The sequence below is a fragment of the Mesocricetus auratus genome, unplaced genomic scaffold, assembly GCF_017639785.1.
Source record: "Mesocricetus auratus isolate SY011 unplaced genomic scaffold, BCM_Maur_2.0 Super-Scaffold_6730, whole genome shotgun sequence".
In the NCBI taxonomy this organism is placed as follows: domain Eukaryota; kingdom Metazoa; phylum Chordata; class Mammalia; order Rodentia; family Cricetidae; genus Mesocricetus; species Mesocricetus auratus.
Genome location: NW_024429184.1, coordinates 6,332,138 through 6,454,033, shown reverse-complemented (window position 1 = coordinate 6,454,033; position 121,896 = coordinate 6,332,138). Strand labels below are relative to the sequence as shown.

Below are 121,896 nucleotides of genomic sequence, written 5' to 3'. Positions count from 1 at the left end.
TAACTTCCTCCTACCCCTTGTCCTGGGGCCCCTTTCAGGTTTCCACCATGCTCAAGACCCTTCTGCACATTTCCTCCCGCCGGAGGAGAGCTGGCCTCCCCTATGGGGACAGCCCCTCCCAGGCTAAGCGGAGAGATGCTGCGGGTGGGGTGCGTGGAGCATCCTGGGCAGAGCGCTAGCCCCTGGACCCTCCGCACAGGCCTGGCTGCCGGGTTCCCAACGGCTCGTCGCCCAGACCGCAGCAGCGAGGGCATGGGAACAGGGACGCCAGGAAAGAGGCCGCGGCAGCAGGAAGGAACACAAGCGCATCGGCGGCGTTCTGGCCTCCGCGGGAGCGGGTGCGGATGCCCGGGCGCACGCTCGCACGCTCGCGCATGCGTGGCGGCGCGCTCGACCCATCCCCTCCCTCCCGCGAGCCGCCCTTTCACCCTGGCAACCGCGGCTCGGCGGCGGCAGCGGCGCGCGCGCGCGGGCTGGGCGCGGACGGGCGGGACCTCTGCGGGACGGGACCGGGCAGGCGGCGGCCGAGCTAGCGGGTCTCGAAGGCTCTTCAGGCTCCTCCTCTCTCGGTTCCGGCGACAGGTTGCACCCGGATCGCCATGGACTCGCAGAAAGTAAGTGGGGGGCTCGCCCGGGTGGGCGGGGCGCGCGGGGCTCGGCGGCGGAGGGCGCGGCCCGGGCCTGGAACCCACCCGACTCCACCCGGCCCCACCCGGCCGGACCCGACCGAGGGCCCGCGGGGTGCGGGGGGCCGCGCCCGGGACCCAGTCCGGTCTCTGCCCAGCCTTTGGCTCCGGACGGGGACTGCGGGGAGGAAACCGCAAGCGGCGTCGAGGTCCCCGCCGCCCTCTGCGGCCGCCGGGCCCTGCTCTGCCCCGTGCAGCCCGCAGCGCGCCCCGAGGCTGGGTCTCCCCGCGGCTGCCTGCCGCGAGGACCCTGGCTCCTCCGTCTCGCGTGGGCGCCGCCCCGCTGGCGCCCCGGTCGGTGTCCTTTTTCCTTCCACCGAGTCTGAATTCAGCCCGGCCCCTGCTCTGTAGGTCCGGGGACCGAATCTCCTTTTGTACCGCTGCCCACGGCCTCGCTCGTGGCTTGTTTATAAGCCGATCTCAGTGTTCGCCGAATTGAGGGGAAAAAGAAGGAAAAAAAAAAAAAAGAAAGAAAGACAGACAGTTGTCAGCCGCCCCACCCTCATCCTCCAGTTGGTGTAGCTGGTCACAGTGACCCACCCAGGGGTCTTGAGGAATGTTTTAACACTTGGAGAGCAACTTAAGGAAAGATCTGCAGAGTAGCCTTTTTTGATTAAGAAAAATACTCGAAGGATATAGCCAGTGTATTGAATACAATTGCAGTTGAAATTTTAACATTCAGTCGTAATCTCTGTATAGAAAAAAAAATAAACCACCCTACTCTCTTTGTTATGTTATAGTGTAATTGCAATATACTCCGGTATAGGAAAGAAAAAAAGTGTTATTAATAATGTAGCAGGAAAAACAAGGACTCATTTGATACATCGAAATGTGCCTCTTGGTGATTTGGGGGTTCAGAATTTGGACACAGCACATTTAAGAGGCCGTTCTTTTTTTATCATTGAATAGGAAGTGCAGAAAAGGCAGAAAAGGCTTATAGAGCAACTGTGCAATTTCGAGCTGGATTCACCTGCCAGGGATGTGGGGCATTAATTATACAATGCATCAAGCGTTCACTGTTGCGGTATTTAGCAGAAACGTGCACTATTCCATTGTGTGTGCCTGTCTTGAAACCCATTTGGAGGTATCATCTCCGGAACAAGTACTATGATACCTTCTAAAGATATTATTATAGCATATTAAAAGTTGCATGTATTCTGAGTATGTGTAAGTTTAAAACGTTCTCCGCCTAAGCGTGTGAGATATCGTACAGCTCGTTAGAGAGCAGGCGTGTGGTATCTGAGTGGACATTTACAAAGGTTAACTGGAAGAGCAAGCGGCTTGGGAATCCAGAAAGGTGAGCCGCAGGGTACAGTGTATTTCCTAGCTGTGTGTACAGAGCAAGTCACCCACCAGTGTCTTTGATCGTCCATCCTCTAGAAGGGAGAAAATTGTACAGTATTATAAAAACTGGGTAAAACATTGCATTATGAAAACAGTATTTTAAATTTTGTGAATATTCCATACTTAAATAGTCCATGCATGGTAAAATACTAAAAAAGGATTTCAGTGTAGATCATCTTATCAGGGGACACTGAGGAATCAAGAGTTCGTGCCAGTAAGCTAAGGTTGGAACCAGGCTGTTCCCATTTCAGACAATGCATTTGTGCACCCGTAGGGTACCATATGTAGTTTCCCCACAGGCAGTAAAGAATTAGCTGTTTTGGTTTTTTTTTTATAACTGCTGATGCATCTTATTGGAAATAACTCTAAAAGTCAACTATTCAATATTAAAAGTATGTTGCACTTCATTGGAGGTATCAGGTGGTCTTTCTAATGAAGAGAATTTGTTTTACAGCTTACAGTGGATATCCAGGGTTAATGCTTGTAGCTCCCGCTGCCAGCCTGAGCTTCCTTTCCTTATGAATTGCTGTAGAATAAGTTACTTGTCTCAAATAGTAATGAACTAAGCTGGATATTCCTGTCTGTTACACAAGAGAGTAGTGCATCCATACCACGAGATTAAGATACTGTTTCCTCTTATAGAATGTACATATTAAAATGGCAGCAGAGAATATACCCCAGTCAGTAGACGAAATGGTTACATGCTGTAATTGGCAAGGAAGTCCTTGGGACTTAGGTTGTGAGTTATTTAAGAAGAGCCAGTTCTCTGGTTATACTGCTTACGAGCTATAATAGCTTGGATAATTTGCCATTAGTCTCCATTTCTTCATCTATAAAACACAAACAACCGAGGACTCTCTTTAAGAGTTATGAACATGTGTTCATTTCTAGAAAACCACCTAACAGTATTACTGTTAGCTTTTGTTAATCTCATAAGCTCAACCTCAAAATAACCTTTTCCTTTTCAAATCCACCTAGCCTTCTTTAACCTTAAGGTGTGTTTTCTACTTGTGTATCTTTTCAGAAATTATTCCAGCAGGTGGTGCCCGGAAGCGATTGTAAATTACCAATAGCCAGAGGACAGAGAGTTGTGACTCAGGCAGTCTTACAATAAAGACTTCACTGGGTGTTTCACAGAAGCTGCAGGCTGGTCAGCACATGGGCAGCTTCACCAGCTGCCTTTTCTGTCTGTGGAAACGACTTGGATGTCAGTGTTTTGTTAGCAACAGACGTTCTATTTCAGTGGAGGAAGAAGACACAGTTGGTGCGGGTATATAAGGCAAACTGTAGGATACAGAGGCAGCATTATCTCCTAGAAATGAATGGAGGGGTTTTGTTTATCCTGAGTGTCTGGGACACTTTTGTGAGCAGGATGTGTTATGGATAGGTGGCTTTGTTTGATCCCCAGACCTTTTGAATATGTCCTTAAGTGGTTCTGAGATTAAATCTCGAGGGTTTCTTTACCTGACGGAATGTGCACATTCAGAGGAAACCCTGAAATAAACAAGACAGTTGTCCTCGTGGGTACCTTTTGAAATTGGTAGTGCAAGTTAAATTTTGGTACAGATCACTGATACTCATAGGGTTCCTGTTTCCAGGAAAGGTGCCCTTAGAGCAATAGGCAGGATAGGGACAGAGGGAGGATGTCAAGCATGCTCTGTTAGCTGCTTTTCCGATGGTTTCTGCATGTTCTTCTACCCAGGGAGGAACTCAGAGGTCTCCTGTGTACTGCAGGGTTAGCCTAGACTCGGGAGATCTGCACTTGGCGTCCTTACTTGTATCCTGATACCTGCTGTACAGTTGAAAGACCACCCCACATCTTTGTAATTATCCAGTTGACCCATGTTCCAGAGTAAGTTGTTCTCAATTTATAAAAGGAAAATAGTTTCCCAGAGAAAGTGAGGAAGAATGAAAATTGGGTATTGTTCTGCATCTGTTACTGTGTCAGACTCCCGTGAACTCTCACAGCAAATGCTTTTATAGTTTGCAGAGCCACAGGCAAAGGGCAGCGTGGATTCAAACCAGGTGCTTTTTTCATAGTCCACTCTTTTTCACTCCTCCCCTTCAGGACTGAATTCTTAGCTAAATACTAAATACAGGATTCTAAATGAAGCAGTAAGGTAGTTGAAATTTAAAATGTCAGCCCCTAACAGTTAGGGGCTAGAGAGATGGCTTGGCCATTAAGAGCTCTTCCTTTTTTTTTTTTTTTTTTTTTTTTACGAGACAGGGTTTCTCTGTATTGTTTTGGAGGCTGTCGGTCCAGCCTGGCCTCGAACTCACAGAGATCCGCCTGCCTCTGCCTCCCGAGTGCTGGGATTAAAGGCGTGTGCCACCACCGCCGGGCTCTTCCAGCTCTTGCAGAGGACCAGAGTTTGGTTCCCAGCACCCATATCAGGTAACTCACAATCGCCTGTGATTTCGACTCTGTGGGATCCGATTCCCTTTTCTAGACTCTGGTCACCTGCATGTGCACACCCCCCCACACATACAGATAATTAAAGAGAAAATAACTCTTTTAAGACAGAGTTTTACTAGTTTGGTTTGTTTTAGAGACTTGTCAAGTATAGCGAAGTCCTGATAGCTGGTGAGACCTTAAGTTGGAGGAAAGTCTGGCAACTGGTCTGTCTTGCTGTCCCTGATGGGACCTCTGCACTGCAGGAGCTTCTCTCCTCCCTTACTTCTTTTCCTTTGGGAGGGTGAGGTGGGAACCTTACCCCTGAAAAGTAGCGCTGCAGACAGTGAAGGGCAGTGTAAATGAACACCACATGAATGTTCGTGATCTCCTTACTCACATGTGGATATCTTTGTGTTTTAATTGAACTTGGAAATTTCTAAATTTGTGATAATAAAGCCAGGTGTTTTTTCCTTTTAAGGCTTCAACACAATGCTTCTCTGCAATGCTTGGCTGAATGTAAACAGGATTACTCATGCAGCAAGCACAGAGTGGATGCTCGCCATAGTGATGGGTATTCCACACTGACTGAAGCGGGCTGGCCATACTTTGACGCAGGTGGATTTGTCAGCAGCCCTTGGTATATTTTCACTCAGCCACTTTCCCCAGCCTCAGCATTCATATACGATACTTCTGTCTGTTGACTGATAGTGAACTAATTTTGATATGTAATTGTTTATTTTTAAATACAGTAATTATTATTTTTATTCTTTATTTAATTTAAATTAGAAACAAGTTTGCTTCACATGTCAAACCCAGCTCCCTCTCCCTGCCCTCCTCTCCTGCCCCCCTTCAACCCTCCCCCAATCCCTCCTCCAATCCCCACTCCATTCTCCAAGGAGGGTGAGGCCCTTTACTGGGGATCTCGAAAGTCTGTCGTATGATCTGGGGCAGGGCTTAGTCCCTCCCCCATGACAGCATCCCAAAGTCCATCTGGATGACTGGATGCTGATATATTGCCTGAGGAGTAATTCTTTTTTAAAGTGTTAGCATAACCAGTCTATTAACCTATGTTAGATTACAAATACAAATAATACAAGTTTATTACAGGAAATTTCAGCTATACATAAATGAAACTAAAATCATATAATCCTGTACCTGGAAGATAACCACATTCAACATTTGATTTGCTAATCATCTCTTTATGCAAATATAACCTTGAAGCATTAGGTATCATATTATGCATACTGCTTTATAAATTGCCTTTATATAATATATCCAGTTTCTTACTATTCTACAACATTTAATAATGAGTCAGCATAATGCTCTTGTATGAATATGATTCTTGATTAAACTTGATTGCTACCCTTTTGTTGGATGTTTATATTGGTCCCAGTGTTTTATGGTTATAAACAATACTGAAAGGAACTTTCTTGTAGCCAAATCTCTGTCTACATTCTTAATAAACTACGTGGCATAAATTTGAAGAAATGGGTTCACTGCTCATGTAAGGTTCGTGATGTATTTGCCCGTCAGAAGGGCTGTATCAGTTGCTACTATCGGCAGGACTTCAGTGCCTCTGTCTCCATTTTCCTTGTGTCTCCCTGACCTCTGGCTTGCTTGTTAGAGTAAGAGCATTATAAAAATGCCAGTAGGGGTCTTGTTGCTCTATTCAGATGGACACCTGGAGTAGGTAAGTACTGAGTCCATTGTCATAGGCCTAGGACCTTGAATGCCCAAGGCTTGTGGGCTGAGCCAAAGAACTCAGGGGCATATAGCTCCAAATCTTGAAAACTAGAGATTTATAGCCCCAGGCTTTAGAAGCCTGAGCTATGTAGCTGTCTGTGTTCAGGTCAGAGACTTACTGTCTTGGGGCTGTGATTACCAGTGGCCCGGCCAGTAAAAACCTCAGTTCTAAGCAGTAGCTAGTGAGATCAGCAGCAGTAAATAGCAAGCAGGTCTAGTGCCTTTGGATGCTAGAACCCTTAGTGCCTAGTGTTTTAGCTCGTGAGCTACCGTGCCAAGGCCCCAAGCCTTCCGGGCTCAGAAGGAGACTCGTAGGCAAGCCCAAGTGAACAGTGTTTGGGCTGTGGCCACTGCCTTGCCTTCTGCCTTCTCTGACTCTGTCCCCCTTTGTCACCTCCTGCCTTTACTTGTGCCACTTGTGTTCCTGCTGCTGTCTGCACTCGCCACCGTCTTCTTGGTGTTGCCACTGTGGTAACCACTCCTCCACTGACTACTTAAGCATCATCAGTAGATGGGTACACAGGAGATGAGGATGCTAAGCCGTGGGTGGAACAGCTTGGCTCTGTACCCGCGAGGAGAGCCGAGGTGGACAACGAAGGGTGGCTCCTATGCCAGTCACTGCACCAGCTGCCAGTTTCGCCAGTCACGAGACTTTGCTGAGTTCCTGAGGTGGTGCTCCTCTTCCATCTTGAGTGAAACGGGCTGTGGGGTCATCTGAATCTCAGTGAGGCTTGTTATCCTGACACAAAACTGTCCAGGGCCAGGACAGGTTGTCTGAAGTGGCTGTGGCTAGAGTAAGACCTCCTGGAGCAGGAGCCCTGACTTCTCTTGTACTGCTACTTGCGGCCTGAGCCTTCTCAGAGTAATTGTAAAGTATCCAAAACAGCCACGCTACCATGAGGGCAGCCTGGCTGTTTGCCAGAGAAGGGATTCTTGGCATAAGGGTAGGCTGAGTACTGCTGTTTAAAGACCCGAACAGCTGCTCTTGGTGGTTTAACTCATTGACAGAAAAAAACTTTATGGGGTATTTACAATAAAGACTTAAAGAAAGCTCAACATGAAACTACTGTTCTCGGCAGCATTTTTCAGTGCTTAGCTTACTTAGCCTCTCCCCCGGTACCCTAGGGGGCAGGCTTCATGTCATTCGTCTCCCCTCTGATGCCCCTGGGTGGAGCAGTTCTCGGCATGGTTGAATCCTCTCCAGTCTCTCACAGGCTCACATGCCCTGCCTCGTAGCTGGAGACTCCCTTCTGACTCCCAGGCTACTCAACTCAGGATAGAGAGGCGTGCTCCATTCCCCTGGTTCTGTTACTGGTGCTTGGTTCAGTGGAGACTGTATCTCATTCAGTACTCTTCACCTCTGCTCCTGAGTTATTCCACGATTGCCAGATTCCTGACCATGGTGTTGTCCTCTCTTGCCGTCTTGCATCATGCCTGGACCCAACACTCTTGCTAGTGTTTGCAGTAGCTATGCTCCATTGCTAGGACTCAGTGTCTTAGCGCGTCTGCCAGATGAGGCTTTCTGGTTTTCAGGGCTCTCCCTAACTCAAACGAGGAGCAAGGTGCGATGTGACGAAAGAGACTCCACTGTGGCAGCAGCCAGGCTCTCTGATGGCTTTGCTCTGCTACTAGATCCTTGCCAGTATTCCTTCCAGCCCCCAATGGTGGCAGCAGCCTGTCAAAAGTGATGTAAAAGCTGAAGCTCATGAGACAGTCAGTGCCTGGGTTTGAATTGTGGCTGTTGGTTTATACTGTGTGACCTAAGTCAGGTTAACTTCTGAAATCTTTGTGCAGCTGTAAACTGCTGAAAGCCCTTATACTAGTTTAATAGTTACTCCTGACATTGGAAGTGCTGACTGAGTAACAGCTTCTTTGAATGTAATAGTAGATTGGCCCCCTAGTTGTGGTATTCACAGTGAGGCTAGCTCTGTGTGTCTCAACTGTTGCTCATGTGGATGTGGGATTTGCCTCAGGATCTGTGGGTCTGAGGAGCTGCTGGTGGGAAAGCCAGGTGTCAGTATTTCTTAATCATGACCAGGGATAATGCTTCGTGATACAAGGCAAAATTGGGGCCTGATGGTTTGAGGACATTTGTTCTAAATCGGGGAAGTCCATGCATCACAATATCAAGGGTTTGGTGCGCTGGGCAGGTTTTGATGAAGTAGCCCAAGCTGGCAGAGTGTTGTTGTTGGTGTTGTTGCTATTGGATGCAGCTAAATTAAGACTCAGCATTGGAGTTATCAGATGTCTTGGATCCCATAAGTTAGAACAATGCCATTTCAAAGTGGTGAATAACAGCAGCTTAGCTTCCAACTTACAACGTGACATGTAGGGTCAGTGGTTGAATCCAGGCATCTGAAAGCCCTGTGTTAAAAGGCTGTTTCCCAGCCCGGGACTCTGAAGGAGAGACTAGGCGGGAGGGTCTCGGGTGAGTGGGACTTAGCCTGGCCTTGCCCACCCCTCTCCCGGGCCTCCTGGTCTCCTCTGTCCAGCACTTCTGCCAGGATGACAGAAGAGCCGTTTGGACTTGAAGTGAGGTTTCAAGTGGGAAGCGTCTTCAATGGTCTGGGTCAGGAAAGGCTTGTGCCTGAGGGCGCTGGTTCTCCTGCTCTCTCTCTGCAGTGCTGCTCACATTTGTGAGGCCACAGGCTTGGAGATCCTGCCTCACTTTGTCAGTTAGTCTGTGTTCCTGTTATGAAAAAACAAAACAAAACTATTTATGAAATTTGATGTTCTGGAGAGAGCAACTGGAGTAGTTGAGTACAGAACATATTTATTTCTGCCCTGACATGTTGCCTCTTACGTTTAGAAACTCCTTAAAAAAAAACAAAACAATGGAAACTGCAGGTTTGGCACCTGTTCGGTCTGCTCTCTCCTGGTGTGTGTTCCAGAGTAGTCACATACGATCCATGTGTACACCTCCTCCCTGGGCTCTGTCACCTAGAGAAAACTGTTGTCTGTCTGTCTGATACATTCACTAAGGTTAAGTTTGCAAAGCAGCTCACGTTAGTTTATTTTAGGGATTTTAAAGTACATTTGGAGATGTTGCAGTTCATCTTGGGTATTTTGATTTTCTGTGCTACTGCACTCCAGGCTCTTCTATGCTTCTGTTGCTTCCACCAAGGGTTTAGCAGGTCCCATTCTTGGAGCAGACTGGTGAAGCCCTGGTGCCTCTCATAATCTAGTTCTCAATGTTACCTGTGGAACGTGGGCTCATTTATTACACTGAGTATAAACTGTCGGTCAGAGTCCTTTGCAGTCACTCAGCGCCTCCATGGTGACAGACTAAAGGGCAGGTAGATTCAGGGACTCTGGGCCCTTTTTCTGAGCAGTGTGTCCTTGGGGAACTCTCAGGATACGAATACGGGAGCAGCCTTCCATCTGCATCAGCTGCCAATGTCACATTGGTTTCTGCTATTGATCTAGGTGTTCGCTGCAGTTTATAATGTGCTCAGCAACTGTATTAGATTCCTTTCCCGATGCTGTCCTAAAAAGATCTTGACAAAAGCAACTTAAGAAAGGGCTTACTGAAGCCACAGTCTGTCATTGTGGGCAGTCAAGGTGGCAGGAACTGGAAGCAGCTGTCACATGACTGACTAATCACCAGCAGAGAGCAGTGAATTGTGCATCATGTATTCTAAGGCTCAGCTCCCTTTCTTTACTGCTAACCCCGCCCCCCGGAATGGTACCTCCCACACTGGGTGGGTCCTCACCTCAATATCAGCAGTGTAACGCTCCACTCCGCAGACATGCCCACAGGCCAGCCCAGTCTAAGACCTTCATCCCATCCCTTTCCAGGTGACTCTATATTGTGTCAGTTTGACATTAAAATGAACCCTCACAGGAATGGTCTCTAGCACTGACATAGTGACTTACAACTGTAACAGCAGTTCTAAGGGATCCAACAACCTCTTCTGGCCTCCATAGGCAAGTGGCCTCTATGGTCAGGCAGAACACTCAAATATGCCTAAAAATAAGTCTTTAAAACATTGAACCCATCACGGTAGCTTTGAAAATAAATGCGCTCTTACATCCAAAAGCTCTAATGCCCTGCAGATCTGGCTTGTGTGGTCCATAGCCCAGGCTGCCGAGCTCTTGCCCCCTAGTCTGGCCCGAGGCTGTTATAGCATCACCAGTAAGCTAAAGCTGTTCCCTCCTTCCCGTTGAGCTGGTGTTCAGGTTAAATCGAGAGGTTCTGCCTCGAAAGGATAAGCCTATTTTCCAGAAATACTGTACCAGCCTTTAGGGACCATTCTCCCCAGCTGTTCCCTGGTAAAAGTGTAGTGTCCTAGACAGTTCCTGCCATCCAGCATCACAGTGGTAGACCTTTCCCGAAAGGCTGCTGCAGTCCTTCCCAGAACAACACAGTTTGAAAAGGGGCTTTGATTCTTATTCTGATAGTAGCAAGAATTTCAAGTGAATTGAATGGAAATGGTAAAAATAAGATATTGTCATCTAAAGACTCTGTTTTTGGAAGTATTGAACAGCAGCATACAAAACAGGCATTATCCTGGTGGGACTATGAGTTTGATAATTCACATGACAGCTGTCCCTGGGTATGGTCTTACTATTGTCAGTTTCTGTTTTACTCTGTGATATCCTAAAACTCCTCTCTAATGAAAATATTGGTGAGCAGTGTGCATTTTACTGGCAGACTCCATCAATTTTTCCCCTTGTTTGTGGTGACTTCTCAGGTTTTCCTGGGATCTAAGAGGAACACTGCATCCACACCATTTCTTTGGAGAGCTGATGGCTGTATATACTTTCCATCTTCTAGTGGTAATAATTACACAAATAAAACTCAGAAATTAGTGAGACTCTGGAGCTGTAGTAAAGGAACTTGGTTTGACCATGTCAACTTTTATCCACACAGGTGCTCAGAGTTTAAGAAGCTGGTATAGGATAAGCGTAAGGAGTATCTACTTATCTAAGAAAGATGTCAAGGAAACGTGTGGACTGTTTATTTTAAATTACAGATTAATTGTATCAATAGTTGAACTCTTTCTACTCTAAGGAGATTGTGGCCTGCCTGTATGGCATAGATTTGTAAAGTTGTATTACCTCAGTTCTAGGCACATGAGACTAATTGAATTGAGATATGCTAGAAGCTGAAAATGCACATTGGATTTTAAAGATGTCGATAGTCTCTTAAATTTTTAAAATTAGATTTACTCATTTTGTATGGTGTGAGTTTTTTGCCTGCAGATGTGTGTGTGCACCACGTGCTTGCTTAGTGCCTGCTGAGTCAGAAGAGGGCGCCAGACCCCTTAGAACTGGAGTTACAGATGGCTGTGGACCACCGTGTGGGTGCTCAGCGTTGAACCTTGAAGAGCAACAGCTTCACTTAACTGTTGAGCAACTCTCCAGCCCCCAGTTATGCTCTCTTAGAACAGGGCCCCCTGCAATTGTTAACCCTGTAGCAGGGATTACAGGTGTGTGCTACCATGCCCGGCTATATACTGATTGAGTATTTACTGTAAGTTGAGAGGATACACTTTTAGATATACTAGGTTAAGTAAAATATCAAAATGAGTTTCACCTGTGTCTCCTGCTTTTCTGCTGTGGCTGACTATTGGCTCACACTATCTGTTGGTCATTGCTGGTCTAAGGACGAGAACACTGCATCCAGTAAAGGCTGCGTTCTGACCTCTCACTCAGTGTTAGACTATTAATTTTCAGCACGTGGGTAACTCTTACTGATGTAGAGGACTTACTACGAAGGCACGATAAAAATTAGAGTATTTAGTTTGACTGTACTCAGTAAATAACAGGAGCTTTAAGAAAAAGCAAACCTTTGATTAAAAAAGTCCCTGGAGCTCATAGCTTATATAGCCAAGGCAATATGCATCTGCACCCAGACTTCTAGCTGTAAAAACTCTTCAAATTTGCTCCTAGGTCAAGGAAAACCGGGGAATTGTTTGAGTTTGAGTCCTCACTGAGAGATTTTCTCCTAGGTCAAGGGAAACCAGGGACGCATTTGAGCCTGAGTTGTTACTGAGACTTTGTGCACCACTGTGCGTATTTTCACTTCCGCTGTTGCGCGCACAGATCATGAATATCCGAACTTTGTTGTTGGGCTGCATTCCTTGGGACCTGGCGCGTCTTTTCCTGAAGACTCCTCTGCCTCTGTTCTGGTGCAGTCTCAGCATCTTTAAGTGACCCTGCGGTTTGCTGCATGTGCTTGACAGTGAACAGAGCTTAAGTTCAATGCGACTCTCCACTATGGAGTTCCAGATATTGTCTATGCCACTGAAAATGTAACAAACCAAATATTAAGGAATATTTAATTCATCGTACGGGTGTACCAAATTACACAAATGAGTCGTGTTTAGAGATAATTTTCCCAAGTGGTTGAGAGCATGGGCTTTGGAATGCAACTGAGTCCAACTGTCTCTCTCCAGAAGTAACTTGGGCAGCTGGTAAGTCTCCACATTCTTACTTATGATAGATGAACTCAGGTTCCCCTTGCTGGAGTGCTAATCTACAGTATCTTAGAAGAGGGTATCTGAGCGCATAGTTTTGTGGGTGTCAGTCCCTGGCTGTCTTTGGCCCTTATGCCTTTGGACCTGTGGAGAGGACAGCTCATCACGGCATGGTTCACGTGACAGAGAAAACTCACCTCATAGCTGAGGAGCAACGGAGAGAAAGGAAGAGATTTCCCCTCCCTTCAAGAGCACACTCCTGTGATCTTCTAGCCTCCACATAATGATTCCAGCACCTTCCAGAAATACCACTCTGGGGCACAGCTTTTAAGCCAAGGGTCTCTCAGGAACATTGGCACACTAAGCTGTAGCTCTTGCCCTCGTGAGACGAGGGGGGGAGGGGGCAACAGCAGTCCGTTAACTAGAAAAACCCAGGTCCTATTCCCTGTCACCGCCTGGAAACAGCCAGAGGATGGTGCATTACTTTTCTTGCTTTAAATGTCTGGAGAGCCTGACTCTGGCACATACATGGGAGTCTTCGGTCCCCTTTTTACATCTCTTTAGAAGCACCATGGCTCCCTAACTGTGCCTGCCTCTCCTCTGAGTTCTGGCTGCATCCTGCCTTTCTGATCTGTATAGATAGTTCTGGGAAGAGCACGGACAGGTTTGACAGCTAACTCTGGGTGTCCATAGACCTTTTTCTAGCACAACTTCACTGTATGGGTTTAAAATAGCACAAGGATGAGGATGGGAAAAATGGTGTCCGGAAATGAAGAAAGCAGAGAGCCCATCGGTTGAGCCCGAGGATGGTGATGCCTCCTCATCACCAGGGATTGTGAGAGAGAGAAGTGAGATCTGCTGTGACTGTTCTTGATTCTCTTTAATGTACGTGGATGTCCTCTTTCTTCACTTCCTACGTACTTTGTGTATAACCTTTTTATCATCGTCCAATTATATGCTGAAGAGAACCTTGATCCTATGAAGTGTCATTGGCTTTACTAGTAGTTATGCTTGTAGGTACTCACAGAAGAGCATCCCATGCTTCTGGGAATGTTTATAAGGAAGAGTACTTGTATTTGAGTTTTACTGAGTTTTTCCCTGTAACTACTAGTGGTCTTATTAAGCTGTACTGCCTACTATGACAATACAGGTCACACAAAGCTCGCTCCATACATTGAAATGAACTAAATGGGAATATATCATCAAAGCACATTACACACATGTCTGAAAATGACAGGTTGAAGTTCATTATTTTGTACAATTAATGTATTCCAATGAGAAAAAAAACTAAAAGACGGACAATAAATGTAGTTTATCAGTTGTGGTCCCACAGTTCTGGACAGTGATTATTAATTCTAGGTGAGAAATAACTGTTTTGAGAGAGCTTCATGTGGCCAGTGGCTATATACAGAACACATTTGCCTTAGAAAATTTTGTTAATAGAACTGAACTAGAGTATGAGGAGATTAGAGAACCACACATTTTATTTGACTTGGAATCATTATCAGAATCTAGGGTTTGCTGCCTGAATAGTTTAGTTATTCTGGTTCTGAGCTCATCAGGTAACTCATAGTATTCTAGTTGTAGATGTGCAGTTTAGCTCTTCATATTTCTAAAATTTGTCTCTTTTGTAAATAAATATGTTGAATATTTTTTCTTCATGTCTTGATACTCTATTAGAAGCTCCTGTTTTCTTTTTTTTTTACCAAAGATTTATTTATTTATTATGTACAGAGTATTTTGCCTGCATGTTCATCTGCAGGCCAGAAGAGGGCACCAGATCTCATTGTGGATGGTCTAGAGCCACCATGTGGTTGCTGGGATTGAACTCGACCTCTGGAAGAGCAGTCAGTGCTCTTAACCTCTGAGCCATCTCTCCAGCCCTGCTCCTGTTTTCTTAAGCATTATGGCTTTGCGTGGTCTAAAATAATAGTGTGGATATGAAATAGAGCCAGGCACATGCCTTTAACCCTAGCACTTAGGAACCAGAGGCAGAGGCAGGCATATTTCTTTGACTTCAAGGCCATCCTTCCTGGTCTACATAATGAGTTCCAGACCAGCCAGGACTACATGGCAAGACCTTCTCTCTCTCACACACAAAGATAAACAATAGAATTGATTATGTTCAGTCTGAAATGTATTGAGGTGATTACATGGCATACTAGGAATGAGTTAAAACAGGACATGTGCAGTGCCTACCATGTGTTAAGCATAGGCTTTGGGAAGATTTGAACCAAGAGTGGCTTTATGCTGCTCCCATTATTATGTGATGCACTCTTATACAGATGACCTTGCAATGGTTGTTGTGAGATTCAAGCTTGTCTTGTATGAGAAGTAATTTTTTGTTTTCAATCCTAGGAAGCTCTACAAAGAATCATTTCAACTCTGGCAAATAAGAACGATGAGATTCAGAACTTTATCGATACACTAAATCACACACTGAAAGGAGTTCAGGTATGAACATTTCTGTCAATAACTGTATGGCCGAATGATTGCTAGTAACATCTGAAGTTTAAATAACAGTGCCCTGACTTAGGAGTATAGCATAATGCAGCTGGGAATGGGGCTTCAAAGGACGGAAGAGTAAATCACTTCCTGTGTCATTCCTGCAAGTGCTGAGGGGCAAGGACAGCTGACATTACCTTGGCAAGTGAGTGTTACAGTCTTGTTCTTCACTAATTCCAAGTAAGAGCCAACGGTGCCTCTTCAGAGTAGTGGGAACAAACCGTTCTTTTACCGTATGTAACGTGAAGGAGGTGCAGACAGAAGTGGGCATGGATTCAGCGGCGCAGTGCTCAGGTAGGGAGAGGAATGTGGGAGGGAATGGCCTGGGCTGGGGCAAATCATCTTTTATTATGACCTGAGGTCACGTTACAGTTTATTATTCTTCTGTTAGACCAGTAGTTCTCTAACTGTGGCTTGTGACCCCATGGGAGTTTGATGACCCTTCACAGGGGTCACATCAGATTTCCTGCATATCAGATACTTGTATTACGATTCATAACATTAGCAAAGTTAAAGTTACGAAGTAGCAGCAAAAGCAATTTTATGCTTGGAGGTCACCACAGCATGAGGAGCCGCATTAAGGTCTCAGTATTGGGAAGGTTGAGGACCACTGATGTAGAGTAAGGTAGGTTGTCATAGGAATCCATTCTTCCCTTTGCTTATGCTTTTCAAATGTTGCATGGTTCTTGAGTAAAGTCTTGGTTTTGTTTTTTTAAAACAGGAAAATTCTTCCAACATACTTTCAGAATTAGATGAAGAATTTGATAGTTTGTACTCTATATTAGACGACGTAAAAGAGAGCATGGTCAGCAGCATCAAGCAGGAGCAGACCCGCAAATCCCAGGAGTTACAGGTGAGGTGTGCGCTGCCTGATCGATGCGGGGTCCTTAGAAGCAAGCACCGGAGTGTTGCCGTATCAGCGCTTTTAATGGCTTGGATCATAAATGTCTTTAGTATTTTCTAAAACTGTGGTTAAATGCAGAATGCACTATCAGCCATGTTAAGATATAGCTTTTTGATTCATACTGTTGTAGCAGAATTCAGGATCTTTTCCCTCTTATTACCAAGCTGAAATTCTTCGCTCCTGAAATAACAGGCCTCACTTCCCCTGCTCCTGGCAGTTGTGCTCTTTGCCCTGTTATTTTGATTACTTAGAGTTTCATGAAAGTGGAATTGTACAGCATCTGCCCTTTTGTGACTGCAACTTTAACATAGTGTTTGTTCCCGAGGTTGGCCCATGCTCTGGCCGTTGCCAAGGTTTCCTAATGGCTGAGTAAAGGTTTTTATATACTGCGTCATCTTCGCCTGTTCTTCTGTCTGTGGACCCTGAGCTGTTTATACCTTTGGCGTGTAAGCAGTGCTGCAGAGCGTGTGAACAGGCAGATACATCTGAAGACACTCTTCTTTCATTCTTTGGCTGTGTACCCAGAGGTCAGTGCGCTGATCGTGTGACAGCCACCTGGTAGTGTTCTTCTCACCAGCTGTGAGGGACTCCAGTCGCTTCACTCTTAGTAACATCCGTTTCCTGTTTTGTTTTCTTTTGGTGGCAGACATCGTAAAAAAGGGTATGAATCATCATCATCTTCTTCTTCTTCTTCTTCTTCTTCTTCTTCTTCTTCTTCTTCTTCTTCTTCTTCTTCTTCTCCTTCTCCTCCTCCTCCTCTTCCTCCTCCTCCTCCTTCTCCTTCTCCTCCTCCTCCTCCCCCTCCTCCTCCTCCTCCCCCTCCTCCTCCCCCTCCTCCTCCTTCCCCTCCTCCTCCTCCCCCTTCTTCTTGAGACAGGGTCTAAACATGTACATCTAGCTGTCCTGAAACTCACTTGTAGACCAGGCTGGCCTCAAACTCACAGAGATCATCTATCTTTGCATCCTGAGTACTGGTGTTAAAGGCATACACTGGTCTGCCTGGCTGTGAATCAGTGTTTTTGTTATGGTTTTGATTTCCATTTCTCTAGTGATTAGAGAGAGAGATGAGCAGTTTTTATATGCTTGTTAATGTCTATGTATTTTGCTTAAAGAAATTTTTGTTCATTTTTCCTGTTTACTTAGTAACTGTGTTAGGCACAGGTTCTGCTTACCTGCTTACCTAGCCCTTGGGCTCTGGATGGAAACCCTTGGCAGATATGATTTGGAAATATTTTCTCGTATTCTATATTTGCCTTTTACTGTAGGTTCTTTTCATTGTTCTGTAACTATATGTATAAATTACAGTTCAAAATAGTTTTTAATACTTGAGTCATACATAAGTTGGCTCAGACTTATATAGTTAAACATTATCAAGAAATTCAGTCTACATTACAAAGGTTGCTTTCCGTGGGTAGATTATCCTGATATTTTAGCTTATATTATACACAGTTTTTGACTACTCTAAGAAACTTTAAGTTAATTTCTTACCACTTATTTATAATTACTTTATTTCTCCTTTTGTTTTAAATTATGTACTCAATAGTTTTATCTGCATGTAACTAAACTTTTAAAATATTCGTGCCTAAGACTATGGGTGATGTGTGCATGTGGGTCCAATGACAACCTTTTCAAGTCAATTTTTACCTTTCACTGTGGGACAAGTTCATGTTATCAGACTTGGACCACAAATGCTTCTATCCACTAAGCCATCTTGGCAGCCCTAGTTAGGCTGTTTTGGATAAATGATAAGAAAAGAGGCAATTTTGTCATGTATATGACTGATGGTAATTATCCTTCTCCATTTGCTCTATGATGTATGTATATTTATTCAATTATTGCCATTAAGATCTCTTTAAATTTATTATAGCATCTATTTGAGCTTGGCAGTAGGAAAGATCATTTTAATGATTTGGGTATTGTGCCTCTCCCTAGAGTCAGCTCAGCCAATGTAACAATGCCCTGGAAAACTCGGAAGAACTCCTGGAATTTGCAACCAGGTCATTAGATATAAAGGAACCTGAAGAATTCTCAAAGGTAAACAAAACAAAAGGAAATAAACAGACAAATAAAAAACACCAAGCTAGTATACTGAAGGAGTATTTAAAGGAGAGCTTTGCCATTTCTGATATGGAAAAGGTCTTGGGGTTTTTGCTAAATAAAATACAAGGTGTTCACTTATTTCAAAGCATGCTTTTTAGAGTATGTATCTTTGGGATTAGAAATTGATTATTTTAGTTCTCTTTTTTTCAATTTAAATGTCTTCTTTTCTCAGTCATATCACTATTGGCAATTTGTTTTAAAGGTTCTTCAGGACTTGAGCCAAATCATAATTCTCTATAGGCCTACTTCAAATGCTTAGTTACTGAAAGATGGTGTGGGATAACTTTGAAGTACAATTAGTAGACCAGTGGTGAATTGTTATAAAGCTGGGAAACCAATTATCTCAATCACACTGTTTTTAAATATTTCATATTAAAGTCCTTAGGTTGGGCTAATATAATTGGAAACAACAACAAAACAGCCTTGGCTAAAACCCACAAGTGATTCTTCTCATCCTTCCTTATCTTCAAGTTCTGCTGTTTAAGTTGCCGTGTTCCTGTTCTTAGAATGAGATCTGGATCTGAAGGCCTCCGAAGTGACCAAGTCACAATGGCACAGATGGGATAGGATTTTAGAACATGCGTCACACTGTTTTTGAATACTAGAAGCTTGGTTGATAGTAAATATATGCAAGAAGTTGAGATGAGATCTGGATCCTTAGATAAATAGCCAGGACTCCACAGACTCTGCTTTTTCCTGTCACTAGTACTTGGCTTGCAAAACAGTGCTTGAATCCTTTGTCAGAAAATTAACATTCCTGTAATCACCTTGAATTCAAACCTTGAGCTCTTCCAATGAAAAGAACTGACCAGAACAATTTCCAAGTCAGTATGCCAATTATCTACCTCCTTCTAAGCACTGGTCAGATTAAGAGGGAAAGAATGGTTTCCTACCCATGGTACCGACTGAGAATGACCGCTGCAAGCTACCGTGAAAGGGGAACAATGTCGCCTGCATTTGATCACAGATGGAAAGAGAAAATGGGCTTATTTCCTTTTTCTCACTTAGAATAGCTCACCCCTGGGATACTGCTCAGGGCGTGTCGTCTCTTAAGCACTGAGAAGAGCAGACAGATGGAGCTCAATCGTAGTCTGCAGGGAAGGTTGAGAGGGTCCTTTAGACTGGTCAGCAATGCTGAGGACAGAGAAGGACCTTTAACTAAAGTGTACTTTAGCTTTGAAATACTTACTAAGCACATCGTAAAATAGGACTTTACCTTCTATTTGTGAGCGTTGGTGTCATAGAAATGTACAAATGTGCTGTTCTAGAAAAGGTGTGATAGTAGTGGACCTGAGTTAGTTTCAGGCTCTGTACTTTCAAGTGAGCATGTATGCTTTGTTCACTGGGTATGCATCTCGTGCTTTTCCAAAGGTCTTAAAAGGAAAAGACAAGTTTTCACCTGGGACTTGATCTGTAGACCAGGATGGCTTAAAACTAAAGCTCACAGAGATTCACTTGCCTCTCTCTGCCTCCTTACATGGCAAAGTTAGTATTTTGCCTAAAGGAATTTGAGATCTCTCTTTTTTCATTTTTCTAAAAGGCCGTTAGGAAGAAACACACTCTCCTGTCTTTGGCAGAGTCAGGAGGTCCCGAGAGTCAAACACTAGGGCCTTTTGCACATCCTGGAGTTTGCACCTCTGGCCTATGATGTCACCTGTCGCAAATGAATATTTTTAATTACCTTTCGGATTTATGTAAGAAAAGGAAACTGCGGATTCATGACTGTTTGAAGAAGAAAAAATAAAGATTGATGTGAAGGCTGAGCAACCATGCAGATGGGAAAGACTGCTGAGATTCATGGGCCGTGGGGCGGGGCAGCAGTGGATAGTGCTGGAAGCCTCTGCAGTGAGCAGTGCCGCCTCCCGCTGGACGGAGGGACAGGGAAGCAAGCATGCTTTTCCTCAGGGGAAAGATGAAGAGAGAAGGTGAGACATGGACATCATGTGTTCACCGCCCACGCTCAGGGAGAAGCAGGATTAAAACTTACTTGAACGGGCAAGAGAAAAGGAAGGTGTGGAAGATGCCGGCTGGCCTGCCGGTCACATCAGCACCCGAGTTGAGGGCCACCCTTTGTTTTCCAGTTTGCTGGGACAAGCACCACTTCTCCCCTCTGCAGAAACCCTGGTGTAGTCAGCAAAGGTCCTGCCATTAAAGTGGGCTTGATGTGGGCCTTGCGCTACAGAAGCAAGGCTTTTGGGGGGAAATAATATCCCAGGTTACTTACGAGTCCTGAAAGTGAACCATGTAATCTTCGTGGTTTGGCTGTGGCTTCGTACTGACAACCACAGACCAGTCAGGAAATCCACCATGACTGTGATGCTTGTGAATGCTGCCACACGGCCTGCCATTGATCCCAGACAGCAAAAGAACTGTTCTATAAATTCTTACGACGACAGCCTAGTCTTGCTGTTGTTTATTTGTTTGCTTGTTTTGAGACAGGGTTTATGTGTATCCCAAGCTGACCTTGAACTCCTGTCCTGTCTCCACCCGCTGAGTGCTGGGATTGAGCCCCACACCACCATGCTCAGTTTGTGTTGCTGGAGAACACACTTAGGGCAGTGTGCATGGTATACAAGCACTTATCAGCTGAGCAACATCCGCAGCCCCAGGTTTGCAAGGTGTAGAAACAAGAAAGAATTAAAAATGCCCGAAAAATTCACAGAACATATTAGTTTCTGTATCTTTTCATTGTAGATTAAGAACAAGGTTCAGCAAAGATCCGTTTTCGTTTGTTTAAACTTGGTAATTGTGAATGATTATTTGTACTAAGTCCTTCAGTCTTTTGCAGTCCTACTTCAGTAACTTTGGCCTATGGTGACAGGTTCCTAAAACTGATATAGTAAAGGATTGCAATTATTAATTGAAAGAGCAGAAACTAGGTGTGTTGGCTCAGGCTTGTGATCCCAGTACTTGAGAAGTTGAAGCAGGAGGATTGCTGTGAGTTTGAGGCCAGCCTGGGCTACAGTATGAAACTGTGTCTCAGGAAACAAAACAAAAAGTTAATTGTTGAAGACAAAATGAGATAGAGAGGACCGTATGACTCCAGAGGAAGCCAGGCTCTCCCCCAGGTGCTCCTCTGATTGGTGGGTGGAGTCATGCAGCTGCAAGTAGATTTGGGAGCAACAGCTGTTGGAAAACTGTAAGCTTGTAGTCCAGAGGTACAGAGTTATAAAATCATCACTCTTGAGAGTGAAACAGAGGTGCTGACGATTGATGGATGGGTCCTGCCTTTAATCCCAGCGCTTGGGAGACAGAGGCAGGCAGATCTCTGTGAGTTCAAGACCAGCCTGGTCTACAGAGAGAATTCCAGGACAAGCAGGGCCACACAAATAAACTCTATCTCAAAAAAATAAATAAATAAAACAGAGGAATGAAAGTATATAGGAAAAAACCTTTGGATGGCTTTCTTTGGGAGAAGAATTCCTAGAAAAAAATTGTTCTCTATTTAAAGATATTTCTTGAAGTTGGGCCATTTTAGATAAGCAGCTCTAGAATTTGAGACTTCCCTCTTACTGTAGAGGTAGCTTCTCATCTTCTATGTTTACAGATGCATTTAAAATGATGTGGACCTAAATTGGAGCCGCAGAATTTTCATGGTGTATCATATGTAAATAAACCGGAAAGCATTTTCTCCTAGGTTATCTGGGTTTTCATTTGTTCCCTTTGTGTTGCCTCCACCACACACACAGACAGCATGGTATGTGAAATGACGCCACAAATGCCGTGTGTGTGTGTGTGTGTGTGCTTGTGTGCGTACATGTGTGCGTGTGTGCCTGTGTGTGTGTGTGCGTGTGTGTGTGCTTGTGTGCGTGTGTGTGTGTGCATGTGTGCTTGTGTGTGCGCATGCGTGTGCGTGCGCGTGCGTGTGCGTGCGTGTGCATGTGCGTGCGTGTGCTTGTGTGTGAGTGTGTGCTTGTGTGTGCGTGCGTGTGTGTGCGTGCGTGCGTGTGTGAGTGTGTGCTTGTGTGTGTGTGCGTGCGTGTGTGTGGTGTGTGTGTGAGTGTGTGTGCGTGTTTGTGTGTGTGTGAGTGTGTGCTTGTGTGTGTGCGTGTGTGTGTGTGTGCGTGTGTACATGTGTGTGTGTGTGTACATATGCACAAAAGTGGTACCATACTAGATAAGAAACAGAATCATAATGGAATTCCTCTTAAAGGGGTCATGTGGGGAAACTGGGAAACAATATTCTTCCGACCAAGTTCAAAGTCCATCAGGAAATTGATAAAATGGGAAGAACGAGAAGAGCCGAGTACTCCTCTAACATTAGAGCATCATTATATCAGTAGGCTAACTGCCTAAGTCCAGAATTAACTTACCTACCAGCAGTGCTCAGCAGAGAAACCATCAGAAAGTGTAGGAATGTGTGTCTATGAAAGAAGTTGTTTCAGTTGAAGAATATCAAACCAAACACAAGTAAAGGTGTATTTTGATAATCTTATGTTTAAGAAAAAAACCCCACAATTATAGTTCCATGAAATTAGCTGAAATGTTAAATTTTCCTCCTTTTATGGTAGCTGGTATGGGGGGGGGCTCAATCTTATTGTGATCCTAACACCACTTTATCAAGCTTACATCAACTATATAGATTTCCTGTCATTTATTTTTTGATGAATTATGAACTAATCTGTTGCAGGGTTTATATGCTAACTTTTCTTGCATGTCACTGCCATTGAACTTGCATGAAAAGCACTAACTACCTTCTTTCTCTTCTCCCTTATTGGCTCCAAGGCTGCCAGACAGATCAAGGATAGGTATGGTATAAAACCTACATTTTTTATTTAAGTGTCAATATTGAAGTCAGAAATGAAATTCTGAAACCATTTTTGTTAGAATTCTGTTGATGGAAATAACTGTATGTAATAGTTAAGTACAAAGTAAAGAAAATGTGCTCTCTATGTTATCATAGAATAACCAGCAAACTTTTTAAGGTCACATTTTAAGTTGTGAAAATTACACATTTCTAAGAGAATTTCATTTCTGGTTTAATACCATAGTTAGCTGTAGTCTTAGAATAGTTCTTAATTAGTTTAGTATTGAAGATTGATCTGTTTTGAATAACTAAAGTACATCTTTCCGGGATGCAGTTTTCACTGCGGTTCTTAAACATAAGTGGATCTTGTTTTCAGAGAAGCCCAGTGCTGCCAAGTGTCTGCAGGAGCTGAGGGTTTTCACTGCTGTGCTGGTTAACACCTCTGTGTCCTCTCTGTCCTGTTCTGGTGCCACCTCTCCCTACTTCTAATGCCACCACTGTCTCGTTTATACACGGTAGGAAAAGACTCAGGAAATCTGTTAAGTGTCTTGGCTTAGAAGGTGTCTCTCATTGGTAGTGCTGGGATTACACAGGACATCTAACACTTGCTGAAACAATGTTACCTCAAGGAGCTGAGGTAACATTTGGAGTGTCAGTCACCTGCCTGCCTAGTCACTGAGCATCCTCTGTAGTTTGTAACTTAAGGATTTTATCTCATGATCTTGAGAGTCTCTGACAGGCACAGCTCTTCAGTCTCTATAAGTCTAGATCATTTTATTCTTTATCAGGTAATTCACAGAAATACTCAGTATAGATTATGTGAAAACCAGTGTCCATTGTTCATTTGGAGAAATTTTCTACTGTGTGTCTTTTGTGGTGTTTGATGATGTGGAAGAGGGGACAAGATTTGCATAATGTCAAAGCATTCTTAGCACAGGTACTAATGTCCATTTCTGTAGATTCTGTATTATGAAGTGATTAAGGGTGTGGCTCATTAGTCTAAGTGCTGGAGATAGGGAGATCACTAGGGTTTTGTTGTTGTTCTAAGAGATGGTTCTCAGTGTTTTCCAGGCTGGCCTTGAACTCTGGGTGCCAGCATGCTTCCTCAGGTCTCAAGTAGTCCGGACTGTAGGTCCACGCTGTGTGCTCAGTGAAGAGCCCTGTGTGAGGAACGAGTCAGAGCAAAGCCGTGATGATGTAGATTCTCCTGCTGAGATAGCCAGAAACAAGCCTCTCACCCCAGGCTAGACTATTACTCCTTACTGGGTATGCCCCCATTGCTTCTCACTGTGCTTCCTGGTTTTCTGGTTTAGAAATCAGTTCCTGACAAGGTTTTGAGCTGTCCAAAGCGTTGTAGAAACTTGGGAAATTTGGTCAAACCTCTCCTTCTGTTTGTGGGCCTCCTCAGCTCCCATCTTTACTCCTGATGAGCTCTGTTGAGGTTTGTCTGTCTGACTGTAATGTTAGCGCCAGCGTTTGTATCTTCTCCCCTCACTGAACCCTCTGTCCCATCTTTCCCGTCAGCCCCTGGATGTGATCACATCAGTATCCAGCGTCACAGGAGTGGAGTCCTTGTTTCTTCTGTTTTGTCTAAAGCTTACACTGTTTTCTTTGTTTGGCTATCCTCAGACCATTTGCCCCAGGTCTGGAGAGAATTTCTAGGCCTTGACCTAATTTTTCAAAAACTCGGTTAAATTTGCTCATCTGTTTTGTCATTATTTTCTCGTGACAGTAATAACTCTGGGAAGAAAGAGTCTTTTAATTCAGCTGCTCCTATGGAAATAATCTAAGAAAGTCAAAGTGAATTAAAACATACCAAACAGCATGGTTTGAGAATGTCTTACCAAATTTAGACTTTAGTTTGGATCTTAAGGTTAACTTGTCTAAATATATTCAGTTTAAAAATAATTTTTTATTGTTGTGCCTCTGAATTGATTCACATAAGTTTTTTTTGTTTGTTTGTTTTTGTTTTTGTAAGACAGAATTTCTCTGTGTAGCCTTGACGGTCCTAGAACTTGCTCTGTAGACCAGGCTGACCTTGAACTCACAGAGATCCACCTGCCTCTGCCTCCCAAGTGCTTGGGTTAAAGGTGTGTGCCACCACTGTCTGACAATTCATATAAGTTTTTAAGTTTTCATTTTGACTAGATTTTTTTCTTATTTTTTTCTATTGCAAGTGACATTTCTACTGCATTTGGGGGGCATTCTTTTTCTTTGTGTTCATTATTGATTATGTCAAGTTTTTGTAGATTTTATAGATTTCAGCATTTCTTTTTAAGCAATTAATTCATTGGGTTCACAAGAAGCCAGCGAAGTTTGAACCCATCCCCTGATTGAGCATCTGTTAACTGTCTGGCTGTACACAGCTCAGTGTCTGGCTGTACACAGCAGCTCTGGTATGGCTGAGCTCTTGTCCTGACTTACAGTGTAATCAAAATATTCTTTGAGAGTCAGCAGCTTAGTGCTGGGCATGTGCAGGATCAGTGTGTATTTGATGTCTCAAGCATTCAGACAGTGGGAGTTGCCTTCCTCATGAACTGAATTCCAATATTGCACTTTTTTATTGATGAGCTAAATAATTTGCTGCTTTTTCATATATTACAGTGACGACTTTGTTTTTTAAGGAAGTAAAATAACTGAATTCAGCGACAGCTTGCCATCATCAAACTTGCCGTCTTTCATCCTGTTGATCTCTTGGTCGCAGATCCAACTGACTAGGCCTGGTGTTCCGTTTTTCCTGTAGCTCTGTCTGCATCCTCTCTCAAACTGTGTACTAGGAAGAGAACACTGGTGAATGAACTTCTGTGTCTTTCTTTTTTTTCTCCAAAGACATCACAGGACTGGCTGTGCTTGCTATTTGTGAAGCTCACTGTAACAAGAAAATAATGGGATTTATGATTGAGTCACACGTTAATTGAATAGGGTTTCTTTTCTGTGTGGAAAAAAGAGTCCACTCATGTGGACAGCTGAGGAGAAGCACATACAAGCGGGCACAATTACATGGCTCTCCTTTTTCACATCAGCTTATGCGTTGCTTTAAATTTTCAGTTTTAGTTAAGAACTTCCCCCATACTTTTGACACTGTAAGATCTGATTCTTATTTTGTATTTTGCTTTGCATTTATCGGAGTGTTTTCTGAACACTTCTTATTCAGTGGCCTGTAGATCCCCAGGCAGCTTCTCATCGTGTCTTTCCATGCAGTTGATGTAAAGGCGAGAATGACGTCTCGGGAGTGTGGAGCTCACTCTTCAGGGTCTTGGTTCTCTCCTCTGTCCTTCATGGTCTGTCGTTGGCAGGGATTGCAGCATATAATGCCAGGTCCTTCCTTCTGCCTCACTGTTGTAAGAGCGCACGGTGTAGCAGCAGCTGGGAGAGTATTTGGAATAGGCTCGTTGTTTGGTAAAAATGAGTGAGGCCCGCCTTAGGAAGTCGGTGAGACTGTATATAGAGGTTCAGATGAATGGGATCTTGTAAGCAGTGTTTGTACTAGATATTGCTTATTGTGATATCCGTCTGTCTATGAAATTTTATAAAACTGGCTGGAATCTTAGCTTGATTCAGTTTTCAAGACAAAGCAAATTTCTTTTGAACTACCTTTGTTACAGTTTCTACAGTCACTAAGTGAGATAATTTTTCTTAGTTTTATAAATTATGTAAAATTCATTACTTTGCATTCATTTATTTTAAAAAGTTTGTCTGTGTTTACCATAGAGTCACAATGGCTTCAGCCTTTCGCCTCTCTTTGAAACCAAAAGTCAGTGACAACATGACGCATTTAATGGTGGATTTCTCTCAGGAAAGACAGATACTGCAAACTTTGAAGTTTTTGCCAGGTAAATACATTCTTACATGGGAATGTTCTAATAAAAAAATATTGCAAGATTTTTCTGTGATGAAATATTTTGTTAGTATTGTTTTAACTCTATTTTTGTATTTTTAGTGCTAAGTACTATTTCTATCACCAAGTAATACTGTTATTTGCTATGTAAAATTGTTAGCACAGTGATGATTTGGGGGATTATATTGGCTATGTTGTTGTTGTTGTTATTATTTTAACTTTCATTCTTGTCTCATACATTACATTCTGACCACATTTTCCCCTCCCTCCACTCCTCCCAGCCTCTCCCCTGTAGTGAGATATCCACCCCGCCTGCACCTGTAGCACTGACTACGCCCATTTGGACATCACTGGGTGGGTTTAGGTCTGGGGTCCCGGACAGGTGACTGGCTCTCTCTTGCTTCCGGTTGGGTCACAGAGGGAGCCTGGGTGAGTCCTTGGAGCTAGAACTTGCAGTGGTCACCTGCTTCTTGGTGTAAGTGCATTCTCCCCAAATAAACTTCACTCAGCCTGTACTGAGTCCAGTGAATCTTGATTCCCACACAGTATCTGGTGCCCTTGGAACACGGCCTAGCAAAATACAGTAAGACTGGGCACAAACCTTCCCACCATGACTGGCCATTGTGGATAGGGAACACGGTTAGAAAGGCTGGGTTAATGATTATAATGCTGTAAGAACCCACTGAGAGGAATATAGGTGAAAACGTAACTTGCAGAGGTTACAGGCTGTCGAGGAATGTGTAGAGGGACAGGTGACAGGCAGGAGGGTAGCTGTCTGGAAGAAGGAGCGCTGGTCAGTGGGTGGCTGCGTGTGTGCTGGCTTTTCGGGGTTACAGATGCTCGCTGACAGCACTGGCTTGTCTTGTAGTTTCCGTATTGTATTGGTGCAGAGTGATACACACTCAGCAGAGACCATATTTTGAATTCGTGCCTTTTCCTAGGTTGGCGATGTGCGGTAGGAAGTGCTTTTGTGATGGAGGGTAGCAGCAGGATGCCATGGCTTCCGGTGAGCCTTGTAAAGAGCCACTTGCGTGCAGTGTGGAGTTCTGTGTGGCTAAGCTGTGATCCACCATAGACGAGGCTTATGAAATGGGTTTTCACATAAGGCGTTTTCAAGTTATGGCTGCCTTAATGTGAAGTAACACCATTGCAAACTGAAGAACTTTACCCTCCTCATTCACAGGGCTCTGCTGCTGTGCAAATGGTAACAGTAGGCAAATAACATCTTAGAGTTTTAGAGTACCAGATCCTTTCAATGATTTGATCAGTTCAGTCTGACACTTAGAATTTCCTTGGGAAGAGACTGGGTTTAGCTTAGTTTTGAAAATTTGAGTTGTAGCATCAGAGTTCTGCTGATTACTAGTTAACTGAGATTGAAAGTTTTACTACTCAGAGGTTCAGCTGTGAGCTTGCCATGTTGCTTAGTGCTAGAACAGCTGCCTAGCATGTCTAGGACGACAACGTTGCCAAAGAAAGAAACAAATCCAAATGTTCACGGGTAGGGAGTGGAGGAGGGACTTACATTTCGGGCTGGGAAGTAGATCTCAGAATTTTTCAAGAACAGTATTTTCTAAAACCCTTTGAGAAATTGTTTTTTCTTTAATTGTGTCACATTCTTGATGTATCTCTGTTTACCACCAGAATGACTCTAGGATCTCGCCATTTTCATGTAACCATTTTTTGTAAGATGTAAAGCATTGATACAATAATTGCCATCCCAGAGAAAAGAAAAGGAGATGGTAGTACCCTGTCGAGAAGAGCTGTCTCATGCAGTTTCTCACTAGTCAGTTACTGGAGAGGAAAATGCATGCCCAGGAAAAGGCAGGGCAGCCTGGAGTGTGCCGATGGGCTGCCCGCCCTCACGGAGTGTGCCGATGGGTGCCCGCCCTCATGGCACACAGCTCTCTCTGGGGGCCACCATGCCTGCATGCATCACAAACAGGAAGGGCCCAGACAAATATCATAACCACGGTCATGTAACTGGCAGTATTTGGACATATTTGCCTTCCTAAAATGACTGTTTTTATTAAACCCAGTGTTATTCCACTCCTTGTAAGACATGGACACACACACACACACACACACACACACACACATATATATATATATATTTGTTATTGTTAAATACTTCTCCTTTGGCACTTAATGATATGTGGGAGCTTCTTGTTGATCACTTCAGTTCACTTCAGTTTCACTAATGGCCGTATAGTCTGAATTTTTACATTTTATTTATGGTAGAGCATTGTGTATAGGTCAGAGGACATCTTGGAGTAGTTGGCCTTGGTCTTGTATGTGGCATATGCCTTTGACACCTTAGCTTTTCTATCAAATCAGTTAATGGTCCTTTTCATTGCCTAACGAAAATTTTATTTTTTATACAATCAATTATATGGATCATTCACTTCCTATGTGTCTGCTATATTTTTAATAGATCTTACTTAGATTCACCCTTGCATGGTTAACTAAGCATATATACTTTCTTACAGTTTCCTGTCTGTCCTGGAACATGCCATGTAGTTCATTCTGGCCCTGAACTCATGGAGCTCAGCTGCCTCTGCACCCTGAGTGCTAGGATGACAGCCATGTGCTGCCATGCCCAGCTTACAGTTGGTTTATTACGTTTTGAACATAGGTGTTATTTCGGGGGGCTGGATTGCTTCTAAGTTTGGACAATAGTGCGTACAGCTGTAAACGCGGATCTGCGCATACAATAGTGCGTACAGCTGTAGACGCGGATCTGTGCATACAATAGTGCGTACAGCTGTAAACGCGGATCTGTGCATACAATAGTGTGTACAGCTGTAAACGCGGATCTGTGCATACAATAGTGTGTACAGCTGTAAACGTGGATCTGTGCATACAATAGTGCGTACAGCTGTAAACGCGGATCTGTGCATACAATAGTGCATACAGCTGTAAACGCGGATCTGAGCAGATGGAGGTTTTCAGCTCCTTAGGCAGCTTCTGGGTAGTGTGGTGAGATTGTATTTATTTTGGTAGCGAGCCTCCTGCGTGTCTTCAGAAGAGTGATTTACATTCCCCCACCAGCAGTGAACAGGTTTCCATTGGCCCACAGTTTTGCCACCATTGATATTGTGGTGTCATTTCATGGCAGGTGTAATTTGTATCATGTGTAAAGTGACGCAGCTGTTCATATACTTAGTCTATGTTTGGTGAGTTATCTCTTAAGGTCTTTGGCCTCTTTACTTTTTAATTGAGTATTTGTTGTTTTAGATACAGGGTCTCACTATGTTGTTCATGCTGTGAACTTAAGATCCTCCTGCCTTGGCCTTCTAAGTACTGGGATTATAAGGATGAACTACCACGATAGGCTCTAGAGTGTTTAGTTTAGCAGTTATAGCTTAGTACATTTTTTAAATCATCTTTTGTGTTGTATCTAAAAGCTGTCACCAAACTCAAGTCATCCATCTGTTCTCCTGTGATGTCTTCCAGGAGTTTTCTACTTTCACCATTTTCCATTAGGTCTGTGATCCATGTAGAGTTCTTTTTGTGTGTAAGAATGTGAAGTCTGTCTTCCCCGTCCTTCTCCCTTGTGGATGTCCAATGGCTGCAACATTAGCTGAAAACACTGTTGTTGGTCCATTCTATTGCCGTTGGGAAAGACGAGTCGACTTTTTTTCTGGGTCTGTTTCCTTAGTCTGTCGGTTTCTTCTCTCAGCGCCATTGCGCCCTAAGTTCTGTGGCTGCAAAGCTGTCAGTCAGGAGACAGTCAGGAGACTTAGTCCTCCGGCTTCGCCCTGCAGGCTTAGGTTGGCTCTTTGACACCACTCACTTCTCCGTGTGGAGTTTGTGAAATAAGCAAGACACCCTGACCAGATTTTCACTGGGGATAGTGAATGCTGAGACCAAGCAGGAGGACTCGACATCCTAAGAATAATGAATCCTCCTGCTTAATCAAGGAGTATCTCTCCATTAATGTAACTTGTTAAGTTCACTCCTTGGAGTTTTCTTGTTTACTTCATAAAGATTTTGAACACACTTTATTTGATATGTTCCTAATTGTTACACATTGGGTGATGCTAGTGCAAATGTTGTGTTATAATTTGGAATTTTATTTTCTCATTGCTGATACATAGGATAGCAACAGCCTTGTGTGATTCACTGTGTGTCTGCAGCCTTACTTTAGTCACTCGTTAGTTTTAGATTTATTTTATTGTTGCGAACTCCTTCATATTGTCTACGTAAACGATCATGTCATTTGTCAATAAAGTTTTCTCAGTTGAAATGCCTTTTACTTATCTTACCGTCTTAGCATGTGAGCTTGGGCGCATCACGCAGTCATGAGGGCACTGTGTTTCTGATTTCCGTGAAAAGGCTCAGATTCACAAGGAGGGCGGGTAGCTGTTTTTAATCAACATAATGTTACATATGATATCTGTATAGTACTTGCAAAGTTTCATACAGTTAAGACACATCTGTGCCACTTAACCAGTGTTGCAAAACTATGAAATTTCTTTTATGGAAAATAAATTGATTTATAGTTATACATGTTAATTGTAGCTCATTGAGTCCATTTATTTTAATATATCATAAAACTCTCTGGAGAAACAATTGAAAACTTACAAGTATTTTGAGGAATGAAGAATTCTGTTTTGTTTAGTATGTTAAATTATTTTTTTAATGTTTTTGAAATTTGATGGACATGTATCAATTACCTGTATTTATGGAGCTTAGTATGATATTTTGATATACAATCAAAGCAAAAAGCCATAGTCAAATTATTCATGATCATATCTTTACTCCAAATATTTGTGTTGGGAATGTTAAAAATGTAAGTGTTTAAAATTATGTGATAAATTATTGTCAACTATTCAACTGTAATCACCTTCCTCTGGTTTGGAATCTCAGAATCTATTCCCGTTATTTAACTTAGTGTGTTTGTTCACACCCGGTCACCAACTGTTGTCTGTCCGCCCTCAAGATCTTAAAAATGCACTGGAAACAGACTTTTCAATTAAATCAACCATTGTATTCAAAGCTTGTCAATATTGATTTACTTTGTATCAAATGACATTTAAACTAATAGATTTAAAATACGTTTAGAAGTAACAAGTCATTCTCAATTATTTTTAGCATGGACAGGTGTTTGGAGTTTACCTGTTGCCATTTAAGATTTTTATAAGCCTAGAGTGTATGGGAAGGCTTTGGAATGCAGACTTTTATAGCATGGCAATAAAAGAGGCTTTGAAAATAATTACTTTGAACTTGGAGGTTATCCTTTCTCTTAGTCTGAGTCAGTTTTGAATATTAAAAAATAAATAACAAACATTGAATGCCGAGCATAAATATTTGAGTAGATTTATAATGTGTGAGTACTCATTCCCTGCCCCCCTTCCTTCTCTGCAGTCCCAAAAGCTCCAGAGATAGACCCAGTAGAGTGTTTGGTGGCTGACAACTCTGTGACTGTAGCGTGGAGAATGCCGGAAGAAGATAATAAGATTGACCACTTCGTAATGGAGTACAGGAAAACGAACTTTGATGGGCTTCCACGAGTGAAGGATGAGCGGTGTTGGGAAACGATCGACAACATTAAGGGTAGTGAATATACGCTATCAGGTAACCCGACGGCATCTTGTAAGCCTGATCCTTAAACAATAAATGTAATTAGGAAAATATTTTATCTTAAATGATGAAGCCAAACTGATTTTTAAAACATTTATTATGTGAATGGATTTCTGTTAAAATACCAGTAAAACTTTTTATTACTTGATATCTGCAACCTGCTAAAATAGTGTATGCAAAGCAAATATAAAAGAATGTTCTGGAAACAGTATCTCAGAGTAATCTATTTTTCACTTTTTGCTGTTTTGTTTGTCTGTTTTTCAGACAGACTCACTGTGTAGCCCTGGCTGACCTGGACTTTACTATACACCAGGCCAATCTTCAACTGTGCCTCCTGATTTCTAGGATTCCAGCATGTGACACATGCCTAGCTGGTCTTTAATTTTAATTTTAAGTTTTTTGACCAAGTAAAGAAATTAGTTATTTTTGCTTAAACCTCCACATTTCAGGGACATTGTAAACACCATTGTTTGTACCGCCACGGGATTGATGACCTCCATGTTTACATAGAATTGGGACTCAGCTAAGATTTTTTTGTTGACCCTTTGAATTCTTGTTAAAAGGTATCTTAGTAGAGTGAGGCCTTCGATGCTTTAAATGACAAAGTGTTAGCTGAGCTTTTCAGTGCACCCGTCCAGAGCGGGCACATCAGGAGTGTCCTGTTGAGCACTAGCTCCTTCCCAGGGGCCGGCGCTCGGTCTGTGGAGGAGACATGTGTGCACACAGCACTCCACAGTCGATCAGCACACCCGAATGCTTGCCAGTGGCCTCTGTGATTTTTTACATTAGCAAACAGAGGCCAGTCGTGTTATGAAAGGTCTTACAGCTAGTAATACTTGGACTCAGATTCAGTCTGGGTGTAATTACACAGGTCATGTTGATCTCTGTGTTTTATTTCCTTTCATTTTTTATTAAAAACAAGTACTTCATATAAACATTAAAATTCCTTAGGGGTATTTACTTTCCAAAAAAATTGATGAATGTGCCGCTGTAAATTGTGACATCTCTCCTTGAATGAAATACTACAGGCTTTTTGTTGTTGTTGTTGCTGCTGTTTCTGTCTTTGTCATTGGTTTGTTGTGATTTTGTTTTTTATCCTTTGGAGATAGGCTTTTGCTTTGTAGCCCTTGTTAAACCGGAACGCATGATCCTCCTGTGTTGTGTCTATAAGTGCTGGTACGCAGGTGTGCCCCCATACCAGCACAGTGCCACTTCCTTTTATAAAATTCATTCATTGAAATGAAAAACAATCCTGTTTTACTTACCAATCCCAGTTCCCTCTCCCTCCTGCCCTCCCATCCCCCTACCAACACCTCATGCCACCCCCCATCCACTCTTCAGGGACGGTGAGGCCTCCCATTGGGGATCATCAAAGTCTGTCACATCATTTGCAGCAGGAACTAGGCCCTCCCCCACGTGTCTAGGCTGAGAGAGTTTCCCTCTATAGGAATGGGCTCCCAAAGTCCTTGCGCTAGGGATAAATATTGCTTTCACTGTCACAGGTCCCATAGACTGCCCAAGCTCCCCAACTGACACCCACCTTCGGGTCCTGGTTCAGTCCAATGCTGGTTCCCGAGCCATCAGTCTGGGGCCCATGAGCTCCCACTTGCTCAGATCAGCTGTTTCTGTGGGTTCCCCAACATGGTCTTGACCCCTTTGCTCATCACTCCTTCCTTTCTTCAACTGAATTGAGTCTAAAATTGAGTCTGTTTTAGTTATCACTACGTTGAAAACATTGTTAATTGTATAATTTAACTATTTTGAGGAAAATATTAGGTAAGTCATTATTTTTATTTTCAGACTTTATCATCTATTTAACAGAAATCTATGCTCTCACAAGAGATTTGTAAGGAGGAAAAAATGTCTGACAATGCATACTCATGCTTTTGGGAAGGAATTCTTTACTTTTTATGACTTAAAAACTTTCGTTTTTTTAGGCTTAAAGTTTGATTCAAAGTATATGAATTTCAGAGTGCGAGCTTGCAACAAGGCTGTGGCTGGAGAGTACTCTGACCCAGTGACCCTGGAGACCAGAGGTAAGGCTGCAGCCATTGTACAGAAGCAGACAGAATGTAGCATCAGGGTCATTTCGTGTGTGGTTGGATTCCTTCCTGCCACCTACCTCTGGCTTCTCCAGTGTAGAAATGACAAGGCAGGGCTATAGTAGCAGAGGTTCCTTTTCATTGTCTCTTTATAGCTGGTGAACAAGCTTGGACTTAACAGTGACAAACTATAAATTCTGTGACAATTAAGTTGGAAAATTAACAATTGGCTTACCATTTCCTGGGAGTCTGAGAGCTGCTCCTTTAGCAGTGTCTGGGTTTTACTAAGCAGACTCTTGATTAATTGCTCTTGAGTTCATAAGAGACCAAGCTGATTCAGGCCTCAGGAGTCTAATGCAAGTAGCTCCCTAAGGTTAGCCTCGATTGAAATACAACCCTGTGTTTGTGATTCCATAAAGCAGTTGACTTTGGAAGTGTCTCAGTGTATCTACCCATTAAAGAATTCTATCTTCTTTTTTACTGAAAAGCTGCATTATTCTTCCTGTTTACTTCTGCTTAGATGCAGCTTTTGAAAGTTATTGACTTCCTTGTGCAGTATGACATTTAGTAGAGCTGTGCAGTCAGTAGATTTTTATTCAGATGTTTCATAATTGAAACAATGAACAATGACTATGATGCATGTGGAACTGAACTGTTTTTGCCAGAATCAGGAGTGAGAGGATGCTTCACCCTCTGGGAAGTCACTGGGCTCTGTGTCCTTATCTTGTTTGTGATGCAGAGTCCATAGCCCAAAAAGCCTTAGCCAATTTCAACTACTATTTGTAAGTGAATGGTGTGTTATAAAAATTTTCTTTCATCTATAATTACCAGAAAAACTGAACTTTTGGCAGGAGACGTAGCAGAAGCAGGTTAATTTGTAGCTATGTAGGTGACACCTTCTAAGATAGTTTGGGAATTGCATCACAAAATAGAAAGAGCATCATTGTACAGCTGGTGAATCACTCATCTCAGAGACTTTTTTCTCAGTTTCTTGAAAGGGAAGCTAATGTCATGCTTCACCAGTTTCCTCAATAATCCCTTCCAAGGATTTTGAATACTACATATAGTTCCCTAAAACATCAAACAATCTGAAAGTATAGTTTGTTTGCCTCGTTTTCATTAAGTGGGTGCTTTTTTCCTCTCACTCTGTCAAACAAGACATCTGTCTCAGTTCCTTTGCTGATGTCACTGTGTCCCCAGTATATCCATCTTATCTCAGTTTAGAACTAATGAGAGTTGAAGTGTGAAATTGTTAATACATTAAAGCTTCAGAGGATACGTGTGCTGTTTTTACATTAACATTTTATATACTATATTGCCTTTTCTTCCTCCATACTTGTACCAATACTCCTTTTCATTTTGTCTAAACGGTCAACTGTTTAGCTGATGATTCTAACAATATGAAATTTCGATTACTGTGTGCTGAGGGAGAGTGCTGTAGAAGCAGAGATACCATCAGCGATGCAGGTGTACTGTACTTGCTTAGTGTATAGGATATGCAGGAAAATAATGGAAATGGGTGGGAGCTGTAAGCTACAATCTAAGCATTGACACTGTTTTGTATGCTGGTTGGGGTTGGAACTTTTTCTCTACACACAGAGTTTGTTCAGTCGAGTGAGAAGTAGTATGTCAGGTGTGTTCCAGACAGTGGAGACGTCTTACACTTGTCAAACGTTGTCTTGGGCAGCACTTAACTTCAGTTTGGATAACTCATCATCACATCTGAACTTGAAAGTTGAAGATTCCTGTGTAGAGTGGGATCCTACTGGAGGAAAAGGCCAAGAGAGTAAAGTTAAAGGAAAAGAAAATAAGGGCAGGTAAGTCAGTTCATTAAGTCTGTTGTATGGGTAAGTGCTCACACACTGATTCATCTCTGGCCATAGCTGACACTGAAACTCTTATCTTATCAACAGGTGTGTGTGTGTCGATTCTTATTTGACAAAACCTCATAATTTTCATGTTTATTCTGCATAGTAATGCATGTTTATGGTTATGTTAGTAACGCAAGGGTGAAGAATATACTATCAAAACTCAAATTTGCGATTAACATTTTTCATACCTTTTTCTTAATTTCTTTCATAAGTGCATCATACATTCTTATTTCAGCAATCTGTTTTTAATGTCATAGATACGCCAGTCTGAACTAGTTGAAAGAGAAGTTTCTTGATCTCTAGGTCAAGGCTTATAGGTCACCTGTCTGACCTGAAAGAGACCTGCACAAAATGACAACTTTGAGCATTTCTACCCCAAGCTTTGCTGATGAACTTGTTTTTATTACAGCTCTCCTAGACGAATTAGACTATGGAAACCCTAACTTTTTCAATATAATGGTTGCTCAGACTGTGCATTCGAACAGTGAGTCAAGCCCTCAGCTGTGCTGTAGGATGTTAAATTGAGGTTGTAAAGTAGTGTCTTAACGGCTGCCTATTTCTATCTGACAGTGCCCATGTCACTTCTCTGAAGAAACACACAAGGTGATGATCTGTGTTTGTCTAGTTCTAGGACTTAGTATCTAGCTTGGCTGAGTAATTTCTTTTAACCCATAAGCAGACGCCATTGCAGCAGCCTTCATAAGTTACAATGCTGCTTTGTAGACTGTTTGTATTGGTAGCTTGTGCTTTGAATTTACAGCATTGTAGTGTACTGCGTTCTTTGAGTTACGCTGTATATGGTAACATATGATCTGCTCTAATAGACTATTTCTCATTTGATTTTTACCCTGCTTTTACTTATACTTGGCATCTTTCTTGTTTCACTGGATTCAATAACATTATTGATTGCTTTTATATGTATCTGATATGAGACAGGCTTGGATTGTTCTATGCTAGTTATGTAATTTCAGAAGAATTCAATTAAAAATAATGAGCATCACTGATAAAATGATTAAGACAATTCCAAAAATAGGGACTATTGCAGGTTGTGCAAGTAAGAAGATCTTATGTGAAGATGTCACATACCTTCACCAGATACCCACATGTGCCCTCTTCTCGGTCTCCTCTTCTTTTGGTTTATGTGCTCTACCCCGGTGACAGTGATTGCATTTGTGCTATAAAATGCTGTTGAATTTGATAGACTACATAACATTTTATTTGGCAGCTAGGAAAATTGTGGACTGTATTCAGCATGTCAGACTATGTTATATCTTTTTCCTTTTTTCCTATTAAAGGGTATTGTATATGTTGGCTATTTATAGAATGTTATATGAGTATCCCTTATTTGAAATATTTGAGACTCAAGGTATTTTAGATTTTGAAATATTTGTACATATAAATGGCATTTTCTACTGATGGCATTGTGTCACTGCTCAGAGTTTTCAGGTTTTGGACTAGGGCTGCTCAACATGTATATATTCATCTTTTTCATAGACTTGTTTGTTGTAGAACATATGATAGGTATTATGGGGTTTATAGGGGTAAACACTGTCCTTGCTTTCAAAAAACTTAGTCTAAATTATATAGATAAAATAATGATACAAGGTAGTTAGTGCATATAGTGATGAACTAGAAGAAAACTGTTCAGAGCTGCCAGGTGTTTAGGTGGTTGGTTAGAACTGTGTACCAAACAGTTACAGCAGACAAGTCTTTACTGACTTACTGTGGCAGTGGAGAGAGGTCGGGAACAGATACAGCAGACAAGTCTTTACTGACTTACTGTGACAGTGGAGAGAGGTCGGGAACAGTTACAGCAGACAAGTCTTTACTGACTTACTGTGGCAGTGGAGAGAGGTCGGGAACAGTTACAGCAGACAAGTCTTTACTGACTTACTGTGGCAGTGGAGAGAGGTCGGGAACAGTTACAGCAGACAAGTCTTTACTGACTTACTGTGGCAGTGGAAGAGAGGTCACAAAGGAAACGATGCTCACTCACCCTGTGTTCTGGTTGCCCCAGTTGAGTGGCACCTGGGGAAGGTCAGGTAGTTAACATAGTCTAGAGGTGGGATCTTGTCACTGGCAGAAACTCCCAGGGAAAAAAAAGGTTTGTGTTGGTTATGGAGGAGAGTAGGAGATAAGTGACAAAAACTGGCTCCCCCCACACACACACTTTAAAATGCCTTTATCTTCTTCCATAAGAATAGGTCTCTCAGTGCAACTGAGTAGGCAAAGAATACTGATTGGATCTGAGCATTATTTTAGCCAAGGGATAAGAGTCTCCAGAGAAACTGCTGTGGAACTTGGTACCTTCCACATCTGGTATGAGCAGGGCTGCCTACTCTGCTGTCTAACACCAAGTCTCCTTACTCAAGCCTCCCGGAAGCCTGACTAGTATAGTCTTTGTAGTTGTCTATGATTCTGTGTGAAAGTCGCAATAGCCATTTGGTCAGGATCCAGAGACTATAAAATTAGCATAGGAGGGTCTGGAAGACCTTCATTCAAGAAGTGGTAATTAGACAGATTCTTCCAGAAGTGGAAGGATATTGGTGTTCCTCTTACAGTGAAGGGAACAAAATGTACAGTAGACAATGGTGACCTAAAAATTAGAGAGCACTTTGCCTGGTACACTTAGTTGTATAGGATTGTCAGAGTGACCAGGCTAAAAAGGCAATTTGGGACCAAAGCATGAGCCTACAAGACTAAATTGTTTATGGACAATATGAAAGCATGAATATTTTAAAGTAGGGGAACCCATTCTGTTTATCTTACAGTAGTGAACAAGCTGAATTGGGTGGCAAATCATTTGGAAAGCAGATAAAACAATTTGCTCTAGGGGCTCCTCAAGTATTTAATCCAGTTAAATAGTCAAGGTACCTTTAAGATGGACAGAGGACACTGTTTTGTACACCAGGTGATGGCTCTTGTCCTTGCAAGAATGCACTGCAGAGTTTGGGGGCTGGGCTATTACAATGGAACATTTTCTTCATTCAACCTAATTCTGAAGCTAACCTGTCACTCAGCAGTTACCTCTTGTTCTGTTTTTCATGCTTCCTGGTATCTCTTTACTACTGGTAAGTCACATTAATTTTAATTTTGTTTCTCTGTTTTTTTAAATGAGCCCTTAATATATTTTGAAGCCAGACTCAGTAAAATGTTTCTTCTTCTTTCTGCTGTCACTATCCTCTAAATGATTTATTATTGTACCTGGAAAATCGTTTCCAAAATGAGTTTCTTCTCAGTAGATGGTAGGACCCAACAGTGGAGGGCTAAATGAAGTTTGCGCCTTTGGAAAGATGTCCTGGTTGATTCTGATTCTCTTGTGCCTTCTCAATTGATACTCAACATTGTGTTATAAAAATATTCTAAAGACCCATATTTTCTCTAGGTTTAATATTGAAAGAGCATACTTGGCCCTTTACCAAATACCCTACTTTAGTAAAGATAGTGCATATCTCCTGTGTGCTGAAGACAGCAAGATGTGGTTTTCTAAGCTACTTCAGTTACCAGTATTGAAGCCACCAAATATTAGGTTGTATATGCATTGTCTTTTTGCTGTCATCTTTTAGTCCATGCCTGTTGTTAAGGGAAGAATTTCCTTCTTCATTGACTTCTTTCCCTGCCCTCCTGCGCCACTGTGATAGCCTGCATTTTAAGAGTTCTTCAAATGGACCTGGGGTCTGCAGCTCAGCTCAGAGTGCTCTGTGACAGGTGCATGTCCTGGATCCTTCCCTAGCACCAGAGCGGGAAGGAAACAAGCACTGACCAGTTGTTACAGTTGGGTCTACATCACAGCACCCGGCGTGCTGCTTTTCATTTTCGCATACCCTTAGTTACACATTTACGGTAACTTCTTTCTCATCGCCATTCACTGATCATTGCTTGGCTTCTCACAGCAAGATCTTTTGTGCTTTCTGCATTCTCAGCTGAGAAGCAATCACACTCATGGCTGTGGCGTGCAAGCCTCCCCGGAGGACTGGGCTCAGAGTGCAGCTGGACGCAGTGAAGGCTGCTCCAAAGCAGCACCCAAGCCTTCTCTGCTTTCCAGATGTGCTTTCTACAAGGACACTTGTTAGTTAAACTGTGTTTACTACGCGTGAATATCAGTGTATGAAACTAAAATAACTTGCAAAGAGGAAGGCCAATGTACAGTAATTTTGGCGGCTATATTAGGTAATCTTTTTTTCCTATTTTTATTTAAATTAGAAACAATCCTTTAATCCCAGCACTCGGGAGGCAGAGGCAGGCGGATCTCTGTGAGTTCGAGGCCGGGCTGGACCGAAAGCCTCTAAAACAATACAGAGAAACCCTGTCTCGTAAAAACCAAAATAAATAAATAAATAAATAAATTAGAAACAATCTTGTATTATGTGTCAATCCCAATTCCCTCTCCCTCCCCTTCTCCCCTGCTCCCCACTAGCCCACTATCCCATCCACAGGGACGGTGAGACCTTCCATGGGGGATCTTCAAAGTCTGTCATATCATTTGGAGCAGGGCCTAGACCCTTCCTCTTGTGTCTAGAGTAACAGAATATCCCTCTATGTGGAGTGGGCTCCCAAAGTCCATTCATGTACCAGGGATAAATACTGATCCACTGCCAGAGGCCCAATAGATTAACCAGACCTCCTAACTGACACCCATGTCCAGGGGGTCTGGGTCGGTCCTATGCTGGTTTCCCAGCCATCAGTCTGGGGTCCATGAGCTTCCCCTTCCTTGTTCAGGTCAGCTGTTTCTGTGGGTCTATCCAGCCTGGTCCTGACCCCTTTGCTCATCACTCCTCTTTGCAACTGGGTTCCAGGAGTTCAATTTGGTTCACAGCTGTGGGTGTCTGCCTCTGCCTCCATCAGCCACTGGATGAGAGTTCTAGGATGTCATATAAGGTAGTCACCATTATCATGGGAGGGCATTTAAGGTAGCCTTAATGCCAGTTGGTGTCATTCTTGTAGATCTGTGAAGACCTCACTAGTGCCAGATCTCTCCTCCCAACTTATAATGGCTCTCTCTTTTATGGCATCTCCCATCCTTCTCTCCTCTATTACCCTGGCTCAACCTTCCTGCTCTCCCATGTCCTCCTCTACCCTCCTCTTTTCCCTCTCTCTTTCTCCCATCTCCTTCTGCCCTACCCTTCTCCCCCCCCCCCAATTCAATTAGGAGATCTTGCCTCATTCCTTTTCTCTGGGTTACTATGCATATCTCTCTTAGGGTACTGCCTGCTTCCCAAACTCTCTGGCAGTGGGACTGTAGGCTGGCAATGCCTTGCTCCAGGCCCAAAAATCCATATATGAGTGAGTACATACCATGTTTGTCTTTTTGTGACTGGGTTACCTCACTCAGGATGGTTTCTTCTAGTGCCATCCGTTTGCCTGCAAATTTCAAGATTTCATTATTTTTTTCTTCTGAGTAGTACTCCATTGTGTAAATGTAACATGTTTTCTCTATCCACTCTTCAGTTGAGGGGCATTTAGGTTGCTTCCAGGTTCTGGCTATTACAAATCATGCTGCTATGAACATAGTTGAGCAGATGTCCTTATTGTATGAGTGTATATCTTTTGGGTTATGCCTATGAGTGGAATTGCTAGGTCTTGTGGTAGACTGATTCCCATTTTCCTGAGGAATCTCCATACTGATCTCCAAAGTGGCTGAACAAGTTGGCACTCCCACCAGCAATGGAGGAGTGTTCCCCTTTCTCCACATCCTCTCCAGCATAAACTGTCATTAGTGTTTTTGATTTTAGCCATTCTGACAGGAGTGAGATGGTATCTCAGAGTTGTTTTGATTTGCATTTCCCTGGTGGCTAAGGATGTTGAACACTTTCTTAAGTGTCTCTCAGCCATTTTAGTCTCCTCTATCGAGAATTATCTATCTAGTTCTGTACCCCACTTTTTAATCCTTTGGTGTTAAGAGAAGCTTTCCTTGAGAGGAGCCTTCCCGCCAGCCTGGTTCCAGAGCTGCTTCAATCCCAAATAAACACACAAGAGGCTATATTCATTATGAAGCTGTTGGCCTTGCTTGTCTCTTACTGGCTAGCTCTGCTTTAAGTACTTACCCCATAATTGTTAATCTAAGTATGTCTCTTACCGGAGAATAGTTCTGGGCTCCTACCCCCATGGCGGTTACATGTTGACTCTCCTGTGTTTCCCCTTCCCAGAATCCTCCTCGACTCCTAGTCCCTCCTATCTAGGTTTTCTATTGGCCAGACAGTACTTTATTGACAAATGCACAGGCAAATAACAGGACTTCCCCAACACTTTGGTGTTCTGGAGACTTGCTTCTTGAGTTCTTTGTAAATTTTGGAGATCAGCCCTCTGTCAGATGTGGGGTTGGTGAATATCTTTTCCCATTCTGTGGGCTGCCTTTTTGTCTTGCTGACTGTGTCCTTTGCCTTACAGAAGCTTCTCAGTTTCAGCAGGTCCCATTTATTAATTGTCAATCTTAGTGTCTGTGCTACTGGTGTTATGGCCAGGAAGCAGTCTCCTGTACCAATTTGTTCAAGGGTACTTCCCACTTTCTCCTCTGAGAGATTCAGCGTGGCTGGATTGATGTTGAGGTCTTTGGTCCATTTGGACTTAAGCTTGTGTGTGGTGATAGACATGGATCTATCTGCTGTCTTCTACATGCCAGCCTCCAGTTATGCCAGCACCATTTGTTGAAGATGCGTTTTTTTCCATTGTATAGTTTTAGCTTCTTTGTCAAAGTTCAGGTTTTCAAAGGAGTATGGGTTGATATCAGGGTCTTCCATCCGATTCCATTGGCCTACCTGTCTGTTTTTGTGCCAATACCAAGCTGTTTTCAGGATTATAGCTCTATAATAGAGCTTGAAGTCAGGGATGGTGATGCCTCCCAAAGTTCCTTTATTGTATAGGGTTGTTTTGGCTATCCTGGGTTTTTTGTTTTTCCATATAAAGTTGAGGATTGTCCTTTTGAGGTTGGTGAAAAATTGTGCTGGTATTTTCATAGGGATTGCATTGAATATGTAGATTGCCTTTGGTAAGGTTGCCATTTTTACTGTGTTGATCCTACCTATCCAAGAGCATGGGAGATCTTTCTGTTTTCTGGTATCTTCTTTAATTTCTTCTTTAAAGACTCAAAGTTCTTGTTATACAGGTCTTTCACCTGTTTGGTTAGAGTTACCCCAAGATATTTTATGGCATGAAGAGTATTAGTATTAGCTCTTCCTTGAATTTTTGGTAGAATTCTGCACTGAAGCCATTTGGCCCTGGACTTTTTTTGGTTGGAAGACTTTTTATGGCTGCTTCTACTTCTTTAGGGGTTATAGATCTGTTAAATTGTTTATCTGTTCTTGATTTAATTTTGGTAAGTGATATCTACCCAGAAAATCATCCATTTCCTTTAGGTTTTCCAATTTAGTGGAGTACAGGTTTTCAAAATATGACCTGATGATTCTTTGAATTTCCCCAGTGTCTGTTGTTATGTCCCCTTTTTCATTTCTGATTTTGTTAATTAGCATGTTCTCGTTCTGTCTTTTGGTTAGGTTTGATAAAGGTTTGTTTATCTTGTTGATTTTATCAAAGAACCATTTGTTTCATTATTCTTTGTATTGCTTTCTTTATTTCTACTTTATTGGTTTCAGCTCTCAATTTTATTATTTCCTGGTGTCTACTCCTCCTGGGTGAGTTTGCTTCCTTTTGTTTTAGAGCTTTTAGGTGTTCTGTTAATTCTCTAGTGTGGCAATTCTCCAGTTTCTTCATGTGGTCACTTAGTGCTATGAATTTTCCTCTTACAACTGCTTTCAGAGTGTCCCATAGGTTTGGGTATGTTGTACCTTCATTTTCATTTAATTCCAGGAAATCTTTTATTTCTTTCTTTATTTCTTCCATTACCCAGGGGTGATACAGTTGAGTATTGTTCAATTTCCATGCGTTTGTGAGGTTTCTGCAATTTGTGTTGACGTTGAATTATAATTTTAAGCTGTGGTGATCCAACAAGATACAGGGGGTTATTCCAATTTTTTTTGTATCTGTTGAGGTTTGCTTTATTGCCAAGTATGTGGTCGATTTTAGAGAAGGTTCCATGTGGTGCTGAGAAGAAGGTATATTCTTTTTTGTTTGGGTGGAATGTTCTGTAGATGTCTGTTAAACCCAATTGGGTGATAACTTCTGTTAGTTCCATTGTTTCTTTGTTAAGTATCTGTCAGGTGGACCTGTCCAGTGGTGAGAGTGGGGTGTTGAAGTCTCCCACTCTAAGTGTGTGGGGTTTAATGTGTGATTTGAGTTCTAGTAATGTTTCTTTTATGAACGTGGGTGCCTTTATATTTGGGGCATACATGTTCAGAATTGAGACTTCTTCCTGATTGATTTTTCCTATGATGAATATGAAATGACCTTCTTCATGTCTTTTGATTAATTTTAGTTTGAAGTCTATTTTGTTAGATATTAGGATAGCTACACCTGCTTGCTTCTTATGTCCATTTGACTGGAAAGTCTTTTCCGAACCCTTAACTTTGAGGTAGTGTCTGTCTTTGAAATTGAGTGTGTTTTTTGTATGCAGCAAAAGGATGGATTCTGTCTTCGTATCCATTCTATTAGCCTGTGTCTTTGTATAGGTGAGTTAAGACCATTGATATTCAGGGATATTAATGACCATTGATTGTTGATTCTTGTTTGCTTTAGATTAGTTTTTGGTGGTGGTTTTGTGTGTGAGTTTGCCCCATATTTCTGATTTATGGTAAAGTAAGATTATCTATTGCCCATGTTATTTTGAGTGTAGTTAACTTCCTAGGGTTGGAGTTTTCCTTCTAGACTTTTCTGTAGGGCTGGTTTTGTGGATATGTATTGCATGAATCTGGTTTTGTCATGGAATATCTTATTTTAACCCTGTTCCTTTTCAGGGTTCCGCAGTGTTGCATCTAAAACAGTGCTTTCCACACTTGTAAAGTAACAGAGTGGCTTCTTCATGTGGAGGAGGCCCAGAGCTGATGTAAAAAGGGAAGTGTTGCTGGTTTCAGCCCAGAGCCTCTGGCATTGTGGGTTCCCTTGAGTTCAGGGTGTGTCTTGAACACCTACCAGCCTCAAGCAGCTTTGTCCTCCCCACCACAGCATAATGAGGAGGGAGATGTCTGTCTTTCTATCCACTTTTTGTTTTCAGTTTCAGAAAAACAAGTCGTCTTTCCTCTTTAGTTCAAGATATAATACTTGAAAACACAGAGTGTTTATAATCAGGTTTTTAACTTTCCTCAGCAATTTATATAAAAAGAATCAGAAAGGAGAGTATGATGTAGATTTTTTTTCTGTTCGAGATGTTACTTATTTGGCAGTGCTTACAGACGTTGTAGTCTTACTATTAATGACTCTTGAGAGCATTGCATCATAAGAACCAAATTTTTATATAATAATTTGTATCCTAATTATATTTGGTTATTCATTATCTGCTGTATTTTTTAACTTCTTTAGAAAGGTTAAAAAATACATTTGTTCAAAATAATGTTTTTCTCCATTTTCCCCTTCCCTCCAACATTTCAGACGGACTCCACATGTAGCTCCTCCCGGCTTCCACCTGCTCTTAGACTATCCTCAAACTTGCAGTCCTCCTGCCTCAGCCCTTGAGTGCCAAGACTGCTGGCGTGTGCAGGCACACTCGGGGTTTGTGGAGTCCAGTCCTCTGTCTTGGAGAACTTCTTAGAAGCACCTGTCGGTTTTTCTCCCACTCAGTTCCTTCTTGTCCCCCCCCCCACTTCCTGCCCCAGGAGTTCACAGTTTTCATTCGTCAGTCCTCATTCACCCCGCTCATGCTGCTTAACAGTGCAGTGTGTCATTTACAAGAGGCCACTTCTAAGGGCAAGAATATTATTATTCTAAGATGTCACATCATTATTGTTAATAGTCTCTCGCATACACTTCCAGTTTTATTTACAGCAGTATTTATGCTCATGAATTTTTTTCAATTTTCATTTTTTATTTTATTTTTGGTTCTTCTAGACAGGGTTTCTCTGTGAAGCAGTCCTGGATGTCCTGGAACTCACTCTGTAGACCAGGCTGGTCTTGAACTCATAGAGATCTATATCTACCTGCCTCTGCCTCCCAAGTGCTGCCATCAAAGGTGTGTGCCAGCACCGCCTGGCAAATTTTCATTTTTAATGTATTTTTAAAATTGTATAAAAATAAAGAGCTTTTGATCTCCTTTAGGAAGGATTAAACTAAACCATGCAGATTTTATTGTAATTGTGCTACTTAATAGCATTCACTACAGAGTAGATACTTGAAGCAGTCTGGGTTAGTTTAATTACTGGAAACCATCTAATATGTCTGTTCTTGACAGCAAGATAACATTCAAACAACGAAAACTGAAATCATTGGATCAGATGAAATGACTTTAAATATCTTCATTCTTATTTTGTGTTTAGAAGGGATTTGTATGCTAATTTTATTTGGTATTTACTTTCTACTATTTTCTTTGGAAGTAAACTTTTTTGGTGAAAAAAATAGAAGAGCACAAACCCACTTTTTTTTTTTTGAGACAGGGTTTCTCTGTATTGTTTCGGAGGCTGCCCTGGAACTCGCTCTGTAGAAGACCAGGCTGGCCTCGAACTCATACAGATCCGCCTGCCTCTGCCTCCCTAGTGCTGGGATTAAAGGCGTGCGCCACCACTGCCCGGCCACAAATCCACTTTTATTTATTTATTTCCATTAGTTTAAGTCCTGGAAGGGCACAGCATCACATGGATTCTGTGTCCAGTGGCCTTCGCAGGAGGGCTGCTTCGGAACTGGGCATGAACCACGCCCCTGTTCCCATGGGCCAGGGTTACTGTCCCCCAGATCGCTCTGGTTTTGTCTGGTTTGCCGCCGGCTTTATACACATAAGCACATCTCTTGCCCAAGTAGACTTCAGTTTCATCTCGGGCATAAACACCTTCAATTTTAAGAAGAGCTGTGTGTTCTCTCTGGTTCTGGAAACCTCGCTTGTAGCCAGCAAAGATGGCCTTGCCCCACAGCCTTCAAGACAGATTTGCCTTTTAGAAGTCCTGTTCCCGGCAGGCCTCAGGAGCCTGCCTCAAAGTTCAGCCTGGAAGAAAACTTCCAGTGCAACTGTATTGGAAAATTTCTAAATAGTAATGCTAACAAAGCATTTCCATTTTCCCTCAATAGCTCAGAATAGTCTCTGGAAATCTGCCCTCCTCCAGTGTGTGAGTATGCGCATGCAGAGGTAGGCAGTATTCCTCTGGGCTGTCCACCTTGTACTTAGAGACTGGATCTCTTATTTCCTAGGACTCACCAAATAGGCTAGCTGGCCGGTGAGCCCTGTGGATCCACCTGTCTCCGCTTGCCCAGTTCTCGGGTTTCACTGGCGTTCTAGGGGTTGAAACCCAGCCCTTCTGCTGCACACGACGCACTTCACCATTTGAGCTTTCTCTACAGCCTAACTTAGGATGGTATTAACCAACAAAAGCACATGTTTTCAAGTACAAATCCAGTGTAGTTAAAGCATACTTCAAACATCCTGAGGGACAAGCGACAAGGGACTGAGACTGTAAAAGTGTACCATGGAGCTTGGGGGCGCTGCCGTGATGGGTGCAATGGAAACACCTGGGAGATTTCATCTCCTTGACATTTTGAGAGTTGGTGAAGAGTCTAATAGTGTCTAGATTGCTTGTCTTATTATTTGATATGAAAAGGGATCATGTTGGAGCTTGTCCATTGTAAAGTGCACATGCTTTGAGATTTGGTATTTCCAATACATAGATTCAGGTAACTTTACTCCTAAAAAAAACCAATTACTTAGTTTGGTTCTATAAAGAACCTAGATTTGCCTTTTCTTTTATTTAAATTCAGTTGCAAAATATTTATAAGCTATAACCCAAGATCTTTGTTAATTTTTTTCCCTTTAGCAAGTCTTGACTCACTTTGGCATTGTTTCTTATTTCAGCTGTGTGTTTTTTGTATCAGCCTTGCTCAGTCTGCATGACATTAGTGTTTTCAGCTGCTTTGTGTTGTTGGCTTCTTACATTTGAGTGTTTATAACTTTAATAAGTATTGATATTAAAGTATTGATAACTTTAATAATTCATATCAAATAAAATATTGCAACATAACTAGAAGTGTTTTCAGAGACTTTGCTGTGATTTGCAATCCTAATTTATGAACCATTTCCAGCATAAAATGTTTTTCCTTTTGTTCCTGATTTTTTTTAGAAGTGGTACACCTTCCCCCAAACGGACGTCTGTAGGCTCCAGGCCACCTGCAGTAAGAGGCAGCAGAGACCGTTTTACGGGGGAGTCATACACAGTGCTGGGTAGGCTAAAGCTTAATGCTCTCACTTGAGGCCACGTAGCACACTGTAGGCTTTCTGCTCACATCTAGAAAGTGAATGAGTCTCTATAGAAGTTCCTTCATTGAAGCCTAAATACTTTGAGAGTTAGACGTACTTATCTTCAGACTGACCTACTGATACTTTCAAATCTCCACTTCAGCTCATATGGTATGCCTCATGAATTTATAATGCTCGAAAGGGGTTCTAACAAGGAAAGGTTTTGAAGTATTTTTGTATTTATAGAGACATAAGTAATACATGTAAATTTATAGCACAGACTCTGCATTTAGCATCTTTGTTGACATGATTAAATTTAGTGGGTATAATGGCATATGTAATCCAGTACTTGGGAGGCTGAAGTAGAAGGATAATGAGCTTGTGGCTAGCCTGAGCTACATTTTAAGTTTTGCTCTAAAACAGAAATTATTGTAGAATATGTGATAAATAAAAATCTGTGATTCTTAAGGACAACTAAGCATCAAAACTTTTTTTCTGATCTTTCGTAGGAGACACTGCTATTGAAAGTGGACAACATTATTGGGAAGTAAAGGCCCAGAAGGATTGCAAATCCTATAGTGTGGGCGTAGCTTACAAAACTTTGGGGAAGTTTGACCAGTTGGGAAAGACGAACACCAGCTGGTGCATCCATGTCAACAGCTGGTTGCAGAGCACATTTGCTGCCAAGCATAACAACAAGGCCAAAGCTCTGGACGCCCCTGTCCCTGAGAAGATAGGGGTGTTTTGTGACTTTGATGGGGGTAAGTGTGCTTACTTTACTGAAAGTCATTTCCCCATAGCTGCTTGTGTTTGAATATACTTTATATATATGTATATATATATGTATATGAAATAGTACGTGCAAAGTGCTTTTACTTCTGTGAAAGTATATAGGAGTATTGCTTTTTTCTGTTTCTACTTGGTGGCAGTTGATATTTTTTAGGAACCGCTTACAGAGAAAATGAGAAACTGCACAAAACAACTATATTTAGAATAGATGAAAAAGAGACAAATGAAGCAACCTGGGTAGGATACAGACCAAGAGGAGAGCATCAAAGGACCTCCAGAGGAGAGCAAGTGCGAGATGGAACAGCTAGGAAGTCAGCAGACAGACTGACGGACTGTGAGTGCAGTGTGTGTGTGAGTTAGTCAGCAGATAGACTGACAGACTGTGAGTGTGTGTGAGTTAGCAGTCAGCAGACAGACTGACGGACTGTGAGTGCAGTGTGTGTGTGAGTTAGTCAGCAGACAGACTGACAGACTGTGAGTGTGTGTGAGTTAGCAGTCAGCAGACAGACTGACGGACTGAGTACAGTGTGTGTGTGAGTTAGCAGTCAGCAGACAGACTGACGGACTGAGTGCAGTGTGTGTGTGAGTTAGTCAGCAGACAGACTGACGGACTGTGAGTGCAGTGTGTGTGTGAGTTAGTCAGCAGACAGACTGACAGACTGTGAGTGTGTGTGAGTTAGCAGTCAGCAGACAGACTGACGGACTGAGTGCAGTGTGTGTGTGAGTTAGTCAGCAGACAGACTGACGGACTGTGGGTGCAGTGTGTGTGTGAGTTAGTCAGCAGACAGACTGACGGACTGTGAGTGCAGTGTGTGTGAGTTAGTCAGCAGACAGACTGACGGACTGTGAGTGGAGTGTGTGTGTGAGTTAGTCAGCAGACAGACTGACGGACTGTGAGTGCAGTGTGTGTGAGTTAGTCAGCAGACAGACTGACGGACTATGAGTGTGTGTGTGTGTGTGTGTGTGAGTTAGCAGACAGACTGACGGACTGTGAGTGGAGTGTGTGTGTGAGTTAGTCAGCAGACAGACTGACGGACTGTGAGTGCAGTGTGTGTGAGTTAGTCAGCAAACAGACTGACGGACTGTGAGTGTGTGTGTGTGTGTGTGTGAGTTAGCAGACAGACTGACGGACTGTGAGTTGGTTGTTGGATGGAAGGTCAGGCCTCTGGTCACCAGGGCCAGCTGTAGGCGTTGCAGTGTTGGACGCATCTCCTGGACTTGCTGAGCGTACTTCTCAGGTGGGATGGCTCTGACAGATTGACCAGGCCATGATGGTGACTTTTTGAGAGCGAGGGAGGGAAGAAGGGAGGGGAGAGAGAACCACGTGTGCACACACTGAGCCCTTAGGAAGTGAGAGTTGTTGGTTTGACCACGGAGCGAATCATCACGATTGTCCTGTCCCCTCTATGCTCCTTCCAGTCACGTTGAGAAACGGTTGTTTGCATGGGATTAGAGGCAGAGTTGAGAATGTTCTCACTTTAGATCAGTTTAGAGGCACGCAGTCTTCTCTCCTTCCAGTCGCTTCAAGCAGACCACCATCGAGGGGTCCCCGTCGAGTTGCTTGGCAGCTTTGGTGTAATTGTTGTAAGAAGGTCATTGCCATTTGTGAAGGCTGACCACTGTGGTCCGTGTCTTCACGGCCCTCTCTTCTACAAAGTCTCTGACCCCACCGCTGTAGTGCACCCTCACTAGCGGTTCCTGCCACTGCTGTAGTGCACGCTCACTAGCGGTATCTCTTCCAGACGCATCACTAATGATGTGGGCTGTTGGTGCTGTGCCGCTTTACAACCAGTTTTGAACTTACGTGAGAAAACTGAGTTTGTTTTCTGTCTAACATTTCCATCGTATAAAATAAATATAAAACAGCAAATAATGTCAGTAGCAAGAAACAAAAAGCAAGAAGTGTGCAGTGAAGTGATACATGATGTACCATAGTTATTTGAGAATCTCATGGCATTCTTAAGTATGTCAGCAATGGCAAATCTCAGCAGTGCAAAACCTCATTTGCATGTGCAGCAGCTTAATAGATTGTGGATACGACTAAGGTCTTGAGGACCAGGAGAAAACGAGATTTAGACATTTATTGTTTTGGTTTTTCTAGATAGGGTTTCTCTGTGTAACAACCCAAGCTTTGTAGACCAGGTTGGCCTAGAGCTCAGAGTTCCCCTGCCTCTGCAGTGCTGGGATCTAAGGCCTGTGCCAACACCATCTGGCTTACAGTTTGTCCTTATAATGTTTTTAGATTTACGAGAATTGTTAAGTATGGCTCATGCAATTTGTAATAAAAACTAATGTTAAAATAAAGCTTTTGACATGATCACATGTTGAACCTAGATGTTATAACTGTGGGTAATAAATTAGGTTTTTCTTAACTCCTTTTAGGTCAGCTTTCTTTCTATGATGCACACTCGAAGCAGTTGCTATATTCCTTCAAGACAAAATTTACCCAGCCAGTACTGCCTGGTTTCATGGTTAGTATGGTATTTCTATTTTATCTGGCTCTGCGGTTTTGAGGACAGCATGTGCTGCATTCTTTGTATTCGTCTCCTTTCCCCGCCACACCCTTTCCTAATTTCTTATGTTTTCATGTTTTCTTGAAGTCGGTACTAACATGCGAGGGCACACAATCGCAAATCTGAGTAGTTGCTGACTGCACTCTCCTTTGTAACGCGTGCAACTCCACTCCCCCAGAGGCTCTCCTGGAAGAGACAGTCTCCTGTCTGTCTCTCTCTCACGTTCCCAATCCAGTTAGCCTCCATTCAGCCTTATTGGTTGCGTGGTAGCTTTTTGGCTCAACCTTGTTTCTGTACTATTTGTCCATGTTCCCCATGGTTTTCATTTGTTCACTTGTTCTTAGAACTGCACCGTCTCCCAGTCTGTGACTGTCACAGTCTATCCATTCTAATATAGGTGGAATACTTTATTCGGGTGTTTTCATTTGCAGGATATGACACATATGTGATTTCAGGCCTGTTGAGTTACTACAGGCTGGTTTGTGGAGAACAATCGTATTTCTTCACACAAAATGAAACATATCTTTGGTTTTTTTTTAATGAAATGTTATAGCTGCTTCTAATACCGTGACTATCTGCTTTTTTCTGGTAAAATTGGGTTACTATAGGGAGGTCTGGGATCCATGAAAGGCTCCATTGGTTTGAATAAAACTCTTCCAATTTGGGTGCTGCCTCTCCGATTGGTATGATGCATTCCAAGTGGCACTTCATAGGTTGCCCCTAATGTGTGATCTTCCATCTTTACTGCAGGTGTTAACACTCATTTGAGAAGTGTTCAGGGTACATGCAGATTTAGAATGTATATTTATTTTTAAAACTCACAATAAAACTTTTTATTTCTGACATCTTAAAGTCTTAAGTTTAAAATAATCCTAATAACCAATGTCTCTGTTTCCCACTAAAACATAAAGGTGACTAACGAACAAAATTGTTGCTCATGGAAAATTCTTTTTCTTTGTTTGAGACAGGGTTTCTCTGTATTGTTTTGGACGCTGTCCTAGAACTCACTCTGTAGACCAGGCTGGCCTTGAACTCAGAGATCCACCTGCCTCGACCTCCCGAGTGCTGGGATTAAAGACGTGTGCTACCACTGCTCGGCTCATGTAAAATTCTTAAAAATATATTGGGAAAGTTGTTTGGTTTTCACTTTCTGAACTTTGCCACAAACCTCTAATGTAATATGTATTTTTGGTTGGCTTTGCATTGAATCAGTCAGAGACAAATTGTTTACTGTATATATCTCAGAGGCCACTTTACCTACTTCTTAGCTATACTGTTATAATTCATTTTCAATTTGAATGCATTTTACATAGATATTTACTGCTTTCATCCATTATTTCTATTCCAAATAATTATAATTATACAATAATATAGATAGATAACCTGAAGAAATGGTTTTAAACTTATTAACCCTTTTTATTTCCTCCTTGGAGGCCTCGTTTTATTAACTTAGCTATGGATGTTGTTTGTACACAAGGTTAATTTTTAAAGTTAGGCTTATTAAGGTATAATTTACATATAGTACTGTACACTTCTGAGTTTTGCCAGATGCCTATAGACACATAGCCACTACCATAAGTCAGGATTTGGAGCAGTTGGCATTGTAGGAAATTCTGGCATGCTCCGGTGTAGCAGACCTTTCCCATTACAACCCACCCAAACAATAAGTAAACCATTTCCAATTCCTGTAGTTTTGGCTTTTTGAGACTGTCATATAGATGGAGTTGTACGATATACAGCCTTTTGATGCTATCACAGAGCACATGTGACCATTAGCCTTGCTGCTGCTGAGCAGCGTTCCATGTCTGTAGGTGCTGGGGGTGCTGGGTGGCTTTGCAGTGCCTGGAATGAAACCAGGGCCTGCATGTGCTAAGGGAATACTCTGCCACCAGCCTGTGTCCCTTCCTCCAGTTATTTTGAGACAAGATCTATTTGGAGACGAGGCTGGCTTGAAATCCTCTTGCCTGTCTCTCAAATGCTTGGCTTACAGATAGGAGCCATTATGCTTGACCTCTACCACAATTTATCTGTTTACTTACCCGGTCAGGGACAACAAATAAATAAATAAATAAATAAATAAATAAATAAATAAATAAATAAACCACTGTACACATTCACATAGGCATTTTTTGTGTAAACATATGGTTTTCTTTCCTTTGGGTAACAGGGTTGTTTAATCACACTGAAATTTTATATGTGGTGCACACCTTTAATGTCTCAAAAAATTATGCTTAATTTTGTAAGAAGCTATGAAATGTACTCCACAGTGACTGTGACATATTTGCATTGCTACAAGCAACTGTGAAAGTTTGTCATACTTTTGCTGTTGTTTGTATTGTCATTTTATCATTGGTGTTGTTGATCACAGAGATTTTCTGTCTTGTTTCTTCTTCGGGTCTCGTATTTTTAAGTTTCCCATTTAAGTTTGCGATTGATCTATTTTGAGTTGACTTCTGTGTCAAGATTATTCTTCTTTTTCTTCATGGATGCCCACTTCCCCCAGTACTGCTTCTTTTTAAAAGAGCTGACCTTTCTCTGCTGTTTCCCTTTTGTAATTTTCTGCTAGATTTTGCTCTCGAAATTAAATTTAAAAAAGTATCTTATGTGCGTGAGGGTTTTGCCTACATGTCTATTTGGTTGTGTTGTTTTGTTTTCTCTTACTTTGACACAAGCCAGTGTTATCCAGGAAGAGGAAACCTCAGTTGAGAAAATGCCTCTCTCAGATTGGACTGTAGGCAAGCCTGTTGTATTTTCTGATTGCTGTGGGAGAGCCCCAACACACTATTGATGCTGCCATCCCCGGGCAGTGACCCTGGCTTGTATAAGAAAGCAAATCCAACACATTGTGAGAAGTAAGTCAGAAAGCAGCAACTCTCCATGGCTTCTGCTTTAGTTTCCTGGCTTGAGTTCCTTTGCTGATGGACTGTGACACAGAATATAGGAAAACCTCCTTCCTTCTCGAGTTGCTTTGTTCTTAGTGTTTTATCATAGCAATAGTAAGTAGGCAGTGGTTATATGTCCATCTCATTCGTTCCTGGTGCCAAAGAGGACAGGAGAGGGCACCAGATGCTCTGGAACTAGAGTTCCAGATGGTTGTGAGCCACCGTGTGGGTGCTGGGAACCTCACCCAGGTCTCTGGAAGCAGCCAGTTCTCTTGACTGCTGCGCTGTCTGGCCAGTCCTCTTCTGCTAGATTCTTAAGTAAATACCTTGCCTGAATCGTTTAAGTAGTAAAAATAGTTAATTTACTATGTCTGTTTCTGAAGATTGTTTTTACATTTGGGGAATTTGTTATTACCAAGCCTGCTAGTTTTAAAAATGTTAGACGTTAGCAATGTAGTTAATCATTTAAATCAATAGGATCGTTGGTGTGATATTCTAGTTAGTAGTGAGCACTTCAAGGTGCATTTGAAAGTAGAAATACTTAATTTCTAGAATTTTCCTTGCTTTAAGCCCATGTTGGCTACATACATGGTAGCTGGCAACTTAAACCATTCATATTTTTCTATTTTAAGTCTCTTGGCTGTTCCAGTTTGTCTTTTAGCTTTATTGATTAATAAGGCTGTGTTTCACAAAAAATAAATGGCTTTATCTTTCATAAGCTCATTCGTCGTTTTTCAAACTTTATATTAACGTGTGTGTAAGAGGGAGAAAAACAGAGAAAGACAGACAGAGAGATATGGGCCACAATGTGCATGTGGAAATTACCTTTCAGGAGTTGGTTCCTCTCCTTGTACTATGGGTTCCAGGGATGAAACTCAGGTCGTCTGGCTTGCATAGATGGTGCCTTTACCTGCTAAGCCATCTCGCTGTCCCGTATGTCCTGCATCTAAAGCCGTGCCTCAATAGTAAAGTAACAAGTGAGGTAAGGAAGTTTCTTTGGGGCACATGCCCCCGGCTGTAAAGGTTACGGGAGCACCCGCAGTCAGCATTGTCCATTGACATTAATCCAGTTTGGTGTCTGCAGTCTCTGCTGCCCCGTGTTCCGTTTCTTGGGTGCAGTTTCCGTGGCTTCTTCTACTGAAAAGACTTCCTTTGGCCGCTGTGAGCCTTCCTGTTTCTCCTCAGCTCAAACATGAAACTTACAGTCTGGAATTTGTTGATGTTCATACATGTGATGTTTGCTTTTCAAGTGGAAAGCTAAGGATGCCTGGAGTCTAACGGAGGTTTTGTCTTGTCCTAGGTCTGGTGTGGTGGACTTTCTCTGAGCACTGGGATGCAGGTTCCAAGTGCTGTGAGAACACTTCAGAGAAGTGAAAATGGGATGACTGGATCTGCAAGCAGCCTCAACAACGTCACTCAGTGATGGCGCCCGGGCTGTGCTCACCCTTCCTCTGATTGCGTGGCCTTTCCATGCAGCTCCTAACACAGACGTTTCCGAGTGCTGGAAATGGGGTTTGCTGTGCTCTGCTTTAAACCCTGGAATCCGCTAGACTAAGCACCAAATAGCAGGCAGCCACAGGAAAGTACTCAGTGCCACAGAAGCAGGCATTGAGTAGTAGGTAGGAAAAGGGTGGTACGGGATATTTATGTAGAAACCCATTTTTCTGTTCTTGAGCTCTTTTGGCTCGTCTAGTAAGTGTGACTCTATATGGTGACACAGGGCCTGGGCTGCAAAGTTTGCCTTCCTCCTTGCCTGGTTCTCGTTTCTTTCTCCTCACTGGCTGTCATTAATTCCTTACACTGAAGCTTTAAAAACAAAAGGTCTCCTAAGGCTTCCTAGAAATTCAAAGTATTGCCTAGGGATGGCAGAGAAACTCTCTTACGTGTCTTATTTCACCCTTTTATGAATAAGCTGCGTTTTTGATAGGTAACTTGTTTATTGACTAGATTCATAAAATTTCCTCCTAAGGCATTGTGATGCTGTTGTTATAACTCAGTATCAGGCACACAGGAAGGATTTAGACATCACAAAGGGAGCTCCCTTCATGTGCGCCTCTGTTGACGTCTGCTCTGCCCGGGGCTCCTGGATACCATGTGAAAAGCCGGCTTTCTGATTTTGTTCTCTTCTTTAATCCCACCTCTTAAAGCTGCCATTGATAAAATTTCCTCCTAAATTTGGCACTGATAATAACTATTGCTTATTTTTACCCTTACTAATAAGAATGAAAGTTTGTTAAGTAAGTCCTATAAAGGGTAAAAAGCTATACATTTTGTCTATGAAAGATTATAAAGAAATATTCCTATTCTTTTCTGGAATAATTTATATGTTATTTTTACAAAGATATGGAATAGTTTAGCTAGCTGTTTTGAAAAAAACACTACTACATCTGTCTGACTTAATTGGTACATATGTTTTCTAAACAATCCTTTGAAGTTTTTTTTTCTGTCTTTTTGTTCCATTCATTCACTGTTTGAGATTCTTCCACAAATGAACACAGTTGTCTTTCCCAAGCCACGCATTTCCCAGGGAAGGTATGAAACAGCGAGAAAAGCTGTGATTATTAACAGAAAACCTTCCACTACAAAGTTCGTCAAAACTTTTAACTCAAGTTTTTGAGCCAGAGTAGGAGTTGACATTATAAAACTGCTTTTAGACCTTCAAAGAAATGAAAATTTGACTTTTGATTAATTTTTGAGACTTTTAAGCTTCTTTTCAATTTAAGTATCTTGGGCTTTGACAACTTCCCTGGAGAAGTGTCCATTGTTGCTTTCTGTGTGTAGTTTGTATGATAATAAGTATTTGTTCTCACAATATCCTGCATACTGGCATGATTGTATTTGTTCTGTTGATGAAATGAATTTGACCTAGGATATTATTGTTTCCATATAACAACTACACTATCATCTGGTAACACATTGGTAGTTTCTAAGACTAAAGCGGTTTACAGAATGAAGTATGTCAATATTCTTTTGGTTCCCCAAAGCAGTGTTTTACTTTTCATTTCTCATAGTTTGAAGGACTTTTTCAGAGTTCTACTACCTGCAGGAATGTTATTTCCTGACCTAAGAAAAAAGATTTGCTCCTTTTTATAGACTCATATCTGAAAGTAGTAAGTTACTGGAACTGCTTTGTGTGGTTACTCAGTATAATTTGTCAAAAGTGACATGAAAAGACCAGCTGTTGTTATATAAAACTTTTCATTATGATTTTGTGTCTTACATGGTTGTGTCTTCTCAGTTACACAGTGCCTTTTCCTCTACGCACTCTCGTTGTCAACTGAATTTAAGCCAGGCAGCATCGTACTGTAGCGGTGAGGGCCAGAGGAGGACGCGTGGATCTTCCTTGTCCTGGTCCCATCATTGGAGACCTTCATATAAAATTTCCAGACAGTTCGTTGGAAAATGCGCGACTCTGACTGGGGAGGTGTTGCTTCTCAGCGGATTTGTAGTACAAAGTATAAAGTCAGTAAATAAGACTCCAAGATTTTATTACGTGATATTTGGTACTAATTATTCCTTCATTACTTTAAAATAGGCATCAGAGGTATTTCTTCTGTCTGGCTCGTATTAAGTGTTTCCTATTTTAAAAAAAAAAGAACAAATCCGTGGTATTTTAGTTTTAAAAACCCATGTTATTAAGTTAAATGGAAGTTTGCCACCCTTGTTTTTAAATTAAAAATAATTGAATATAGTGCCTACTTAAATCATTTCAAACTAAGGTCACTATGAACTTGATCATAATATTAACATCCTCATTAGCACAGAGTTAAACACTGGGCTTCTCTGCCAGCCTAGCGCGCCATGGGAGCTGGCAAGCCCTCTCCAGCAGTCTTCCTTGCCCTGTCTGCGTGCCCACCGCACATGCCCACCGCACATGCCCACTGCACATGCCCACCGCACACACCATGGCTGCCATGAAGGAGACAGGAGAGGTGGACTGTAATGGGTATACCGGGTGTAACAACTTCCTAAAACGTGTATTGAGTATTGGATTCCCCTTTTAGCAGTTGAATTTAGCTGGAAATAGACAGGAAGGAGCTGCCTTGTGCACTTTAGGAAAAGAATTCTGCTACAATTCGCTTGCCTCAGCTGATTGTGTACGTCTTTGAAATTTTGGTAAATATGTAATATACCTAGAGTTTAATTACTAATGCACATAGAAATTTAATATGTAGTGATCCTTTGGATGTTCCGGGTATAGGTTTAAAAAAAGTATTAAGAGTTTGTCTGTCTGTGGGTTTAATTGATGGCACCTCTGGGATGTGACAGGAAACAGCTAGAAGGCAGGCGTGACTTCTCACTCTGCTCTGAAAAACGCTCTGTTCTGAGTAGTCTAAAATGAGACACTGACTTACAGTCATTACCTCATTTGTGGAATCAAACAATCAACAATATTATGTATAATCTGAACTTCCATGATTGGTCCTTGGTATAAATAATAAAAGAAAATATTTATTATGAAATATTTTAATTAGGTCAAGATACTCTATTTCCTGACTTACCTAGAATGATTAGTTTTTCTCTATATATCTTTTCCATGAAAGTATAACTATTTATGTATTTGCAGGTGTTTCTTTCAAAAAACAATTTTAAAAAATTGGAAAGGTATATGTATGGGAAGTGATTACTCCAAAGAATATTAGTCCTAAAAGAAGACAGTGTAGATGTCTTACCATGAAATATATTACTCTAGGCTAAGGTACCTAGGCACAGTAGGTAGCATATCAGTCTCATATTACTCAAGGCTAAAATTTTAACTGTTTTAGTCATAGCTTTTTTAGCACCTTTGTTAGTTAGATCAGCATATAGTTCATATAGCAGTACGTGAGTTTCTGTGATATGACATCAATTTTATTACTTTCTATCCAAGCTTCCAAAACCAGCAGAGTTTAATTCACCATAGCACAGCATTCTGCTCTTTCTTATAGTCTTGATGTAAAAATAATGTTTTGTTGATACATCATTTCAATTCACGGACTGGCAAGATGGACCACAAGAAAAGAGCTTGCTGCCACGATGATGCCTCAGCTTGTTCGCTGGGACGCAGATGGAAGGGGAGAAGAGACGCCTGCAAGTCATCCTCAAACCCGCACATGCGCACACACACTATAGCTCTAAAAAATCTAAGGTAGATTTGTTGTAGCTTGTAAAAAACAAAACTATCAAATTAACCACACATAGTAACACTACACTGTTATACTGTAGCCAAAAGTCTGGGAAAGTTTCTTTCCTGGTTTTATTTCTATACTATATACAGTCTTTCAGAGGTAAGCATGGATTTCCTTAGTATCCAAGTCACATCAAGTTGTTATTTTCAACCAATATTCCTTTCATAACTCAGAACTACAGTAGGTAATAAAGCTTTTCTTTTGGAAAATCATTGCAGCAACATTACCTCATGTTTGATATTTCTAGTTTTATCTGTATCTTAACAGTGTTCACATTTGTGATTCTCATGTCAGTATTGTGTTACTTGTAAGGCATGATTAACCTGAATGCCATAGGAAGTTTTCAACAGTTGGAATTTAAGTGGATTGTTTGCTGCTGTAGTTTGAATTAAAAGGTTGTCCATGCCACATGAATGTTAGTAATATTGGCCAGGTAATCAGTGCCAGAAATTACCATAGAACTTTTATCTTGACTACCCAACCATATTAAGAGTACTTGTTCCTGGGTTAATACAATACACTGACTTTAATACATTCTCATTAAAGTTATATTTGTTTAAAGTTATATATTTTCTTAATAATGCTCAGTTAACTTCAGTTGGTGCTTAGGAAAAAGTCTGTAGAGGATTTGCAGTATGTAGAGCAGAGGTCAGTGAATGTATTCGCTTGGTTTGGAACTGTGAACCAATTCTAAAATAAATCACATTGGAAGAGATTAGTAAAAGGCATTTTAATAATGTTGGAGCTTTTAGACAGCACCAGACCATGAGAATTTGTCTTTGAACATTTCCAGTATCTCTGAGGTACCAAAGCACTGAGTCTAATTGATCTTTTGATGGAGTCTCTGTAAAATCAATTCATAACTGATTCTGTTAAGATATAATAGCTAAAGTTGGTGGGTAATGTCAGTAAAAGCTGCTAGTCATTAAGATTCTTGGCATTCTTGTAAGTGTTTAAAATGAGTTGTTATAGCTCTCCCATGCAGTAATCTATGACCTCTTTGTAAGTCACTCACCACCTTTGGGTCTCTATTGCCTTACTTACAATATTGTACATTGTTTAGCCTACCTCACAGGGCTGTTGTGAGGAGTGTGATGAAATGGAGTCCTCTGTAAAGGGGTGCTTTTCACTAATAATGGCTGTAAGTGTGTGGATACTTGTAAATGCTGTTTATTTTGAAAAAGCATGCTCTTAAGTGATTTTTAGATGATTTTTTAAAACAAGACTTCCTATTAAAATGCCCTTTGTTAATTTACTCTGTGCATGACTGAGTCTTTGTATATTTTCTCAACAGCTACATAACTTCTGGGTTGTAAAAGTTCCTCCATAGCATCCATGTGTATAGTGGAGGCCTAAATAAGCAAATTAGTTCAGCTCCTTCTCCATCAGGGATTGACACTTTCCATTAAGGACAGCCTGGTACCCTGTGCAGAGTGAAGCTGGCTCAAATAATTCTTTCCCAACAACCAGACTGCTCAGCCGTTGGTTGCATTTGACAGATACTCATCAGCTCTATTGAAAACATTTAAAAGCCTTGTTTATCAACCTATATCAGTTATTACCTGGACATACTTGTGTTGCTATAAATTGTATGTAGTAAATGGTTTACAAGTTATCCTACTCTACAGGATTTTGGTATGTCTGTTATCTGGACATGATTTTGCTATGCAGTTGTGATAATAAAAATTGCAGTTCCTCAGGTTTAACCTTTAAGTTGTGGATGAAGACCATTAATAAACTACATGTAATATAACCAGGGCTTAAAAGAGTGTTTGAAATGAGCTCACTGCCTCATTTTCCTTAGAAACAAGACAAAGCCTTTTAAATGCTGTTTTTAAAGTCCAGTATGTTGAAATGATTGTATGTTCTGTATAAAATGTTTCACCTGAGGTTTTTATAAAAGCCCCTGTATTATCCCTTCTGAAAATTAAACTTTTTTTCTTTGCTTTCTTTTGTGTCTCATAGTTGTTTATTGAGAAAAGCCATAGTGTCATTGCCTTAAAATGTTAGACAATGCCATTTAATAGAGTTTTGTGTAATGATGGAAAAATCTTGTATTTGTTCAGTAGCCATAAGTCACGGACAGCTACTGTGAATAATGTACTAGCCAACTGAATTTTTAAATTTTCATTAATTTAAACATGCATACATGCCACTAGTATCTGTTGTTTTATACATCAGAGATGCAGTAGTTATCACAACACTTCTTAGGGCACATTTTGGGAGGGACCCCTAAGAGGTAGACTCAGAACTCAGTCCTGTTTGCAGTATGTCCCCTAACATGAAACAAATGAAGGGGAAACTAACTAAACATGATATAATGACAATATTTAGACTGTAGTTCCTGTATTTAAAGTCTGTCACCAAGAGAAAGATAAAAGGAAAGCATTGCATTATGAGAAGTATGTGGAAAGATTTTGAGGGGGTAGAAATCTGGTGTAGAAGGTCTGTGGATGGGTATAACTTCACAGTTTAATGGAATCAAGATTTTAAATGCACTTACCCTTGAAAAGGTAGTTTCCAGTGGTTTCTCTTGCGTACATATGCACAGATAAAATTGCCCTCATTGTTTGTAGCATTGTGACACTAAAGCAGAAGTAAATGATTGCTAACTGAAGAAAGGCAAACATGGAGCATCCTTATCTTTTTGGTTGCTACTCAAAGACATGGCCTCCACAGTTCAAAGTTGCCTCAGTAAAATGCGCTATCAGAATTCTGAAGGCTCCCTTTTCTAATTTGGAACTGCAAGTAATTCTATATGATGGTCTATATACATTTGTAGCATGAAAAATAAAAGACACAGAGACTGCTGTTGGGGCTCAAGCTTCAAGCTGAAGATTAGAGAAGCAAAGCAGCCAAGCCAGTAGCTCTTACTCTGCCTCAGCTCAGAGCAAAGGGGTGATGCTCAGACTTCTCCCGACTTCACTGCTCCCCAGAGTCATCCAGAAGGCCATGCTCTCCTCAGTGTTGCTAGAGACGAGATCTCCACGAGACCCTTTGTTTTGTATACCTCCCCACTGCTGGGATTAAATGTGTGTGATCCAAAGGTGTGAGCTCTGCTACTCTTCACTCTTGTGTAGGCCATGATTGCCTTGATCTCACAGAGACCTGTCTACCTCTTAATCCTGAGTCCTGAGATTGAAGGTGTATACCACCACTGCCTGATCTCTATAGCTTGCGGCTGACTTGGCTTTCTGAAACCTCGGGCAGGCTTTAATAAATCATAAATAATATATCATCACATATATTCTTCATATCCCTCACTGCAGTTGATACTATAAATATGTAGACTGTTTTGCCACTATGACCAAATATCTGACAAGTAACAAGGGAAGAAATATGTATTTTGAAGGGATAGAAATCTGTCTTGTATGGGAAGGCATGGTGGCTGGTCCAGTGTTGGTAGTGACAGCCATAAGAGAGAAGCTACTTTCTCAGTTCCCGGCAGATGAGGGAAAGAGACTGATCCAGTCGCAGACAGATTGTAACCTTTAAGACTTGCCCACAAACAACACACTCTCAGCAACTGTAGGTTCCACAAACTCCAAAGCAGCACCACTGTTGAACATAAGAGCCTGGAGGGGTGTTTCACACTCCAGCCAGAACACAAACCCCATGGCAGTTGGTGTCCTCTAAATTTGGGGCTTTGCCTTAGTAAATCATGTGCAGTCTTCTGTTGAAGTTTTTCTGTATTAAACTTAGTTTTGCATTTACACTGCATGGTACTAGTTGCTTGTACCCACCTTGCTTAAGGTGAACGCCAAAGGAATTGACTGTATCACTGTGCTTCTGTGTAACTCTGCAACTGTGTTAAGGTACATGCGATGAAGGGTATTCATAGTCTAAATAGATCTATCCAGTAGTATATGCAGTATGATACTTCACGCAGGTAAGGTGGTGGTGGCGGCGGGGGGCGCACGCCTTTAATCCCAGCACTTGAGAGGTAGAGGCAAGTGGATCTCTGTGAGTTCAAGGTCAGTCTGGTCTACAAATTGAGGGGGCTGTTACACAGAGAAACCCTCTCTGGGGCGAAAATAAGAAAATGTCTGCATGCACAAGTTACTTGGGTTACAGGCCCTGACCTTGTCTCCCTCAGCCTCTCTCCATACAGTTGGAAGGATCCAGGGATTGCGTTGATTTTGCTTCCATAGTCTTGTACTTGAATCAAGACAGAAATGGAAAGTTAAGGGCATGGGTATGGAAAGGAGCTCCTCTCTCTGGGGTGTGTGTGTGTGTGTGTGTGTGTGTGTGTGTGTGTGTGTGTGTATAAAATGCCTCGTTAACCCAACCCTGCTCAATATTGACTCATCCTGAAACTCCATGGTAGAAATAAGCTCCCAGCTTCACCTAGTTCCACCTACTGGAACTCCCTAAGGGTGTCTGATGGCTTAATTGTTCACTTGACCCAAGTCAATATAGGATCACGTGAGAAGGGAGTCTCAGTGAGGGATTGTCTCAATTAGGTTAGTCTGTGGACATGCCTATGGGGGTGGGGCTTCCTTATTTGAATTCATCGAAGTGGGCAGACCTACTCGTAATTTCACCAGCGGGGCCCTGGACTAAGGAAGAGAGCTAACAACACTCACACATCAGTTCTTTGCTCTCTTCTGGTTCACGATGTGACGTGAGCATCTCCCTTAAGCTTTTGCCTCTTTGACTTTCTAATATGTTAGGCTGTAATCTGGGACTGGGAGCCAAAATAAACCTTTCTTTCTAAATTGTTATTGCCAGTATTTTGCCACAACAGGAAATGAAACTAGAGGTGGAATTCCTCAGGCTTCCAAGGACATAACCCAATTTTAGATTATTATGCAAAAGACAGCTAGTACCCCAAAACTCTTCTCCTAGCCACGCCTAAGATTTCCTTGAGAACCTGTGTAGACCTGTTCCCAAGGTCCATTCAGAAAATAAGATTGTACCATAGGTGTGTGTGTGTGTGTGTGTGTGTGTGTGTGTGTGTGTGTGTGTGTGACCATGGTGTCAGTTTGTAGAAACCAGATGTGCTTGGATGTGCCAAGTGGAGTGTCTATATGCATGAATACCAAGTCACTTACGCGGTCATTTTCCAATATTGTCTGAGGAATCTGAGACTTCTAAATTTGAATCTGGATTTATGTTCCTTAAGAAAAATTATCTGTCCAGATAGATACTTAAAGATTTTTTGGACTTACCTTTATTTAGGTATATATAAGTGCATGTGAGTGTATGTCACATGAGTGTGGGTACCCTCAAAGGCCAGAAGAGGACATTGGATACCCAGGGACTGAAGTTACATAATAGAACTTGGGTCCTCTGGGAGAGTACTGAGTGTTCTTCACTGCCGAGTCATCTATCCAGCCCCAGGAAAAGGCATTTTGATGGTTAAGCTCCTGGCTACTTAAATTTGCTAGAGCTGGTACTTTATTCCGTTGCCATAGAATGCCTCAAATGTTACTGGCCAGGATGTGTGTACACACACTCCTGGATGATTCTTGAAGATTGCTTCTAACAGAGGCTATTCTTACTCATCCTGTATCAACAGCTTTGAATTTGGTTAACCAGATTAAAACACTTGTGTGGTGGACTCATGTCACTCACAAGTGTCTCTAACATGCTTGAGAAGGCCCATTTTCTAGTTGGGCTGACAGTGTCTGAGAGCAGTAACTTAAGGGAATAAGTTTGGCTCATGGTTGGAGAGGTTAAAGCCCACCGTGGGGCATGGCAAGTTTATGGCAGGAGGGGGTAGGTGGCTGACTGAACTGCCTTCTAGATGGACTGGACCAGGAAGCAGAGAGAAGACTGAAAGTAGGGTTGGGCTGTAAACCCTAATGCCTGCCCCCTCTAAGGGCCCACTTCCTCCAGGGTTTTAGAACTCTACCTCTCCAAGGTGGTAAAACTGCCAGTACCTGGAGAGACCAAGTTTCCAACAGAAGCGTTTGGGGAGAGTTTCATATCCAAGCTATTAACAAGCACCATTGTGACCGGTTAAGTTGTGTTTACCGTGTTATTTTCCAACTTCCAATGGTAGACGGGGCCTTGTTTTTCATGTGCCTTTTCATGTTGAGAAGAATAAAATTACTTGCAAGAGGTAAATTGCCAAAAATGTTGCTGACAAGTTATGTCTAAGTGTATTCATACCACAAAGAGGGAGGCTCTCTCAGCCTGGACTCTTGGGGGAGGGCCTAGGCCCTGCCCTGAACCAAATGACAGACTATGGAGATCTCCTATGGAGAAGGGAGTGGGGAGAGGGTGGGAAGCTGAGGGGGCTGGTAGAGTATGGGAGGAGGGGAGAGAGGGAGCTGGGATTGACATGTGAAGCAAGCTTGTTCCTAATTAAAAATGTAATAATAATAAATTTTTAAAAAAGTGACAAGAAAGTGTCATGCATCCTTGACGCAATGTAAATAAAAGCTGACAGTCTACCTAATTATAGTACGATATCTAAATTAGACCATGTGTATCACAAAGTACAATTAACTATTTATAGACACTTCTATGAGTCCCCAGCATTCATATACACTGGTTTGTGTATGGGTGCAAGTCAAAGATCTTTTATAGAGTATGAGGTTATCAAGTTTTTACAGGTGCATGCTTAAATAAAGATCTCCTTTAAAAAGTTATGTCTAAGGTAGCCGAATGAAATTAACTGCTAATTTTATGGGAGGGGCTCCAAATTCTTTCTTTGGCATATATCTTTAAATTATGGTCCATTTTACAATAACGGACACTTGAATGTGTAGATGACAAATTATGACTGTGCTTATGTAGGAAAAACAATGAGATTGATACTTAAGCTTAAATCAGAAGACTGGCTAGTCCACTGCCTCTTCTCAAGGTTTATATAGGACAGGATTTGCTACTGTAAAGGGGTCAAGGAAAAACACCCTGACCCTGACTTGACCAGGGCTAGGAAAAAGAATCCCACCAATCCCTCAGCTTGCCCCAAGATGGGGCCACAGAATCCTACTAGTCCTTGAGCATGAAATCTCACCAATCCCTGAGCTTGCTAAAGAGCAGCCCACAGAATCCCAGACTATGCTGGAGAGATCCCTCCCCGCCTACCCATCCAAGAAACCCTATAGAAGAACATTGCATTCTGCAGCATCCTTCCGGTTTTTTTCCTTCCCAAGAAACCTATGTGAGGTTTGTTGTACTGTGTGATTCCGTGGTGTTCTAACTGCCAGGACACCTCTTGGAGCAGGGGCAGAGCTGCAACTCTTCTGCTCGGGAAACCTTCCCCCACGCTTCCGGAATAGAGCTGTAACGCCATGGGGCAGCCTTTCCCTTCACAGCGGCCACGCTTACAGCCATGCGCTTGAAAAGCATTCACTTATAAAAAACCCCAGAGTTCTTCCTACTTATAATTTCCATACGCTGCTGTTTAGCATAAGAAGCAGTGCCTGTTTCTGAATAACACCGCTCAACACTCCATCCAGCATGCGTCAGTCTTAACTTGTTTTCTTAGGAGACGAGAACTGACTCCTCATCCTCGGGCCCTGACGTCTGAATGCTTGAATCATAGGCATGCCTGGCTTAATACTGACTTTTTGAAACGGTCACATTCCATCGCAGTTTTAGAAAAATTCTGTTTTTAGGCCAACCGTGGCTGTGCAGACTTGTAATCCCAGCACTTCAGATGCGGAAGCACTAGAATCCATTGGCGGCCACGTGGGCTACAAGGGCAGTTTACGGCCAGCTTGAGTTACATAACACAGAACTGGACGCGGAGGGCACATTGTTTCATCTGTTTCTGTGGGCCCTTAGGCATTTTTGTAGAGAGAACTTAAAACAACAATAATTCCTCTGGGGCTTTTCAACTTCCAAAAATTCCTATCAAAATCCACACCCGATCCTTACCAATAACTCTTCAAACTACTTCATTAAAAGCAAAAGATGCCAGGCCCACAACTGTCTGTTTGTTTCGGGCCCTAAACTGGAAGCCAGCATCTTCTAGACCTGCGTGTCATTTAGGCAACTCAACCTCACCAGCTTAAACATTCTGAGAGAAGGAAGGAAGAGGGGAAGGAAGGAGGAAGGGAGGAAGGAAGGAGTTAGGAAGGGAGGAAGGAGGAAGGGAGGAAGGAGGAAGGAAAGAAGGAAAGGAGGAGGGAAGAGGAAGGAAGGAGGAGGGGAGAAGGAAGGAAGGAAAGAGATAGTAAGGAAGGAGGAAGAGAGGAAGGAGTTAGGAAAGGAGGAAGGAAGGAGGGAAGAGGAAGGAAGGAGGAAGGAAGGAAGAAGGGGAGAAGGAAGGAAGGAGATAGGAAGGAAGAGAGGAAGGAGTTAGGAAAGGAGGAAGGAGGAAAAGAGGAAGGAAGGAGGAAGGAAGGAGGAAGGGAGGGAGGAGGAAGGAGGGAAAGGAAGGAAGGAAAGAGGAAGGAAGAAAGGAAAGAAGGAAGGAAAGAAGAAAGGAAGGAACGAAGGAAGGAAGGCGTTATCCCTCCGAAGTCTGCAAGCACCCGGCCTTCTGCACGGTCTGGGGCCCGCACAGCGGGGAAGACAGTTCTGCTTGCTTCTGCTGTTTTTTCCTAAACTCTCAGTCTGCCTGCGGCTTTCTGAGAACCGGGGAGGGCTCAGCGGCAGGAGGCGTGCACAGTCCCCGCCGACACAGCCCGGGCCAGCGCGTGCGGCTGCGCGCTTGACGGCCGCTTTGCGACGGCGGCCGAGGCTGCCGGAAAGCGAGGCCGCCGCCGCCGTTGCTGCCGCGGAGTGAGGTAGGGCGCGGGCCCCGGGCCGGGTCGCTGGGCCTGGGCGGGCGTCCTCAGGGCGTCCTCGCGGTCGCCCGGCGCCGGGACTGGCGGGGTGGCTGCCCTAGGGCGGCGGGGGAGCCCTCGGCTCTGCGGGTCCGTGCGGCTGCGGCCGGCCCGGGAGCCCCGCCGTCCCCCGCCCGCGGTCGCCCTGGCCCGGCTGCGCGTTTGGATGCGGACGGAGGCGCTCGTAGAAGCCGGGCCGGGCGGTGTGGTTAGAGCCGGGCGGTGGGAGCCGGGGGGATGCGGGGAGAGCGACCCGGCGTGAGGACCCCCGGGTGGTGCTCCCTCCGCAGGGGAGGGCGGGGAGGCGCCGCCGCTGCTCGCCCGCGTCCCGAGTGGCGACTGCAGGCGGGGAGCTCACCTAAAGTCAGCCAGCGTACTCACTTAAAACAACGCGCAGTGTAAGTCAGATAGCCCGATCTGAGCTGGGAAGCTAATTCAGCCCCCAAAGTGCTCGTCCTGACGAGCGTGGCGGTCTGACCGCCGTTCCCAGAAGGCGCCTGGAGAAGCCGAGCATGGGAGCCTTGCGGGGATAATGTCGGAACTGGGGAGACGGACGCAGAATGATCGATTGATTCCTGGGGATCCCTGGCCAGCCGCCCTAGCCTGCTTAGTGAGTGCCAGGCTAGTGAGAGACCTTGTGTTTAGGGTGTAAGGGGCGGGCGGGGGGGTTTATGGAAAGACAGAGAGCAACCATGAGATGAGGACCCGAAATCAGATGCTAGCGCTCATGTAGAAAGCCAAGCATGGCTGTGTGCTTGCTTGCCATCATCCCAGCACGGGAGGAGCGGCGGCGGCGGCGCGGGGAGGGGGGTCAGCAAAAATAAGGATTGCTAGCCACCGGCCTGGCTTCAAAGTTAGAGAGAGGCTGTCTTGTGGGAATAAGGTACAGTCTGAAAGAACTAAATACCTAACACCTTCTGGCCTGCGTGGTCATGTCCTCACACAATGCCCCCAGCACATACAAGTCTACATACCTGCAGCGTACGAGTGCGCATAGCCCCTTACACACCCACACAGAGGCTGGTGGTACCCGAGGAATAACACTAGAGGTCGCCTTACCGCCATACGTTTGTAGACACTGCTTTGCGCGCATCCTCTCCATGCGTAGTAACTACAGACTTATTACTGTTCTAGCAATGGGAACACATTAGCAAAATGAAGTTGGTGGTGGTGATGTTTTGTTCCGTTTGAGGCAAGGTTCTCACTATGAAGCCCTGTCCAGCCTGGAACACATTATGTAGACCAGGGTGGCCCTGAAGTCAGAGATCCATCTGCCTCTGCCTCCCAAGCGCTGGAATTAAAGGCGTGCGCCACCATACCTGGTTGAGAGTAGAATTTTTTATTTTTTCATATTATAAAATTAAGTTCAAATAAAAAAAGCATTAAATGAAAAGAAAAGCATCTCCATTTTCTCCCGAGATCCAGCCTCACCTCTCTTGTGTTTTTATGCAACCTCTGTCACTCCGTTAAAGAAAACTGGTTTCCTCCGTCCCTGAAGTTACCGGCTACACATAGCTTTTGTTTAGAGGTGGGACTTTGTGCCCATTTCCCCTTCTCTGTGCTGGGATTTTTGTCTGGCTTGAACTAGTACAAGACTTGTGCATGCTGTCACAGTCTCTGAGGGTTCAAATGTGAATCATCCCTGTTGTGTCTGGAAAATGCTTTTTCCTTGGGGTTGCTGGTCACATCTGGCTCTTAACAGTTTCTGCGTTCTCTTCTGCATACATCCTGAGCCTCCAGGGGAGGACTTTAATGGGCTTTCTCTTTAGGACTGAGTGCTCCAAAGTCTCTCACCCTGAATGTTGTTAGGTTGTGGATGTCCATATTAATTACTATCTACTGCAAGAAATTCCTTTTCTGATGAGTGTTGAGCAATGCAGTGCTCTATGGGTGTAACAATATATGGTTAGGAGTCATTTTATTTCTATGTTCATTTGGCAGAATAATTATTGTAGGGTTTCCTTTGGAACCTTTGACCTATCTAGCTCGGGGTTCTCGTCCTCATTAGCATGTCAGGGTTAGGTTCCGTCTCACAGAGCTGGCTTAAATCCAAGTAAAAGGTGGCTGGTTATCCTGTAACATCTGTGCCACCATTGCACAGTCAGTGGGTCTGTCCTGCAGACAGGGTGCTCTTACAGCTCACAGCGTTCACAGCTGGTCGAGGGTGACCTAGCTCCTCCAGTAGTCCGTGTCATACCTTCCAGCACTGTGAACTCTAGGCACCTGGGGCGAAGCTTCTAGTTGAGCATCAGTTTGGTTTCTCTGTGTCCAGTGACATAAGAACACGGGGTCTTCAGCAATAAGGTCTGACGTCAGGTTGTAGAGGGTAAGTAATAGCATTGGTGATACCGCCTAGACTTCCTGATGTCTTACAGTTTAAAATCGCTCACTGTTTTGCTTTTTCAGTTTTTTCTTTTTTAACTTCTGAGTGGTCCTTGGTTTTGTTTCCTTTTTATGCTTCCCATTCTGCTACCTGAGCCCCTAACCATACATTTACTGAACTGCATTGTTCTGTTTCCTCTATAGTTTGCCTCCCTATTGGCTTTGCAGTTTGGGACATTTTATTTTATTTTTATTTCATGTGCATTGGTGTTTTTGCCTGTATGTATATCTGTATGAGGGTGTCAGATCCCTTGGAACAATTGTGAGCTGCCATGTGGGTGCTAGGGATTGGACCTAGGTCCTCTGGAAGAACAGCCAGCGCTCTTAACCGCTGAGCTACCGCCCCAGCCCCATTGGGGCATATTTGAATGTCAGCTGTGAACCGCGAGCTATGTGATGCTCTTGGCTACAGAAAGAGTGTGAAAACAACCTTGACTTTGCACTCGCTTCCATCACAAGTGTGTTTGGCTCATACCACTTTTTTCAACCTTGCTCATGTAGTGATGTGTAGTAAAATTGATAATAAAAGATGAAATGAAAGCTAAAAGAATGTGTGTTCTGTTCTATCACGGGTTCAGGCGGGAAAAAGTTCTGAGGGCCAGTGAATCAGTTCATACACGTGTCATTCTTCTCATGGCTCTTTATTCTTCAAGAAATGCTCTTCCCAAACGTTCTCTCTCAAAAGTTCTCCTTAAAAATTCTCCTAGGGTTCTTTCTAAAAAGTCTCCAAAAGTTTCTCCTAAAAATTCTCATGAAAACAAGGCTTCTAGTTTTTATATCTAAGGCACATTTAACAACTCTCTGACATTAGGGCATACATATCTCTCAGAGCCAGGAAGGCGGTCTCAAGAAGAGCAGGCGTCTCACGAGCGCACACATCCCCACCCTGTGGATGTGGTTTGGAAAACTTAAGGAGGTGACTTATGGAATGTGCCATTAGCTGTTTAAAGGGGATTTCTCAGCACTGTATCAAAGGGAAAAACTAAGATTATGTAGTGTGAAATCCGGAGGCTGCAGCTCTTACTGCTGATGCCTGGTAAGAAAGAATTCCTTTCTCTGTGGCCTACTTGAGAACACAAAGTACCCAGTATATATTCTATATACAGCCAAATTCGTAATAACAAATATTCTGGAGTTGATGCCTAGAATACTAATTGCTAGTTCTTTAGTAAATGATAAAGGCTCCTAGCACTGTTCCCTAAAGATGAGTCTAGACTCTAGCTGGCCCAGGGTCAGAGGCAAGAAGACTGATAGCTCTGATACCCCAGACCTCTTCTTAGCTGTGTCCTCTCCATTGCAAGGTCTCAGTTCATGTACTATTTTTGTCCTGTTGAGAATTTCAGGGTACTTGAACTGCTTAAACCTCTTCTGTAAGTATCTCCTTTTTATTTTTCTGCGGATATTTGCCCTTTTCTCTGCTCATTTTATTAGCTCTGTAATATTTTCCATTGCACATGATACAATATCTTCATTACATACATATAAAGTAGGAAATGTGTTATCCTTCTTACAGTTTTTATAATGATGGCTGAATTGTCACAAATAAGAACTATGATACCAGTATCATCGTGATTTATTTAGTACCTGTGCCATTGAAGATGTTGCGGCTAGTGATGTTTCCCAAAGATACCTCTTTTTAAAACTGTCCCATTGCTTCGTTTAAGTGGTTGCTATCTTATTAACGAATTAATTTTGTATTAGTTGTAAAATGGAGAGCCCAAAAAGCAAAAGTATATTAATTCGGAATTCAGACTAGCTGAGCTTAGAGAGGCTTAAGAATGCATTGTACAGTCTGAATGCCAGCTGAAATTTCACCAGGAAGCAGCATGCATGACATGGGCCTGCTATTTAATATGTGTATGAGGAATAGCTAAATCTGGAGAGTGAGAAATACTCTTGTTATTCATGACCTGCCCTATGAAACCATTATAACAAGTTTTAGCTGACAGCAGACTCTAGGACCACCATCAGAGCTGATGGATGTTGCTAATTTTCACAGTGTAGTAGAGAACGTCATGCTTATCCCATTACCGTGGTACAATATCTGCAGATGGACAGGTGACTCTCGTCTCTGCAGTGCTGCTCTTACGTGACCTCTTCCAGTGCTTGTTTTATGTGGCGTCAGCTCTGTCAGCTCATTTGGATGGTTTAAAGCTCCACACCAAAACTTAGGACTTTAAAATGACAGAGTAAAAGTATTTGTGCTCTCTTCTCTCTGAAATTACCCTGAAACAGCACAGAAGTAGGAGACAGGTGTTAATGCAGCTTCCCCGAGACAAATGTTGCTGTAACCCAAACTGAGCTATTTGAACAATGGCTAACCCATGTAAGGAAGACCCTTGAAGAAGGAGATCTCAGAGCAGATGGGACAGAGACATGGCTCTTCTGTGTACAGGAGGTCGGGGAGGTGTGAGAGCATCCGTGAACTAGCAAGAAGAAAAGCATATACGGTCTACACAAATGCCCCACCCTTACAGCAGCAAACGGAGGGACAGATTGCCAAGGACTTTTGGTACCTGTTTCTGACATCTTGAAGGAGTAATGTTTTAACTTTTCCTAACATCTAACATATATTCTCCATTTTCTTCACATACACTCACGTATAAACTGTTCTGTCAGAAAGAACTTCCAACTAGTCTAGAATATAACGCTGCCCCTCCTAACCCGGTATTCCTATGAACAGCTGGTCTTGGGGACTCAGGCCATTCAAATGTAAGAAATAAAGGAAATGAGCATGGTGCATCAAAAGTACTTCAAGAGGAAAACAAGTGACCACCCATGATGAAATCCTGCAGGCCTGAGGAGGGCAATTTATGAAACAGCTACGTCTTTAAAATGGAAGGCAGAGGACTCAGTGGTTGAGACATTCTGCTCTTCCCAGGGACCTGCTCTTCCTAGTACCTATGTCGGTGATTCATAGTAACCGCCTGTAACTCCGGCTACGGGGCATAGGACACCTCTGTCCTTTACCTGCACCTGCACACATGTGAACACGCCTTTTAAAATGGCAGTGTTAGCTGGACCTCAGTGATAATTTGCTTGCCAGTCCCAGATAGAAGCCTTGGGTTCAGTTAGCAGCCCTGCAAAAATTACAAGCGACGTTCATTGGCTCGAGAGCTGGAGGTTAATTATAAGGGAGCCGTCCGGCAGAGCTCAGGTGAAGACACTAGGAGCAACGGGCACGCTGAAATGGAAAGTCAGCGGTGAAGCCTCGGCGAGGTGGCTTGATGACAGGCTTTGGAAGCGGAGCAAACTGAGACAGGAAGGAGAGGAGATACACTTCTTGTAGTTCCGGAAATAGAGAATCCAGTGTTGAAATGAAAGTATTCAAATGACTTAAACGCTTCCTACAAATAAATCTTTATATGTTGAAAGAACACACAAAGACCAGAGGAAAATGAATATACAGTAATCACTATCAGTATGTAGTCTAGGACAACAAGGTAGGGAATATGTGTACTCCATTGTGCGTCCCATTGAAACAGACCAGATTCCCTGGAGGGGGCTGTGGAGCTGAGCGTTAGCAGGAGACTGCTGAGCATTGCAGGGCAATGCTATGAACCCTGTAACTTACTGAGAGAAGCGAGTGTGACCTCACAGCCAGACTCTACTGACATCTGGCTTTAAGCAGCGCAAACACCGAGAGTAAGCAGTACCTTTACTTTGTTTTGTATAAGCTGCAGAGAAGCTTGAGTGAGCAGAGGGTATACAGGGTCACTGTGGAACACTGCGAATAAGAGTAAAATAACGTAGTATGCAACAGAATAAAATATCGAGGTAGAAATACATAGGAAAGGGAAAAAAGACAGAAGGTAGCATAGTTTGCCAATTTCTACTTACAACCAGAAAACATAAGATGGAAAACTTAGATTATTGAGTAAAAGGGGTATTAGTATTCTTGAAGAAATAAACCAAAACACTAGAGGGCATTTAAAAGTAATTAACCAAAATCATGTATTGGAGAGGAGGTAGGAAATATATACACACTAAAATCTTACTCTAAAGAAATAATTGAAGGTAATACCCAGGACAAAAGACCAAAATATTTACCAAGGTGTTCTTTACCCTTGCAGATACCAAGGCCATTGATGAGCATCCCATATTTTGCATGCATGTGTACACACACACACCCCTCACAAGATGAACAGCTAGATACTATGCTCCTTGACTTTCTCACTTTTTTCCTGTGGGAGTAGTTCTAAGTATGATCAGAAGTAGTATCACCTTTCAATTTGTCAGACATACATTCTGAGATCCAAAGGTCCCAGGCCAGGTCTGTTGAGTCAGAAACATTGGAGACGCCCCTCCCCTGCATCCCTTCTTGGTCAGAATGCCCTGTAGAACTGCAGGTAGTTTTTCTTATCCTTTTTCTTTTCCAGTTTTGCTTTTGGTGTTTGAGAAGGGTTCTTTTTCTGTGTAGCTCAGGCTGGTCTAGACCTCACTGTGTAGCTTAGGCTGGCCTTGTACTTGTTATATCCCTGCCTTAGCATACCAGATGCTAGTATTATAGCCATGTACTACCATGCTTGGCTACATAACTTGTGTGTGTGTGCTATCAATGATTATTGAGGTTAATTTTCTTTTCTATTTCTTACCAATTTGACCTGTTCTTCTTTGCAGAGGTACCCCCTTTGTTTGCAGAAAACAATTATCTTCCTGTTTCATGAAGAAGATGAAAACTACTGGGTTACTGTTAAAAACATCTGAGAGAACACTACAGACCAATGAGTAGAATCAATAAGAATGTGCTCTTGGCCCTTTTAACACTGACAAGCTCTGCATTTCTGCTGTTTCAGCTGTACTACTACAAGCACTATTTGTCAGCAAAGGTAATTCTGTTTTTTTCTTAGTAGACATCATTGTGACTGTGTGTTTTCTTAATATTTAAATTGAAGTGCATACAATTAATAATGTGTAACATTTACAGAAGCATTTCTCCCTGAGGTTCTCATCTTTGTAGGATTTAGCAAGCAGTTCAAAATTACAATGCATTTATTCCAAACTTGGCCAATTCAGCAGCTTAAAAATTCAGCCTCCTCAGGTCTGGAGGGATGGCTCAGAGGTTAAGAGCACTGGCTGCTCTTCCAGAGGTCCTGAGTTCAATTCCCAGAAACCACATGGTGACTCACAACCCTCTGTAGTGAGATCTGGTGCCTTCTTCTGACCTGAAGGAATATATGCAGGCAGAATACTGTATACATAACAAATAAATAAATAAATCTTTTTTTAAAATTCAGCCTCCTCTCCTAATGTAGTGAAAAACAAATTACTGTCTACAGTCTCCATCGTCAGGACGGGGGTCACAAAGTTGCCTCTGCTTTTATTTGTTGTTGTTTGTTTCTCTCAAATGTCCATATTAAACTGTTACTGTCTAAGGTACAGGTCTTTTGAGAGACTGAGTCTGGCTCTACCTCAATTACTCTTCCTCCCTTTTCACCTCCAGTTAACAAGTTCTAGCATTTATTTAAGCAAGCTCTAGGCCAGGCACAGTGACATGGAGACAGCGTGCCCTGGGCACCTGTCCTTGAGGGTGCAGTTTAATGAGACGGAGCCTTTTTAGGAATGCTGAACACGTTGTCTGTAGGGTGAGGTGCTTCTGATTGTCCGTCAGCACCGTCAGTTACTTATACTTTATAGGTAGAAAAGCATTGACCGCACAAGGAGCTGTCAGCTTCTTTGCGCTTGAGACATTCTTCTTGTTTCTAGACCGTCCAACATTCTCCTATTTAGTTTCAAACTATTTGGGGGCTTATGACATGAATACTTCTTTCATATGAATATTCCTTTCTTCCTTCTGACTCTCAGAACCTGGACATCTAAAAAGTACTATTAACTTATCAGTTACCTAGAACAGTTGAAGTAATAGTGCACATAATGAAAAGTGTGCTTATTGGGGCCATCGGTCAACTAGAAGTAATGATTTTGCAGTGTTGATATGAGGGAGTATATGAGGGGGTGCTTTTTTTTTATTTGGAAGTGTCAAACAGAATCTGATACTTGAGATGGGGTCATTATTATACTTTTGTAAAGCTCACTTTCCATCTCATCACTAATTCAGTATATGGAGATGAAGTTAGAAATATGGAGTTAAATGGACAAACCCTAATTTCAGAGATAGCAGAGAACAGGCTGGTTCATGCTGTAGTCTCAGGACTTGGGAGACCAAGGCAGGACAGACAGAGGGATAGAGGGGGTGGGGGCGGGAGACAGACAGATGTAGAAGTGTGGGTACAGATGCTATTCTACCATGGGCATTAATTGGTTCAGAAATGCTGGCCATTACCATTGAATAATTCCAGTAACTTACTGTACTCTGTCAGTGTTTTACATCTTGGGTTATTGTATTATAAATTATATGATGTTTTGCTTTAGAGTATGAAATAAGCATTTGAATATTGTGTGTTGGGCTTGAGTTTACCAAAATATACTTTTGCTGTCTTCTAGAATGGAACTGGTTCATCAAAATCCAAGGGAAACCGAATTGGATTTGATAGTACACAGTGGGTATGTACTATAGACAAGGGAAACCGAATTGGATTTGATAGTACACAGTGGGCATGTACTATAGACAAGGGAAACCGAATTGGATTTGATAGTATACAGTGGGCATGTACTATAGACAAGGGAAACCGAATTGAATTTGATAGTACACAGTGGGCATGTACTATAGACAAGGGAAACCAAATTGGATTTGATAGTATACAGTGGGCATGTACTATAGACAAGGGAAACCGAATTGGATTTGATAGTACACGGTGGGTGTGTACTAGACAGATATCTCCATGACAGTGTTTGTGTTGTCTTTAGTTCATTCACTGATATACTTCTCCAGTATTTGTTGAATGATAGCAATGACAATAGCAACCTTGGACATGAATAGACTCTATGTCGAGTGCTTTACATGGAATATCTCATTTTGTCCTTATGGAAACCTAAAAAGTCAGTATGAATATTGCTCTTGGTTTAGCTAGTCAGGGAGATTAAGGTTAGTTGGGTAGTGAACATCTGAATCCTGAATTTAACTTTCTATTTCTAGAATTCTTGTCCACTGAACTATAATGCTTTCCCAAATATGAACAAGAATCAAACTATAAGTATAAAGGGAAATTAATAATCAGGGATAAAAATCTCAGTGCTTCCTTTGTAAGATGAGAGGGAACAGATAGTGTAATATATACATTAGGATTTTTTTTGTAAAGTTTCAGAACATCCATATTTTAAAAACACATTTTCTAGCCTTTTTTTTCTGCCTGATTAACAATGCTGAGAGAGAGCTGAGATGTAGCTCAGTTGGTAGTGTTTACCTAGGATGCAGGGGGCCCTGGGCCCAGTCTCCAGCGCTATGGAAACCACACATGGGAGGGAGGAAGCAGGGGGACCAGGAGTTCAAGGACATCCTCAGCTACAGACACTGTTCAAGGACAGCCGCCTGCTTGAGGCCCTGTGCCAACAACAGTTTTAAAGATTAAAAGATAGGAAATCACAGCCATGATACATGCCAGCCTGTGTTGTGGGAAATGAGCAGATAGTACCTGTGAATACTTTGTTTTATTTTTTTTACTTATTTATTTATGTGCTTCTTTGTTTTGTTTTGTTTATGCTGTTATTTTGAGACAGGGTCTCACTGGTGTATCCCTGGTTGGCCTGGAACTTACTGTACATACCCTGACCTGCCTCAGACTTTGTGGTAGTCTCTGATCTCTGCCTCTAGAGTGCTGAAGTTACAGGCAGGCATACGTCACCTTCTCTGGCCATTTTTGGCTCCCTACTTTGTATGTTGTAGCATTTCCTACTCTGACCTAGCATGACTTGTTCTCTTCCCTGGTAGACTGTTCGCTTCTTAAGGACAGACCATGTGTGTTGCTCATTTGCTTATTCCTAGTGCAGTGATAAGCATGGTGTCTATTGTGTAGACACTCTGTAAGTCCTTAGAAAATTAATTGAACAGAAATGAAACAAAGTGAGTTGTGATGAGCTAGGCCTAGTGAGCCAGGCCTTTTAATCACACCACTAGGGACTCCTGGGCAAGAGGAATGCAAGCTCAAGGCCTGCCTGGGCTTCATAGGGAGTCTAAGGCCAGCCTGGGTGACTTAGTAAGGTCCTCTCCCAGAATGAAAACTACAGAAGGGACTGGGGAGCGAGCTCAGTGGCAGAGCACTCTCCTAGCATGTGTGACATCGTGGATTCAGTTCCCCAGTCCTAGGGGCAAAAATTCTTTTTGCTTCACGGTTTCAAAGAGACTCCTTTCCTCTCAAACAGCGTGCAGTTAAGAAATTTATTACGTTGACATCCAGCCAAAATGCGCCAGTGTTCCTCATTGACCCTTGGATTCTGGAATTGATTAGTAAAAACTTGGAACAAGTGAAAAATGCTTCTCAAGGTTCAGCGTCGGACTGCAGATTCTTGTGTGCTCCCAGAGACTTCACTGCGTTTGCGCTGCAGTATCACCTGTGGAAGAGCGAGGTGAGTCAGCTGCTCCCAATGATGGAGATGGCTCCACCATTTAAAATGCAGAACATCCACGGCTCTTAGTGTAAGCTGTATGGGAGTGTTTTCTAGGATACGAAGCCTCGAGCAGATAAGGCATTTGCTCTTCTCCGGGAAGGCTGAAATAGTGTGGCTGTTGACGCTAGCTTGCCTGCCCACTGATAGCCAGGCTGAAGTTCTTGGTCCATTCCCATCATCATCCCGGCATAGCTCTGTAGTGCCATGGGAACAGCACAGCCGTGCTGGTGTGGGACAGTGAGAGGAAGGGATGGGACATCTATCTTTTGAAGGAATTGTTGTTCCCGTATCACTGTCTTGACTATAGTCACGACCTCGAAGAGGCCAACGTGAGTGTTGGGCATCTCCGTTAACATAGGCAAGCTAGGAAGGGTCTTGTGCTGAATTTCCACTCTGTGTTGCATAAGGTACACCTCAACATAGGATTTTGTCCATAGCACTGTTCTTGTGTTTTGTATGTACACAATATTAGTTTGCTACTCATGTGAAGTATCTTTTTAGATGTGCCCACAAACTTGGACTTAAATTTCTTAACCACTGAGCCATCTCTCCAGCCCCTTGAACTTATATTTCAGTCTTGCTTTCTGGTTTAAATAAGTGGCTTCACCTGCAAAGCCTTTCCTAACAGTGGTCTTCCCCATAGTCACATATGTGGGGCCTCCTCCCTGGCCTCTGTACTCTAGTCCTCTCCGGTGGTGTTGCCTGGTGCAATTAAGGCAGAGTTGCATCCAGCAAGTGTTGGAGCTGCTGGGTACTCAGGTGCAGATCCTGAGACCCTCCTTACCCTCCACGAGGGGTGCGAGCAGTCAGCAAGCCCAACTGGGCTTCCCAAGATGGTGATTGCTTGGTGCTCAGGATGGTGGTTCATAACACCAATTCTGGCCTCGGCCTCTAAATACCAGTTTATTGTTATGGTAAGAAATATTTCTTCACATTTCCAAAGTATTTCTTGAGTGCAATGCACTTTTTTTTTTTTGAGACAGGGTTTCTCTGTGGCTTTGGAGGCTGTCCTGGAACTAGCTCTTGTAGACCAGGCTGGTCTCAAACTCACACAGATCCGCCTGTCTCTGCCTCCAGAGTGCTGGGATTAAAGGTGTGCACCACCAGCACCTGGCCACTTGCTACTTTACAAGAAAGGGATGTGCACTTAGCAAGACTGATAAATATAACTAGAGTCTTGGAGGAAGCAAAAGGCCCTCTACGGGCTGGTGCGATGTGCAGCAGGTGAGCTCGCTTGTCACCAAGCCTCCCAGTCTGGGTTTGATCCTCGATACTTGTTTCTAAGTCCTGTGGCCAGTGGGACACTGTCTTAAAGCTTCATGTCTCCTGACTATAGGTTACACATAAGTCCTGTGGCCAGTGAGACACTGTCTTAAAGCTTCATGTTCCCTGACTATAGGTTAGACTTAAGTCATGCCTTCCTTGCTGGCCCCACATCGTTTCTGTGGGTAGTAAAGGAGAGATCCGTGTGCTTACACTCTGTTCACATTGAGTGGCTTTGTGTATTATTAGCTATGCTTCAAAAGGGCCTGGCTAGTTACGTAGTTCACCGCCTACGTACGTATATATATGTCTTTACGTCATCTGTATACGTCTTTAGTCATGCCTAAAGTGGGTGTGGTTAGCGGTGTGGTAAACTGCTCTTTTATTACCTCATCTGTATGCGCCTCTAGTAAGTCACGTGGTTAATGGCGGCATACAGGCTTCCTCCTACAACTCTCTGTGTACTACTTTTATTTTTTTAAATGGTCTGGCCAAAAAGCAAATTAAGACAGAAATATGGCTTAACTAATGGTGTAACCATCGCTTTAGTTTTGTCACTAGTATTTGGTTTTAAATATTCAGGCTTGATCTTTGTCTCATGCTAGGATGGCTGGTTTCGGATAGCTGAGAATATGGGATTTCAGTGCTTAAAGATTGAAAGCAAAGATCCTCGACTAGACGGAATAGACTCCCTTTCCGGAACTGCAATCCCCCTGCACTATGTCTGTAAGCTGGCCACTCACGCCATACACTTGGTGGTCTTTCATGAGAGAAGCGGCAACTACCTCTGGCATGGTCACCTACGGCTCAAAGGACACATGGACAGGAAGTTTGTTCCTTTTCGAAAGTTACAGTTTGGTCGTTATCCTGGAGCTTTTGACAGGTAAGTCTGTAACAATAAACATTAATAAATCCATAGTATCGTGTGCTTATGTTTATGTATACACATATATGCTCATACATTGAAGTATTATAACCCAGGGACACCTGCTGCAGTTCTGCATCAGCATGGGTGGGGCAAACAAGGCAGAAAAGAATTACAGTGTTCATGGAATAAAGGTACTAAAACTAGTATGGAAAAGTGACACCCCCCCAAACAACATAGACTGTATCCCTAGATGGGAAAGGTAGAGAGGGAGTTAGTGAGTGGGGTACACAGAGACCTCCAGGAAGCTGACAAGATCCAGTGTCTGTGATGAAGATGAAAACACAAATGCTTGTAACTCGTTGTTTTGTGCCTTTGTGTCTTGTGTGTGTGTGTGTGTGTGTGTGTGTGTCTGTCTTGTGTGTGTGTGTTTTGTTTTCCCTATGTCCTGAGGTGGTGGCTCATACCTGTAAATCCTAGCACTCAGAGGCTGAATGTTGCAAGCTGCAGATGAGGCTGGGCTAACTAACAAGTTGCAGGCTAGCCTGGCTGCAGTCATGAAACTCTGCCTCAGGAAACCTAGACAAATCATAGAATGAAAATGGTGCTCTGTAGAAGTGTGTCCTTTCCTATCACAATAATAAACACTGCTGGCGAGGAACACGAGGTGAACCCGGACTGTGAATGTCAGCTTTCTTACCAGAGTCCTGGAAATCATCAATAACGATGTCATAATCTGTCTGAAATACTGGAGTCTGATGTAAATATAGCAGTGAATACTTGCCCTTCACCTTAAAGTTTACCATTCTTATAAAAGTTTTCATATCAGAAACCTTATGAGGCCACTTTCAGAGAATCACTGCTTACTGCCACGCTTTAGAACTGTAAGGGAGTGCTTAGTTTTGTTTTCTTATTAGTGTTTAATGTCACGCGTTTGAGGAACAGCTGAAAGGGCGTTCAGAACTGGAGAAGTCGGAAATATAAATGACCAAAAGTGACTAGTGGGTTGTAAGAAACAGTTTGTTGTCAATGTTGCATCCTCTATTTTTGTCGAAATCTTGCCCATTATTCACATTTATGCAGTTTTTTCTTATTTTGTGTTTAAAACAGGGTTGTTGTTTTTTTAAGGAAGTCGATTATTTAAGGTTTTAAAAGTTCATATCAAAGTTTAATTAACAATTTAGTTAAGTTCAAAATCGCCAGCTAAGAAATATGTTGCAAGTGTAATGTGTGCCAGTGGATATAGTCACCTGTACATTTCATGGTTTTCCATAGGAATAGACAGTTCTCAGGAGTAGTGATAGAAAGTGGGTTTCAGGTATCTTTCCAGTCAGTGAGGCTCCCAAGTGACTCTAATTTACTCAGTATTTCTTAAGTGTAAGAACTATCTAATTCTCTAACTGAAAAAGATGTCATCTAATTTTCATTTCTGCTTAAAACGCCAAAGTATCTGTAAAACTATTTTAGGTGCACTGAGCCACGCCTAGTGGCACAGACTTGTAATTACATCCCGGCTATATGAGAGGCTGAAGCACAGGGACTGCAAATCCAGTGCCAGCTGCAGCGACTTGGGGAGCCTGGAAGAAAAAAAAGAGGGATGGGGTGTGGCTCAGTGTAGCATGCAGAGGGTCCTGGCTTCAACCCATAGAGCCATCCCTCCTCCTCACCCCCAAATTAGCGGCCTTAATGAAAACACTTAAAACTAGAACTCTGTGTTTCTATTGGACATCAGATTTACAAGGCCTAATAAAAGTTGCTGATTGATGCCTCAAGTATTTGAGGAAAATTCACTGGATGTTTAACTCCTTTGCTAATGTTTACCATTTTAAAAGGCTGCCTGTGTCCTGGAGTAAACCTTGATAGTAAATCTTAACTTTCATTTTCAGGCCAGAGTTACAGCAAGTTACTATTGATGGACTAGATGTGCTTATTCCAAAAGACCCAGGACACTTTCTAGAAGAAGTACCACACTCCAGATTTATCGAGTGCAGGTATAAAGAAGCTCGGGCATTCCTTCAGGTTAGAGACAATACACTTCTAAATTAAATTAATGAGAATATTATGCCTCATTTAGGTTTTAAGAGGAAATGAAGATGGCTTATGTTAAGTTGATAATTTTTCATCCTGCTTATTTTCTTTTCATTTAAAGCTAAAAACTTAATGTTTTTTCCCTGAGGTCTGGGGATATAGTGTAATTGGTTGAGTGCTTGTCTGACATGTATTGTGGGTTCTGGGACTTAATCACAGAGATCCATCCCACTTTAGAGATGCGCAGGGTTCACGTTGATTCCCACCACCACATAGAGCAGGTGTGGTGGCAGCAGGTGCCTGTAACCCAGCACTTGGAAGACAGAGGCCGAGGGCTGAAGGAGATGCTCCACTACATAGTGAGCTCAGAGGGCCTGGGCCAACAGGACCCTGTCTCAACTAGGAAAACATCAATTCTGCAGGCTGCCTGTTATGGCAAGGCTATAACCAGCCCCACACCCAGCCAGCTAAGGCAGGACCTCAGTTAGAAAGCATCCCTGGGCTTCATGCTCCCACACACTTTTTTCTTGCCTAAATGGAGAATGGACATATATTTATTGCTTTGTTTTATTAGACCCTGATAGAATTAATACTGGCTTCATTCCACAGTTGCGATAGCTCACAGCTTTATTTTAAAAGGACTTTTTTTTAATGAGTCCAAGTTGACTTAGAATGTAGCCATTGAAAGTAGGGATTTTTTTTGTCAGGCATTTGGCACTGAATATGAGTGTGTGAGTGTGTTTGGCAAAATGTTAGACAGGTGCTGTACGACGCCAGCTCAGTTTCAGCTTTTTTCCTGTGCTGTTCTAGCCTTTTGGCTTCTGCTATAGTGATACACAATGATTTTGATGGATCTAAACTTCCAGCTGCAACAACTGTATGAAACTAGAGAAACAGTGAAGACAGTTTGACTGTGGAGATTTGGTTCCCCGATTCTTCTACTTGCCTTGTATGTGGGCGGGTCCAGCCCACCGGGCAGTGCCACACCTGTGCAAATGATTCTGGGTGTAGAAGACTTAGAGCTGAGCAGGCCAGTAAGTGGCCTTCCTGCAAGGTCTCTGCTTCGGTTCTGTTGTTTCTTTATTTTGCTTTTTTGGTGGTGGTGGTGGTGGTGGTGGTAGTGGTGGTCTTTTTGCTTTTTGTTTTTTGTTTGTTTGTTTGTTTTTGTTTTTGTTTTTCAAAACCAGGTTTCTCTGTGTAGCCCTGTTCATCCTGGAACTCACTGGGTGGACCAGGCTGGCCTTGAACTCAGCGATCCACCTGCCTCTGCCTCCTGAGTGCTAGGATTAAAGGCGTGCACTGCACCGCCCAAGTCTGTGCTCCAGTTCTTACCTTGAATTCCTACCCTGACTTCCCTCGGGGATGGAGTGTGACTAGGAGTTGTAAGAGGAATTAAACCTTTTTCTCCCCCAAGTTGCTTTTTGATCATAGTGTTTATCACAGCAATAGAAAGAAAATTAGGACACATAGAATGAGAAACTAGGTGTCATTTTGTATTGCTGCCCAATACCAGACTCAAATACAAGGTGTCTCGGATGCTGTGTGCTGATGCCAAGACGCTGGTTCTCCTCGCTCTTCCTGGCCTGTTTGAATGTACTGTTGTAGGGCTGTCGAGCAGGTGAGAGGCTTTGCCTCTCCACATGGTAATAAGAGGTAGAAGGTGGGGTTTGGTGCTTCCTGCCCCAGGGCACTGCCCACCTCTGCCAGAGCAGTTAGCACAGTGCAGTGTGTCTTACCTCCGAATTCTGTGAGCGTGGTAGCAGACACCTTGTTTTATTCACCGTAGTCAATGGCTGCCCTGCCATTTGTGATGCCTGATTTGTGTTTCCCTGTGCCGTTGTGTTGATATTACTGATAGGGAATTGCTAAAAGGCTTGGTAATGATTTTATGTTTATCCTCTTACGTGTTTCATGCTTTGTTAAGTTAGGACCATGATAAGTAAAATACCAGGAGGGTAAATTAAAATTAACTTACACCTATTTGAACACTTGATGGCGCCAAACAGTCTTAAATGAAATGAAACCCACAGTATGGTTATAGCAATGAATTAATCCAATAAAAAAAAACCTTGTAAAATAGCCCCCTAGCTTTCCAGTTTATTTTAGTAGTGATTTTTAAAAACATTATCAGACTTACATAACAGCTTCAAGTACAATACAAAAAGTCATTTTTTGGTTTTTTTTTTCTGACTCATTTGAGAGTGGGCTATATAAACCAGTGTCCTGAAGCCTCCAATAACTTAGTATTTTCTAAAAACTAGAATATTCTCTATATCTGAATACAAAAAAAACCAAGAATTAACACACAACACACATTGCTTTTAATTTCGATCTAACTGTGTGTGGTAGCACACACCTGTAATTTCCACATTTGGGGGGTCAGGGCACAAGGACAGACTAAAGCTCAAGGCCTGCTAAGGCATATAGCAAGACCGGCTTTAAGCATCTGCTAAGGCATATAGCATATAGCAAGACCAGTTTTAAGCATTGCCAAGAAGCTCACCCTGAGCAGGTGACACTTAGCAAAGCTGGATACCCTTGAGCTCCTAAACAGCTTCCAGGGAGTCTCTCCACCCTAGCAATTGTTGACACCTTTAGAACCTTGGGGTGAAGCCTGTGAGTCTTGCAGCTTGGGGAGCTTCCTGTGACTTCTAGGTTTCATTTCCTTCCCGGGTCCTATGGCCTCCCTCCTCCCTCTGGTGGGAGTGTTTGAGTTCAAGGGCTACAGAACACTGTTGATGTTCACACCATTCACTCAACTCAAGTCTTACATGCTTTTGTGACTTTGCTTTTTCCCTTTGTAATTCTCAGTATTTGTTTGCAAGTTACTTTGCAGCTGTTTAAATGCTAACATTTCTCATCACAGCTATTATTGAAATAAGGAACCCATGGTTTCCTGTTTTAATGAGTTGTAGACCCTTACTTTCATCTTTGATTTTCCTCTTCAGATTGTTGCTGTGTGGCTGGTAGAAGACTTGTCACCCGTGTCTTCTGTCTCTTCTCCATCTTTCTTCATTTTTCACAAAACATAGATGTCCTAAGTTCCTCTTCTGATTTTCCTGTCCCGGGCCTGGCTTCAGCCGTTTCTCTAAGTCATGGGCCCTTGCCAAAGTCTGACAGCAGGCAGCATGCCCATTGCTGTACACAGGCCCTCTCGCTTAACAGTGACATTATGCATATGTGTATATATTTATTTCTAAATCTGTTTTTTGAAATCCATAAGTTCAAATCATTATCTACAGCCCAATTAAATTGTAAGATCCAACTAAACAATATTGGATAACTTATCAGGGTACCCATTACTGGAAAAAATGGATTAGCAGCCATTAATTGCCTGTAGCTTTTCATCTAGAGGTTGAGGCCTAGAATTTCCCCCATCCACATTGTAATGTCAGCTAGTGCTGTCATTGTTTAGGTAACCATATTGCTAAGATTTGTAGGTACACATCCTGTTATCTATAGAGGACACTATCTCATAGTGAACATCCCGATATGAAGATTGTGTTGCAGATGTCTTAACTAGAGGTGGGCACTCCAACATCAGTTGAATTCTAGCTTGATTCCTCCAAGCCCTGTGTCTGAAGTGTGTAGTGTCTTCAGCAATAGGGTCTTTACCTTCATTTCCGGAACACAGCCAAAGATGATAACTTGCATTGTTTTGGGAGCTTCCTAGACTCCTCTAACCAATAGCTTGAAGGGAGGTTTCCCATAAGGCAAGTGTTCTTTAACGGAGACGAAATTGTAGCTTTAAGATGCGTTTTAACATTGGCAGTCATGACTGTTGAGCATTTAGTCTAAGTAGCAGCTAGGTCTCTAAGCATTTAGCTCTAGGCATTCTTTCTTAGAAGCATAAGAATGCATGCCTCTCTCTCCATTCATATGTTCCAGAAAAAGTAGTGACTGAGGAAAGGATGTTTTATTTCAAGGTATCCTGTATAGTTTGTTTAATCCATAGATACAACCTTCCTGCAGGGGACTTCCTTTCATAGGACACTCTTCCCTCAAGAGCCACATAACAAGGCTATTCCTTACAGTCCCAGGGACATGTCTCAACGAACTACATTCTCTCCTGCTTTGCTGTAAAAAGAAATCAGATGACATTCTAGGATACTGTCGGAACCAGTCATTTCTTCACTCAGTATCTGCTGCTTACCTACTATGTACCAGCTGGCCCTCCACAGCTGTAGGTTAATGGGGGAGAAATGTGGCTCCTGCCCTCACATGTTTGCAGCCTCACTGGGAAACTGAGACAAAACCAACAGTCACACCTAGATAGAAAGAGCTGGAGAGGTTGCTCAGTGGTAAGAGCACCGGCTGCTCTCCCAAAGGACCTTCCGTCTGTAACTCCATTCCCAAGAGATCTGATGTCCCCTTCCTCCTGCCATGGCCACCAGGCATGTACATAGTGCACAGACATGTGTACAGGCAAAATACCCTTATACATGAAACAGTGAAAGAAGAATTAAAGATTTTAAAAGTCTGTGTAAGTGGTAACTGTTGTAAGTTCATGGAGGAGCCGACTGTTTTGCTTGGTTTTCTGTGTTAGCAAATGTTGAACAGAAACACACTCGTCTGTCTTTTTAGGGAAATCAGGGTATTTCTCAGAGCCTGGAGCTAAAGCATGATTCTGTTAGCCAGGGGCATGGTGAAAAAGAAAGCAGCATATAAAGTTGCACAGGCTGGAAAGATGGTGGTACATTAGAGAAGTTACATTTTATTACTGTAACAAGACATGTAAAAAGAGGCTGGCGATGAGGCCAGACCGGTACCCAGAGACCTGTGTCCCTGGTCTCCTAGGCCAAGTAGTTTGTATTTTGTTCCATAGTGAAATACCACTGAAAGACTTCATACTGTTTTCTTTCGTTACAGAATAAAATGTAGTAAATCAGAAAAGTAAAATGACTAAGTAAAAGGTAACAGAACAAATCCTTATACTTTACAAAAGGGCTTTCATTCAGATCTGCAAAGTAGTTTCATAAAGCATAGTTATTATCTTAAGTTATAAATGAGGACATTAACTACAGTGAAATTTGTTTCTTCCATGCTCTTGTTCATTTGTCAGACGTAGAGATACTGTTCTAGACACCAGGGTATTTAACTCAATAACCCAGACAAGCAGAGTCTCCTCATTGAGCTTGCACTCTTGTAAAATGATCTGCCCTTCTGATAGGAAGTGGACCCAGAGTTCTACTCAGATGGTCTGACTCAAAAATGTCTTTCAGCTTAATTACCCGATCTCTAAAGACAGGTAAATGACTGTGCATCTGAGACATCGTTTAATCTGTTTTGTTTAAATCATGCTTCTAGCTCTGCAATTAGCTCATTTTTTTTTCCTCCCAACTGCCCAGCCTGCACAGAAGAAACTGAAAACAGTTGAAGTCTCATTGTTGAGGAACCTTAGTTACTTATGTGTCTTCCTCTTAAACTGGTTTCTAGAGTCTAGGTAAATTATTTTAATGTGTGACTAAGAAGTAACTATAAACTTTGATTCTGGGCTGTTGGGGTATACGCATGAGTGTAGGTATGTGGGCACATTTGTGCGCTTGTGCCTGTGAGGCCAGAGGTTGGGACTGGGTGTCTTCCTCTCTTACACCCTGATTATATCCACTCTTGGGTCCCTTGTACACCCCCCCCCAGTGTCTTCTCGTGTTTTATTACCCACAGAATCCGATCAGTGCTCCCTGCGTGCACATGGGGCGGGGCCATGCACCAGACCTTGGACAAGTTAGCAGCAGCCCACAACTGCTTCACCTCACCTTTTGACAGAGGAGAGAGGGTCTCTCCTTTCACCTGGAATTGGTGGATTCGCTGGTCTCTGTCCTCTCCCACCCTGACATCACAGACCGACATCAGCACTCCCTCTTTTATTTGGGTGTGAGACTCGAAATCCAGGCCTCCCTTGTGCTGGTACCGCAAACCCTTGACCCGCTGAGCCACCCGAGCCCCCGAATTTTAACTTTGTAAATAGAAAAAATAGTGTTAGTTTCCAAGTTTAATTCAGATATCATAGAAATGTCCCTAGCATTTTAGCGGTTGTTGTAATAGATAACTGTTTATTAAACTTGCAGCAGTACCTTGACGATAATACTGTGGACGCTATGGCCTTTCGGAAGAGGGCAAAGGAATTACTGCAGCTAGCAGCCAAAACATTAAAGGAACTGGGAGTGCCCTTCTGGCTGAGCAGTGGAACTTGTCTGGGTAAAAATGCTTTACTTTTATCTCTGTCTCATCCTTTTGGCTTTAGAAGTGAATGCTTGAGGGGATCAGGCATCAGTAATATTGGAAGTATAGTATTTATAAGTAGAATGAACATAAATGTATGAAGCAAAGATGTGTTGACTCCTTTAAAAAAGTAATTGATGAAATATAAAATTGGATCTTTTTAAGACTTGTTTATTTATGCATTTATGTATATGAATGCTCTATTTGCATGTCATGTACACCCGCAGGCCAGAAGATCTCATTACAGATGGTTGTGAGCCACTGTGTGGCTACTGGGAATTGAACTCAGGACCTCTGGAAGAGCAGCCAGTGCTCTTAACCTCTGAGCCATCTCTCCAGCCCTACAAAATAGAATCATAAAGCCACTTGTATTTACTAAAAGTTATAATAATGGGTACAGATTTACATCAGACATGTAGATTATGTTTGGTTTTCAGTTAATCCTTAAATTAACATTTTACTATTTCTGTCTCAAAGATTATTATAGATTTAAACTAAAATTTTTCAGGAAACATTTCCAGTGAGAGGAAGCTTGACAGACATGCTTTAGGGTCATCTGTAACTTTCCCAGGTCATTGAGAGCATCACAGGTTAGACATCCCTATTTACCTGAGATGGGGAAAGACACTTTCTGTAGTTTTAAGCAGCAGCTGTTAGAATCTGAAAAAGGTTTCTGGATACACTATTGATTATATTGGCTTCTTGGCCTTCAGAATTATGTAGATCCTTAAGATTGTTGGTTTTTTTTTTCTGTTCCTTCTCAATTATTTTTGTAGTTGATTATAATTGTATCTGGTTTTGTGTGTGTGTGTGCGTGAGAGAGAGAGAGAGAGAGAGAGAGAGAGAGAGAGAGAGAGAGAGAGAGACTATTTGTACAAAAGTTAGTTCTAGTTAGTTCAGCATTTAAAAAGTTACGGTAGATTTTATTTTTCAGTTTAGGACACTTTGCGACTGAAAGAAAATGCCTTAAATAATTGTGCAGGGGCAACAGGTGCAGCCTGGGAACTGTGGCTCTCCTGTATACTGGGCTGTATGAAAGATGGCATGCTTCGACTGGGTGAGCTGCACATCTTTAATCCAGCGCAGGAGGGCGAGGCAGGAGACTCAAGTTCAAGGCCATATTGACGTAGCAAATTCAAAGCCTGTCTGGAATACGAGAGACCCCGTCTCAACAACAAAATAGTAAAAGCATACAAGAGTACATGATAATCTCTTATGTATGCATATTTGCTCTAAAGCTGTTTATAGAAGCATGTTTGTTTTTATAGTCAGTAACCAAAAGTGCTTAGTCATTTGTCATGATTTCAGTTTTTACCCTTGTGGTTTATTTTATTTATAAAATAAGAGGATTATATATATACTGTGTGTTGAGTGATATTTAAGAACGCTTTTATTTTTAGGTTTCGGTAGGTTCTTATGTGTTTTATTTGTTTGTTTTTGTATTTTGTGTTTTAAGCAGGGTCTTACTATGTGGCCCGGTCCTCAGACTCTCTATGTAGAGCAGGCTGGCCTTGAACTTACAGAGATCCGCCTGCCTCGGCCTCCTGAGGGTTGTGGTGAGGTGAGCACTGCAGCACCTGGCAAACCTTCATTTTTAATAGTTCATAATTGTTTATTAGAATTCTCTTAAAATGCCAAATAATATTTTGTAATAGCAATGCTTACTGGGATGACTGTAGACACTTACTTTACAAGCTATTGGAGGGCTGGAGAGATGGCTCAAAGGTTAAGAGCACTGGCTTCTCCTTCAGAGTTCCCGAGTTCAATTCCCAGCAACCACATGGTGGCTCAGAGCCATCTGTAATGAGATCTGGTGCCCTCTTCTGTCATGTAGGCATACATGCAAGAACAACACTGTATATAATAAACAAACCCTTAAAAAATATTAGAATGGAAAGATGAGAAGCAGGCAGGGAAGACTCGGGAGTTACTAGTGACGTGAGGGAGTAAGCGCTCTTAGAGCATTGCTGAGGCCCCTAAGCAAGACGTAGATGCACGGGCAACACTGGGAAACAGTGTTGGTGTAAACTGAATATCACACTGTAACTAGAGCTTGTGTGGCCCATCGGTTACCAGCTGTGGGAGCTGCTAAGTGCTATAGATTATGGACTCAGGAAAGCATATTAAGAGAATTAAGTATTCTTAGCACATCTTAAAGCAGTCTAAGTCATTAAACATTAATGATTAAACACTTTGAACAGCAATTGTTTAAGTGGATGGCCCAATTAACGTATTATTAAAGCTAATGATCTATTCAGAAATTATTGTGTATCCTGAAAACTTTTTTTTACACAGAATCTCACTGTGTAGCCCTGGCTGTTCTGAAACTCACTATGTAGAACAGAACAGGCTTCCCTAAAGGTGTCAGTCACCATGCATGACTTTGTTAAAGCTTTTGAGGGAGCAGAGCACTCAGACCAAGGGGAGAGAGAGGAGGGGGAAAGGAAGAGGAGGAGGGAGGAGGAAGAAGGAGGGAGATTGATTCTTCAAGATAACTGCCTTAACCAATTGTTTAGTTTGGGATTTAACTTTTAAAAAATAGCTTGGATGAAGCACCCCAACCTTAACTTTATGAAATGATAGCCATTACTATAAAGTTTGTTCATGATATAACTCATTTCCCAAATATAATCTAAAAAAATTTCCCCCCACCTTTTAGGATGGTATCGACAATGCAGTATCATTCCTTACAGCAAAGATGTCGACCTAGGAATTTTTATACAAGATTACAAACCTGATATTATTTTGGCATTTCAAAATGCAGGACTTCCACTCAAACACAAATTTGGAAAGGTTGGTGACAATCAACTTAATTTCATAAATAATGTGTCTCAGTTATAAAGTTTACCTTAACTAACTTATACATAATTAAAGATGTGGCAAGTGTAATTTTATCACCCAGCACTTACCAGGTTTGGCTTATTACCCCTTAACATTTCTGTACTACTTAAGGAAAAACTCGAAGACATGGCCTTATATTTACTAATAATGATGGAAGAAGGGTCTTGGGCTCCTGTAATAGATGTATTGCCTTCTCTTATGCCATAGTGTGGTATGGAGATAATATAAAGATAGAATCACACCTGCTCAATTTTTTTCTGAGTCATCTAATTAAATGCTCATTTAGGACTAGATGTCATAAAAATCAGCGCAAATATACCATTGATTGCTAAGGGATATGGAGCTGTGTTTAGCGAATGTTGAGTTCCTTGTTTGGCTCTCATGGGCTAAAGTGAGTAACTTCCTCAGAGGCTAATGTGGCCAAGATGAACTCTGGACAGTTTGATTGCTCTTCCAAAAGCCCATGATCCTTTGTGATAATCGTGCTGTTCCCAGGGAAGTAGTATCCTGAAAAGCAAGTCAAATTTTTTTTATTCCTGAAAAATTATTTCTCCCCATTAGAAGTAGTCATTATAATTTATTTTTTAAAAAAAGTTTAATGTTGTCTGAGGCTAACATTAAAGTAGAAGGTTTAGTCATTCAGCAGAGACTTGCAAATGCTGGTGTCTCATACTGTGCTTTCCAGGGAAGTGTGCAGACGGGTTCATGAGCGCTCGGGCCACGTAAATTATCATGTGACGCTGTTGAAGACACTGGCACCAAGTCCCGAGTGAGCCCTGCTTTTAGGATAAGTTCCCCTTTCTTTCCTCCTTTAGTTAGAAGGGGGCTCTGGAATACGGTACTTCAATTTTCCCTGCAGAATGACAGTTTTACCTACCATGAAGCATTTACTGATGAATTGTCATCAGTTTAAGAAACATTATTTTATATGCGTTTAAGAAAAAGCTAGTATACTATCCCACTTTCACAGCTTAAAAACATGCATTCAGGATTATACGTAAAACATTTTTCTTTATTTAAAATTTGAAAATGTGTTCCTGTTGTTCCTGTCTATGAAGGTTTTCATTTTCCTTATAGGTAGAAGACAGCTTGGAACTATCCTTCCAGGGAAAAGATGATGTAAAACTTGACATTTTTTTCTTCTATGAAGAGACTGACCATATGTGGAATGGAGGCACTCAGGCCAAAACAGGAAAAAAGTTTAAGTACGAGCCAGATAAGTACTTACTAAAAGGGGGCTATGGGAGTCATTTCAGAAAGGAGAAGGGGCCATTCCCCTGGGGCTCCATCAGTGGTTAATATGCTCCAGCTTACCCAGAGTCCAGATTTCCTGGGAAGTTCACATGAGAACTTGCTGTGAGGATGGTCTGAGAGGAGGAAGCATCGCCAAGGCTGGTCAACCAAAGAAGCCATGTTGAGTTAACGCAGTCAGTGCGCAATGCTGTTTTCCTTGGGTTCATCCCATCCTCCTAGGGCCCCTGAGTCTTCACCTGAAGTTTGTAAAGTAAATTTGTTCTAGAGGTTTGAAAGTTATCTAAACCTTTTTCTGAAAGCTATAAACTGTCCCATAATTGACTGTGGTCCTAGGGTATACTCTTTAAACTTTTGTTAATTATAAAAACTACGTTGGTTTCTGACAACACAATCTACTGAATAAAATCTGAGTGTAAGATACATAGAAATAAAAATTTAGAAAAAGAGAAATGTACCAGTGTGACAGCTTAGCAGGTAAGACACTTGCTGCCAAGCCTAACAACCCAGGGACTTACATGGCGAAAGAAAGACCAATCCCCCAAATAGTTCTGAGTTCACACATGCAGCAAACTGTACCCCCATACATATACATACACAAATAAATTAAAAGTAATTAAAAAATGTAAATATACTTAGAAATAAGCAAATCAATGACTATGAGTGTTTCTTAGTGTGGGTTTCTATTGCTGTGACGAAACACCATGAACAAAAAAGCAAGCTGGGAAGGAAATGGCTTGTTTGCTCACACTTCCACATTCTAGTCCATCATCGGAGAAACTCAGGACAGGAACTCAAACAGGGCAGGAAGCTGGACCCAGGAGCTGATGCAGAGGCCATGGAGGGTGCTGCTTAATGAGTTACTGATGATGGCTTGCTTACTCCGCCTTTATTATATTATATTCCAACTGCAATTTCCCCTACCTCCCCTCCCGCATTTTTTCCTCCTCCTCCCCTATCCCCCAGGTCCACTCCCATTCCATCTCCTCTCAGTACAGAGAAGGCCTCCCAGGGACATCAACCAAACAGGACATAACAAGCCACAATAAGACCAGGCACACACTGTCACATCAAGGATGGACGAGATGACCCAGTAGGAGGAAAAGGGTCCCATGAGCAGGAAAAAGAGTCAGACACCCCCCACTCCCACTGTTAGGAATCCCACAGAACACCAAGCTATTCAGCCATAACATGTATGCAGAGGGCCTCAATCAGCCCCTACAGGCTCCCTGACCTCAGCGAGCACCCGTGAGTCCAGTCAGTTGATGGTGTGGGCCATGTTCTCATCGTGGCCCTGACCCCTCTGGTTCCTCTGATCCTTCCTCCCCTCCTCCCCAGGACTCCAGAACTCTACCTAATGTTTACCTATGGAGTCTGCATCTGCTCCCATCAGTTTCTGGATGATGTCTCTGGCCTCTTTGATTAGGATTTTGCTAGGCTCTGGTCCCAGAACGCTCTGCAGGCAGGACAGGCTGTAGGTTGAAGGTTTGTGACTGGATTGGTGTCTCAGTTCCTCTACTCGAGTATACTTGAGGCCGTTCCTGGATACAGAAGATGGCTGGTTCAGGCTCTGTGTCCCCCATTACTCAGAATCTTTCCTAGGGTCACCTTCATAGATTCCATGGAGTTCTCCATTGTACTCCGTTTCTCCTTTCCTTCCCCCAACACCTAATCCTTCCCATCCCCAACCCCACTAAGCCCCAGTCAACCTGAAAAATCTATTCTACTTCCCCTTCCCAGGGAGATCCTTGTTACTTAGCCTCTCTGGGTCTGTGGACCATAGCATGAATATCCTTTACCGCTAATATCCACTTACCTACCATGTTTGTCTTTCTGGGTCAGGGTTACCTCACTTAGGATGATTTTTTCCCAGTTCCATCCATTTGCCTGCAAATTTCCTTATGTCATTGTTTGTAACAGCTGAGTAGTTCTCCATTGTGTAAATGTAGACATTTTCTTTATCCTTTCTTCAATTGAGGGGCATCTAGGTTGTTTCCAGTTTCTGGCTACTGTGACTAGAGCCGCTGGAACATAGTTGAGCAAGTGTCCATGTGGTGTGGTGGAATGTGCTTTGGGTCTATTCCCAGGAGTGGTATAGCTGGGTCTTGAGATAGATCAATACCCAATTTTCTGAGAAACTGCCATATTGATTTCCAGGGTGGCTCTACAAGTTGACACTCCCACCAGGAGTGTTCCTTTCTCCACATCCTCTGCAACATGAGCTGTTGCTTGTGTTTTTGATCTTAGCCATTGTGACAGGTGTAAGATGGATTCTCAGAGTAGTTTTGATGTACATTTCTCTGATGGCTAAGGATGTTGAGCATTTCTTTAAAATAGTTTCTCAGCCATTGGAGATTCCTCTGTTGAGAATTCTGTTGAGATCTCTATCCTATTTTTGAATTGGATTATTTGGTTTTTTGATGTCTAGTTTCTTGAGTTCTTTATATATTTTGGATACTTGCCCTCTGTCAGATGTGAGGTTGGTAGCAATCATTTCCCATTCTGTGGGCTGCCATTTTGTCCTGTTGATGGTATCCTTTACTGTAGCTTCTCAGTTTCAGGAAGTTCCGTGTATTAACTGTTGATCTTGGTGCCTGCACTATTGGTGTTGTGTTCAGGAAATTGTCTCCTGTGGCAATGCATTCAAGGCTGTTCCCCACTTTTTCATGTGTCAGTGTATCCATGCAAAGATTCAACAAGGAAGAAGAATTACAGACCAATCTCCCTCGTGAACATTGATGCAAAAATACTCAATAAAATGCTCACAAACTGAATCCAAGCACACATATCAAATGGATCATCTACCATAATCAGGAAGGTTTCATTCCAGAGATACAAGGAAGGTTGAACATATGGAAATCTGTCAATGTAATCTACCATGTAAACACTGAAAGAAAAAAAATGACATGACCGTTTCATTAGATGCTGAAAAGGCCTTTCACAAATCAAGCACCCCTTCATAATAAAAGTATTGGAGGTATCAGGGATATAAGGACCATACCTAAACATAATAAAGGAAATCTACAGTCAGCCTGCTTTCTTATAGAACACAGAAGCTCCTGCCCAGTGATGGACCCACCCACGATGGGCGGGGCCCACCACGATGGGCGGGGCCTCCCCTATTAACACTAATAAAGAAAATGACCTACAGGTCTGCCTACAGCCTGATCTCATGGAGGAACTTTCTTAGTTGAGGTTCCCTGCTCTCAGGTGACTTTAGCTTTGTGTCATGTTGACATAAAACCAGCCAGCACCATAAGTGACAGTTACAGTTGGGTAATTGGGGGTGGTGGAAATGTTTACAGCTTATTTATTCAAAATATGACAGAAATTCCAAAGTTAGTGTATAATGAGTTTCTTCCTTATAAGACAGAGTACCTTAGAATTTGAGATCATAGAGTTGGCTTTTAAATGCCACTGTACTTGTTACAAGTTCTGTTGCCTTCAGCAATTTTTTATTTAACTTCTCTATATAAGGTTTCTCCACTTCAAAGGGGAAATAATATTAGACATTGTCATGCAGCCTTGTTTTAAGGATTAAAAATATCATTGCATAAAGGACTTTAAGGGTGTCCAGATATCCTGAGTGCTGTTAGCTGGTGTGAATACCACTGCGGTAATAGTGGGGGGAAATGACCCCTTCCATAGTCTTGTGCGACATATAGAATAGATGCCATCCAGTCAGCTCAATATGAAGCTGCTACACCTGTTTTTTGAGATTTCACGTAATGTGTCAGTCTTTTGTCTTAAATTCCTAACAAGGGTGAATGTCCTTCTCACTGGTGTGACCTGAAAACAGAATCCTCGCGAGAAGTGCTCATTGCAGTGCAGGCACCACACTTTTTGGTAGAGACAGCTTTCGTCCCTCCCTCTGCTCTGTATAGTAGCAGTGTTTGGGAGGTGTGAAGTTCTCTGACTAGCGGGAGAAATGAGCAGTGAGGGAACTGTCTGGACAGATGGTATGCGTCCCAGATTCCCCGCCATGTTACTGTGACCTTAAAAGGCAGAGAAAAGAGCAGGGGAAGGCTGTGTGGAGCCGTTTCTTTGGAAAACTCCCCGGCCATATGCCATTGTCAGCACTATTTACTTTAAGGAAATACAGGATTTATCACACTGCCATTTCTGGAGGGGAGGACCTGAAACTTAACACTAGTGTGAGGGTTCTTTAAATTTTATAATACTGATTTTTTTTGTTTGTTTTGTTTTGCTTGTTTATTTTTCCAAGACAGCGTTTCTCTGTTTTGTTTTGGAGGCTGTCCCGGAACTTGCTCTGTAGACCATGCTGATGACCTTGAATTCACAGAGATCTGCCTGCCTCTGCCTCCCAAGTGCTGGGACTAAAGGCGTGCGCCACCAACGCCTGGCTATAATACTGTTTTTTGATTTTGTGTTTTTTAAACTCATGTGTTGTTCGTTCTCTCTAAGAAAACCTTAAAATTATGGAAGGCTTTTTTTTTTTTTTTTTTAAGGAGGAGAGCTCCATGGAAGAAAAGCGTCTCTTCCCACTGATGCTTTCTGACTGATACCTTGGGCTCTAAGATTTACTCATAATTTTACTGTTAAGAGCAACTGTAAATAGGCAGTGGCCAGCGTGTCTGCTAGGTGCACTCCTCCGAATCTAGTTTTAGGTAATCCCGTATACACTCTGGATTAAGTATTCTTGCTACCATCTCGGGCGGGAGGAGGCTGGAGCACAGGGATGTGAAGCCGCTTCGTCTCAGGCCATGGATCATTAGCGACGGTGCCACGATTTAAACTCAGGCTTGTCCGACTCTGGCCTAAAGACTTGAGTTAATAGCCTAAGTGAGTTGATCCGTGTGAAGGATTCAGAACAGTGCCTGGCACCCCATAAGTACATGTCAGTTTTAAGTCCTGCTTCTATTAGCACTTGTAGATTATAACACCACTACTGTCATTCACCTTCCACACATGCTGGCATGATTAGTTACCCTCTGAGTGAGCATGTTCTTCCCAAGTATCATCCTGTCTTTTCCTTCTTTAGTTCCCATTAGTCTTTCACTTTTTTCTTGTTATATCTTAAAGATGTATGTTCTGTGTTTCATTTTCAAAAGTTGTCTGTGTTTTTCATATTTGCTTTTCATCTATAGAGTCCAGATTACGATGACAATCTAAGAGGTTTTTTTGAGGGGTGCTGGAAGGGAGGGGATAATCTGGGGTTTTTTTGTTTTTGTTTTTTGGTTTTTTTTTTTTGCAGACTTTGTACCTAATTAGCTTTATTGCTTTCTAACGTATTCAGTGCAATATATAGGTAAAGCTACCTTAGTCTAACATTCTTGTGGGACGTTTTTCCTTTTTAAAACTTTATTGGCATATTCATTGTACATAGTAATGGGTTTTATAAAGGTATTTTGTTTCAAACATGTTGTGTACTTTGGTCCACCCCATAACCTCTTTTTCCTTGCTCCTCCGATTCCCCTTCCTTCTCTTAGTTCTGCTTCTAATTTTTTTTTATCACACATTGCCTTAGTTAGGATTTCTCTTGCTGTGAAGAGACACCATGACCATGGCAACTCTTATAAAGAAAACATTTAATTGGGACTGGCTTACAGTCTCAGAGGTTCAGTCCATTATCATCGTGGCAGGAAGCATGGAGGCATTCGAGCAGATACAGTGCTACTTAAGTAGTCCTACATCTTACAGGCAACAGACTGAGACACCCTGGGTGGTCTGCTGAGCAGAGAAAACCTCAAAGCCCGCCCCAACCAGGCCATACCCACACCAACAAAGCCACACCTTATACTGCCACTGCCTATGAGATTAGGGCCAATTGCATTCAAACTACCCTGGCCCCCATAAGCTTGTCACAATACCATAATGCAGAATGCGTTTAGCCAACTTCAGAAGTACCCATAATCTGTCTCGAATCAACAATTTAAAATCTAAAGTTCCGACTATACATTACCATTCCAAAACAGAGGGAAGGGAGTATAGTGAGGAGATACTGGGCTGGTTCCACTCCCTGTTAGCTGCTTTCCTTGGCAGGTTTACCACCACTCTGGAATCTCTAGCATCTGGCATCTCCAAGGCAATCCAGGCTTCAACTTCACAGCTTCCCACAATGGTCTCTCTAGGCCTCGTTCAGGGACACCCCCATACATACCTGACCTCAGAGGTTTTTTTTCAATCCTTAACTCTAAACCCAAACTGCCAAGTTCTATTGCTTGCAGGGGCTAGACCGTGACCCCTCAATCAAGTGCATCTTTACCAGATTTCTGTCCTTCACTGCCTAAGTGAAGTCCTGAAAGTTGGCCTCAAACTCAGAGATCTGCCAGCCTCTGCCTTCCTAGTGCTGGGATTAAAGGTATGTGCCACCACGCCCAACTCTAAGATTTTCATTAGTTCCTTTGGAGAGTTGTACACATATCTGGATGGGATCTTGCCCTGAGGTCACCACTTCTATATTCCGTTTCTTAATGGACATAGGATTTAGCTTCATTCCACTTCCTGGTGTTTTTTGTCCTCAAAATTTATCTTTTGTGATATTCCCTGCTCAGCTTGCTCCTTTGCATTATAAATCTCCATTAGCCTTACCACTAATAGCATATGACAGTCTGTACTAGGCTGTTTAGAGACTTCCTCTGCCAGCAGAGTTCATACCGTTTCACTTTAATCTCAGGCAGACAAGGGCAAATGCAGCCACTTTTCTTAACCAGAATATCATAAGAATGATCTCTAGGCAACATCCTAAAATTCTACTCTTCTGAAAGCTCTTGACCCCCAGAGTTCATCAGATCACACCCAGCACCACTGTCTTCCTGCTCCTATTCCTGTGGCTCATTAAGCAGCACATGAAGCATCCCACTGCTATCCTAACTCAAAGTACCCAAGTCCAAACTCCTCCAGACAAAAGCATGGTTAGCCTATCACATCAGAGCGCCGCTTACGGTTTCAGAGACTCGGTCCAGTATCAGGGTGGGGACTTGGAAGCGTCTAGGCAGACAGTGCTGGAGAAGTAGCTAAGAGTCCTATATCTTGCAGGCAACAGGAATTCGACTGAGATAAGTACAGATAACTAATAGACATCAAAAAATGTAGATGAAAGTAGCACTGGTGTTTCATCTCACCCCAGTCAGAATGGCTATCGTTGGGAAAACAGAATGCTGGAGAAAGGGAACATGCTGCACTGTTGGTGGAGCGTTAAGTTGGTGTGGTCACTATGGAGATACGGAGGCCCTCAAAAATGAAAAGAGCAGAGTTTTATTTCGTGACTTCTCTGTCCCTAGGGAGATTAAAACAGAGTGGAAACCCAGAGCTAGATTGTGTCTTTCCAGAGCCCATGTTTTCCTTCTCTTCCTCCTCCTTTTAAAATAAATTCTGTTCTTTGACCCATTCATATATGTATGTAATGCGTTCTGGTTACTCTCTCCCAAGCTTAGTGCTCTCTGGTTACTCTCATATCTTCCACCCTGTCTGTCAGCCCCACTTCCCTACAAGTGACTTTTGTTTAGTGCCCCACAGAGGTTTAGCTGGGGCTGTGCCCTCTGTGTGGCCGTGCATTTGGAAGTACCATTGAGAGCCTGGGGGACTTGCTGCATTTTACACAGTACATACTATGTCTCCTCCTCTCCCAGAATCTTAGCTGCCAGTAGTTCAGCCCTAAGTGGTAGGCGCCATGTTCATAGCTGTTCATAGCAGACTGACAAGTAGACCTGACCTATATAGCCTAGTGCCAGTAGGCACAGCTGCTGTGAGCTCACAATTGCCATGACTGTGTGGTCCTTAGAAAATGGCATCTCATAGACCTTCTCCCTGCTTCCTATCAGAGCCCTCTTTTTTTCTGTATATGGTTAGCATCACCAAGCTCACTCTCATATTGTAAATAGTCCCTACATGAAAACACTGTTGAGATAATACAGCTACTGCTGTCTCCCCAACAGAGAATTGTTTTAATGGGCAGCACAGCAGCTGTGCTTGAATCTACTGCTGTTTGAGATACTACTGTACCTCTGCCCACTCAGGCTGCGGGCCAGAGGGACTTCTGCATCCCACTGGGCCCACCTCTGCCACTTGGCCAAATGTAGATGTAACTGTCTTGTCATTTTATTCTACCAATAAAGGCTCAAGTCAGATCGTGTGGTGAAAACCTGCTACCTTAGAGAGGCCGAGCAGCAAACAGCTGACCTCCTTAGCAAGCCACCCCTCAAGAGAGCTTCCTTTCTGCCATCCCAAACCAAAAAGACCACCAGACGTCTCTCTTACTACTTCCTGTGCCTTTATCCATTGTCCAGACTTCCTCGAACTCTGTATGACTTCTTCCTATCCACTAGTTTCTAGCTCCATCTCTTGACCCAAGGTTTCATTTAATTAATTAATGCAAACTCAGGGTTCATAGTGTGATCAAATATCCCACAACAGGTGATCTTTATTCATTTGGTTACTAGTAGTGGATCCTGGTAATGTTTGATCTTTGGCTAGATTTTCAAAGAATTTTGACTCATCCTTTGTAGACTACACTCCAATCCAAGTGTAGCTCCTAAGAAATGTATTACTTCATTTCTTTTTTTAAATTATTACTTTATTTTTCTCTGTACTAAGGATACTGATACAAATGTATTGTAGTTCCTGCTCTCAGTGAGATCATAATCTAGACCATAAAATAGATGTAGCAATATTCTGTAAGCAAAAAACAAAGTTACAGAACTGTGTACAATATACAATTGAGGTTCTTGTCAAAAACCAACAACAAAACCTTGCTTAAAATAGAGGAGCTGGTTAGGTAGGCTTGGGAGGAATATGGATAAAGTCTAATGATGGATTTATTTAATTGCTTTTCTGCTCTGATTATTCCAATTTGTTTTTAATTTTAAGGCTGTCTAACTTAACTTTATAGGCAGGTATTCTTCACCTATTTCTCCACTTTACTGACTAGCAAAGTGTAATGACTTATTTACTAAGCAAAATATACAATACTTGCATTTAAGAAGAAAATATTCAGTGAGCAAAATATAACTTCTTGCACATTTACCCACTTTAACTTTTGGAGTACCTTTAGTTTTTGACACTGTCTGGTATTTGATAGTCCATATTCAAGGATTATAAACAAGGATTCCTTGTTTTTCAAGTCATGACAAGTAGTGACTTAAGTGATACTATAGAAATAGTATGTAAGAGGATGACTTCTGACCTATAAATACCTTGCTGATGATTGCCATTGGGAAATCATGTTTCCATTATTTTTTTAATTTTTATTTTTAAATTTAAATTAGAAACAAGGTTGCTTCACATGTCAATTCCAGGTCCCTCTCCCTTTCCCACCCTTTCTCCCACACCCTCCCACCAGCCCCTCCAATATCCCCTCATTTCCCCAGAGAGGGTGAGGCCCTCCGTGGGGAGTGTCCATAGTCTGTCATTTCATCCAGGGCAGGGCCTAGACCCTCCCCCAAGAGACCAGGGTGAGAATGCATCTCTCATTGTTGGATGGGAGTCCATAGTCCATTTGTATGCCTGGGATAAATACTGATCTACTACCCAAGGCCCAATGGATTACCTAGGCCTCCTCACTGACACCCACTTCAGGGGGTCTTGATCAGTCCCATGCTGGATTCCCAGCGATCAGTCTGGGATTCAAGAGCTAACCCTTGTCAGGTCAGCTGTTTCTGTGGGTTTAAACCAGCCCAGTCTTAACCCTTTTGCTCATCAGTCCTCCTTCTCTGTCACTGGGTTCCTTGAGTTCAGCTCAGTGTTTAGCTGTAGGAGTCTGCCTCTGCTTCCATCAGCCATTGAATGAAGGTTCTGTTGCCCAGACTCTCTGGCCCATGGGATTGTAGGCTGGCACTCCCCAGATCTGTGTCTAAAATCCATATATGAGAGAGTACATGCCATGTTTCTCTTTTTGTGACTGGGTTACTATAGGAGGAAACAGTGCTCCGCCATTAACCATGTGACTTATTAGAGGCTCATACAGATGAGGTAATAAAAGGGCAGTTTACCACACCGATAACCACACCCACTTTAGAAAGTACCTTCCAGGTAGGTCCTCAACCCTTGATAATATCCCATCCATACAAAAAACAAGAAAATTCTTAACATCCTGTATCGTAATGTTAGTTGACATTGTATAAAGCAGTTAAGTTTGTTACCAGTGGTGTTTTATTCAGGCCAAAGTCAGCAGGCCGCCAGTGAAAGAGCACATGGCTGCGAGAGAAATCTCAGAATACCACCTAACCTTACCGGGAGGTTTATAGAAATATCTGCAACATATGGCCCAATAAAGTCAATTCATCTAACGCTCTGTTTCACTTGAGATAGGGTTCCAATCCCTAAGAATTGAACGTTAACCTCTTTTCAAGGCCAAATTGGAGGCCAAGACTTCTGATTTATTATGGTGATGTCATCTCCAGTGTCTAAAATGCCATTAATCACCGTATTATTTACTTTAATTGGTAACTTGGGTCTATGATATTGTATAGAAATTTGCCAATATATACGTTTTGTACTTCCTCCTGATATAATTGATTCATCCTCTGGAGCTAATGTATTATCCAGTGCCGTATTATTTACAATGGGCAGTGGATCTTCTAATTGTCCTGGGAGAGGCTGTCCTCCACTGTCACTGGGAATGACCGGATAATCTTGGTTTTCGGGGCCTTCCTGAGGCCCCTGGTTGAGTTTCCTTGCTGTAAAGTTCTACCTTGTCTATCTGTGGTTGACCAGCATTCCTTGGTCCAATTATTTCCCTTTCCACACCTCCTGCAGAGACTAGGAGGCTGAGGCCTTCTATCCGATACATTACTGGTAGAAGCATTATTTCCAGGAATGCTTTGTCTACAGTTCCTACTCAGATGTCCTATTTTACCACAGTTAAAGCACGTAGCATCTTTATGTCTGTTAAAATTTTTGGAGATTGACTCCCCCACCCAGGCCTCTATATCATCACGGGTAGGGTATTTGGCATCCTGGTGCCTCCTCAAGCCTGTAGAAATAGCTTCACCTACCCAAGCTCCCATATCCTGACTTTTACATTCAAGGTTAGCTCTATATAGGACCCATTCCTCCAATGGCACTGATCTTATTTTTAATGCCCAAAGTACATGCTTGCATTGTGGATTTGCATTCTCATATGCCAAAGATTCTATAAGGAGTCGCCTAGATTCTGGATTTGTTAATTGTACTTCTATTGCTCTGGACAATCTCTCTAAAAATTCAGTGAACCTTTCCCTTGCACCCTGTACTACCTTGGTATAGGGTTGCATTATCTCTCCTGTTTCACAAACCTTATCCAAGGCATTTAAAGCAGCTGTACGGCATAAAGACAACATGTGCTTGTCATATGCAGACTGAACCTGCGGGTCAGAGTAAGCACCCTCCCCAAGAATCTTGTCTTGGGGTACTTCATGACCGTTCTTTAATCCCTGAATCTCTAGGGCTTTTACCTCTTGCCTCCATTGAATGTGACATGAATTTTCAAGCACTGCCGAGGCTAATTGGGCCCAGTCTTTTGGGGTTACTTTACTTACAGTGGCCCATGAGGTTAGGAGCTCTCTGACATTAATTTTTTTTTTGCATTCATCATTTACACATGATTCCAAATATTCAATATTCTCATCCTTAGAAAGTATCTGAATGGCATGTAAACTGCCTTCCAGGAATAACGTTCTATCAGCTAGTTTGTTATTGCTCTCAGACATGGAACAAATCTTTTCTGTTAGCTTTTCAATCTTATGTTCCAGTCTTTGTAGTTTGCTAGTGAAATTATCAAACATGGAACAGTTCTGTTGGTTAAGCGTTTCAACATTATGTTCCACTTTTTCTATTCTTTCTGTTGAATCGATAGATATGGAACACATTTTTCCTGAAAGTAATTCCATTTTATGTTCCGTCTCTTTGAACCTGTTTGCCAGTCCTACATTATCATTTTTTTATTAAATATTTATTTTTATTATTTATTATGTATACAGTTTTCTGTCTGCATGCATGCCTGCAGGGCAGAAGAGGGTACCAGATTGAATTTTAGATGGTTGTGAGCCACCATGTGGTTGCTGGGAATTGAACTCAGGTCCTATGGAAGAGCAGTCAGTGCTCTTAACCTCTGAGCCATTTCTCCAGCCCCCGCTACATTATCATTTTTAATATCCTGAAAATTTTTTACCAAACATTCCTTATTATCCTGCAAGGAATTTTCTATTTCCTGAATTCGTTGTACTAGGATTTCATAACCATCCTGCGATGATCGTATGACCTGTATAAGTTTGTCATATTTCGCCCTATTTTTGAACCATTTCTTTAGCAAAATTATATGGATTATGAAACTACCACAAGACCCAGCAATTCCACTCTTAGGCATATATCCAAAAGATTCACATTCATACAATAAGGACATCTGTTTACCTATGTTCATAGCAGTACTATTTGTAATAGCCAGAACTTGGAAGCAACCTAGATGCCCCTCAACTGAAGAGTGGATAGAGAAAATGTGGTACATTTCCATTATTTTTTGAGCTGCTGGTTCCCTGTGAGTCCAAACCACCTACTACGCCGCAGTTAGTTTCTTTAAAAACAACAATGTTCTGCTTTTGTCACAAAAGCAGATTAGTTTCATCTGCTTGTAACTAAGTTTATGGCAGCAGAACTAACCCCAACATGATTTAAGTTGAAGCAAGCACTTAAACTTTCAGATAATACTCTAAATTAAACTTTTATGAGTAAATCATATCTCTTAAACAAAGAAGTTGTCATGAATGTGGAATAGGGATTACAGTACGTGAGAAAGGGAGCCTGAATTTGGTCGGTGCGTGCTCTATGCATGACCTGTGTTGATATGTACATTAACCAATATGTATTAGTAAAAAAGTAAAGCAAAAAAATAGGGTTATGTTACATACCATACAAAGAAATTTAGAACTCATTAAGCAATTATGTCACATTTATTATGTGGTATCCCTGGAGCTAAGTCCCATGCTCACTCAATATTTTGCAACATACCAAGTGTATCATAGGTCTCCCTAGTTGAATCTCCAGACAGTTAGTGAGGAGCAAGTATAAATGAGAGACTGAAGGGGAACTTGAACAGGCAGTTTCTTCTAAGGTGTGCTTTGGTTTCTTAACTGTGACTTTTCTTTTAATTCCATATACAGTGTTCTGCCTGCATGTATCCCTGCAGGCCAGAAGAGGGCACCAGATCTCATTACAGATGGCTGTAAGCTACCATGTGGTTGCTGGAAATTGAACTCAGGTCTTCTGGAAGAGCAGCCAGTGCTCTTAACCTCTGAGCCATCTCTCCAGCCCCCTGAGCTTTGGTTTCTAAAGAGAAGGTTTTACTATAAAACTTTTATGTGAAATAAAAATTGTATTTTTTAAACTTATATATGTTGTTATGTAAACATTCTACAGCATGCTAACTTATTAGTATCTCAAGAGATGTAGAGACATGCCCATTATAAGACTTATTATGTTCAGGTGTTAACAGTTTGTTTTGTTTTGATTTTTTTGTTTGTTTTGTTTTTTAATTTTTTAAGACAGGGTTTCTCTATGTGGCGCTAGCTGTCCTAGAACTCACTATGTAGACTAGGATGACCTCAAACCCAGAGATCCACCTGCCTCTGCTTCCCAAGTTCTGTCCAGCTGACAATTTGAAAGATACGTGGAAGTATACTGTAACTTTGGTTTTTCTAGAGTTGAGTCTAATTCTTAGATGAGTCTGTAAGAACAATATTGTTAAACATATACAAGTTTGACAATGAAAAGTATAAAAATGTCATAATGAAGCCCATTATTATATATATTAATGCATATTAATATGAAGATGAAATATGTAACAGAAAGGATCCTGTCTGTAATCCCAGTACTTAGGAGGCTAAGTCAAGAAGATCAAAAGTAAGTCTTGAGGCTTAACAAAAGAGCACCAGGTGTGCCTTAGTGCAATGCAAGCCAGAAGATGACGCAGCAGAGTCCTCTAAGAACTATCAACTTTTAATGTTACGTATGCTTAAGTCATGCTCAGGTGTGAGATGAAAATAATGACATTTGCAAATACAGAAAGGCCAGTACAGTTTAGGCTCACATGTCTGTACACAGAGACATGTTAAAGAAGCCAGAAAGGGTGCTGGGGAGGTGGTCCAATGGTTAAGGCATTTACCATGCAATCAAGAAGAGGAAAAAAAAAAACAAAAAAGAATCCAAATTAAAGGTATTTTTTATATCTTTAGAAACTTTTAAATATTCTCCATTAAAATGAGAGAAAAAGGAAGTTATAGTAGAAAATATAATATACTTTGCACTGAGATAATGAATGTAAACTGGGCAGTGGTGGTGCAAACCATTAATCCCAGTACTTGGAAGGCAGAGGCAGGTGGGTCTCTGTCAGTTCTAGGTCAGCCTGGTCTACAAGGTGAGTTTCAGGACAGCTAGGGCTGTTACACAGAGAAACCCTGTCTTGAAAAACTAAGAGAGAGAGAAGAGAGAGAGAGCACATGATGATGAATGTTATAGGATAGTAAAACTTGTAGAAATAAAGGAGTAAATATGAGTTTATAGCCTTGAAAAAATACTTGTGAAACTGGGGTCTGGACAGATAGATGCCTCGTGGTTAAGAGCACTTGTTGCTCTTCCAGAGGAGACATGAGTTCAGTCCCCAGCACACAACCACTGCGACTTCAACCTCGGGGATCTGACCCCTTCTAGATGCTGTGGGCACACACACACATTCATATTCATCCATACAGACACATACATGTCAAGATAAATATTTTTAAATACTTGTACAACTGAAGGATTCAAATGAAGGCAAGTACAAATGATCAGTGAGGTCACCATCTGTGGAGAATGAAGGAAGCAAGTCAGAAGATATGAATAAAACAATAAACAGTATAAAAGATCACTTCCACATGCTGGTTTGTTTAAAAATTAATTTTATCTAGGCCAGCCTGGTCTACATAAAGAAACCCTATCCTGAAAAACAAAATAAATAAGTAAATATAAAAATTAATTTTAAAATTTGTACAGCTAACAGACCTTTAGCATGATTGATCAAGGTGGAAAGGGAAAATGGAATAAATAAAAATAATATTTGAGCCCCAACCCCGAGATGTCTGACCCTTTATGCTTCTCACTGCATTGCACTGACAATAAAAATGAAACACCGTGGGTGACCTTAGATCAACAATGTAGCACTGTGGTAGTATGTGGAAGTGGCAAAAATGTAGAAAAATATGGATAAGAATCAACTCCGAAAGATACAGATGGCCTATACCCAGTCAGGAAACTGAACTAGTAACCAGAAAGCCCTTCTCTTTCTTTTCCCTTCCAGAAGTTACCAAGACCTTCATGGTTTACAGAGAGAGTAGACTGTCCTTCATGCCTTCCTTCACAGGGGACAGAGCCTGTTTCTAAACCCAGGAAGGGAGCAGCTCAGTCACTAAATGCATGCAGACTCAGCAAGCCTGGGCACTGACTGACCCGGAGTATTTCTAAGAAGGGAAATGGCACAGTGAAAACATGCTAAACGAGTAGTTTTGTGTAGTCTTGTAGTGCATGTGCAGGACTGAAGGGAGCATCTCCTGTGCCCAAGGCCTCATATCCCATCTCCAACACTGCCACACGGGTGGGGGAGGGGTGGTGACTGAACTGATGACGGAGGAAACAGAAATTCCCATAGCTAACCCAAGAGCCTTTAAGAGAATTTGAACTAAAGGGGATGTAGGATTTCCTTGGTTTGATGAAGGGAAGATAATGAAAATCTAGGGTGAGCATCGTGCTTAATGGTGAACCTTCAGAAGCTTTTCCATTACCATCAGAAGGAGCAGTGTGTGTTGACAACTCCTGTTAGACAGCACCCTAGTGTTTAGGCCCTGGAATAGCAGGTAAATTGGGTGGTTAAGCCAATATAAGATGCTAATGGGAATAAACTGTGTTTTGAGAGAAATTTCAATGGGGGGAATTTGGCTGTGGTCTTGTGACTGCAATGTTTAGTGCAGACTTAACATTTCGAATGGTCAGGTCAGTTGTAGTTGATGGCTTTTGTGTCACTTAGGCTCCTTAGTTAGTGCCAGTAAACACACTGTTCTACAGTGCTGGGAGTGCTTCCTTCTCATTTAGCAATTATGTTCAAAGATTGTACAATTAAGCTGGCAAAATTATTCTAACTACCCCAAAGTGGCTTTATTGGTTTTAAAATTTTTGGAAGAAAATAAAAATATTCTACTCGAACTCACTCTTGAATCTGGCAACTGTTGTAACTGCTGTAGTAGGCAGACATAGGATAAAGTGAAGTAGGACAGTTGGGAGGACAGACGGGAGGACTTCCTGCGATAGTGAGATCTCTAATGTGTGTCCTAATTCAGGGAGCCTTCGTCTCAGTTTCAATCTGTTCAAGTTTTGGATCTCATCCTAGGGCTTTAACGTTCACAGTGCTCTGCCAGATTCAATCATGGCTTTTAAGTCTGGCATAACACTGAGAGGAGATTTAGTATCAGACCTTATTTACTGTAACCCAGGCAAAGCCCGCGCATGTGCTATTCTGTGTGACTGACCGCCCCCTTCCTCTCTCTCCATGGCCCCACTTTACAATTACCACATTTTATGGACTGTTTATCTTTCCTGTTCTCCTGGGAAGCCAAGATACTCTTTTGTTGAATAGATTGAAAATGAGTAGAGAGATGAAAGATCACAGAGAGTCTAGGGATTTGGTTAGGAACGAAAGTTAGCATTAGAGTTGAATTGTTTTTGTATCATTTTCACGTTGTTTCTGTGTTTTAAGTGTTTGGGGTTTGCTCTCAGATCCTTCTTCACTGTTTCAAGCATTGCTTTTGTAGTCTGTAGTATTCTACCACATATATCCTAAAGCTGTTGTTTTTCTCTCTCCGCTCTTTGATGAGACTGAAGGCTAATATTGAAGGGAGAAGCTTCTGCTTGCTGTTACTAGGTAGATCGTGTCTGTCTCAGTTTGGGTTCATTGTGTCGACCTGACAGGATGGGGCAGGTGGACATTCTGCTGACGAGCAGGTGACTGTGGGGGTGGAGGCTGACGATGGATGGATAGGTCTCATGACAAATAAGTCATTCCGTGGACATGAGTGTGCAGGGTAAAACTAGGACCAGCAGATGGTGGGTCTAAGCAGTATCTTGTTTCTGTCTCAGCTATGAGATTTGTCAGCTGGGACTATCCACTGACTGCAGTACCCACTGGCTTTTGTAGTGGACTTGCTCCTTTTTTAGCATTTATTCAGACTCACTTTCATGTATGGCTTTATATTTTCTTAGTGGTGAAACAAAGTATTCAAAAGCAGAATTCATTCTTGGGATTCACTTGGTGATCAAACATGATAATCAAATATAATCAGATTCCTTTCTCCAGTTCTCTACTCTCTCCTTAATTCTCTGGTATATTAAATTTTGATTCCTATTATTTTGATTCATTTGGGATGAATTACTGAAAGTTCTACATGAGTTATGAAGAAAAAATTCCTTATTGAGAATACAGCACAGGATATAGAGGTATGTGACTGAAAATAGGCCTCCTGCTTTTAACTTTCTTTTGTAATATATATAATTTACTTAACCCAAAGGATCTATTTAAATATTTTTTGAGACTGTGTATTTTTTTAAAGAATTTTCTCAATACTTTCCTTTGTTTTCATGAGAAAATTAGTAGTACATGAACCTCAGAAATGGAAAACTAACTTAGTTTTGCAATTCAATTTTTAGAAAAAATCCTGAGTACAAGGGGTGATGGTCTCATCGCTGTATTGAAGGGAAAATGTTGAAATGACGGGTGTGGTAGTGGAAATATTGGATGTTCTACAGAAAGTAATGAACATATGGTCATTTTGATATTAAGAAAAATGATAGTCAATTATGACATATTCCTTGAGGTATCAAAAGCAATAAAGGATACATTTTGTATTTTTCACAAAAGGTTTTGAGAAAAGAAAGTATGTGTGAATACAAAGAAGGGTATGGATTTTTATACAGACAATATTGTTAATAACAGATCATAACATTAAATAGATTATCTTCTACTGTGGTATATTCTATAACATCAAATTTCCCATTTAAGTAATTTTGACGTGTAAAATCCATTGTGGAAGCGTATTCAGTTCATAGTACTAAGAACTCTACAATCTTGCAAACCTGAAGCTGGTGACGTGAATTCCCCCTCCACAGCCTTAGCTCCAGGTGGCCCCTATTCTATTTTCTATTTCTGTGATTTTTGAAAACACATTTTGTTTCATATAAGTGGGATTACATGGACTTTGACCTTTTGTGGCTGACATACTGTGCGTAGAATTGCAACCTCAAGACTCTTGCATGCGGTAGAATGTGATAGGTTTTCCTCCTTTGCCTTGGACTGTAACATTCTTGTGTAAACACTGACGTATTTTAACAATCCACTCATCTATTTATGGGTAGTCTGGCTGTCTCTCCCTAATGCTGTATTGACCATGAATGTACAAATACGTCCTGAATGTTCTGCTTTAGGTGCTGTCAGATAGGTATTCAGATATGGGATTGCTGGGACTGTCTCATTTTATAGATTTTTTAAATTATTTTATTTTAAAGCAATCCTTCCTCGTTTTACATACCAATCCCAGTTCCCATTCCCTCCCCTCCTCCTGCTCTTCCCACCTTTTCCTCATCCACTCCTCAGAGAGGCTAAGGCTTCCTTTCCCATGGGGAGTCAACAAAGTTTGGCACATCAGTTTGAGGCAGGGATCAAGGCCCTTCTCCCCCCAACCCCCCATCTAGGCTGGGCAAGGTGTCCCTCCAAAGAGAATGGGCTCCACAAAGTCAGTTCAAGCACCTGGGATAAATCCCTGTCCCACTGCCAGTGGCCCCACAGACTTCCTAAGTCACACGACTGTCACCCACATTCAGGAGGCCTAGTGTGGTCCTATGCAGGTTCCCCCACTGTCAGTCCAGAGCCAGTGAGCTCCCACTAGCTCAGATCAGCTGTTTCCGTGGGCATCCCCCAAATGGTGTTGACACCTTTGTTCATATTATGGCTCCTCCCTCTCTTCAACTGGACTCTGGGAGCTGGGCTCAGTGCTTAGCTTTGGGTCTCTGCATCTGCTTCCATCAGTTGCTGGATGAAGGTTCCATGGTGATAATTCAGGTACTCATCAATCTGATTACAGGGGAAGCCAGTTCAGGCACCCTTGAGACGGGATCTTATGTAGACGAGACTGCCCAGACTGTATGACTGAAGCTGGATTTGAACTCCTAATCCTCATTCCTTCCCCTCTCAAGAGCATTAGAGATGTTCTTTAGAATTCAAGAGGAAAGAGAGGTAGAACATACAGTTATTATTGTGTATCAAGCAGAGGAAAAACTTAGGGAATGCTGTTGGCATCAATCTGTACCCCTTGGAACGCCAGATTGTACAAGAAAAGAAAATGACCGTTTCCTCCATCTTGTGGAAACTTTGTTATGACACCTCTTTTCCCAATTTCCCAGCGAAGCCCCGGCGCTGACTTTGATATGCCTAACTTTGGTGTGTTCCCATATCTGAAGCAATCACTGTAACTTACTAACCAGGCTGGGTTAGGTTACGATTGGTTTGCTTTGTATTTTTTCTCATCTCTCAGGCTTATGGAAGGGATTAGCTCCCCTTCAGATGGATGCAGAATAGAAGAACAGGGTGTAAGCCCCAAAAGAAGAAAGGGGTGCTGAGCAGCTAAAAAATAAATACCAACTCTCTCCCCAGATCTGCTTAATAGGAGAGGACTGACCCTCTGCCAAGAGTTGGCCTAATGCTCCCTGCTTGCCCTTGTCTCGCTGCAGGTACCTGTTTCCCAAGTTCACGCTGTGTTGGACTGAGTTTGTAGACATGAAAGTCCATGTGCCCTGTGAAACAGTAGACTACATTGAAGCCAACTATGGTAAGACCTGGAAGATTCCCGTCCAGACGTGGGACTGGAAGAGCTCACCTCCAAATGTGCAGCCCAATGGGATCTGGCCCATTTCTGAGTGGGATGAGGTTATCCAGTTGTACTGAGAACGCAAAGTGAAGGAGGGACATTTCCCAAACAGAAGACGGGTAACTGTCTAAAGGCTGCTGTCTTCGCCTCATGTGAGAGCCAAAGAAGATAAACAAGTTTGAAGACAAAATTGTTCTAACTCGTGGACCATCTAATTAGCTCTGTCATTCAACATTTACTGAGGAGTTTATTCACCAGGTAAAATGCTAGCTGGTTTGGTGGACAGGCGGGGATGAATGAGCAAATGCCTGCCTCTCTCTTGTCATGTTGGTAAGCACTCCTGTTCTCTGAAGAGCTGATGTACACTATGATGTATTCCACAATGAATCTCAAAATGTGAGTTATGTAGATACGGGAAGTGAGCTCACTTAACGGTAAGGGCAGGTACATTGGTTAGGAAAGATTAATTCCTGCCTGCCTGCCTGCCCTCAGGACTGAAGCTGCTGTGTGGGGGCCTCTTTAAGGTGGAGGAGTATGAGTTAGTACTGCAGTGAGTGGTTAGATTTTGAGTCGCACAGAGAAAGATAGTGGCAGACTCATTTCACAAGCACTGTGATCCTCAGTTGGCTAAAGCACAGGGTGATGAGATGAGAGTGAAGATGAGAGTCAGTTTCAAGTCTTGTCAAGACGCACACGGTCTTCATATTTGAAATGGGAAGTCGATGCCTGTGTGATGCTTAAGTTCTGACGTCACAGGAGTGTCTTCACTGACCCGCACTAGTCCTTGTTGATAAGTCACTCAGTCATGCTGTCCGAAAGTTGTGGTTTTGCAAAGCTCACTGTCCTTATTTCATTCTCAATCGCTGTTAGATTTAAAAAATAGGAGGCATTCATGGATATTTGCATATTATCTAAACTTATAACTCTTCTATCCTTAATTATAATATTGACACTAAATACTAATAGATACACCTCTGAGATTCCTAAATATACCCTTTATTTATTTATCTACCGTACCTCTATTTCTTTAATTTATAACCTACACACTAATTTATTTAGCATAAAGATATTACTGTCCATTTTTCTATCCAGTATTGCCTCAGGTTTCCAAAATGGAGGATTAATGTGATCCTGGTAACTCTTCCTCATTCCAGATCACTGTTTTTAAAGTCTGTGTCCGTCTCTAGATTTTCTTTCTGCTGAGTATAATACTACAAGGACTGAGACGTCCCTCCTCCCAAGCACTACACCTGCTGGAGCCCTTGGCCTCCCTTTTCTTCTCCGAACACCCTCGTGAGTGAGTAGGCTGGGTTAGCTGCACCCGTCTCTTTCCGTGTACCTGAGCGACGTGCTCTGATTGAGGTATGCAGGGGAGCCTGGCGCAATAGACGCTGCCTTAGAGATGATGCTCTCTCTTCTCTGCTGCTTAGGGATGCTTCCCATGGCAGCCTGGCAGATTTCCCTTCAAACTGTAGTTACTCAAATGGAAAGCAGAACCTCTAAGAGAGTGGGCTGGCAGAAACTTAAACAAACAAAGAAACCTTGGGGGAAGTCACTTGAAGCCACCCACTTCCAAACTTTAGAATCAACATGAAAACAACTCTGATGGACGATAGGCAGCAGTTTGTGAAGATGCATCCTCCATGTAGGAATACCAAGTCTCAATATACCATCAGAATCAGATTTTCAGGAACCGTTACAATTATTATCAAACGTGCCCCCAAATTACAGGTCATAAACAGTTCTTTCCTAGAAAATAAGTCCATAGAGTGTATATCCAGGTTTTAGATATCCAACCCTAATTTCATTTTCATGCACCAGAAATATAACAGATGGTAATAACATTGTTGAGAAGAACCCACCCTGTCTGGAGAGGACCATTTGCATGTACTCAGTATCTAGAAGGAAGTTTACATCATATCTCTTGAGAGCTCCCATCTTCTGCCAGGACATCTTACCTACTCCTGTTCAAGTTACTTTGTACAAGTATCCATCTTTGGAGTTCAAGGTCTGGAAGTGTCCAGAATACAGGCCACCTGGGCCATAGTCAGAGGTCTGTAATCTCTTATACAGGGGACACTTCTTGTCTTCCCGCTGGTGTGGCTTTAGGGTTGAGGTTCCATCCTACCTTGCTGAAAATGAAAGCCTTTCCCTAGAATTTGAAGGCGAGGCCTGCATCTGAAAATGATCCTGTGATTCAGTCACAGCAAAGCCAGTACTTCTTAACCTTTGAACTCTGCCGAGTGTCCAGAGACCTTGGGTTAGGTTTACTGACCCCTGCACCTTCTCAGATCACTTTTGTTTCCTCTTTGAACATGCCAACTGTCCCTCTCCTGTATGACTACTTTCTGGTCCCATTGCCTGGCTTGCTTGAAGATCCCTCTTCTAGTAACGTGTTGGTAGGAGTGTAACCAAGGACGTCTCCAAAGAGACCCTGAGAAGCCAGTGTTTTCTCGTTTTGCAACAGCCAGCTGCTTCTCCAAGCACGGAGCACACGCCCTGCTCTTGGCTGCAGTTACTGACATCTGGCTGCTGGGATAAAATAATAATAATCACACTGGGCATCCCTAAGAGTAGCTGAGCAGTTAGAGAGGGGGCTTCCCAGACTCCCTAGCTGCAGGCCATGAAGTTGGCCGCTGTGTACGTAGTGAAACGTTCCTGCTAGCCCTCTTTTTCTCAGCCAGTGAGTAATCACAGGAAGGACTGAACTCAGCAAAACAGCTGAGGCCGAGACCCAAGCATTCTGTGACTCAAGTCTGCTGCTGTCTGCAGTCCTGAGCTCAGTTAATGCAACCTCGGCAACACCGAAGGCCTGAGGTGACAGAGATGCTAAGGAGGAATGCTTCTTTCTTGTCCAGAAGTCTTAGGCTACCTTCTTGCCTTTATCTGAAAACATGCCTTCTCTACAAAAGACAGAATAGTTTATGTCTGAAGACATCAGCTTGTGGTTCCTGACTCTTGAAATGTTTTAAAAGATTATGAAACATAGGTGCTTCAGTTCAGTAGGGTAAAGTAAGTGTGCCATTTCCTAGTTCCTGTTTCCTTGGTAATCATTTAAATTGGACACATTGATTGTGGGTGAGGAGGATGCTGCCTTACTCAGAGGGCTGCGTGACAGAAGTTGCTTACAAATAGAATTGGGGGTGGGGCACTGACGCAGTGGCTTATCGGGTGAAAGCACTTGTCACCAAAGCTGACAACTTGAGTTTGATCCCCAGGACATCCCCACATATTGCAAGGAGAGAACTGATCTCCACAAATTGTCTGTGAGCCCTGCACACAGGCTGTGATGTGCTTTCATCCCCCCCCACCCCAGCACACACGCACACACGCACAGTAAGTGTAATGAGACAGTCTTATTGTATGTACACATTACAGACTGTGAAGTTTATGAAGTGAGAGTCATTGCCGCATTACCTCCGCCTGTAAATAGAGCTGTGTTTTCATTCAGTTGACCAAGTTGTTGTCTTCTAATACACTTTACTCTCAGATTCGGTGCCTGATTTGCCATGAACTTGCTTTTCAGTATTCTAGCTTTGGGGGGCAAACATCACTATATGTAATGATCTGCAGAATCAAAGCTTTGGAATACTTAGTTATTTACTGCCTACCCTGGCTAGAGATATGGGCTAGTGGAATCTATCGTGCTCAAGGCCAGCCTGGGCTACATAGTGAGTTTCTGCCCATCCTGGACTGCCATGTTAGGACCCTTAATTGAGGGAGGGAAAAGGAGGAAAAAGAGAGTGAGAGACAGAGAGAGTGAGAATATCCTTATATCAATCACCTGCCCACAGATTCACATTTTTGCCTAAGCTGGTCAAGAATCTGCAGGGTATGTAATGCTGCTTTAAGTCACCTCACATTAGAGCAAACATTAATTATAGTTAATTGTAGGCAAACAGACCACTTCAGTGTTGAGACCTTGTATATAGGACCCGTAAGCTAAGACAAACTTTCTGAGAACTTTGTTCTGTACCCTCAGAACACCTAGGCTAGCATTTGCCCCTATAATTCCTGAACCCAACCTGGCAGAATTTCTCTGAGGGCCCATATAGTCATCCAAACTTCTACTTCTGAGAAGCTTTTACAGAAGGAAACCTATAGGAAAGCTTTGTCATATAAAGCATTCTGTCCTGCACTTTAAAAATTGTAAGCTCTTACAGCCTTCTGACAGTTTATTCAAAGCATAAAAACTAGTTCATGAGTTTGTTAAATGCAAATCACATGTAGCTCTGTCAACATGTGTATGACTATGAAACATGTCATATGTGAGTTTTCTAGACAAAGTATGTTTTAAACATGAGATTTCCATGTATGCATACAAGTTTACTACCTGATTTTTGTCTTCAGGTATAGTTTATGGTACTACTGAAAATACTTTTAATATTATTACTCTGATCTGAATTTGTAATATATAATCTACTTTGGGATGATTGATAAAAAAATTTAGTCTCTTGTGCTTTTTGTGTTTGTTTTTGAAACTTGAGCTAGAAATAAAAGCCACTAGCACACAAAACTGGTAAAATAATAATCTTACCACAAATAAAATATTTCTAAAATTCAAGCTGGAAGCCCTAGAGGTCTGCACACATACACTGGGATCCAAAATTTCTCAGTGACAAAGTTTGCCTGCCACATGACCTCTTCAATCATCCAGAGCTTGGTTCATCCACTCATGATAAACAGGGAAAACACCTACTGTGGAGAGCCATGACATACTCAAAGGAGCTCTAAAATGGACTTTTGTAGTATTGGAACTAAAGCCACAATTGTAAAGAAATATCCTGGGGCATAGAGTGACAAGTCCCAGTTTATGCAAACCTAACCATCTATAAGAAGTGTGTGTGTGTAGAAAGAAACTAAAGAAGGTCTACATAAATGGATATACTGTGTTAAGCATTAGAAAACTCACAAGATGCAAAACTTGCCAAAATTAATGTATAGATTTGGTATGCAACTCAAATGATGAGCTCAGACATGTTTTTCTAAAAACCTTATTCTAAAATTCATATGATATAGTTATCTAGAGTAGGCCAAGCCATCTTGACAAAAAAAAAAGGTTTGACGAAGAGAAAAAAAGAGTGTGAGAGAGATGGTTCCAGCGATAAGAGCACTGGCTGCTCTTCCAGAGGTCCTGTCTTCAGATCCCAGCACTCACGTGACAGCTCACTGTCCTTAACTCCAGCTTCAGGGGACCTAACACCCTTTTCTGTTTCTGTGGGCACCGGGCATGCACATGGTGCACATACATACATACAGGCAAAACAGAACAGGCACACACATTTAAGGAAAGTCTTCTGAAACAAGGAGATGCAAGTCTCCTCACGTTTTAATAGGTGTGTGATCTTATGAGGGAGGTGGTGACCCCAAGTTTTTACAGTGAAGTTGCTATGTAGAGTTTACAGATCTTAAACCCTTGTCTTCTCATTTGAAATCCACTGGCTGTAATTTCTGCCTATTCTTACTACTGTCCTGGAAAATAATTTTTTTAATTATAACGTGAATCCAACACTTTTTCCAACAAGCAAATATATACATACATACATACATACATACATACATAATTGGTGCCGGAGACCTTTGCAAGGAGACTGCTGTGGGTTTTCACAAAATGGTGAATACAGCCACTTTCCAGAAGTCAAAGGTCTTAGAGAAGGCATCGAAGATGGCCTTGGTGAAGTTACCCATTATGTCAGTGCAGCATCGGCATGAATACAAGAGCAGGCATGATGCCTGAGCTCAGGGCAGGGATGAGGCACAGCAGCGGAGAGCCACAGCAGCCTGTCACCTCACATGGCAGTGTGGAGTCTGCCATTCCTACTCCATCAGTAGCTGTGGCATCTCTGTACCGAACAATGGAAATCTTGGCCCTATAGATGCCAGCAGCTACCTCCTCGGGGCTCTTAACACTCAGGCCAACATAACTATTGTAGACCACGATGACTACAACATTGGCCAGCCCATATCCACCTCAGCCCTGGCCTGATCTTCAAAACCTCATCATGGGACTCCCCATGGAAAAAGTCAATAATCTCATGCTCTTAGATGAGCAGAGAGAACAGGTAGATCTTCAGGGACTTGATCTCCATGCCCTTGACCAAGGGACATAAGTTGGTGACTTCTTGTCTTTGGCTCTGCTTCCAGAGCCCCACAGCTCCGATCCCTATCATGACCACTGCGGCCTCTACGAAAGATTCAGAATCCTCCCAAGCATGGGCCTCTGTTCTCTGGAACCTACTGCTGCATGGACGCCACCCATCTGATGCTTTCTTGAACAAGGAATGAATCCAACTTGAAAAAATAAGTAAAAGAAAAAACTATAGAGATTGTTGTTTCATGAACAGGGGAAGAGACATTTGGTGACAAACTGTACAGGTAGGTGTCAGGGCATGATGGGTAGGGACTGAGATCCCAGAGGCAGGTAGAGTCAACAGCTGGTAGCATTGGTGGCTTAGAGCCCTTGATGTGCCAAGCACTGCAGACCTTGCATGAGATGTACCCACCCAGGGGGTCACAGCCTTGACACTTACCCCCTGAGAAAAGCAGTAGCCCACATTCCTCGTGTTTGGGACAGCCAATGTGAAAACTACCCAGAGCAACAGTTCTCACCATCCCCTCCTGGTTCCAGCATCATGGTCCACCACACCCTGGGCATTGTGGGGCAGACTTCCAATACAAGTCCTCAGAGCGGTGAGCCTGGATGATTGCATCCGCTGTGAAGGGGATTCATCAGGGCTGTGGTGACACACCACCCCCACTCTGGTCTGTGCCACGGTTGGTGATAGAGCTGGGGTTGTGGCCCTAGACAGTGCCTTCCCTGTTGGTTGCTTTGTGTGATCTACTTGCTGGCCAGAGTCTCGGCCTATCATTCCCGTGCTGTGCCAGGGCCAGCCTATTGTGACACCCTGGAGAAGTGTTTGGCATGCTCTGAACCCATCCTAGACCCGGTCCTGTAGATCGTGGGGAAGGCTTACCGTAACAGGGCCCCAGACCTTAGCACAACTGACTCCATGAATTAAGTACCATTCAGGCCATAAAACTCAGCATGAAGACAGTACCGTCTGACCAAATGAAAACAAAGACCTGCTCCATCTAAGTCCGTATGTATGGGAAAGTCTCTAAATACACTAACCTTGCTTTTTAGCCTCTGTGGTTCTGCTTCTGGCTCACTGTCCTTGTTAACTGAAGGAGGTCAACCCAGAACATGGTCTTCGTGCTTCACAGCTCACCCCGAGAAAGGCTCATTGCCACACTGGGATCCTGAACACCCAGTGTGGACACAGCGTCCAGGCTTCTGGGGTGAATGACCACCCTGCATTTTGGGGGTTTGGGGGGTTGGTAATCGAGCCAAAGAAAAGAGAAATAATACAGCTCTCAACCCCTGGGTTTCTCTCACTTCTACTCTGAGAGGAACTCCATACATCCGATCCTCAATCCCAATTCTCACATAACTTCTTATAGTGATGGTACAGTTAGTTCTTCTGCCCAATATTAAGTTTTACATATAAAATATTAAGTAGAGTAAGAGTGAAAAAAGACCAAAAGAAAAAAATGTAAATACATATAATATATTTAATTTATACTATATAATTGTTATGAGCGCCCTGAAAATCCAGATATTTAAGTTCCAACTTAACTTTCAGTATGCACAGTATTATGGGATGTGGACACAGAACTTTTTAATAGACAATTCGGGTAAAATGGAGGTTTATGCACAAATCCCAATCCATTGGCGACTCTCATTGTAAGAGAGTGGGCAAGAAGGACTCTCAAGGAGAGTGTAGACAGGAGGAAGTATCCGTCTACACACGCCTGGAAGACTCTTAAGGAGAGTGTAGACAGGAGGAAGTATCCGTCTGCACGCCTGGAAGAGAAGCCTACAGAAGGAACTAACTTGCCAACACCTTACTTTGGATTTCTAATTCCAGCATGAAGGAAGTATCTACTGTTTAAGTCACACAGTCAGTGTGGTCTTTTATAAAGGTCCTCACAATCTAATGCTGTAATTGAGACATTAGTGTTGGCAAAGGATGGACACTGATAATTGAAGCAAACCAAAACAACCCACAAGAATATGTTAAAGATATCGAATGAAGGAAGGCTGGCTTCTTCCGCAGATTGAAACCCAGCGACAATAAGACTAGC

At 42.4% G+C, this 121,896-nt stretch overlaps 2 protein-coding genes and 1 pseudogene across 6 annotated transcripts; 2 read left to right on the top strand and 1 right to left on the bottom strand.

Annotated features, from left to right (window-relative positions):
• Positions 1–472: 472 nt before the first annotated feature.
• On the top strand, positions 473–61,741 carry Fsd1l (fibronectin type III and SPRY domain containing 1 like). Of its 3 annotated transcripts, XM_021230913.2 has the most exons (14): positions 473–614; positions 14,949–15,044; positions 15,817–15,948; positions 17,932–18,033; positions 22,825–22,847; positions 26,558–26,679; positions 32,052–32,261; positions 34,205–34,303; positions 35,997–36,126; positions 36,751–36,783; positions 48,324–48,424; positions 48,949–49,200; positions 51,611–51,699; positions 55,924–61,741. In XM_021230913.2, the coding sequence occupies exons 1-14, from the start codon at positions 600–602 to the stop codon at positions 56,044–56,046; spliced, it is 1,527 nt and encodes a 508-aa protein (XP_021086572.1). In that variant the 5' UTR covers positions 473–599; the 3' UTR covers positions 56,047–61,741. The 3 variants fall into 3 exon arrangements, with proteins under 3 accessions (XP_021086572.1, XP_005076544.1, XP_012973511.1); XM_005076487.4 differs by lacking the exon at positions 36,751–36,783 and having other exon boundaries at positions 48,327–48,424; XM_013118057.3 differs by lacking the exon at positions 36,751–36,783.
• LOC106021631 lies at positions 46,756–48,043 on the bottom strand (annotated as a pseudogene).
• Positions 61,742–68,389: 6,648 nt separating the features above from the next.
• On the top strand, positions 68,390–118,208 carry Fktn (fukutin). 3 transcript variants are annotated; one of them, XM_005076488.4, is made up of 10 exons: positions 68,390–68,481; positions 75,523–75,731; positions 77,347–77,406; positions 79,162–79,365; positions 81,276–81,553; positions 83,422–83,554; positions 89,632–89,761; positions 92,445–92,578; positions 93,704–93,831; positions 113,615–118,208. In XM_005076488.4, exons 2-10 carry the CDS (start codon positions 75,627–75,629, stop codon positions 113,826–113,828), a joined length of 1,386 nt encoding a protein of 461 aa, XP_005076545.1. In that variant the 5' UTR covers positions 68,390–68,481; positions 75,523–75,626; the 3' UTR covers positions 113,829–118,208. The 3 variants fall into 3 exon arrangements, with proteins under 3 accessions (XP_005076545.1, XP_040594210.1, XP_021086573.2); XM_040738276.1 differs by lacking the exon at positions 113,615–118,208 and adding an exon at positions 106,972–107,199; XM_021230914.2 differs by lacking the exons at positions 68,390–68,481; positions 75,523–75,731; positions 77,347–77,406 and adding an exon at positions 77,427–77,457.
• The last annotated feature ends 3,688 nt before the right edge of the window (positions 118,209–121,896 follow it).

Bases quoted from the DNA above. Each gene is read 5' to 3' on its own strand.
- Fsd1l (XM_021230913.2), top strand. The intron at 18,034-22,824 runs GTAAACAAAACA...ATTGGCTCCAAG, and splicing joins AACCTGAAGAATTCTCAAAG to GCTGCCAGACAGATCAAGGA. The intron at 36,784-48,323 runs GTGATGATCTGT...GATTTTTTTTAG, and splicing joins TCTCTGAAGAAACACACAAG to AAGTGGTACACCTTCCCCCA.
- Fktn (XM_005076488.4), top strand. From the start codon at position 75,627: ATGAGTAGAATCAATAAGAATGTGCTCTTGGCCCTTTTAACACTGACA. The intron at 81,554-83,421 runs GTAAGTCTGTAA...TTTCATTTTCAG, and splicing joins TATCCTGGAGCTTTTGACAG to GCCAGAGTTACAGCAAGTTA. The intron at 89,762-92,444 runs GTAAAAATGCTT...CCCACCTTTTAG, and splicing joins GAGCAGTGGAACTTGTCTGG to GATGGTATCGACAATGCAGT.